At 38.3% G+C, this 144,179-nt stretch overlaps 2 protein-coding genes across 4 annotated transcripts; both read right to left on the bottom strand.

The window, feature by feature from the left end:
- Window positions 1-44,993: 44,993 nt before the first annotated feature.
- On the bottom strand, window positions 44,994-56,590 carry ALDH8A1 (aldehyde dehydrogenase 8 family member A1). Its single transcript, XM_032681409.1, has 7 exons — window positions 56,340-56,590; window positions 51,236-51,383; window positions 50,701-50,856; window positions 48,813-48,962; window positions 47,899-48,155; window positions 46,943-47,104; window positions 44,994-46,150 (listed from the first exon to the last, which is right to left on the bottom strand). Exons 1-7 carry the CDS (start codon window positions 56,478-56,480, stop codon window positions 45,698-45,700), a joined length of 1,467 nt encoding a protein of 488 aa, XP_032537300.1. The 5' UTR covers window positions 56,481-56,590; the 3' UTR covers window positions 44,994-45,697.
- Window positions 56,591-58,895: 2,305 nt separating this feature from the next.
- On the bottom strand, window positions 58,896-119,004 carry HBS1L (HBS1 like translational GTPase). Of its 3 annotated transcripts, XM_032681406.1 has the most exons (18): window positions 118,862-119,004; window positions 116,161-116,226; window positions 114,094-114,231; window positions 111,779-111,973; window positions 84,306-84,414; window positions 76,383-76,639; window positions 75,749-75,914; window positions 73,674-73,791; window positions 70,929-71,075; window positions 70,217-70,291; window positions 69,404-69,521; window positions 69,148-69,216; window positions 66,180-66,284; window positions 64,071-64,161; window positions 62,344-62,452; window positions 61,656-61,756; window positions 60,627-60,771; window positions 58,896-59,569 (listed from the first exon to the last, which is right to left on the bottom strand). In XM_032681406.1, the coding sequence occupies exons 1-18, from the start codon at window positions 118,902-118,904 to the stop codon at window positions 59,558-59,560; spliced, it is 2,064 nt and encodes a 687-aa protein (XP_032537297.1). In that variant the 5' UTR covers window positions 118,905-119,004; the 3' UTR covers window positions 58,896-59,557. The 3 variants fall into 3 exon arrangements, with proteins under 3 accessions (XP_032537297.1, XP_032537298.1, XP_032537299.1); XM_032681407.1 differs by lacking the exons at window positions 111,779-111,973; window positions 114,094-114,231; window positions 116,161-116,226; window positions 118,862-119,004 and adding an exon at window positions 111,130-111,196; XM_032681408.1 differs by lacking the exons at window positions 111,779-111,973; window positions 114,094-114,231; window positions 116,161-116,226; window positions 118,862-119,004 and adding an exon at window positions 92,349-92,368.
- Between the last annotated feature and the right edge of the window lie 25,175 nt (window positions 119,005-144,179).

The raw sequence follows: 144,179 nt of genomic DNA, 5'->3' as shown, positions 1-144,179 counted from the left end.
TTTCAACCGGAGAGAAATATTTTTGGATGAGAAGATCAAGATAATTCATACCAAGGAGCACCAAAAGGGATGGACGAGGTGCTAGCTGCTGATAAACTTTCAGTTACAAGTGAAAATTTCAGAAGCATGTCAGCATTTTATTTTTTACTAAAACAAAAAGTAAGGTAATTCATTTAACTATAGCTGACATCAATTCCACACAATTGGCAAACTGGTCTAGGAGTTTGTGACTAACAAGAAGATTGGAGTGCAAGGGGAAAACAGTTTTTGACAGACAAACCTGACGTCACATTCCAGTGAAATTTCACTTCTATTTGATAAAGTACCAACATTGGTGTACAAAGTTCTGTCAAAATCAAGAGAAGGAGTGGTACAAACTTGTGAGTAAAAAAATGCGCCTATGGCCCTCCAGCCCCACATGCAACAGCATGGCTGTCAGAGAATCACATGGATGTGGTTTTACAAGTATTGTGGAGTTGGATGGCAAATTCAGTTTGGACACTAAGGAGCAAAGTGGCAGACTGCCACTCGTCATGGTGTGGATGTGACATGCTTCCACATAGTCATAAAATTAAGAGTGTCATGGAGTATGGAAATGGACTTTGCTGTGAAAGTTCAGATAGACACAAGAACCTCTGGCAACAGCAAAAGAAAGGAAAAAGGAGGAGGGAAATATGTTGAAAGTTGCAAATTAACAGTTATGTATAGGAATAGGTTGGTTGATAAGAAATTAAATGCGTGGGAGTCGTACACATTGTCAAATTTCTATCAAGTTCATAAATCCTCCCCATTTAACTAAAAATCTTGGCTAATAAACAAATGTCTTAGAGATGCCTGCACAACTGGGAAATGAGCTTTTCAATACACAAGTGGTCCAAATCCCAGAGGGGAACAGTCCCACATGGGACTGGAACAGGGAAGCAAGAAGACGTGAGGCTTTATGGTGCTCCTTGTAGGGAATCTGAAAAACCCAAGCCAGAAGAGATCTGCAGCTGCCAGCTGAATCTGAGAAAGACTTAGCATGGATAAGGCTTGAAGTACTCCCACTTTAGAAGGGCAGAGACAGCTGACCTGACTGTAGGCTCAGAGGGAACTTATAAAACTTATGAAGCTGAGTTCATCGCTAGATTCAGACATGCTGGTACTGCAGCAGTAAGGGAGACTTTCTGCATATCTCAGTGAAGAATTTACTCAGATATTGAGATTTATTATTTAAAAATAACTAATGTTATTTCACCTTTACAGACAACTACACCAAGACATGATTTCTGCAGGTATTGATTTATGAAATATGTGAGATAGAAAGATAGATATGAAGTATATATAGCCAGTAATTACTGGACAAAAAAGTAACCTTCAGATTCCATTTGCAGTACAAATCTGCCACAATAATCAATAAAGGCCAGTTAAATATTAGTGAAGAGAGAACAAAAGGGGAAGGAGCATACCAGAAAGATACCACTCAGATTTCAATTAGCTGCTAAAATCCTTCTCTTTTTAGTCTGTGGCCTCCAGAAATTTAGCATTGTTTGGCATTGTAATTTGTCTCCATTATTTACACACTTACTCTTTGAATGCCTGCAGCAGTCTGATGGGAAATATTAGTGGAAAAAGATATTTCTGAAAAGACTTTGTTTGGAAGAACACAATTCAATAGAGCTATGTAGAAAATGTGATTCAAGAGGGCCACATACATGCTTACATTTTTATTTGTAATCACAAGACCAGAAGGAGAATTAAAAAAGAGGTGTTTTTATCAAAAGAGAATTTTAGTGGAGAAGTGGGAAAAACTGACTGAAACTGGTGAAAAACAGTGTATGACTGGTATTGTCTTCTTGTTACCTTGGGTTCCCTCTTCTGACTATTATTCCAGCTATTCCAGCTATTTAACACATGCTCAGACTACAGAGCACAGTGTAGCAGTGAATGCCTCCAGCTTTGAACAAGCTTCCCCAGGCAGCGCAAGGAGCATGCTGTGCTGTACTTCAGGTTCCCACTCTGGAGAGTTCAGGCTCACCAGCAGTGGGTCACAATACCAGCAACAAGATGGTTGTTCACAGGGTTCCCTGACATGACACTGAAGCTGTCGACAGTGACGCTACAAGTCTGGCAGCCCGCAGAACATGGGTCCTGTCCCTACACAAAACTAACAAAGTATATTGTGCTATAGTGCTTTCAAAATTCAAGATCTTTTGAAGAGTTAAACAAGACTTATGAGGTGCCTCTTTTCTCACACAGATCCTCTGCTTTAGCGGAGAGAGCAATTTTTCAAGAGGGTATAGTCTCCATTCAGTTGGGTCTCTGTGATATAACTAACCATTAACATGACAGGGAGATTAAGCCCCAGAAGATGATGCAGTCACATACCATTGCTTATCAACTACCAATAGAAATGCAAACCAAAGGCTTACTGGCAGATTTTTTTAATCTGGATAATTTGACATTTAACAGCTAGGAAATGCACCCTCAGAAAAAAGACTGGCAAGTCAGGGTGGTCCCCAGAGAACAGGATACTAAAAAGAAAAACAAGTCATGATTCATAAACTGCTGTAGTGCCACTGAATGTAACAAAGCTCTGCTGGTCCACATAAGCTCAGACTCTGTCTGACAGAGCCAGATCCATCAGGTCGCCACATCTAATAAGTGAGCCATGCTGCCCACATGCTAATTCCTTGTGTTGTCCCACAGGTTTTCCCAGTCTCTCCACCCCTGCACATACCTTTGCCAGTGTGATTTTGGAGCACAAACATTCACATGAAATATTGATCACTACTGATAAAGGACCACACTGCCACTTTTATCCAGAAAAGATGCCAGGGTACTGCTCAATCTAAGTGGGGAAGTAAGATACGCTTCCAAGAAAGAAATCATAGGCAGTAAATTACAGACATTAAGTCTCCTTAAAGAGTCATCTGCAAGCCTTTGCACTTATCCAGTGATGACCACACGCTGAAAAGCTCATTTGATTAGGAAAAGAGGCTGGATCTGACAAATCCTTGTGACTAAGAAAAACATGTCCTGAGGAGGCTGTTCCTGCTACAGTACAAGAAAGCACATTGTGAAAGCACCGTGGTGTGGGTGGGAGAAGCAAATTCCAGAATTGGGGATGGTATGTGGCAGCATATTGATCATTCCCTGACAGGACTGTCCCAGCTTCACACAGGCAGTTTACTTGAAGGAGGCAGAACACAGAGAAGCAAGTAACTCCTGCAACACAGGAACTATTCTGAACAGTCAGTTCATCGCCTGCATGGAATTGTCCATCATGGCTAAAGTTGTTTATTTTCTTCAAAATCTCTCCATATTCCTGGTCTTTTGGCTTTGAGACTACGGAAGCAATGAAAAGGACTTTCCAAATCAGCTGTTAAACTGCAATATAATTACTTTAGTTCATTATATAAGACTAAGAGCTCTGTTTTTATAATAATGCAGATTCGCTTGTTTTTCTAAAGCCCTATGCAAACTTTTAGCTATGTAACAATAAACTTTGGAAGGCTTGACCTTGTTCTTCATAACAAAAACATGGGGTAGGGAGCCTTCTCTAAGATGAAAGGCCTGCATTTTCACCCTTGCACCATATTCAGCTGTAAAAACAGTCTTCATGCTCCTCTGGAGAGCTATTGAGCAGGTTTAGCAGTAGAGTGCCTGAAAAGGAATTGTCTTCACAGCCCAGAGTGCCCACAGCTGTGTTTTAGCTTATACTGAGGGAGAAACCTGAAGTGAATGCTGCTAAAAGGCCATCACACATAAGTGGAAATGGGAGCAGATTCAAGTAGAGACATAAACTTTCTGCTTCTCATGACTGAGGAGCATGAGGACTTTTTGCCCACATTGGAGGTTTAGTTTGGCCCAAATGTCCCAAGCCAGGTACTTACCCTTCAAAGCCTGAGTTCAAACCCTTCAGAGATGGCAGCATCCCCTACCTCCAAGAAGGCAAATTGCATTTGGAAACGATTGCCATGCCTTCTGGGAGACTTGTGGTGAGTCCTGGACCTGCCTCTGATCCATTAAGACTGCTCAAACAAGCAGACTCAAGTCAGCAACATATCTTCAATATACTTGATGCTCTGGATCTCCAAAGCCTGAGATAAATTTGAAGTTCTGCAGAGACAGTGACTGAATCCAGTTCTTGGGCACATATCCATAAGTCAGCATGAACATGTTCTGCTTCTCCTGCCATGTCTTATTTGCCTGCTTGGTGGTCTTCAGAGTTCCCTGAAGCAAAATAACATCTTTTCCTATCACTCTTCACACAACTGTGCAGACAGTCAGAGTAAAATTTTCTTGCTAATGAGCATTAGAAATAGGTCTTATTGGAGTGAAACATGTGCCATGAATATTGACAGGAAACTTCAGGATGAAGGGGCATCCCCAGCTCAACCTCAATATTGTCAATGCAGACTAAAATGCAGGCTCTGTCAACCTTTTCCCCAATCTCTGTGCAAAGCAGGCAGAAATAATACTCTTCTGCTTCTAGCTGGATCAAGCAAACTAAAAACAGGCAAAGTTCAGTCATTTAATTTTGTAAAAGACAATTTTGCAAAACAACTATTCCACAGCAATAGGGATGATGTTTCAATATATCAGCTATATATAGGTACCTTGACACATTTTTGTAAGGATGAAAAATTAAGCTTTGTGGTAGTCCATTTGTATTAGGCAATTGTACCAACCGACATAATTATCAGATGCCATTTAACAGGGATACCTCACAATCTGGGTGCCAAAATTAGAACATATTGACACAGATTTTCAGATTTCAGGTACCAAGCTGTGGCAATGTTGTTTCAAATCTGGACATATAAGCTCTCCACACCTCAGAAAGAATACTGACCTCCTTACTTTTTAAACCAGGTAATACAGCTAGGGATGAAAGATCAGAAAATCTTTCAGGTGCACAAGTTTTTAAGTGGAAAGGAAGCTCACTCTATTTGCCTGATGCTGTGCACCTGCAAACTGAATCACATCCCAGTGCAGAGTTGTTCTACAATGTGGTTGAAGGAACTGAAAAAGTTGTTTACCTCTCTTACACGACAGCTACTGATGCCCTATTGAGAAACAGAACCACTGTCTATTAATCTTCTTTCTTTGCCTAATCACTGGATCGTACTTTCTGTATTGGAACAGCTCAGTGAAGAGCGGGAGAGATGAAACACAAATACCAAATGATAGGTCATTTCCGCCAATAACAGTTTACAAAAGTGGAAAGTGATGATCATCTGAGCCAGAGGAAAAAATAGAAATACAAGTGTGCTACATTGCTAGAACAGTGGGGAAATAAATTATGGCAATCAAGAATTATGCCCACTCAAAATATAGTCATGGCCAGGCACAAACGCACTCATATAAGGCAAGGCACACTTTTGCTACTGTCACAAGTATAGGATCTCTTGAGTATAGGACCTCACAGACAAGTATTAGCCCATATTGAAATAATTTTAAGTACTTCTGATGATGAGTACTGAAAATTTCTATGGTTCAACTTAATTGTTAGGTGCTAGATAATTTATATTTTTTTACTCTAAATAAAGAAAAATCCTCTCCTAATTAATTCTAGTGCCCACTAAATTCTTTCAGTACTAATTTAACACATTGCCATCTAGGCTGAGCCATTCAGTATAGCTCACTGCAATATAGATCATTCTGTGAAACTGCATTGTGTACACTGTTTATTACCTCAAAAGCTTTTCATACAGGCAGTAAAAACCAGTATAGATGGAACAACATATCCCAGGGCCTTATGGGCTCAGAGGGTTTAGAAGACTGCGGGACAGTTGTTTCTTACCCAGCACAACAGTATCCTGACTTCTCTGGATAGGGAGAAGTCCTGCTCACAGATCAAAATACACAGAATAGAAAACAGACCTGTACTGTCAAAGATCTTAGTTATGGCTTTCACAGGAGAGCTGCGAGCTGTAAAATGTGCAGTCTAGCCATTTTCTCTTCATATATAGTAGACACAAATGCTTTTTGAAGGAATCAATGACTCAGGGAAAGGTTTGTTTGCTCTCCAAGTGATTTGGGAAGGCAAAGAAGAATGCTGTTGGGGAGTTTTTGGCATGAATTTACAGCACAAAGATAACAGCCTGCAATGGAAGTTGGGAAGTATTTAGAAAATTTGAAAACAGATTGTATTATATTCTTCCTGTCTCAAGTGATGTGTGGACGGTGTTCACCTCCCTGCGGGAGGGAACGGGGTGGGTGGCTGAGGAGGGAGGCAGTGGAATTTGCACACTCCAGTCCCACTGGCCTTTGTTTTGGTACAGAGGGAGGATGGAGGGCAAGGAAAGGACACTGCTTGTATGTTTAAAAATAAAGAGATGTTTTAACTATCAGGAATATATTGTCTTGTATTTATAGCTTACAGGCAAGAGGTGGAGAGGAGAGGCAAGGTGGAGGTACTTTCTACCCATGGACTAGGCAGCATGGGAAAGCACACATTTAGAGATAGTCAAAAATTTTTACCATATTAAATTCTGCAAAAATTTAGCCCACTTTCCAAAACATTAGCTGTGGTTGTTTTGACAGGAAGGAGGGAAGAGGGTGGGGTTGGGAAAAAAAAGCAAAGAAGACAGGAAGACAAGGTACATGAGAACAGACACATGTAAGACTTCCCAAAAAGTTCAAAAAAAATATGTATAGACTAAGAAGAGTTATAGTACTTTGGGAAGTTTTGGTTTCAGTTAGGATCACCTGTCAGGTTCAGCCAAAGTAGCTGGTCCACAGTGACCCCTAGTAAATCAGCACACACTATCCCAACATTACAAGAGGCCATTTTCAACATGATTGTTTGCCTTCCAATTACCATCAGTGATACCTTGGTTATATAAGTTTACCCTAATTACACCAGGTGTAAAGCAGATCAAGGTCTTAGAAAAAGACAAAGCTCAGTTGGCTCTGTTTCTAAGCAAAAATCTTGTATTTCAAGATCCTTGCAGTTCGGCTGTCCAGAACAGCTAAGCTCAGAATACTGTTGATAGTGGTTGTAGAAAGGAACCATGTTTTCATATTCCCTGCCTGCCACTGGCTCCAGCCATCCCAGACACAGCACAGGAGGAGAACTGGAAGTGCCATATGGGGTTACAGAGAAGATTGTCTTTACATGATTGTTAGCATCACTATGGGCCACTGTTTAAGGGGAAAGACTCCTTGGTAATACCTAGGCATCTAAAATTTAAGTCAAGAGGGAGTCAGATGTGTTCACTAGCCTTTCAATGCCCTGTGCCATATGACACTACTACATAAACCTTCCTCTCTCCCAGGCTGAGTAGGAGCAGGCAGTTGCCTGCCTAGTGCACGTGCAAGTACCCATCGTATGAGAGGACCAGTGCCAGATTTCAGTATTTGCTACTTCCAGCAGCCATTTCACTTCAGTTATGTGATCTATGGGAATCACTGGGGGAGTGTTTGCACAAGCTAGTCTGAAAAAGGTCAGCCAATGCTAATCTCCTGAGAAACTGGCAGCCCTATGACCTCATAGCACCAGAACTTTGCTTTCAAAATCAGCTGATGCAAACCAGGTCAGGTCAATAACATCCAGTTTGGTGCCACCCTACATCATGGTCAGACTAGAATGGACAGTCTTGCTAAATGGGATAAATTGCTTTATCATGTCTATTCTGGTATCTAATTTCTATGTTAACTGTTTGCTGAATTCCGTATCCTCTGTCCCTTATCTATTGTAATGACATATTATTAAATATGAAAAGAGTCAGACTTAACACAGTTAGTGAGATGGGAATGTTTCCATCTCACTGTGCAGTTACCAGTTCCAGGCGTCTGTTTACTGCATACTAATTGTGTCTCTAATGCACTAACACTCTAAAGTATGTAACGTACTGGCCAGTGTTTCAACACACTATAAACCTACAGTTGCATTAGGCATTGTTGTTCTTATGGCCAGCAAGATCTGTGTGAAAGTTAAGGTGAAAAAACTGAGGATCTTTTAAAATAGACAAGAGAAATTGTCTTCTGCTACATACACATCTTCTCATGCACTCTTCCTGAAAACATTAAACCACTTATTTGATTAGGTTAAAACATCCGCAGAGATGGACTTTATGCTTACACATGTAAGGATTTTACATTTTTACCTCATTAAGTAGTCACACCAGCAACCTGTCTGTAATTATACTCAAGTGCAAAGGGAGAGTACCTTTCATCCAATTAAAACTTTTATGTCTGTGGTACAGAATTTGCGTTTGCATTCTCAGCTCTGAAAACATAGGGTCAATAAAAGTCAGGAACAAGATTGTGAAATAATTTTGATTGATGATATAAGGTTGTTCACAGTCCATTGCCTAACTGAGCAGCAGGAAATCTTTCTACAGTGATGAATCAGCATCTGTAGCTGGAACTAGATGCCTAACAGCAGGTTAATACAAAATCTAACACTAAAAATCATGCTAGCACTTTCAACAACGAAAAGTGGCCACAGGCAAAGGGCACAAATATCATTAAGAGTACTCTTGTCACATATGTGACAACAAACATTTCTCCAAACTAGCACTGGATGTACATGGCTTTCCGAGGAACCTGTTGGCAATCAGGAACCCCAGATGTTTATTTGGGTTTGTGATTACGGGGCTCAGCTCCAGTATTCTGTGATGCGAACAGAAGCACACAGCGAGTGCGAGTCACCTTGAACTCTTCCTGTGCGAACTGGCACATGGACACTGGTGGTACTCTTTGAGATACATTTGAAAGCAAAAAGCGATGCAAGACTGCATCATAATGAGATATTAGGTGCTTAGAGGTACATCAGGTTCTGTTTCAAGTGGGTTTGTAAACCCTTAAGGAACAAATAGTACATTTATCCTGTACTTCCTGAAAAGATCCCGCTTATTGCCTGTGCTCCCTTACGGATCTTGCTTTCTAATGACCCATTTTTTTTGGCACAGTTTTCTTGGCAAAATTCAATGTTTTTAACTACTTAGAACAGATGCATAGTCACAACATTTCCATCATGCTCACATTTGGATACAGATCTCTAATTTTTTCATAAGAATGGATGGTAGGTGTTATCTTTGTTTATGGTTTAAAATTTTAAAAACAGTCAGGTGCAACATTTGCCTAGAGGGATCTTGCATCTGAATAAATACACAGCTTTGAATGAAGCACTAAGTATTATCACAGGTTTTACTTGTATATGCCTGTTCAATTCTTCCACTTAAATTATGGAACAGCCATTGTCTCAGTTACCTTCAGCCCAACTTAGCAAATAATTCAGCAGGTAGAAATCTCTATCACCTACAGTGAAGACTGAGTGATCATGTTGGTTGGATGATTTCTGGAGTATCTAGCTTGAGAATGTTCTCATCTCTCCAGGTTTTGAGCTGAGATAATCAGTACATATTTTATTAGCTCTATACCAGAGCAGTTCTTCCAGTTGAAATACAATAGTTAAAACACTCATCTGCTGAAAAATGGTCCAAGTGGAAGGATGTGTCATCAGTTCTAGTCTGCCAGTACCCACCCATATGAAATGTATGTGTCAACCAGCCTCTAAATTTACTGAAAGTGGATTTATCACAGTTGTTTCTAAAGAATCCTCCAAAGCAAAAGCCCATTCATTGAAGTACAACCTTAATTCATTTCAGGCTCTTTTCATGCCTTGTCATGTTACAGATATTCCTATTTCACAATCCAAGCAAGAAAAACAGAACAATTCATCCTTTGGTTCGCCAAAACATTCACATGAGTTGATGACAAATATACATCATGGAAGAAATAAGAGCTTTCACATGATGCCTAAAAAAGAAATGTTCAAATAGAGTCATTTTAATAAAAAATTTAATTTACTTTGGACAAATATTTATGCACTTCAGGAAATAAAACACCCATTTTGTTTTTCATCTACTCACTAGAAACAACAACAAAAAAAGGACTTACAGGAATTCAAAAACACTGCCAACTCCCTTCTTTCCCCTGATGTTTGTAAATTGTCTGCAGCAAGTGTCCCACATACATTGAGCAAAACTGCTGATTGCTGTCAAAAATGAGACAAATAGCACTACAGAGAAAGACTTAGACTGAAGAGGAGGTGATTGACCCTTTCATCATGCACCATCTGAAAGAGGGCTGCTGCTGATTTCTGAAGCAGCAGAACAGTATAAAAGAGCAGCTTTTCCTGATTCTTGGGCCAAAGGGCTTGCAGCACAGTTTGTATCCCTACCTTTCACTCAGAATGAAAGGCCAGAGCATGCTGAGCTTGTCACTCCTAGCTGCTCCTCAAGATGTGCAACAGATTTACATTACCCCCAGTTATGTGACTCAAAAATCCAATGTATTAGTTACAGAATACTGATAAAAACCGACGTGGTGTAGAGTATTCCTGTCTCCTCTCTTCATGCATCTTTTTTCCCCTTTCTTAATTTCCAGATTGAATGATCTCTGGTGCTAAGAGCTTTTAGTCTTGACTTTTTAAACCCTGCACAGGATGTTTTAAGCTTTCCTATCCAAGTGCACTAGATCCCTTAAGGGATTCAGCCCTGAGGACGTCACCTCTCTGTACACAGAAGGGTAATGATCCATCTGTTGAGAGGGAATCTTTGAATTGCAAAACCAAAGACAACAAAACTTTTTGATTTCATATACACTCCACTGCTGAGCTCCCATTATTTTCTTTAAAAATCTTTTTTTCTTTCCTTTAATTTGGCCCACAGTTTGCTCCTTTGCATTCAAAGGTTGTTGGCAGCAAAGGAAGCTGGAGAAGTACAATAAAGAAATACAAGAACAGTAGAAGTGTCTTGGTACATTTTTTGGTCCTTGTCTTTAAGAAGCCTTACAGTATATTTTGAGGTCAGCAGAAGGGTGTTTATTATTCACATTGGAAAACATTACTTAGGCAAAACAACTAATCTTAAATTCATTTTTACTTTGACTCTTACTAATTAATATGTAAACTTTGAAATAGACTCTGCTTGCCTTGACTCACTCTTTAAATTGACTGAAAACTCAGGGCAAGTGCCTACTCCATAACAGAGGAATGCAAAAGTCAGATAAGCTGGTCCAGAGGCAACAAAATTACCCCCTATAATTTTTCCCTTGGAAGCCATGCCCGCAATGCTCCCTACAACAATTTTTTCCGCTTGCAGAAGATGATGCAGAGGATGCCTGTCTGACACCCTCTGGCAAACATCTGTCTCACAACATGACACTCTTCACTCACCAATCCACTGAAAGTTACATTATGGGAAAGCGTCCCCACAGTATGTAAAAAGAGACTGTGGCATAAATGGAAGTGAAAGAGCCGTCTAGCAGGCTCGAGCCCAGTAGGAGATGTGGTCTTGGCTTTTCAGCTTAGCTCACCAGGGTTAAAAAGGGAAATTGTTTCAGCCACTTTTTTTATCAGGATTGCATTAATAACCTCAGGTGGGAACCATCAGGTCACAGGGAGCCTAAATCAGTTGAGGGATGCAGGAAGTGCATATGAGTTACACAGAAGGAATAAAGGATTTGAGTTACACAGATGAAATGACGGACTTATTGCAACAGCATAACTCTTTCTCTCTGAGTTCACCTGCTCTCCCTCCATTCTTCTCATGATTACATCACCTGGAAGTGGAGGCAAAGCAAGGGTCATAGTGCTCCAGAAATCTGGAGTGCTGCTGCCAGCAAGGAGGTAAGAAAAAAAATGCAGTTATGTAACTTTATGAACATTTTGGTTACACAGGAAGTTTAATCAGCAGAGACATTGTGTACTTTAGGACTTCCTAAGTAGTGGTATTATCTATAAAAGGAATGAGTGCTATTACATGAATTCCCCTTCTGAAGGCAGAAGTACATTTCATCCCCTTTGCCTGCTTGGCATGCCTATAAAACCTAAAGTATTTAGAGGTAATGAGCTCCAGGGCTACTAGGCAGTGAATATTTGATTTCGGTAGCTCTTCTGAACACCATATGTTGTGTGATTCAAGAGATGAGTTTTAAAACCTCTAGGTTTTTTCATACTAGTGAATTCCAAGTCACCAGTTGTTCTATAGTTGTGGTAACACAACTCCTGCCTTGTTATCTGTCTCTCAGTAATTTCATTTGACATCTATAATACCTTAAAATCTCTCCTCTTTCAGAGGCACTCAACTTAAAATCACGTCACAGGTCTGGAATAAGAGAGTCTTGTGCTCTAAACTGCAGTATCCCTGAACATTGCCCAGTCCGAAACTCCATTTAATACAGAGGAAAGAGGAGGCAAAGCCATGGCAATATGCTCCTTGGAGATGTAGTCAGGGTTTAAGTTCATGTTTCCTTCTCAATCTCTTATGAATCCAGAGAAGACACCAGGAGGGGGAAAAAAGAAAAAAAAGATGCAATAAGCCAGCTTATCCTGTGTTATATTCTTCTCTGAGGTTTTTACATAGCTAGTTTGCTGGAGAGTTCCTTAGGTAGCTCCATGTCTCTGCCATGCAGGAACTAAGAAGCTTCTTAGCATGTCTTACAGGACTCTGCAAGTCCCAGGTGCTTTACTACAAAAATTAAGATATTATGAGAAAGACAGCTTATATCATCTTTCCTTAAACTGACACTTCTTACTTCCTACCTATCAGAGAAGGAAGAAACTAGAAAGAAATAACCTACATGTTAAATCCTTTGAACGTCCCTCTTTTTAAGTTAGACTCTACTAACAGTACCTGTAATATTTGAACATGAACCTCTTCTAGATGAATATCCCTATTATATATGTAATATCTATATGTAGGGGCATGCAAGTAAAGGTAATTTCATGCACATGACATACTTTTCAATTTTGTGAGAAAAAATATATCCTGTCCTTTCATTCCTGTTCCTGAGGGTCTCCCATTGACTTTACACCCCAATGCCCTAATTTCCAGGGCATTTGTCTCAGGGTTAATCCTGCCTGCCTGTTGTGTGGTTTCTCCTCATCTGGCTCACTATGTTGTGAAGAATATTTATGCACAGACAGGTGAGACTTTTTTAGCCCCTTACATTATTAACTGACAGGTTACAAATCATCAGTGATTACAGCTACTGCTGTGACTGGTATCCCAGCTGGGATTTATTTCCACAGGCTCCAGAGCAGTCAGGAGACATGCCATGACAGTTAGAAAGCAGGCTCTGCAAGAGGACTGTAGTGCTCTTCCACCTGTCTGACCCAGAGAGAGCAAACAAAAGACCCTCTGATGCCAGTGAGTGACAACTGAAATGAGGAATACAATGTTGTCACAAGAGATGAAGAGTTCAGCCAGCGACCAAACATAGAAGCAAATGAACTCATGGGCAAAACCTGTTCTGTCTTCATGCAAAACTCTCTGTAAATAAAAACAAACAGATAGCAACAGGAAGGACCATGAAGATATTTGGGCAAAATCATTTGACAGGACTGTATTTGATGGAGTCAGCAAATCTTTAATAACAACATTGGCACCCTTCAGGCCATACATCCAGTGAATAGCAAAGTTCAATGTAGCCTTTTCTAGATGTTCTCAGTCCTTTTATCTATTTGAGCAATGAGCTGTTACTCTTTCATGTGTCATTGTGTCAACAATTCAATATGAGTATTATTCTGCTTGCTGGGGAATTTTCCAACAAAACAGATTTTCATTGGAGACTATTGACGGGTCAAAATCAAGAAATTTTAGGCAAATTGTAGTGAAAGACAGGAGCTTGTCCAGAATTTGGCCTGCCACTTTTCCTTGCCCCTTTGGGGCATCTAAAGGTATCAAAGATTACAGCATCTCAACTTCTGGCGCATTTTACCATAACTAGCACTAACTCACCCACCAGGTCTTAAGCTTTCAGGCTCCTTACCATTGATTTTTTTGATCCTAAGGGAGAGCCTCAAATACCTATTTTCTATCAGTTTTTCCTTCTTTGTCCATTTTCCTTGCATAGTCCTATTCAAAGGTGCCGACGCCTAAAAACTTTGTTTGGTTTCCCACACAAAGGTATCCCAGATGATCAGTTCTACTTATTTTACATTACATTTCACTTTTTCAGGTCTGCATTTTAGTTTTAAGAACAACGTACGCTGCTAAAAATAACAGCGATGCTACAATAAGTATAAAGCAAGGAGCTTTCTACTTGTGAGCAAGTTACCTCCCAGGACATCACAGGACAAAAATTGAGTACACTTCTCATTTTGCCTTACACCAGTGTATTTGTTGCAAATATCTGAGAGACAATTTCTCCTTCTCTAGATGAACATTCAAATGAGACAGGCAATACGCTGGCCAAAATAAAAACCACAAAGTCATGTTATGCACTCTTAAGGCAAATGAGCTCTTCTTGCTAGGCATGCTGTTGAAAGAACCGGAAGAGAATCAGAAGTGTTTAGAGACATTCCCTTGGGGTTTAAAAGAATAAGTTGAATTGAATTTAACTTGTACCATGAAAAGTACACTACCTAAAGCCCTAGAAGCAGAGAACCAGTAATTGAAAGCCACACCATGCTTGGACACCACAGATAAAACAGCGCAAACACAGAGCACACAAATTATGTCCATGTAATTAATCATTGATCTGAAAAGAGAGGAGTAATGTTCATCATTCATCTACTTCAGTATATGACATTAAAATAAATCAACACCTTCATGAGCTTGAAAACTCCGAGGAAGAAAACATTGTGTTTTTAAAGAGCGAAGGCCCACAGATTCTAACCCAACCTATGCTAGTGAGTGACAGAGGATAAACACAAGTGTTCAAGGACCTGAGAATTAGAATAAATAGAGGGCACAGTGGGAAAAACAAGGAAGGTTCAGCATTCTTAACAGCTTTTAGATTACACTAGGGAAAAAGAGAAGTTCAAATTTTGATCTTAAGGAAAAATTGACAAATTTACCCAACTATGTGCTTTGCACTACTATTACCATTATTTTATTATTACTTTAATTCCTGTTCTCAGGTGTTGATATAAAACTGAAAGAGAAGACCAGAAAATCAAAGTTATCATCCTAGAATCAAGAAAGGATTTTAACTGTTACCACACTTTACTACATATACAGCTATGACACAGTAAAAATCATTTGCTTATTAATAGCACCACTGTATAAAACAAAGTGACTACAAGCCTCTCAGTAAATCTTCTGAGGATTTTAGTAGTTCTTCTCACAACAGCTGTTAAGATGGGAAGCTGAAAGACACAAGCCAAAGCTCTTAAGCTGGCTCCTACTAATTTGTCGGGTGGCATCAAATTGAACACTTCAAATGAACTTCCCATATTCCAGATGAATATCAATTTGGAAAAAGCTCCACATCAGAATTTTTTTTTTCAAATATGGCCAATTCACACTTTTCTTGGTGTGTGTGCATCCCCTCTTCACCCCAAAAACAGGGAAATTAAAGTTTTAAAATTCCAGAATTTGAACATAAGTTTACTATTAAAAAAAGATTTTAAAAAAGCAGTTTCAGCTAGACACAAATGTTTCTTTTCCAAAAATGAAAATTATTTTGACCCTTTCTGTTAGGAAGGGGTGACCAGTCTTTTCAAGACAGCATCAATATTGCAGTTCTTAAACTGGAGGAGACCTTTTGTTGTACTGCTGCCAGCTTATTGATCTTAATTTCTTCTAAAGCCCCCATCACACACCTCTGAGCACCACACAATCTTTTAATCTCTTTATCCTTATGGAACCCCTGAGAGACAGCCAAGCACTGTTATCCCCATCTGTCAGGTGAGCTGATGGAGGTAAACCAGTCCCTTGTGCACTTGCACCAGAGTCCCTGGCACAGGAAACAGGGAAAGGCTGAAGATTGCTGCTCAGCAGCCACCTAACCCTGCATGTGCCCTGGGTGTCACTGTCATTCACTCAAGGTTTCACCAAACCACTGGGGCCATGGGTTTCTGTGGATGCTCCTAAGGTGCAATTCTTGCCCTGGCAGTTCCTGGTGATTATGCCAGAGCTAAGCCCTGAGCAGACAAAAATCCTAGAGCAGAGCAATATCCTGCCAGCAAAGGCGAAGGAAATTTTATGCATGGTTGTGATACATCATGAGATGAGGAAGACCTTGAGTCTTTGCTCCCAACTAAACAAAGAACTGAATTCCTCTCTCGGTCATTTTGGATATTTTCAGTGTAGTCCAGCAGCTATTCATGCATATTGTTTGATATCATACCTCTGCATCTGAGCAATGAGCCCACTTCAAGAAAAAGTGCTGACAGATAAGAATCTTGTAAAGTAACCATCCACCTCTGATGACTCCTGCTAAGCTGGTGCCTCAAACCTTCCTGTGCATTTTGCTCGTGGTTGCCCCTCTGCAGGAAGCTGTTTCTCCCTGCACACAGTATAGGAAATGTGCACTTTCAACTCAGTGCTTGGAAGAGCCCTGAAGAGTTGAGTCTTGCAGTGCTGAGGAAGAAACCTGAGTACAAGCACCTCTGAAGGTCCAACCCTGAGCTGTCTACCAACAGTAATAGGAAAAAGGTGGTTGAAGATGAAGCAGGCACATAAATTCAGGTGTTCCTGAATTTGTTTGTGAATTCTAGTGTTCCAGCCCCTAGAGTATCCTTGCTGCTGGACCATAACAATTTTTGAAAGGAGATAAGAAGCATTCCTACCCTCACCAACCAAGACTGTTTTTATCCAAGAATATATAAAAATCTCTTCTCTCAGCCATCTGGCAACAAGATGAGCACCCATTGGGTGGGAACGTTAATGCATTATATTAGTTTCCTTCACCTCCTCCACCTGATATCTCACAGTGTACAGTTATGTGAGTCTGATTTATTCAGAAAGATTAAAATCATTAAGTGTAGTTAACTTGACCAAACAATTTCTAAAATGGAGGTAACTGTAAGCATCAAATAATTTAGAAGACATAAAAACTGAGTAAGTAAATTAACTAGTTAGGTTAATCCAAAGGAATAGAAATTGTTCTATATGGTGGTGGTTAAGTACTGTCATTTTTTATACTAGACTAATACAGAGATTAAAAAAAAAGCAAACATTTAATGAGAAAGCAGCAAATTATTCTATCTACCCTACTACACTACTACAGGTTTTCTTTTCCTCTATATCTCCCTACTACACTACTACAGGGAGTTTTTTCCTCTTCTGCATTCTATTCTCTATTTTCCTGTTTTATTTCACAGAATCACAGGATGGTTGAGGTTGAATAGGAACTCTGAAGGTTATCTTGTCCAAACCCTGTGCTCAAACAGGGTCATCTAGAGCCAGTTGCCCAAGTCTACACCCTGATAGTTTTTGAATAAATACATTTATATTGTCTAAGACATTTAACCAGCAGTAAAGTCTAAAACAAAGTAAATCTAGCATACATTCTAGGAAGTAAAGCCATGATGCTTCTAGGCAGAGCAATCATGTAAGTTACAGATGTCCTTGGAGAGCCCACATACAGCAACTGACTATCCAGATCAAGCAAACTCGGTTGTCATCTAAATTAGATTCCTTTATGTCTATTCTAGAAAGATACAGCTGATGAAAACAAGAACTGTACCTCTGAAAGTCACTTGAGATCTTAGGTAATCTTGATGTATTGGACCTGAACCTCTCTGTCCCAAGATGCTACAGAGTAAACAAACAATGCTAATGAACATAAAAAAAGGAAAAACAGAAGCTGGAAGAGATGTTTCTCCTATCTTTCAAGAGAACAATGGCACAGAGAAGAGATGAGCTCCAGAATTATCGGGAGCTAGAACAGCCCTGAGAACAGGGTATCTATCCCATATACCCTCTCAGGTATGTTGTCTACTAACATGATGCTTTTACATTGAGACTGGACTACTGAGAGAGTACTGTGGGGTAGCTTCCAGTTCTATAAACACAGAGCTATCATTTGCAGTAAAAAAAATTAAAAATTAAAAAACACAATAGATGCATACACTAGAAACAATGCCAGGGAACGGTAATCATCAAAAATTTTTCATTTTTTTTCTTTGATCACTATGAGAATTTGATATCACTGAAGAAAAGCTGGCCCCCTGTCCCACAAATGTATTTTGGCCTATTTAAGCAGGCAGCTCTTACCCTTGACTTCAATAGAAATCATTGATTAAACTCATGCATAAGCATCTGCAGGATCGGAAACTGTGTACCCATAGTCAGCTTCTTCCAATACAGTTCACAGCACTGTCAGAGAATCATATTTAAGACTGTATTGTACTATATCCAATCTATTTAGCTGGTAAGTTCTGCATCTCAGGATATCTAATTTCCACAAACTATTGTTGAAGATTTGCTTTTCTGATCCCCAGTTGTCCTGATAATCTGCTTTCTTTTTTTGTCAACATGTGATTTATTAAACTGATTTAAATGGACTTTGATTTTATTTATGTTTAAATCATACTTGCTGAATTGCATATGTGTATTATTTGTGATATGCGTAACGTTTGGAAACACATGAGCAATACACTCATTAAGCATAGAAATTACCAGCTCCAAAGGCAAGAAAATTATGTTCATTCCATTATCTAGCTTCGCCAACAGAAATCTCGTTGATGAACTCTATTCTAATACACAGCCAGATAAGCAATCTTCTTACCTCATAATGATTTCTCTTCATCTAAATCTCCATTACTTCTGACATCTCATTTTTATGTAATGTTCTCCTGAAAGATGTTTTTATGCTAAATTTCCCCAAGCAGACAATAAATATTATGTTTTCTTGATATCTATTGCAAAGCCTTTTATGTGAATTGAAAATAACTGTAGAGAAGCTAGAGGAAGGTTTTGTATCCTCATGCACTCCAACTATACATATTCCACAGTGCAAATTCCTTCTAAATGAAAGCTACACTCTTTCTTCTCAGAAATAATCCTATTTCCAAAAGTAAGGATTAGGAAGCTAAACTTCGGGCTTAAAAAACTTCTAATTTGATATTTTGTTATTGCTGATACTGGGCAAAAAAAAATTCCAGAAAGGCCCTACAGCATAACAGCTGAACCATATTCCACATATGATGCAATGGTAGCATCCTACAGTTCCTTCCTACTCACCAGTACAGATTTCTTGCTCTAACACACCTACAAACCTCATCACATTTGTCTTATCAAGGTATAGGTCCTGGAATCTGTCTCTTAAAGATGGAGAGGTGAAACCAAACTTGGATGAAACACAACTTGCATTTGGTAAGTACACATCAAACTAGAGTAATCTGATCATTTTTCTCTGAGAACTTACTAAGACTGCACTTGATCCCCTTGTCCAGATCATCAATAAAGATATTAAACAGGACTGGCCCCAATATTGAGCCTTGGGGAACCCCATTAGTGACTGGCCACCAACTGGATGCAGCACCATTGACCGCCACTCTCTGGGCTTGGCCAGTTTTTAACACAGCAAAGAATGTACCTGTCCAAGCCATGGGCTTCCAGCTTCTCTAGGAGAACGCTGTGGGAGACACTACTGAAGTCTGCAGGTAGACTACATCCACAGCCTTTTCCCACTAGGTGGGTCACCTGGTCATAGAAACAGACTAGGTTTATCAGGCAGAACATGCCTTTCCTAAACCTGTGCTGGTTGTCCTCTGCATGCTGCATTATAGCACTCAAGGTGATCTGTTCCACAACCTTCCCCAAAACCAAGGTCACACTGACAGGTCTGTAGTTCCCCAGATCCACCTTCTAGCCCTTCTTGTAGATTGGCACCACATTGGCCAAATTTCAGTCATCTGAGACATCTCCAGTTAGCTGGAACTGATGATAAACGATGGAAAGTAATTTAGCAAATTCTTCCACGAGCTCCCTCAGTACCCTCAGGTGAATCCCATCCAGCCCCATAGACTTTTGAGTGTTTAAGTGACCCAGCAGGTCACTAACTACCTCCAGAATAGACACCTCCAGGTGTCTATTCTGCTCCTGATCCCTGTCTACCCACTCAGAGGGCTGGTTGCCCTCAGGATAACTGGTCTTTCTGTTAAAGGCTGATGCAAATAAGGCATTAAGTACTTCTGCCTTTTCCTTATCCTTGGTGACAATGTTCCCCACCCGTATCCAATAAAGGATCCTTGGCCCTCCTTTCGTTGTTGTATTTATAAAAACACTTTCTATGGTCTTTCACAGAGTAGCCAGATTGAGTTCTAGCTGAGATTTTGCCTTTCTAATTTTCTCTCTGCGTGACCTAACAACATCCTTGTACTCTTCCTGAGTTGCCTGCCCTTTCTTCCAGAGGTCGGAAACTCTCTTTTTTTCCCCCTAAGTTCCCATGAAAGCTCCCTGTTCAACCAGGCAGATCTTTTCCACTAGCTCTTCTTTCGGCACATAGGGATGGCCTGCTCCTGCACCTTCAAGATTTCCTTCTTAAAGTACGTCTAGCTTTCCTGGACTCCTTTGTTATTAAAAACTGTTTCCCAAGGAACTCTTTGAACCAGTGTCCTGAACAGGCCAAAGTCTACCCTCCAAAGTCCAAGGTAGAGGTTTTGCTGACCCCCTTCCTTAGTTCATCAAGAACCAAAAACTCTTATCACTTTGTGGTCACTCTGCCCCAGACGGCCTCTGACAACCACATCTCCCACCAGCCCTTCCCTTCTTGTAAACAGCAGGTCTAGCAGGGCCCTACCCCTGGTAGCCTTGCTTATCAGCTGTGTCAGGAAGTTGTCTTCCACATGCTCCAGGAACCTCCTACACTACCTTCTCTCTGCTGTGTTGAGTTTCCAGCAGACATCTGGCAGGTTAAAGTCTCCCACAAGAACAAGAGCTGGCGATCATGAAACATCAGCCAGCCAGTTATAGGATATTCCATCTGCCTCTTCATCCTGATTGGGTGGTCTATAACAGACTCCCATGAGGAAGTCTGCTTTGTTAGCCTTCCTCTTAATTCTTACCCACAGGTACTCAACCTTATTGTCTCTGTTCTTGAGCTCTATACAGTTGAAACACTCCCTAACATACAGAGCCACCCCACTGCCTCTCCTTCCTCACCTGTCTCTTCTAAGAGCTTATAACCACACAGTGCAGCATTCCAGTCATGCAAATCATCCCACCACTTTCCATGATGGTGACTACATCAGAGCTTTCCTGATGCATGATGGCATCTGGTTCCTCCTGTTTGTTACCCATACTGTGTGCATTGTTGTAGATCCACTTGCTACTGATCCACTCCCCTCCAAAATCAGCTTCCATGTATCTGAAGTTTTGCACCTCAGAGGAACGTAAACATTTGAAATAAAGGTCATTAGCTGTCCTTAAATTAATTAATCATTCTAACCACTGCGTGATACTAAAAAAGAGAGTATGCATGATTCAGACAAGTTCACATATGTGTTTTGAGACTCAAAAGAGAAGGGATTTTGTGTTAACAGGTTGGAAAAACAGTATGAAGAGTGTCCTGAGGGCAAATGATCTAACAATTGCATATTTTAGAAAGAAAAAAAGATTAACTGCCATGATGAGCTAAGTGATCATTTAGACTTTTGCAGGCAAAGGAAGTGCTGCCCTGCTGAGCTTTTAATGACTTGAGAACAAAAGCATCTCCATTTAGACACCAGAAGCATTTAACTCCCGCAACCCGCAACCCGCTATTGCTGTGTTCACTAGGTTGTGTCCATACTGCCCTTCTGGTTCAGTGTTGAAGTGAACCCCCAACTGTCCCAATTTACCATCTGTCAGTTGAGTTTTCAGAGTCATTTTAGCACATTCAAACTAGATTCTCTGAGGAGGAAACACACCCAACAGCTCTTCTCCATCTGCTTATGCACCAAACTTACTCCAGTCTCTAGTGGAGAAAATAAGTGGCTAAATCAGTGACTTGTCCTTCAGACAGCCTCAAAATACATGTGAGATGGGGATATCAGAGGACTAGATTAAACCTAGCCCAGAGTAAATACCCAAACTACTAACAATGTTGCTATGTTAGGTGATGATTCACCTGCCGCACTTTACTACCTACTCCTTTTGCACAAAATTACTTGCTTATGTAAACGTGCCTACAGAATTAACATTATTAGACAGACACAAAAACATTATCTCTCCAGGTGAAGGTTGTGTTTTAATAGCTCTTTCATGTCTTGTGATTGCCATTGGTTAGGGGGTTTTTTCCCTAATGGTGAATAAAAACTCACTTGTACCTCAGTGAAGTAATAATCGGGGTCTCTTCAGATCTTCAGATGTATACTTGACCAAGATTCAATAATGTGGACTCCTGACTAGACATTAGTTTCCATAGCAGACACCAATACTAACAGAGAGCATAATGATAAGGCTACTTCTTACTGCAACAATTAAAATGCTTGTTCAGAAGAATTTCTTTGCATTTTGTGATTCTATCGTGTGATAGATACTATTCACAAAATATAACACCTCATGTCACAAATCAGCAGAGAAGAAAGATTCCCATCACTGAATGATCAAGGCTGTTGTGAGAATTAAAAAATACTGTAGCAAAACTTGCAAGTACCAGAGATTAGGTTTGAGTTCTCTACACCAGTTTTCACAGGCAGATATTTAGAAATATAAATTGCATTTGGCCTAGGGGATAGTCCTCAGTGTCCCTATTACAAAATTCTAATGTATGTCTCCATTTCATCTGTTTAGCACTACTGTAATTTTATGGCTAAACATGTCTGGATTTTCTCAGTCTAGAATTACCCTTACAATATTGCGAAGTTAGGTTATTTCTGATTCTTGTTTCATCTTGCCCATTTTAGTTGCAGCACTGAATCATGTTAACTTCAGAACATGTAACTGCTTATCCACATCAAAGGTAAGTAGCCTCACAAACCACATAATGTGAGATCCAAACAGGGTTGCCTAATGCCAAGGTAAACTTGCACCAAAGTAGAAAGACACCCCTCCTTGCTGCTAATTCTCTGTATGTCTGTATCTTGAGTGACTTCTCCCTGCATCCCAATATGCTGAATATGACTATACTTTGAGCAAAGACTACATTCCTTGTGCCCATAACTCTCCTTCCTCTGTTGCACACAACAGCCTCATCACCATGCTTTCTTTCTCCCAAGTATGTTCCTCAGACTGCCTTAGCCCAGGCTCTCTCAGTTGTGATTCTGAAACACAGCTTGAAACAAGCTCTGCACCTGAATGGAAAAGCACCACAACGTACCTGCAACAATCACAGAGACATGAAGCACAGGTCTCTGCAACACCAGGTGTCCAAGCACATGTTCTCTAGCACAACCTGCAGCAGATCCAGGGGATACTCAAGGTTTAGTGACCACTGGAAAAAACCTCTTCCATGATAACCTTGGCTGCAGCCTTAGGAAGTACCATCCATGGGAGGTTCAGGTGAGGATAACATAGGGCACTGCGAGGGCAGACTACTGCAGCTGACTTCCCACAGGTGCCGTGTGCCAGGCTGCACCCATGCTTGACCCATTTACAGTTGCCATGGAGAGAATGAAGCATATAGAATTATCATTCCCTCAATTGTACTGACATCTCACAGAAATAAATATCTACTTCCAAATTTAAAGGGGAAATACGATAAAATAATTATATAAATCTATGTCCAGTGACTGCTAGCAAACATGCATTATTTAACAAAGTTAATCTATAGTTCTTTGTTATCAGCAGGCTGCAGGTCTGGTCTAACCAACCCCCTTAACAAGAAAAGAAATGAAATTGGGCACAGTTGTGGCACCATTCCTTTTAAGACTTTCACATTCAAAACTCAAATACTTTTCATCTTAATGGTCTTGCAACACAAAAATGGATTAAAGCAGCATTAAGCCAAGAATCACATTTTTGTGTGCAGTGCAGTTTCTCGCAAATTCTGTAAATAGTTTGGTCTCCCTCCCAACAATTAGATTTCTCCCCTGTAACTGTGTTGCAGCTACAGCAGCTAGTAAATAGAACAGTACGGTGAGACTGATTCTCTGAGATTGTAAAGAAGAGCTAAAACACCCACTCCTTCCAAGTGCTACTACTTGACAAGGTTTCTTAGAGAAAGAAACACTGGTGTTTCACCAAATACTAAGGTTCATTGAGTTAATAGGAAATGACCCAAACCTTTTCATTTAGTTTTCAGTCCAAAGTAAACATTTTATGCATTTTAATGATTTTTTTTCATCAGTTTATTCTCCTTTTCTTCTAAACTATGAATTTATGAATCCCAACTAGGTATAAAAATGTTAAACTATTGAAATCAACGCTGTAGTCATGTGATAGCCCGATTTTGCAAGCTGAAGAAAATTTTGGTCAAGCCTCTGACTGAGGATAATTGCAGCACATAATAGCAATAATTTATTGAAACTACAGCTCGGCGAACAATGCTATCTATACTTGTGTGTCAGTGGATGGCCCCTGATTAGCCTTTTACATCCATGTAGCTAAGAACATTCATTTATTTTCATTTGTTTAAAGAATTTAGAAACCTAGCAGAGGACCAGCATTCCCAAACTTCATCTGCATTTGGGGGAGTTTAGTCTTAAACTAAAGATCGAATCCCACTTTTTTCTAATGAACCTTCTGAGTACTTTACATTGGTGATAACTGGGAGAGAGAAATAGGCTAAAAGAACAGAGTACAAAAATCAAGCCATATAAAGTCTATTATTCTAACCAGAAGGTCCCACAGGGAAATGATTCAGGCCTAGCAATCCTGAACCTAGAGAAGGGGAAGCTGTGCAAAAACACATTTGATTAACACAGACCCAAGTTGGATAGTTTCCGTGGGTTTCTGATTGTTGTGGGGGTTTTTGATTTGGGTTTTTTGTTTGTTTGTTTTTTCTTCATTTTCTTTCCTGGTAAACATTAAAGTAGCCAGCTGAAAATTCAGAGGTAGGCAATGTCTTTTATCCGTCCTAGAGCTGGAGGGAGATGGTTTGTCCCGCGGTGGTGCAGTGCCATCTAGTGATTCCTTTCTTCAAGGAAAAAAAAAAAAAGAGAGAAAGAGAGAGAAAGAGGAGAGAAAGAGGAGAGAAAGAGGAGAGGACAGGAGAGGACACCTGGTTTTACGGGTCCCCAGGGGCCGTGTGGCAGTCAGCACAGCCTGGGCAGACGGCGCTGGGGTTTCCTTAGCCAGCATTTGGCTTCCCAGAATGTAATTAGAGGCTGCGGCGCTAAATGACAGCTCCCGAGAGGCAGCGGCACGTCAGCGTCGTTCTGAGGTGGTGCCTAGAGAAAGCTACAGCTCAGTGTCAGGAGCAGCACGGACACCACAAAGCTGTTCAGAGGAGCCTCTACCCTCCTCTCCACTCTCTGCCCCCAGGCCGCCAGTATCCTGATTTTTACTATGAGTTTTGCAACACTGGAGCTTACCCGTCTTGACTACATATAGTTAAAAGCAGCTAAATCCAAAATACTTACTTCACAGGTGTGGAAAAATTACAAAAATGGGAAGGAAACTTTTTCTTTTTTTTTTTTTTTTTAAGAAAAGTAAAACCAAAATCTCTCACCACAGAAGACTTCAAGAACACACAGTGATCTCCAGATGCTGGCAATTACTCAAAAGCCGATTTATCCCTGTCCTGTGAATTGAGGTTCAGGTGTAGGTGTGGGTGCCTTCCAGAAGCCACACGTTCCCATTAGCTAATTGCTGGGCTGCATGCCACGAAATCCCACTTATTTTGTTTCTGCTTCCATTTGGCCTGAAGAAACCCATCCCCTTGTACTGCTGTGTAGCTGCCCTTGACCAGGAGACAGCTGCAGGCTGCACGTACAGGTGGGGAGTGGGGTGAAGTTGCTCGGTCTCAACTTTGGCATGTGACCTCTATGTGTGTCCACTGCATTAGCAGCTGCTGATATGGAATTGCTACCTTTCCCTCACCAGCAAATCTATGTTTTACCTTCTTTATTACTAACTGAGAGGAAAATGAGTGAGAGGAAGACCAACCAACAAGCCTGGGATTTAGAAGTGCCAAATATAGCTCATTGCATGCCGTAGATGTTGAGTACCCTGTTATTCCCTGGCCATGTGAGGCATTAGTGATGCTCACTGGCTCACACATGCAAATGCACTCTCTGGCCATGTCCCATCCTTACTCTGAGGTATGACCCAGAAGTTACATCATTCTCTTTCATTTCTCCTGCCTATCTTCTTCCCCTGATGCCCATATTCCACAAAGAAAGCACAAGGCACCTAGGAGGGAGCCAACTAGAGGGCCTTTAATAAGCAGGAAGTTAATGATATTTTCTTCTTTTGTGAATGAGGAAAATAAGGACCAGAATTAAAAGCCAGACACCCAAGGGTGCAAATAATAAAACAACCTTGAGGTCCTAAGCCATTTCAAAGGCTTGAAGACAGCTGTTCCTTCCATCACAAATAAGTGGTTCCAGTGGCAAATCCAGAGTAGTTACCTGATATGTATTTTACATATATATATAAAACCTGATATATTAGATATATCTTATCTATATATACAAAATAGAAGCATGAGGCAAAGTATGTACGTTTAACCAGAGAGTTCTTGCCTACTTAGAATTCAAGAAATAGCAGACCAGAGCTTCCTTATGGGTCCAGTCTCTAAATAACAAAGAACTTGTTCTGCCAGTCACTGCATCCCATGATAATGATGTGTTCAGCATGCAACCTGCATGTGAAAGGGCGTCTGCCATTTCTCAGGAATCAGAGGCTGCAACATAATTGGAGGCAATCAAGATCAGCTCAGGATTGTCTGCTTCGTTTTTGCTAAGTTTTGCTCAACACACTCTTCCAAAAAGTACCACCTCTAGCACACTCTGTCTAAGAGCACTAAAAACCAAAAAATGGGTAATGGAAATTTCCTCACGACTGAAGACAAACTGAAAACATGTTTAGAGGAGCATTGTGTCAACAATTTCAAGATTCATACAAATAAAAATATTGATTTTATGTTTGGAGACAAAAAATTAATGGAAGAGCACTAAAATGCTGAACATTGAACAATATATTTGCTTTCAAAACCATTAAGAATATTCAAGAACACAAGTAGTACCATTTAATATGACCTCAATAGCCATGTTTCACATTGAAAATCAATAGTACTGAGCTCGAGCATTATTAGAACTTGTTAATACAACACCAGAGTAAAGGAAGGAGGAAGGACTCCTTAAAAAGTCAAAGCTGGGATCTGGGGAAAATGTTCCAGCAAGGTTGATGCATTTCTTCTGTCTGCATGAGGACTTCAGAATTAACACAATATTGGGGAGAGAGTTTCCCATGGGATCCTGATTGTCTCTCTCATCACTCTAAAAAGAGTGCTGGTGACAAAGGAATGTGTTTGTGAAAAAATTACCAGTAACTGGTTCTTTTCCATATTCTTTCAGTGAGAAGGAGCAATATATCCCAAACAAAGTCAAATTCCTAATGCAAAACCAAATAGAAACATTTACACATTTTTGATTGAGCAAGTTTTTCCTAGAGCTAACATTTTTTTTCCTTCAACTGGAAATACTTTCCTGAAAACTATAGCTTACATATTGGGCCATAACAACATTCTGGTCATACAGAGCCTAAGAAGGTATATTGAAAACAATGGGGAACAGGCTTCTAGAACAGTAGAGAAGCCAATCTCAAAGGCTTCAATAGTTCAAAACTGATCTTTGTTCGGCACTAACATGTAATTCTTAACTTACACGACATACAGGAAGTAGTTCTTTGCCTTATTCTGTCCTGGCAAGCTTCCACTCTGATACCACAGCCAGGATTGGGAGTCATCTTCATGACATGTGCAAAGAAATCCAGTGGAAAGCAGTGAACAGTAAGAGATATCCAGAAAGCATGGCATACAAGGAAGACTTGCATGAGGTAATATCATCTAAAACAGCTACTGAAAAGAGAAGTAATAAGATCTTCCTTTGCATTTAGGAGAATTCAGGTTGGGTGCTAGCAAAAAGCTCTTTAGAAGTAGAGGTAGTGATATGGGAGTAGGGTGCCTGAAAAGCTGTGGACTCCCTTCTATCAGAGGTCCTTATAGAAAAATTTAATAAACATACAGGTATGAGAACTCCAGCCTGAAGCAAAGCCTAGACAAGTTCATGAGGTTCTTCAAGTCCTATTGCTCCATGAGTGCCTGATATTAAAATTTTAGCCTAGAAAAAAGTGAGCTTCCTTCCAACTGCCAACACAGAGTCAAAATACAAGTTCAGCCTGATTTGACACATACTAGTGTAAATCAAGAGGTACTAAGCTAAGAGCAGTGGAATTATGCTGCTGTAAAGCCCAAGAAGACACCTTTAAAATCATTAACCTAGTGGATTTTAATGTAACTGAAGGTGATTTCAAGACAGTTTTTGAACCCGTACCAGTCTCTTTGTTCTGTTCTATTCTGGGTTTTATAGCACTAACTATATATCATCACTTCATTACTCTGGTACCTAAGGAGTGTAACAGGTGGAAAAAAAATATTAGCCAGGAGAAAAATTAGTTGATTTGATGCCCCTGCACCATGTTTGAAACCCACTGGTGGAAGGTTTGCAGCTGAGTACACTCTTTATATTAAACTCCACTTAATAAACCAGTTTATCTGCCTTCTGTAACTAACAGTTTCACACAACTTTCTTTTTTTAATTTGCTAATTTTCTACATGGTAAGTATTAATTAAAAATGGAACCAAAGAGCCTAGCTAAATCTTTGATCTTCTCTGTGCCCCAGTTTCCCAGCTGTAACACAGATATTTTATTTTTCTCACCCCAGACATCTGCTGGATAATTCATTTGGATTTGTGGGGTGTTTCGATATTTCCCAGTTATTAAACTAGATCATAGTAGACATTCCTAACACCATATTAGAAATTAATTCCCCTTTACTAGACTTTCGATGGAATTCTGAAAATTACTGAGAGATCTGCATTTTTATTTCAAAGATACACACTGTCAGCCAGAGAGGTTGGCCTTGCTGAGATCATTGATCAAGTCTCCCAGCAGCCTCAGTGGGAACAGGATCAGCTCACACTTTTCCACTTTGTCTCCAGGATACCCAACTCCTACTGACACAACAAGCACCTCCCAAGAGGTACCTCTACTTCTGCATTTGAATCCTCTTCTAGAGGAACTCCCTTACTATCACCTCCCACTGCCCCTTCATAGACAGGTAGAGAGCTTTCATTGCATATAGGAGTATTCATATGACCTTTTTATTTAGCATGAAGAGCAAGGTAGTCAGTACAACATTGGTTTAAGGTAGTTTACTTATGGACAAGGGCCAGTCTAATATCGTCTGTTGCTGGGTGGAAATAAGTTCTCTTCTAGGTAAAGGGGATACACGGTCTGCCTGGCTGCACAAATGCCATAGAGCACCCTGCGTAGTTGTGATTATATTTAACTGCCCATGTGTGGACACTCTTATCCTAGGAGTAACAAGAGCATTTTCATGTTTAATTCACTTCTGAAGATAAATGCTGAATGTGAAAAAACTAAGCAGGAAGAAGACCCTCGTATGCCTGGAGCTGATAAAGGAAAGTTTATCAGGCTCAGCATGAAGACAAAACAAGACACACCTGAAGTTATGGATTTCAAAAGCCCAGGTTCAAGGCAGGAAAATATCACCTTAAAACATCTAACCACACATGAGTAGCCTGAGTACTAGGAAGCAGGTATCTGGAAGTGTGGGGCAACAGCCACTAACTCACCAAGGGTATCTGGGACAAAGTGTCATCACTTTCAGCTGTTAATGTTTTTGACTCCAGACAGCTTGACTTGTCATAGATGAAGCTATTCAATTCCCCAGAACTGAGAGGATACCAAGCAAAGACAACTTTCACTGAACACTGCAGCAATGCTCTTGCTTGAGTGCTGCAGCAACTTTGCTGTTTCTCACATTATTTGACAATTGTGCCCCAGATATTTTTGCTCTAGCAAAGCTCCTCATTTTCTAAATATAATTCTGAAATAAGCAAGACTTAAACTTAGGTTATTACCTTTGAATTCCAGATTATAGTTTCAATTGTTTATTGCCACAACAGACAAAGAGGCACCTCCATGAGAAAAATTCAAGATTTTGTCTTTGAGCATAATAATGTCTCTGAGAGCTGCTCAACCCTAGAAAGATATTTAAACATACACCTAAATTTAAGCGTGCAAGGTTGTCCTCTGAGGTCAGTCAGAATTTTGTTTAAAAATAAATCTGTGGTTAAGTTGCTATTTACAGACTTTTTTCTTCCTCAATAAAATATAGCTGCTAGGCAACAATCACTAGCATAGCACTTCTGGAGAAAGGCAGAATGCTTTGATTATTATAAAAAGATTCAAACCTTCAGAATTAAATTGTTTTACTAGCAGCTAATGTTCCTCCTGTTGGCTCAACAGACCATAGTGAGTTTTTATTAGCTCTGATAAGCAGCATCAAGACAACAATTATACAGCATGCTCTAAAAGACCACTTTGCATTGCAGAATTAACAAGGCATTGACTTCCTGTACAATACCCCAAAGATGGCACTGTAGAACAGATGTTTAATCTACAAAGAAACTGTCTTTCCCTTGGTAAGGAAATCTTTTAATTTACCTCCTCTAAAAATTACACCTAAGAGACTACATTATGCAAATGCTAATAATGATCAAAGCATAAATATAAGAAGATTTCTGAAACTGTTTTCTATGCTGAAAAACCTCAGACCTCCTAAACTGTCTAGTTTTAGATGATGCTCTCACGGCTTGTCCTGAACCACTTTTTGGGAATTTTAGGGGGAAAACTTAGTTCCCCAGCAGTATCCCCATGACTCAGCTGAAGCACAGCTGGGCTTTTGCAACTTCCAGCTATCCCCTCTGCCCTTTCCATGACCATGTGTGGTAGAAAAATGTCAGATGTCTTTACTTGATGTCACATCAGGATAGTCAAGGACCCAGTGCCTTCTTATCACCTGCCACAAAGGCATATGGGATTTATATGCAATCTGAATACAAGCTGCTACAAGAAACAACATCCCCAGAAACAATGACGTCTTGGGATTCAGCAGGCTCCGATGCTCTGCTTTAAAAGTAAAGAACAGACAACATCCCTGAAATTCAATGCAAATATATCTCTGATAGCAAGAACCATAAACTGAGACTTTGAGATTATAGCTGAAAAAGAATAAGGTGGGTACTTTTCATAGCATATTTTTAAAGGAATCTGTACTTATTCTGACAGTTTTCATGTAAAAGAATGGTCACACGTTAATTAAAAAAAAAGAAAATAAGAAAAAAGAATGAACTGTTAATAAGGGCTACTTCACAGTGGATCCAAAAAGCTACTTTAACTCTGCTTAACTAAGTTGTCTCCGAAATGGGAACGCACCAGTAGAAATTTCTTTTGCCTCTGCTACCTATTTTTGGACTTGTCAAAAGCATATCACCCAGATTTTTCAGCTGATAAAACACTTGTTGCTTCTCCCTGCATACTTGCATACTGCTAAGCTTTTTTACGCACAGTAACTGAGCTTGCCTTAGCCCAGTCAAACCGTATTTTATAAAGCCTGATGTCTATGGCCCAATTCATAACATTAGAGTCAGGTCTTATACAAGAGTAAATATCCTATACCCTTCTATTTAAAATACACTAGTTAAAGTCTCAGCATAGCCAGGGGAAGCTGAAAAAAACTAAACAGAACTATTATCTGCTACTAGAAGTGTCTGGACATTTTGACAGACATAGATTTGCATCAATTTGAGGCAAATATCCAAAGATTTGATGTTTCAAAGTATATCACATCTGGATCTGGTCTAGCACCAATATGAAAATCTAAGCGCAAGGGTCCCTCACAGGAACAGCTTTCCTGCTAGTTTTCAGTGCTTTGTCCTTTTGCTGTTCTGTATTTCAAACTTGCAGAGGCAAAGGTAAAGCAGACAAGAAAAACATCATGGTATAAAGCTGAGAAGGGTTTTTTTTTAATAATCAGAATGAAAGTTCACTTCAAGAAGTAGGTGAGCTTCAGTAAGTACTTTTCAAAAAAATTCTTATTCATGATTTTTAAAAAATTTTTGAAGTCTTTAACTGTCTTTAACACTGCACACTGACAGCAGTGATAGAGATCAGTAGGCTCTGAGATGAAAACCAGTATCTTCTCCCTGTCCAGAGAAATGCCAGAAAACTACTTGCTGGGAAATCATCTTTGACAGGCACATAGGAAAGCCTAGTGAAAATGTTTGACACAAACCCTGGGTCTCCTACTCCAAACTAGGGATGGCCTCCAGCCATGCACCTTCAACAATTTTAAATGGTTATATGGGACCCAGTATGAGAACTTGATGTTCCTCTTTGTTTTAACACTAATCAGATTTTGCAGAAGCAGCAGAACTGTTTCATCCATTGTCTTTTTAATTTATAGAAACATTAGATTAAATAAATACATTAAAATAATTTTGCACACCTAAAATTTAAATTACTACAAAATTGAAATATAATTTCATACAAGACTGGAAAAAAAACTATCAAAGAAGGAGGGAAAGAACTGAAAGTACTTTCCTATCCTAATGTACATTATCAGTCAAATAAGTTTTCTATAACTACCAACAAATTTGGTTCAAAAAGATTTCATTTGCAGGTCAGCACTACTAAAACACCCCCTAAACTTAGTCCTCCTTGCCATTTATTACCACAGAAGCTTAGAACTGTCAGAATATAGGCTTGCTCTAGCAAAAGTCATGAAAACATACATACACCACCACCACTCCCTGTAAATTATTTTACTGGTAAAATTCTTTGTCGTGCTCAAGGTCAGAGGTATAAACCAGTCTTAATTCTGCAGACTAAGTCAAACCGTTCCTCAAATAAACAGCAACCGGGCAGAAAGGAAAATTCCTTGCTTGGCTCAGAAGTTCGTGAATGCTGAGAAGGAGAGAAGACCTCTGCACGCAAGGGGAGTTCCTCAGCCTCCTCCCATCCCACCCCAATCAATCAGCAGTACAGCTTTACACACCCTTCAGGGCTGGTTTATATTTAGAACTAAATAAAGAATAAAAAATAGCAAATTATACACCCACTCTGCTTTTGGGAAATAAATGTGCTAGTCAACGGAAGATATAAATAATGTCACGATGACACAATGAAACGCCTCATCCGGTGGCTTCAGTGCAAACTGCTGTCCAGAGGCCAGCAGAGCTGCTGGATGTACTTCATTAATCTCTTTTCCCAAGTGATGGGTTCCTTTTTTGGGAAATAGCCCAGTTCACTGAGGAGTCATTTTTTTCCCCCCATCAGCTGAGATCAGTCACCAGTAACTCATCACTTCTCATCCAGCCCACGCTCTTCACTTGTAACTGAGACCTTCCAGCAACGATACCACAGCTGGCCTGCAGGAAACACTCCTGAACTCCTATTCATAGTCTGGAAAGGGCAGAGGAAGGAGAGAGCAGGCAATCAGATACAGAGCGATAGAAAAAGTGTGACCTTCCTTTCCCTCAATACTGACACCATTTTCTCCCTCAGCTTTAACCTTTCAAAAACATTCAAGAAGCCACGTGAAAACCTCATGCAATTAAGGCATAGTAATTCCACATTTTTAGCTACAAAGCAAAATCCATAGTGCTAGGCATAAATAGTAGGCCAGAGAAGGTGAATATGACCAACAGCTCCATGGAAGAGCCATTCTGTGCTCCTATTGCACCAAATGCAGACATTTCTACTAAAAACTCCTTTTATGTTCCATTAGATAAATTAGACAAGATGTCTAGGAAGCAAGAAAACAAGAGTTTGGTGCATCTAGCTTGCCCACTCTGAAACAACTTACCTTTAGGGAATGTACGAAAAATAACCTTTATCAGGGACTTTCATGCTCCCTCCCTGCCAGCTGCGAGGTTGGCATGAGGCAGAAGTTGTAATGCTTCTAGACACACATGTGAAAGGATCGAGAAACCTGGAATATTTAGATGCTTTATGTAGAGAGGATGTCAAGTTTATGTGATGGCTAAGCGGGGGCCTGGGACGTTGCAATGTAAGAAACCACTCTATAAATAGCACTCAATCCCTTGCCTTGAGTGAACCTGGCTCTACATGTCTACTCAAATTCACAAGTACTTGCAGATATGTGACTGGAGGTGTACAGAGACAGCAGAGCAAAAAGTATGATTATTTATAGGGAAGGAGCTGGGATGTTTGCTGCTTTCCAGCTGGCTTACAAGAAAGAGTGCTCGTATGGCAAGCTCATGCTCTCAAGAGAGCTCCTTGGTGGGTTGGAAAAAAACTAGGGAGTTTATTTACATGCTCAGTTGCTCTCTCTGAACTCTAATAAGTGCAAGAGTAGAATGAAATGAGGTCCCAGCTACTGTGGAGAATTGCCAGATAATGGTATTTATGGAAGAGTATGCGTTTATATACATCCCTCAGCAGTTAACCACTGTATCAAGCAAAATTTATGCTGTCAATTCAAGGGTTAAAGCAGATTAATAATCAGAAGGGAGACTACAAAGACTCTGATGCAATCCCGCTGTGCAGAACAAGGAGGTGGGTGGTGAATGTGTACACACACCTGCTTTTCCTTATAGCAACAATATTTTTGTTCACTTTCCCAGACCACAGAATCAAAGAATCATAGTGCAGTTTGGGTTGGAAGTGACCTTTAAAGGTCATCTAGTCCAACCCCCCTACCATGAGGAGGGACACCTGCAACTAGATCAGATTGCTTAGAACCCCATCCAACCTGACCTTGAATATTTACAGGGACCTTGGAGAAGCTATAAACTGCGGGGCTTCTTTTGTTAGCTGGGTTATCACTGCAGTTCTGAATCAAGTTAGTGCTAAAACTCAAAAGCTTGTGTTGCCTCTTTGACGAGCAGCACAAAGTGAAGGAGTTTGATCCAACTCTTAGCATTAATATGGCTGTCGGCACCTTTGCTGGCAGTTTCTGGGCACACAGAATTACTTTCCAGTCCTAGCAGGGCAGAGCTGAGGCACTACTGCAGAAGATATTGCTTGATCTGCCTCTGTTTGGGGAGGAGTGAATGTAGGTCTCTTGGGCTGTGAATTCTACCAGCATTTCTTCTTAACTTACCTATGGTTTTCTCAGAATTAGGGGTGGTGGAGGAAACAAGTCTAAATAACCCCAATGCAAATATTTTACAGTGGAAAGAAAGCACCACCCTAAAAATGGCACAGAGCCATCCTTTTAAATTACACAGGGCAAGAGCAATGCCCCTTTGGAAAGTGTAATTTCAAGGTAATGAGGGTGTTGAGGAAAGAGTGTGTGACCCTGATCATATTTCTTCTCCAAATAAGTGGGGATGTGTCACAAACAGCTGCTACCAACCCGAGCCGCTCCTTATTCCTGCATGGCAAGTTCTGCCTTGCCACCAAGAGACAAAGCACAGCCACGGCCACTACGATTGTTCTGTACAAGCGGCTCACGCCCCGTTTATCACTGTGAACCTGCAGTGGGGAGTCAGCAGTGCCAAAAGGCAGAAATAGCAGCACTCCTTTTATCACACAGTGTTTCACACTGCACAACGTGGTGCCAAAAGGACCATGGAAAGGTGGGGAGATTCCCCTCACTTTTTCACAGGGCTCATCACTTAGTGTTGACATTTACAAGAACTGTAAGAAAAGGTTTCTCATTTCCATATGTGGCAACACGACCCTTACCTCTCAGTTCAGGATGTGGTCTTTATAAAGATTAAACTACATGGGACACATCCTGAGGAAAGGGTGCAGTGCCACTCTGCATGACCACTGTCTAAGATCATGAACTGCACTAACCTTCTGGAGAGCTTGTGGAAGGACAGGGGGAAAATGAGACTGCCCCTGATCTGGGATATACGGTCACCTTTAAACAATACTTCAGTCACACAGTCCAATGACTGTCTCTTTACCTTTGCCCCATCCCAGTGCAGGGGGGAAATTGCAGCTCTAAGCAGAAAATTAAGAGCTGGGGCTGTTCTTGGCCAAACTTCCTATTGCAATGACCTGAAGCAAAGTAACAAGAATGGGCTGAGTCCTCCCAGCTCTGCAGACCTGGTCTGAGCTCACCATCACGCTCACCCATCCAGAGCAAAGCTGGCCCTGACAATAAAAAGACATCTACTGATGTTGGAAAAACAAAGTGCTGCATTCAGCATCTTCCCTAGGACCAGAGAGTTCTATCCTCATTCACATTTTTCCATTAATAAAGTATGCATCTGTCTTCCCTACAGAGAAATTAGAATTATTTGTTTCAGGTACAGGTGTTCTGTATGGAGATCTACAGGCCCAGAAATCATACCTATTCAAAGCATGGCAAATTGTTCAGGGCCATATAGAAAAAGAAAGGAGATTTCACATGAGGTTTGTGAAACTCCAGGCAACTTTCAGTTTAGTTAAGACAACATAACCCCGATTTGGCATGCCTAATGCACCTGCAGCTCTGATCATGCAGGGCTTAATCCATGTATGATCACTGCTTTGAGTGTTCACATTTCTTATATTTAACTCAGAGAATAACTAAGTCGTCGTACATGGAAAGAGAAATAGTGCTGTGAATCAATCATAAAAATTATGACTTAGCTTCAAGAGCTATCAAAATCTGACAGCATCCCAGTGGCAGCTCAATGAAGTACAACTCCAGTCCTTAATGGCTATTTCCTAAAACCAAAATAAATTAAGTTCCTACACTACTTCATGGCAGTGAAATCCAGACAAAAATTTAGTATTGCTCAGAATATTGTGGTAGATTTGTGATTTTCCTGTCCCACGCATAGATGAGTTGTCAGCAGTTGGTTTTTCTCTGTATACGTGACTTGAATGACCTCAAAGGCAAAAGCTAACACCATCAGGAAAACCTATTTCATTTTTTCCTGACTTTCATCCAAGTCTAGTCCTCACTTATATTCTGCTTCTTTACATCTGCTGTTATTTTTATGATTTAGAGGTATATAAATGGATTTACAATATTCATCTACAGTGAAATAAGGTCTTACCAGACTTCATGAATTAAACAGTCTGACATCCCAGTGATGCACACTGAAAGCTTTCATTCTTACTTTTCCTGCCTCAGCTCTGCTCTAACTCATCCTTACCAGATAATCAGCAGCCAAAGTACACACCAGCTGACACCTTTTTCCTTGAGTTTCAACAGTTAGTGTTTTCCAGGATGCCTGAAGACAACATAAACCACATTACAACAAAAGAAAGGAAGAAGCAAGAAAATTTCAGCCAGGAACATTCTGCCTCTCCTCTCCAAAGCAACTTTCTTCTCTGGTGAGATTATTCAAACCTTTCAGAACATGACTGCACGAAGTAAAAAACACCTTCAACTCACTTTGAAGAAATATCTTGCAGGTATTAGAGTTATAAATTGCCTCAGCAGCAAAATGAAAAATGCTTCACACTTCCAGATGTAAGCTTAATTAGCCAAAGTTCATTAATTGCTTAGAAGATGGAAAGACCTCTGAAGGAAGCGCTAAGAACAGATAACCAGAATCCATCTTTTCTGGTATAAAAAAACGACCTCATAAAAAGCAGATTGATATTGCACAGAAAATGCACATCAGAAAAATTTTTCAATTGTAGTACGATTATTCATCAGTGGTTTACTTGGAGCCTCAGGGGTTGCTCAGAAACTGGTATTTCCCAGATGTATCTCAGAGCTGGGATTTCACTACCTATTTTTGACAGGTAAACAAATGGGACATTAGAGTAAATATTGCTGGAACACTATAACATTTTCTTCAGCATTCAGGGCTCACAGTTTTCACATTTAAAATGCAGGAGATTTCTGACAGCTTCCTCAAAAAGTGATCTTTTTTTTGTGTCTGTCCAAGTATATAGCAACCCAGCTAAAAATGCTGTTTCTGCAGCATAGTATGCCCATTAAATAATTCATATCACTGACTAACACTAGTGAGAAAGGGTATGTAGGAGTGAAACAACAACAAGTGAATCTGAATGCATGAAAGCACATTTCTAACTATTTATTAGGAAGGAAAGAAAAATTGAGCACATTTAAAAATCAAACAGAAATGCATCTCTTACTGTGTTTTGTCCTTGGACAGAACATTATCACCTTGACATCCAAACTTCATAAACTGCAATAACTTCACCAAACCTCAGGAAGAATGACTGGAGAAATGACTTTCCTCCCCCAGTGTTGAACAGCTACATCTCTCAGACAGAGAAGACACTTTGGTAAACAATGTTCTCATTCCACTGGGGGAAAGAGGTATTGGTCAGACCCTGGGAAGAAAAGTGAGTCCTAGGCAGGACAACAGCAAAACCAGAAGTGAACCATCAGCTGATGAGCAAAAGTAGACATTGATTTGTATCAGCTGAGAGGAATGTGACCTCCCATGAACCCTTGTCTTTAAAATAAGGTAGATTTATTATTTAGAAGAGTGAATGGTGTTAAGCACTACAAATACACAGCAGGCTGTGCTATAAAGAGCTCAGGAATCTGAAAAACTGTTTTTCTTTTAGGCTGCTCATGGAAAGAAACTGAACAAGAAGGTAAGGTCTCAGACCAGAGTAAGATTTTCTTTGGAAGCACATGGATCAATAGCTCAGCTTGCCCTTCATACTGGAGCACCACACTGTGGAAAGTACATATCTGAATCGTTATGCACATATTTATTTTTTAAACATAAAGCAAAGGTTTCAAAACATATCACCAACAGAGGAAGTAGCCTGAAGCTCCTTGCAGGGGTCAACTGATTAGAAGAATCTCCCAGTGCCGTAACAGCAAATTTATCTTCCAATCACCAACGAACACTTGTGCACGTGGCTCTTGCAGGATGCTGGTTTTCACTCTGTCCCATATGACTAAAAGTCACAAAGACCAGATACATACTTTAGGATCAAAAAAACCCTCCACACTGTGCATTTGAATAGGCAAAACTGACAGCTCTAAAAAAAATTATTAAACATAGGAATACAATTATATACTACAAAAGTATAATTTCCATTCTCAAAAAGCTTAGTGCAGTTCTGGAAGCAAACCAGCACAGGAAGGAGGTAATTTCCTAATCAAGCTTCTAAGACTATCTTATCATACCTACTCAATGTCCTCTACTTGGAAAATTGGCTCCAGTGTCTCCTTGGAAAAGGGTGACTGAAATCCAGCCATTCAGCAGGGTTGAAATTACCTATTTTCAGATAACAGGTATTCATATGGAAACATGGATATTTCAGCACAAGAATCCCAAACAGAATCACAGACTAGCATTCTGCTGTTCCCACCAACAAACATTCTGGCTTTCATCCTGAGGACAAAAGCTTGTATTTTCAGCACTTGAACACGTTTAATTCACTGAAGCCAAGTAAGTGTAAACAAATCAATTTTAAAAAATTAAGGCAAGATTAGGAAATGTTCCTTTTCTCCTTTTTGTTGGTTTGGGTTTTTTTTAAGTCAACCCTTGAAAATGCCATTCTACAGCTGCAGAAAATGTGACTTTTCCCTGACTTTTTCATTGGGTCAGCCAAACTTGAAGAAAAATAAGAAATTTCTCTGTAACCAAGGATAAACCCTTACTTTAATATGCACTGTTCCCAATGGGGGAGAAAATTCAATTACTAAAATGATAGCATATTTTATTATTATTACATTATTTCAGGAACTCAGAGTTAATTAGACAAGTTTAGCACCCTGCAAATCAATGTGTGTCCTCACTTCACAATAAATGCTCTATAATTGCTTCCATTTTTCTGAAACCAGGAGATAGCTCTCACTAGCAATACTCTGAAAGAAGCCTTTTGTGCTTCTGGGTACTTAATACAAACCCCATCTTTATCATATCTGAGCACTCTTCAGCAGCTCTCGAACACAGCAAAAAGTTCTTATTTCATCTTGTGTGTAACTGCGCAAAGGCCCCGCATGCCTACGGCGAAGTAGAAGCAGTGCTTGTTTCTCAGCCTCAACTGCAGCTTAGCATCTGTCGGTCACCTACTCAGAATTTGGAATAATTCGCCTGCCTCTACATCCTTTAAAAGAGAACAGAAATAGATGCACAACATGACGGTAATATTACATACAAAGGTAAATATTATTTGCAGTTTCAGCACATTCTGTTTATTCTCTCTGGGATCATGCTGGCTCTCCTGTTAATTAGAATCATAGAATCCACTGGGTTGGAAAAGACCTCTGAGATCATGAAGTCCAACTCTTGATCCAATACCATCATGGTTACTAGACCATGGCACAAAGTGCCACATCCAGTCTCATCTTAAAAACCTCCAGGGATGGTGAATCCACCACCTCCCTGGGCAGCCCATTCCAATGTCTGATTACTCTCTCTGTAAAAAATTTCTTCCTAATATCCAACCTAAACCTCCCCTGGCACTGCTTAAGACCATGCCCTCTCGTCCTACTGCTGGTTGCCTGGGAGAAGAGACCAACCCCTACCTGGCTACAGCCTCCTTTCAGGTAGTTGTAGTGAGTGATGAGGTCTCCCCTGAGCCTCCCCTTCTCCAGGCTGAACAACCCCAGCTCCCTCAGCCTCTCCTCATAGGACTTGTGTTCGAGTTCCTTCACCAGCCGCGTTGCTCTTCTCTGGACCTGCTCCAGCACCTCAATATCCTTCCTGAGCTGAGGGGCCCACAACTGGACACAGTACTCGAAGTGTGGCCTCACCAGCGCTGAGTACAGGGGAAGAATCACTTCCCTGGACCTGTTGGCCACACTGTTCCTGATCCAGGCCAGGATGACAGTGGCCTTTTTGGCCACCTGGGCACACTGCTGGCTCATGTTCAGCTTCCTGTCAATCCAAACTCCCAGTTCCCTCTCTGCCTGGCTGCTCTCCAGCCACTCTGTCCCCAGCCTGTAGTGCTGCAGGGGGTTGTTGTGGCCAAAGTGCAGGACCCTGCACTTGGCCTTGTTGAACCTCATCCCATTGGAATCAGCCCATCTCTCCAGCTTGCCCAGGTCCCTCTGCAGAGCCCTCCTGCCTTCGAGCACTCCCCCCCCAGTTTGGTATCATCTGCAAATTTGCTAATGGTACACTCAATCCCCTCATCCAGATCATCAGTGAAGATATTAAACAGAACTGGGCCCACCACTGATCCCTGGGGGACACCACTAGTGACCGGCCAACTGGATGCAGCACCGTTCACCAGCACTCTCTGGGCCCGGCCTTCCAGCCAGTTCCTAACCCAGCACAGAGTGCCCCTGTCGAAGCCGTGGGCTGCCACTTTTTCAGGAGTATGCTACGGGAGATGGTGTCAAAGGCTTTGCTAAAGTCCAGACAGACCACATCCACAGCCTTCCCCTCATCCAGGTGGGTCACCTGATCATAAAAGGAGATCAGGTTGGTCAGACAGTATCTGCCCTTCCTAAGCCTGTGCTGGCTGCAGTGACGTAGCAGAGCTCATGCTGAGTTCCACACTGTTGGGCTGGTTTGGCTGAACTAGTATTCTCACACTGATTATGCTTTCCCTCATAATCTGCAAATCCTTTTCAACTGCTCCTTTTCAGGAGGCACAACTATACCCATAGTTTCTGGACACATAACTAGCTTTCAGCTGCATTTAAATGCATCCAGGTTACCTGGTTCTAGTACTGCAAGACTTCCCTCTTTTTCTCATTATACCCCGCTCTTTGCCTAAAGTACAAGTGCTAGCAATAGGGATTTGACATATTGTAGAACAAAGCTCATGCATTGTCACCCCCTAAGTACAAGCATCACCCTCTAAGTGCAAAAACAAATGCTTGGAAAGTAGAGGAACAGAATTCAATGAAGAAAATGTCCCCGTCACCAGGATTTCCTCTAACCGTTGTGGGTCTCCTTTATTCATTATCTTTCTGCATCATATTTGATTACTAACTAGGGTAGAAAGTGAGACCTGGTCTTACTCTAAGCATAGGAAAATTTCGTTCCATATTCATTTTTCACTCTCTCACCACAAAGAAAATCCACAGATTTAATACAAAGCTTGAGGTAAGTACTTGGACACTTCAGACAGCATTCCTTCTACAGCTGAGACAGGTGTTGAGCAAACATGCTTCAAGCTTGATCAAAAACTTATTTCTCAGTCCTGAAGACAAGCCTGACAAGAAAGTCCTCACAGTTCCCTCAGGATCCCACTGGTCTTTTTACTTTTTTCTTCTTTTTCGTTGTTATTAAAAGGAAAATCTTAGGGAGCTGACTCCACTTGTGAAGCTGAATCTTAAGGTATAGCTTTCTGAAGCTTGGAAATTCAAAACTAAGGTTTTAAAACTAGCCTAGCTCGCATTCTAGTTCTGCACATTGAAGTTAGGCATGAAACCTTCTTTGACCCAAAAAGTCAGGTCTCTTTTTATCCCTGCTTTGCCTAAGTTACAAACACTATGGGAACAGGAACATAGCTTTACTTGAATATAAACATTAGAGCTGCTGTGTCTCCTTCTCCAAAGTATTTCCAGAGATTCCCTAATCAAAGCTGCTTTCAAGCCTTATACAATAACTGGATACAGATATAAACAGGCTGAGAAAAGATCTGAAATAGAACAAAAATAACCTTATGCTAATCGAGAGCTGTAAAGTATGGCAAATGTATTAATACTTCCCTATGCAAAGTAATCATCTCACACTTGTGAGATAATCTAGTGTTAAACAGAACTGTACTTGCTCCATCAGTAAGAATTAACAGATGGAGCAACTCTTTGAGCTTTACATAACACTAATTAAACAAATCCTCACAACGGCCACATGATTTCATGCACAAGCCAGGGCAGTCTACAGAAAAAAGCTTTGCTGTCATGTTGGAAAATTCTAGGATGTGTAGCCCAAAGAGCTCTGCAAGGGCCATCAGCCTGATGACTTGGATCAGCCTGCCTCATTCTCCAGGATATCCTCTTCACTGCGCACTCAGAGTGAGAGAAGAAAACTCGGAAACAAAACAGCTGCAACAGACACCTTCCTCATCTGCAGGAAGAAGTTCTTGGACTGCTTCATCTGTAAGCTGAGACAGTTATCCATGTACATTGCTATATTGGAAGTCGGTCTGAATAAAAAACATGGGGAAGTTCATAGCATTCATCATATAGGAGAATTCAGTGTCCCCACAGAGGTTACCCGGTACAAGAAGGTAACCTCTTTCATGTCACCTGTTTCACTACCACAAGCACCAGCAGCTCTCTTGTGCTGAAGCTGAGGCTGGAGGCGGGTGTGGGAAATGTAAGAACTACCCATTACTTCAGGCAGGAAAAGAAATCTCCCCACTAGGTAACACCCACACATCCGTACATATCCATGTTTGAATCTCTGTTCATCTAAAAGGGCAAGAAATAGCAGAATAAGCAAGGCACTTGAACTGCACCTTAACTGGAAAAGGAAAGAGTCCATCCATCCATTACAGATGAAAAACACAGGAAGGGACAATATTTTGTACCTTCACATGGGCTCTCCCTCCTGCCCAAAAGTAAGCAGTATCATTAGCGCCAGTGGACGTCCCTCTCTGAGGTGCTGGACATAGGGATGATTGAAAGGGGTACCCCAGGAGTTCACCTCTGAGAAACCCTCAGAGCCATGCTGGACATGGAGTTGCCATGGGGGCATCTGGGGGTCCTACAGAGCTCCATCCCCATCCCACCTACTACTCTACTTCTCCACTACTCCACCTTTGATGTCTTGGGCCAGAAACATACAGATGACACACAGGCCTTTGTCTCCAGTATGTGATATATACATAGAAGCCTTCCATGGCATCTAATGCAAAGATAAAATCAACACCTGAAAGCAAATTCATTTCAATAAGACTGAACCATAGACCAGATCCAGGTGGTGGAAGGAATCCATCCATATCTACTAATTGTGTAATATCCCATCTGCTGTTGCTGAAAACGTCTGCCCTCCCATCCCCAACTAATGAAGAGTTTCACAGCTTTTGGGTTCTTCTGCTCTTCCAAACAGGATTTGTAAATAGGAAAAAAAAAATAGGCAGAATGAAACATGCACTGATATAGCTGTTCATTCCCCTCTCAGCAAAATGAGTGACTGGGGAGTGGGGTAAAAACACCAAAGCACATGCTCTGCTGCCACCACCTGGCCATGAATAGACCTAGACAGAGTTTTAAAATAAAATGTGCTTCTTCAGAATGCATCAATTCACTAAGCCTATCATTTTTATATCCTTTTATTTTCCTTTACCTGTCTTCAGCTGCGTGTACTTGTACCAAATCCATCAGAATCCCAGAGCCCCAGCTTGCCTGGCAGGACTGCCCTGCAACCAGGTGGGATTCAGAGATCTTGAAGTTCATCACAGACTTGGGCCTCAGCTCTGTGATAAAAGTTATTTTAGAAAAGCCTTCTGAAAATCACCTTTTCAGCCAATTCAGGACACATGTAGAAAATACTTCTGAAAGGATCCATCCCCTATTCTAAAATTTTTAGAGTACCTGGCACAACTTGTGGAAAGTGAGGATGACATCACAATTACAATAGAGATTTCTCTCAACAGAAACTACTTAAAGAGAGAGAAAAGACTGTCTTTATGCAGCTGTAATCTGAAACAGCCTGTAGGCATTTAGGTTTTTTGCTGAGAAAAGTGCAAATCCAGCACGAGCTTCATCAAACTCTGGAAAGAAAAAATTAATCCTATCTGGAAAACATACTCTCAAAAAGTAAACCATGCAAAAAACTTACCTTAAATAGAAATATCAAAATAAAGGTATGGATTGGTATTCATATATTGGCCTAGAGATTCCTCTAGATGGTCTGCATCAGTTTTATCAGCCTGGCACATCATAGCTCCACAACCTTAGAAACTTTATAAACCATAAATATGACATTTTTTATTAACCCCAAATCTCTCTCTGTATTTTCTTTTTGGTGTGCAAAGGAGCAGCAGAGAGCAATTTGCTACTCCATTCTTTCACTTCTCTTTAGTCATAATTTTTCATCTATTTTTTTATTTTCTATATGGCCCTTTTTTTTTGCCCCAACAGCCCTGAAAAAATATCCCAATTACTCATTAGCTCTTCTCAGAATACAGGCATTTATGAAACTCTATGCAGCTTTCTTTACTGTGAAATGCAGCTCAAAACTTGAAAAACAAATCATGAAGGGTGGCTTTAAAAATTCAGTAGCAAGCTAACCTTCTCAGGAGGGTAAATGTATATCCAGCTCTATATCTCTTTTTGTTGAATGCAAGCAATTTTGTGATATACTCAATTAAAAAAAAATCTCTGCAAACAGACGAGGAAAAGTTGAAAGTGGTTTTACATTTTGGTGACAAACATTTCCAACAGTTAGTTCTCTTAGGAGTCATTTCTAGTTTTTATTAATGAAGAATGACATCGTCTGGGATGCAGCCACATCTTTGTTAAGGGGTGTTAAAAACCACCATCACTGAGGCCTAGAAGTGAAAAGAGGCTTTAATTTCAAAATAGTTAGAGAACAGCTGATGATAGAGAATAGATGATTCAGCTGCAAACTATAAAGCAGGTTATAACTAAAACTTTTATTGTCTCCATGAATATAATGAGAATTTCATGATACCATGGTTTAAAACCACTTAGTAGATTAAAGGTAGTTCCTCAGGCTTTCAGTGTGGTACAGCATTAGTCCTTATCTGATATCAGTGAAGTGCAATATGGATTGATATGTGGACCATAGAGTGAAATAGACTGATTGCCATTACAATATCAGCCTTACCATGTGCTTGCCACTTTGTCCCTCAAGGTAATTCATCAACCAGAGGTACAGTCATATATCACTCTTTCTCCAATCTGCCTTAGAGAGACAGATTTTTGAGACCCGAATACTCAAAAAGCTTTAGGATCCATAAAATAGGCAAGTCATCTGGCTTGGAATGGGTTGATTGTGGAGTCCACACTGATCTTCTCATTCAACATGAAAAGCTGCCTTCAACATTAGCATTTGGGATGACTGTTTTCAGATGTCATTGATATTACCTGACCACAGTTCAAGAAAAAGATGGCCACAATAGCAGCCTGTGTTCTAGAGAGCCATATTTGGTAACTCAAATTACTGTAATTTTTTTCTTGTAACTCAAATTACTGTCATTTATTTTACTCTAAAATACTTCCTTTTACATATGTCAGTGCTTTATTGTGATGGTTTTGACCTCAGTGAAGAACTCGTAGGAATCCTTTGCTCCCTCCCTTCCTATGCCTGAGGCTTTCATCCCACCAAATGGCATGTTCAGATCTCTCACAAGCCAGCAGTTGGTCCACACTAATCCAGACTGTAGCCTGTGTGCCACCCGGTGAACGCGTCCCACGTTGCTGGACCACACAGTGGCTGCCAAGCCATATTTCACACCATTGGCTCTTTTGATCACTTCTTCTTCTGTATCAAATGCTACCACACATGTCACAGGACCAAAGATCTCTTCTTGCATGCAACAAGATTCATCCTTAACTTCAGCAATAACTGTGGGCAACATGAAATAGCCTTTCTGGTTGCCAGGTGGGAGATCCAAAGCATCCACTCCCTCTCCACAGAGGACTCTGGCTCCTTCAGCCTGGGCTTTCTTCACATAGTTCCTTACCTGGGAAAGCAACAGGAAAACATCACTGCTAAAGGACACCAAATCCTGAGGCTCCACACATTAGCAGGAGCCCCTGAATAACTCCAAATGGAACATACTGCCCTCCTACAACAGAGGGCAGCTTTCCCCAGCTTTTGTTCTTAAGTTTCTTTAAAGGTAAACCTGTGTATTTCTTGCTGAAAAAACAATTGTTTGCTCTTTCCTAACACTTACTAGCCTAGTAGGCAACACTGCTGGTCCTTCTGGATAAGTATTGTCTAAAGGGTAGGGCCCTTGGTGAAAATACAAGTGCTCCCAGAGCCTCCCTCCCTTCTTCTAGGAGCCTGGGCAGTATGCCATATATTCCACGCCATGGTTCACTCCATTACTCCAAGGGATCAGTAATATTTTCCTGCCTCACAGGCAGGCTTATTAAATTTTTACACGCCACTAGGATGATGAATGCTACAGAAAATCTCATCAATAAATAATTAAAGATGTTTCCATGGCTGCTGCCACCATATGCTTGCTACCTTGAACACATCAGACATACTGTTGATCTGCTTCTGCCTTTCTGCAATTGTTGCCTGGTTTCTCTTCTTATAGAAAGCCCAGAGAGACACGACAGGGCGTCCTTTTCTTTTTCTTCTTTTAGGCACCTTGGTAGGTTAAACTTGGAAGTCCTCTTTGGAGCCACAGACAGAGGACCTCGGGAAGTGGGTGTTTCTACTGCTCTATTTTCAGAACCTCTGAAATCCCCTTGTGCAGCCCTCTAGAAGATGAGAAGAAATCACAAACTGTATGTAACATCACCTTTTCTAGATGTTCTTTACTTATAAGTGCTCCCACATCGACTGTAGGATCTGAGGGATTCCCGGTCTTCCACTTCTTGGCCTCTGCTACAAACCTCTTCAAAAACTCACTGTATATGCCCCTCTGAACAAAGATCCTGGAGGTGCAGAGACAGATCTCACCCTACCAAAAAGAAAGGAACAAAAAAAGAAATCAACAATGTTGGCTCATATTACACTGTACTATTGATGCATCCTAGGAGTCATATCCCACAATGAGACTTGTGTCTCCACATCCTCAGAAGTGCAAACTACACTAACCAGCGCTGCAAAGTGGGATTTTTTTTCCAGATAAAAAAGGAAAAGGGAAGGAAAAGACGAAACAACATCAGGATCATGCAGTCACTACCATAAGTAAATTTGATTTTTCATTGATTCCATGTTTTCTCTTTCAACATTTTTCATAAGAAATGCGATTACAATTCTGAATGATCTCTGTCTTCATTTCATGATAATCAATTTCTGATACCAAGCTAGTTTTCTGAACATTTGCACTGATACAGTTTCCTGGCTTTGGTAACTTCTCCTGAGGGTGGTGATGAGGGAAGAACAATGTTGGTAAAATTTGGACAGAAATCTCCTAATTTAATTCAGCAAATCAGCAAGCTTCCCACTTACTTGAACAGTGGGACTTACAGCAGCTGCTTCCTGGACAGATAAGCAATGTAACTTTTTTGAGAGGAGTAATGACACCTTGTTACCTTGTGATGGAGAGCACAAATAAGAGCTCTTTATTACTTTGTTCCTTGCTAGTGCAATAATGAAACTTTCTTCATATTTTTCTACTTAGGCTTTTCTCACAACACAATTTCGAAACAGACCCTGACAATTTACAGATCCAAAGGCATAGGCACATGCGAACTCTTGAACACACGTCCCTCCTTGCTGCAAACAGGGTTTATATGCTACAGGAGGAACCTGGTTGGCAAAGCTGGACCTCAGGGTAGTAGGGATGCATTGGCTCAAGTCGGCATCATCGAAGATGATGGCGGGGTTTTTGCCTCCCAGTTCCAGCGAAAGCCGCTTGCAGTGTGGAGCACTTTTCTCCGTGATCCGCTGGGCTGTCAGCGTGCTTCCCGTGAAGGAGACCAGAGGCACGTCGGGGTGGCAGACGAGGGCTTCTCCTGCCTTGGCGCCTGTTCCGAACACTACATTCACCACCCCATGAGGAACCCCTGATGGGAAGAAAGGCACACAGTCATTTTTCCCTTCCCATTGCTCAGCAGGATTCACTTCACTGTGTTTTGTCCCAGAAGCTAGAAAATCACCTGTAACACTAGAGTGTCAAATACTGACCCTCAAGTAGAAGCTGAAATGCATGATGTTAAATAGCTCTGGAGATCATGGGTTAAATGATAAAACCAATTCCACTGATCAGTCGATCTCGTCTGATATGCATCATCAGAGACCCAGTTCAAAGAAGAAACAATCATCCTCCCAGTTTTAGTTAACAGTGCATCAAATACAACCATGACACAGATACCAAGAGGTGATTCTCATTCTTGTATGCTCTCATGGCTCCTCAGTTGGCATCACAGACTTAAGGACATCCTTAAGCGGAGTGCAGGAGGGGCAAAGGAGGCCTACAAAAACTTTTCATCAGAAGATAGTGGAAAAAAATGGGCAATAGCTGGGGTTGGAGAGATGGGATAGTATGAGGACTGGGAAAGCTTTTTTTCTCCAGTGCAACATTCAGCTACAGCAAATAGTCTTTCCCAAAGCCTTTGAGCACCTTCTGATTTCTGCAATAGCAAAAGAACCCCCAACAAAATGGTGCACAGACAAGCATTTTTCCACCCCATTCCCCCTCCTTAGCATGCTACAGGACTTACCTGCTTTCTCCAAGAGCTTGCACATCATCCAAGCTGTGACAGATGTCATCTCACTTGGCTTGGCAACCACAGTATTTCCACATGCAATGGCAGGAGCTATTTTCCACGTCAACAAATACAGTGGCAAATTCCAAGGACTGATTAAACCAGCTACAAAGCAAATCAATGGCAGAAATTCAATCTGCTGGGATACAAAACTCATTTCTCTGACCACAAGAACTTATGCACCAATTCAGATTTATGAAGGGAATTTGGCTATGGCTCTTATTTGCAGACAATTGTACAATAAATTTGCAGCATTTCTTGCAGCCAAATAACTTTTAAAAAGAACTGTGCAAATTATTCTAACGGTGATTAACTGAACTCTCTGAATCAAAGTTTTGCTGCTTCTTCAGGGTAGAATATGATATTCACAGGAAGTTTTTCAGTGTTTCCTAGGAACATTAATGCAAGGTTAGCCACAACAATCATTTACATCAACTGGTCTGTGGTAATACTTTGTGTTAGCAAACAGCAGGTGAAGGTAATTATAGAATGGTTTGTGTTGTGAGGGTCCTTAAAGATCACCTAGTTCAAATTCCCCTGTCATGGGCAGGGACACTTTTCATTTGACCAGGTTGCTCAAAGCCCCATCCAACCCGGCCTTGAACAATTCCAGGAATGGGGAATTCCAGTTCTCTGGGAACCTGTTCCACCACCCTCACAGTAAAGAACTTTTTCCTAATATCTAATCTAAACCTACCCTCCTTCAATTTGAAGCCATTACCCCTTGCTCTATTGCTACCTGTCCTTGTAAAAAGTCCCTCTTCAGCTCTCTTGTAGGTCTCCCGAGAGCTCTTTCTTCTCCAGGCTGAATGTGTTAGCTCAGATCATTCTTGCTTTCTTTTGCTCTTCAAAGCTTTTCTTGTTTTTCAATTTTAATATTTAAAAAGTATGTATAACATATAGTACACATTTTCCAGATAAATTTTAGTCTAAGTCCTGAGTGCCAAAATTTATCACTGTACAAAACTTTTGTTCCCACAAATTGCTCAATTATCAGAATTATTTTCAGAAATTGCCTGTAGGAATATTTTCACTTTACATATTTATAAGAAATTATGAAAAATATCCATGATTGTTAGGTGTGACTCCTCACAAAAGCCACAGGATTTCTTGCTGTTTGATGGAGTAGATACAGTGAGGGACTTTTCCTAATGAGAGTGATTTTACCAGAAGTAGTCATGTTCTCCACTGCTCAAGAAAACTTTTAAATAGGTCCACTAGGTTAGCCAATTTTATGTTTTAAATAATTCAAGTGTAAATGTGGAGCACTCATATATAATTAATGTTATATGTTATTTATACTATACATATATATAATATAACCTAATAATAAAATCAATACACCATCATTACTTTGTCAGCTGAGCATAGCAACCTCATTTGTGAAGCAGCAGCAGCATCTAGTGGCTGAGTTCAGCAATTCCTCAGCTAGAACTGGTTTATCCACCCATGTGCACTCAGGTCACAGACTCATTGCAAGCAACTACTGCTTTCTTAAAGGTGAGGAGTATCCTGCTCTCCCTGCAGGAGTAGCTGCTCAATGCTCTGCATGCCTCACTGACCCCCAGCTGTAATACTTAACTACAAAGACACACATGTGCAAAACACAAGAGAGATTTTAAGGGTGAGAGGTGGCAGGTTTGGCTTTTTAAGGCGTGCAATAATTTTTTTGTCATGAAGTAGCATAACTGATTTTATGTGAAGCTGCTGATCTTTAGTGGACAAGTCATGTTTCGCATATGACTTAGAGACAATAAATGCTGTTGAAAAAATCCTTTCTTTTCTGAGCCACATTTGAGGCAGACATTTTGCCAAGCTATTCAGCATGTCAAGATCATCATACCAACTCCAACAGGTGACCTCGAGGTGTAATGCACACAGCCCATGGTTGCCATCTCAGTGCACTCTGTGACGTGGTGAAGGATGGAAGAGGCAAAGAATCGGAAGTTGTACACAGTTCGAGGGATGTCCACTGTTCTGGCAAATGTAATAGTTTTTCCTGAAACAAAACCAAGCAAGCACACTGCTATTACGGACAGAAACAGTGCTTTTATACTCTGCTCTGAAAGTTGATTTGCATGTTTTTTGGGAAATGTCTTTTGTCCTGCACCCAAGTAATCCCCAGCACAGTGCAACCCTTAGTCAGTGACAACAGCCCCCCTCTAGTGATGCACTCCAAATACCTAACAGCTGAAGTCAAAGTCAGCAATTCTGAAAAGCAAGAATGCCCCAGGAATCCAAAATCCAAAACTTCTTCAAAGTTCATGCACATCAACTTCAGTTTGCTCCACCAGTTTATACCATACTAAAAATTTCATCCAAATCCTTCATTTCAACAATCAGCAAGACACACTTGGAATGACAGTTCCAATTTTTACCCTGATCCTTTGACTCTGCTTGTGCAAACGCTTCCAGGTCATGTTCAATCAGGTCTGCCAATTTGTTCAGGATCTGAGATCTTTCCCATGGACTTTTTGAGGACCAAATTGGGAAGGCATCTTTGGCAGCTTTGACAGCAGCTTCCACCTTACAAAGTAAAAGAGGGATGGTGAATGTTCATGAAAGGCATAAGAAAATATCAAACTCTCAGCAGATGAATTCAGATTTCAGAGGCTAGTAATCCAGATCACACTGCTGGGAAGATGACATCCCCTTAGAGCTTCTCCATTGTCATCAAGACACTATCCCGTAACTCAAAAAGTGCTATTGAAATAAGAATATCTAGGAAAAAAAATTCCACAGGAACTCTTGCTTTTCTCCAAATTCCAGCAACTTGTAGGCAACCTCCAGGCCTGGAGGAAATGTTGGACTGGTCAACTGATACCAGCAAGTGCGACTGACCAAACTGAAGCAGAATCTTCTTGGTCATGGAGAAAAGAGCAAGAATCTCCCCTGGAGCAAATGCAGTTTCAGTCTAAACATCCACAGCCCTTGCAATACAGGACTTCAGCTGTACCAGACAATGATGAAAGTGAGGGGCTGCAGAAGGAACAGAATGTATGTCCTGCTAGCCCTTGATTTCCTCTCCCCTTTGCACCATTTGGTTCAAGCAAGGACTAAGAATATATTTAAGGAATGGACACTCAGAATATATTTAAGGAATGGACACTCAGAATATATTTAAGGAATGGACACTCAGAATATATTTAAGGAATGGACACTCAGAATATATTTAAGGAATGGACACTCAGAATATATTTAAGGAATGGACACTCAGAATATATTTAAGGAATGGACACTCAGAATATATTTAAGGAATGGACACTCAGAATATATTTAAGGAATGGACACTCAGAATATATTTAAGGAATGGACACTCAGAATATATTTAAGGAATGGACACTCAGAATATATTTAAGGAATGGACACTCAGAATATATTTAAGGAATGGACACTCAGAATATATTTAAGGAATGGACACTCAGAAAAATTTTATCTTACCTGATCACAACTAGAAATTCATTAATGCCCTCACAGGAAATAAGTTCCTTTCTAAACTCTTGGAGTTTAGTCAGTTCTCTCATCAGACACCTATTGAAACCTACAGATAAGAAAGATCACTATATGCATTTATGTAAATGCATACCAGTCATCACTATTTTACTTGAGATGTACATGACTGCTGCATGGTCCTTCAGCCTGACCTTTCTTCTGAATAGTGGTAGATTACCAGCACTTTTCTGAAGCAGACTAGGCTTCAAAAGATTAAAATTCATCAGAAAGCTTTCTCTCCCATGAATCATTTCCTCCGGACTCTTACGTGGAAGTTACCTGCATCTACTGATTTATAAGCAGTTCCTTCTTGATGTTTACCAGTCTCAGACTAAGTAAAGATGGTCATCAATATCCTTCCATGTTTTAATTAAGTGCCCTATTTCCCAGTTTTTCTTCCTATGTATCACTTCTTCATTGTTCTAATGTCTAATCAAGGTGAGTTTTTAGTCAAAACTGTCTTAGCTGGTTTCCTAAAATTTTTGCACATAAAATTTCTTCAGATTTTGGAAATCTGCCAAAATCAGTAACTAGGAAGATGCTAGTGATGACCTCTCCAAACGTTGCCACGTTGCTGGTTCCCATGCAGTCACTAAAGGCTCCTTTCTACCAATTCTACAAAACTGAGTTCCAAATTTGTTCCTTCTGATGCTTCAGAGCTTTTCTGGATTTTTTTAATTTTTGTAGATTTTAGAAGTAGTTGTGTAGTAAACATAGATTTTAATGTAGCTGTATTGTATCCCTTACCCTTTATCAATGCCTCTAAATTGTGTTAGTGTGTTTAGTCTTTTTCCAAGGTAGAATTGTAGAAACACACCCCTGTTTAAGATCATCTCACTCTAGGCCTGGACCAGGAGATCATCATGGCTAGGCTTCGCGAACGAAGATTTGGGAAGACCAGGAGATAGCACACAGACAAAGCAATCTTCAAGCCCAGAATTTTGGAGGAACTCCAAGGACCATACATGCTTTGAAGAAGATGAAGATGAGGAATAAGGGGTCAGAAATGCCCCCAGACTCAATTCCCGAAGGGGCACATCAGGGGACAGAATGGGGCAGAATTGGGGGTGGACAGATCTGGGATTGGATGGACCTTATTATAAAATCATAGAACCACTGTCTGGGTGCGCGCACGTGGTGTGTATTCCTCTGGGCCTACTGCTCCCTTTATCTTATCTTACACACTAAATTGGCCTGGAGTCTTTTTCTCAGGTCTTTTTAGGTAACACTTCAGATTGTGATTGGTGACACCTCAATTATGTTTTACTAATGCGGGTACAAAATTTTAAGCAGGGAGAAAAAAAAAAAAAAAAAAAATCTATCTACCCCTTCTTCTTCCCCGTCCCATGCACGAGAATTTACGGTCCCCATAAAAATAAGACCCGGAGTTTGAGAGCCAGAACAATACCAGTACAGAGGCCAAGGAAGGAAATAAATCAACATGTACAATGTCACATGGATCACTTGCTGTGCCCAGAAACCTAGACTCTAGTCTTTCAACTGTAGTTCAACAACCTACTGCTTAAGTGCTGATTATAGCAGGCTGTCAGTCACTGAACAGCTGAAGCAGCACCAAGGCAGGCCTGGGAAAGGGGAACTGCAGCTTCCTGAGCGAGTCCGGTGCAGATGCCACGCTACCCTGAAAAGGTTCACCCCCTGTGAAACCAGACCACCTTCACTAATTAACTTGTTCTTCCACCCTCCCATCTTGCGGTGGTGCTGCTCATCTGTCTTCTCCTCTGTGGCCTTTTCCACCAGGTGCTGCCAGGACAAAAGATAACGAAGACCATCTGCATTTTTAACCCTTCAGTGGGTTTAGAAGAAGGACAAAAATGTTGCTTTTTCACAGACAGCAGAAGAGAAAACTAGCAAAGGAAGGAATTAAGTGGCAGCAGATTAATCTAAAAAAGGCAAGAGGAAAAAAGAAGAGATTGGTACAGATGTAAGAGAGCATAAAAAAGTTAAACAGTTAGTTTGACTAGCAAAAAGCAGCAAAGACAGTCAAGCCACAAACACACGTAAGAATTAAACTATGAACTCGTGTCTGAAACACTTCCTTCTGCTTTCCTCTTCTACACAAGACAGACACAGAGAAACAACACACAATCCAGACCCATCATAAAAGGTTGATATCAAAATACCCCAAACTGAACTGCCCTCAGGACATGATTTTGCTTTTGCAGGGGCTGACGGACAGAAGGAAGATTCTTTAAAAAGGTTTTTAGAAAGTAGATATTTGCCAGCACTAGTTAGTCCTCACCAGTCTGTCTGAGATACAAGGCACCTGCTCAGCTTGCTGTGGTACTGCTATTTAGAATTTAAGACATCTAGGCGAGGGAACAAACTAACCCCTAAAAAAATACATTCAGTGTTTTTGGCAGAAAGTGGCTGAAATGGCTACTGCAGCTGACCTGGTGTTAAACTCCAGGGTCAGCAACAGATTTGCTGTCTCACTCCATTTCACCTTCTAATGTTCCACTGAAATTAACCAAGAAAATATCCAACTGGACATTAAGTTTTGGTGGAAACTGGCATCCTGAGTTCTTTGTTGAACTCGGGTCTATATGCTTAATTTGCTATCTCTAGATAACCTCAAGTAGTACGTGATTGCATTTTCTTCAGCATATTCCATCAGTCACCAGTGGATGCCAGCTCTGCAGAGCCCAGTCTTCTTGTGGGTAGTCTAAAGGCAGGACTAAAGCACTCACCAAATTTACAGGTCTTTAAACTGGGTTCCCATTGCTACACACAACCACTAACTCAGAAACTGAAAAAGCCATTGCTCTTGGTATATTTGAACCGTATCTCCAGAGTGGCCAGTAGTCTACTTTGTTAGGCTGTTCTGGTATTCTTGAATCTCTCTTTTAATGATTTTGCAAATGAATGGACAGGAAGATTTGCACCTGCACATTAAAAAGAAGTCTGTTCAGGTATAATTAGGGTTGGAATGAACTTATACAGATTTATTCTAACAAACCCAGCCTGTTACTCTTTAACCCTTGGTCATCAGCATCTAACAAATATTTACCCAGTTGCAATTACAGTGCAAAGGTTTCTGCTGAGAGAAGCAAAGAGAAAGATGTCAATAAGGCCGAAATTCAAGTGAAGGAAACAGCTACATACAGCAGTAGTTTGTTTTAAATATAATTTTGAAAATACTGTCCGCTACTACTTGTCAATATTTTCCAAGTCTTTTGTGCTATCCAAGCTTGTCCAGCAGCTCCTCTCTTCCTTAAATCTGAAGCACTATTTTAGACGAAGACTTGTAGGTCCCTTATGAAGTAGAATCAATGAAACTGCAGTTCCCCGATCAATGTCATTGCCCATCTACACCTTCACATGTACAAGGTAACAGGAAACATTCATCCCACTAGAGAGCATGGGACCAGGAAACTTATTCAGGCAGACGACAGAATATGTTATAAAGAAACGCACTCATCACAGCTACTCCATCACCTCTATTGAATATCCAATTGCTAAACCAAAACCAAAGAGGTCCAGAAGCTTTTTACCATCTTCAGAGAAGAGACAAGACAAAAATCCTTTTAAATGAAAACTGTAAATCATCAAGAGACTACGAGAGAACACATTTAGTTACATATGGTGCCTCTAAGTTTATTTACAGAAGAGATCAATAAACGCTTTTCTCTCTTACAGATTGTTTATACTTACAGCCTTATTGTTAACTTATGCACAACATCTCCCATGTGAGCTGACAGAGCTCCATGGAAGTTACTTGAGTTTTGTTGATTCGTACCAGCTTAGGATCCAGACCGTAACTGTCTAATAGCAAAATGTGAAAAAATAACAGCATTTGCTGCCACGGCAGTGGATTACACAGCACTACAACGTAATCAAAAACTCACCCATTTAAGTGTTGAAGTTTTCCTAATTTTTCTGTTCTCTTACCGTCAGCCTCTCTTACTCAAAAGATTATTGTGATGTGCATTTAACATTTTTCACTTCTTTGTACATCTGGACAGTACTCACCTCTTCTTTGCCACTGTCTGGCACCTTGCAATAGACATCTCCGGTGGACGGATTATAGGAGTCTATGTAGGAAGAACAAGGAATAAATTTGCCACCTATAAAGTTTTCCAGCACTAAGAGAGTCTTCGACTGAGCCATCATTAGCTGCTTGCTTCATCTGTGACTTTTCCTCTGCGAGGCATCAATTTAGATTAGTGTATCTGTATGTATTTGCACAGCAAGTCTGAACTCCTCCCCCTCTCTCTCCCTGCACCGCTTGCTTGTTTGCAAGTGGGAACAAACCCAGGTTACAACAGCAGGAAAGGGGGAACGGGGAAAAATTACTATTTCTGTGACACTTGGTCCTTTTCTAGGAGTTGAAGCAAGGAGGCAAAAACAGTATAGTTGCTGGAAAACAGCTCTTCTTTCTCTCTAGGAAATGAAGTACCAAAGAAAAAGAGAAAAAGGAAGGTTTGACAGGGAAATGTCTCCCAGTACCAGCTTTTCAAGCTACAGTTTGAAGACAATTTGCAACAACTAAACAAAATAACTCAAACACCTAGCCAGGAACCTGCTCCTTAGTGACAGCAGACACAAAGACAACACACCTAGATTAGCACGTCTGCAACTCATGTTCACTATTTGTCATCATCGATACTTTTCCTTATGTCCCCAAAACCAATGCACCTGCCAAAACAAAAGATTTTAAGCATTAAGAAACTCTCTTTTTTTCCATCAATATCCACAAACAACAAACAATATGAACAGCTGAGTGACCCCTCAATTCAAACACTTGAGAAGCACAATCCTACCTGGTACAGTATGTTGTATGTCATCAAAAATTCATCTTTTTTAAAAAAAGAAGGAAAAAAAAAGCAAGACACTGACTTTCACTTTCCCTTCCGTAGATATTCCAGTGGAAGCCACCTTTCTATTACATATTATTAGGTTTTTCATTAACTTCCTAAGAACTCAAACTGCCTGGTAAGAGCTGTGTAAAAGACATTTTTCTCAAAGTGAGAATGCTTAAGATTATCAGATTGCTCTAAGACTGCATGCCACTTCCTTGCACTCCAGAGCTATTCAAAACACTACACCCAGAGAGCAGTATGTTGTCACCAGGAGATTGTGAATATTTCAATCAGCAGTCCAGAAAGGTTTTGCACCCTAGGCCACTGCCAAGCCATCAAATTTCTTGTGGATCAACATGCAAGCATATTTTGATTGAATAAAGGTGATATGTTTCTATTGCACAATAACAGATCATTTAGGCTTCAACCAACTGGCACCTCCGGGTAGGGTTCAAATCTGTGCTGAAAGATAGTGCAGTCACATTGAAACTGGATTAGGTAATACCTCTGCTTCTCCCAAGCTACAAACTGGGAAAGCATGCAGTAGCTTTTCTGCCATCACAGAATAGTGAGCCTCAAAATGTATTGCAATCATGTGTGAGAAGAATTATCAAAGGTTCACCCCATATCCCACTTCCTTGTCCACAAACAGTAAGGAATTTATGCAAGTTTTAACACTGAAGACACAGTCTTTTGCCTTTAACTGCCCACTGCCTTAAAAGCAACCTAAACATTTTCAAGGTTTGAAGGCAAGTTCAAGTAGGACAGGTTCAACGCAGGAGCTAGGCAGTATGGAATCCAGAAGGGCACCAAAACATTCATAGTTGGCATGGTAAAACTGGAAGAATTTAAGTGCAATTTCTGGACTATAAAAAGACATAACAAAAAGTGATAATTCATAAGATTCAGTTTTGGCAATAACAGTTTTCAGGTAATTCAGATTTATAAGATTTTACACGTACATAAAGCATTGCTGATACTTCTAAAACCATTCGTGCAGTCAAGAATACAATTTATCTATGTGGTCAACTGCTGAACTGGAGCTAAAGCACCTAAGTCCAAAAAAGTTACCTACCAAAAAAAGTACGTGGAAAGTGTAGGTACGGACCATACATGACTTTGAACTAAGTAACAATCACGGGCTTTTTGCGTTCTTCACTCCCTGGACACGGCTTTACTTCAATTAACCCCAGTGACTGATGCTGTGGAGAAAGTACTAATTCCTGCCCCCCACTACTAACTATGGGCAAAGTTGCATTGTCTCCACTCTGGACTCATGTACAGGTCCTGAAATACCTGAGGTCTTTTCACACATCCTATTGAAAAAAAAAGACAAGTTGTAGTCAAGTGTGTCTGTCCTGAGCTTACACTGGAGGTGGTAGAAGGACCCTCTTTTTAGTTGGGAGGTTTCATCTGTCCCACTACCGAAAAGTGGGAAGGAGTTATAGGCATAAGTAAGCACAATAACTGGATTTAGCAGACATCACAAGATTAAACTGTCAGCCCTTGCTGAAAAGAGTTTTTTGGATGAAAGATGTGTATCTGCAGTCGCTGCACTGACTAACATGAGAAAAACTGCAATTATTTCTTCAGAAAGACAAGTTGGATGCCAGTTTTACATTTTAACTTTCAAATTTACTCTGAAACTTCTCAGTTATAGAAAGTAAAGAATGATTTAACACAATTTAGAACTGTTTAAATAGTAAAAGATGAAGGAGACAAAAGTGCTCAGACGAATTTATTTTATTATTCTTACTCTTAAGAATATTCCTATTCTTAAAAAATAAAATTAGCCAAAGTTGGCACAGCTTCCACTACACAGCAAAAGAAATTTTTTTAAATAAATTTTGGGGCAGGGAAAATAATCCCAGGATACTACTACATGCCATTCTCTTAAAACAAAGTAAATAGTTCTTTTTTCCCTGAATATGAATTCAACTCAAACCTAAAAATATATTAGACCAATAAAGTTACTTTACTGAATTAATGTGCAGCAAAAAAGCAATCAAAGAAAATATGTAAACAATTTATGTCTGGGAGTAAGGAGCTTTTTTCATGATAATTCATCATTTTTTTTTCTCCGATTCAACTTTCTAAGATATTTCCATCAACTTCTCTAAGGCCTAAATTCCACATGGAGAAACACATGAGAGTCTTGAGATCGAGAAGTGCAACACTTGCAGTTCCTTGTCAGTTGGCATCTTGTCCTGCAGTAGGAGAGACTGATGAAGGGATCCCCAGATGTATAACACGATTTAGCTTTTGCCATCATCATCTTCTCCCCAATTAATTGCACTTGTTCCTTCAACTGAAATGATTGCATTCTTAGACAGAAGTTTGGATATCTGATTGTGTTTTGGTTGGACGGTGGAAATTCTGTCACCATGGTCATTCTTTAATCTAAAAATATAAGCAAATGGAAAAAACCCCTATGGTGAAAAATGAAGTACTGAATGTAAAACAATTACAGCATTTTTCAACATGATGCAGTTAGCTGTGGAAAAAAATAATTCCTTTTCTTCTGAAGTTCTCTGGAACAAGATCACAGGTACTAAAACAGCAATTCCCAAATAACAATCAGAGAGGTTATTTAGTCCTAATTCTACAAACATTGGTCATCACACATCCAAACAGAACCCTACTCACTTGAAATTAAATTTATGAAAAATGGGTGCAAGATAAAAGACCTAATTCTGGATCCTATTTAAGACCAGAGAGATTGGTAAGGGTACTAAAGCTCTAAAAGGCCCAGAGCCTCTGACAGACCTAGCACATCATTCCTATACAAACATGGAGAAACCAGAAATTTTCATGCTCAAATTCCAAGTTTTGACATTAAATGACTTAGCTTTAAGTCTCAGTACCAGAACTAGGTTAATGTGACTAAATTGCACTCCTTCAGGCCTAAAATTAGAACTCAAATTCTAATCCAAAAATAACAGCAATATTTTTTAAAGGGACACGTAGAGGGACATTCATGGTTTTGGCTTCTAGCAGAAGGCAAAATATTTATGTTTAGCCCCACAGTTTTTGATTCCTCTAACAAAGAATCAGAAAATGTTTATAGGCATCAGTAAGAATGAAATGTACAGTTTTCTTTAATGTTAACAGAAAAAGATCTGGGACCCTAACTAGACACAGTAAAAATGGCCCATACTTTTTATTTGCAAGCTATTTCCAGTGTATTTATACAGGCAGATTTCAAAAAGACTGATGTGTGTTAAAATAGTGAAGGGTAATTTTTTAACTCAAGAGAGGTGGGAAAAAAATTCTAAATAGAGTAATTTTTCCTCCTAATAAACTGAACAGGACCATGGCAAGTTTTCCTCACATCTTACTGAAGCACTGCCTCTTTTTTAGAGGAAAAAATTCACTTTTCAGACTAGAGAGTGTAAAACAGATCTTAACCATAATATTGTTCCTTTGCAGTATAGAAAGTCTTACAAAAATGCCAAACCTCTGTAACAACTCCTGCAGCAATAGTGGAACCACTGTAGCGTAACATAAACCTCCCCAGTTCTTTGAAATCTTTGTACAACTCTAGAGCAACAGGTCTTTGAGTCTGTAGTTCTATTAGAGCATTCTGTCCTTTAGTCAAGAACCTGCAGGTAAATAAGCAGAAAATTCTATTAGTAATATATATATGCACAAGTAAATGAAGAAAAGAACACTAAATGGGAAAAAATCAAGTTAAAAGGCCAAAAGTGTAACTATCAAGCTTGATTTCAGGTATAATCCAAGCCATGAGACTGAACACTCATGGCTGAAATGTATATATAAGGCATCTGAGTTTTCTTCAAAAACTTCTAGAGAAGGGCACTCACCACAACATTTAGCAAATTGTTTTGAAGCTAACTATCTCATTAACAACTGTTTTTTCATGCCAAGTAGAAATCAAGTCTTGTTTCAAACGCCACAACTAAAGAGCCAATTCATTGCTCTGTAGAAGTCTGCAACAGTTTCAGACATGCAATTTCTGGAAAAGGATTATTTTGATAACATTGTAGTATCAAATAGCATTTCTAGCCAAATACAGCTTTAAATAACTAGAGGGATGTTACTGTAGTTGTATGGGAAGACTCTAAATTTTTTTTACGCTGACCCACTGCCTAGTCAAGTGTATTTTAGAACAGTAAACCAGCTCCATGAGATCCCATGCTCTAACAGGAAAAGAAGAAATACTATAACCAAAAAAAAAAAGGAAAAAAATCCTTTAATTGCAGGGCTGTTGATCTAGGATTCACTCCCAATTCTGCAATCGACCTTAAGCAAGTCATTTGACTTCTCGGGTGCTCTGCATTTATCAAGTGGGCAGGAGGTTTTTTACTTTGAAAAACACACTGAAATCCAAACATGAGACCAACTAAAACAACAAAAACAACAAAAGAATATTCTTATAAACATATTATCGATTCAGGGTAGAAACTGCTTGATATTAAAAGTCAACCCATTTCTTGAGTAATCATTAACTATTCAAACCACTTACTTAGGCTTTTTCTTTGTCACTTCACCAGTGCTTTTGTGCAGGACACTCAAGAGTCTTGTAATAGTAGCAGGTTCGCTTACTGTCTGATAGTGTAAAAGCACCTAGAAATATTTTTTTCAGTTATTAAACGTTCTACAATAATCAGCAATCCTAGGTGTTAATACTTGAAAACATCAGTTTGTTTTAAGACTTTTTTTTTTTTTTAAATGCTTATAAAACTTCTCTCGCAGGAGTGTCTGCCTCACATTCAGTTAACTGTTTCTAGCTCCAAAACTTTGTGATCTCTACAGATATGACATAAAGGCCATGTTTTATGTCATCATAAATACATTTTTCACTCTTAAGTGTTTTGCTTTTGCCACCTCAATGCAGCATGAACTGATATTTAATTTATTGTAAAAGGGATCTTACAACTAAGTGCATCAGTATACTTCTACAGGGTGTGAGCCTCTAAAGGACAGCCTAGATGCAGCAAAACTCACGTTCTCTGAAATGGCCAATAACAATATGCATAAGCAGACACAGTAGCCCCTTACATCTGCTTCAAATTACAGAAGAATCTCTTTTCTCTAGAGAGACAGAACCACTCCTGAATTTTAAATGTATCTTGTATTCAGGGGATCAAACATGGGAGAGGAAAAGCCCTGAGCAACCTGTAATGAACACAGGAGCTTTCACAGAGACTTACAGGAAATCCTTTAGTGATTGGAATCTCAATATTGAAGATGAGAACCCGAGCTCTGAATCGAGTGCAAACTTTAATGGGTTCCTTGGGATCACAAAATACACAGCCCACACTACAAGAGAGAAAACAAAACCATACATATGTCTTGACATACAAATGTTAATCACTGCACTGGAAAAAGGTAATTATTTAAAACAAGCAAAGGAAAGACAACACCACTTTAAAATAATCAGGGCAGTCGGGGGGAGTGCGTTGCATGGATATATCCAGGAACACTGTATTAAAGCCTGTAACAAAATTAATTCCTAGAGAATGTCTACCTTATTTTGTGTGTACGCATGAAGAGCTCTGTCTAGTTCAGTGAACGATTACATCCATTTCTAATCAGTTTCTAAAAATGTCACTGTTTCCTGTGCGTAGGTACTTTTAAGAACTAGACTTTCATTCAGAGATTCAGTGTTTCAGATCAATAGCACAAAATAGTGTAGGGTGCCCAAAATTTTAGTGCTGCTGCCTGTAACTCAACTGTTTTCTGGATAAAGGAACATCGTGATCAGGACTCAAAACCTGAGCTTCCAGCAGCATTCATTTCCAAAAAATTCTGCAGAGTCACAAGAAAGCTGCTGCTCACTGTAAGTTGACAAGTAGACTAGACACAGCTTTTTCAGATGGGCTAGTTTTAGCCATCTAAAATGAAAATAAAATTAATCCCACCCAGGAAAACAAGACTGAAGAGAACAAACATCATGACTAAACATATATGATAGATGTCATCAAATTTCATCAATGTCAAGAGGACTTAAAAATTCATAATTTTCTCGACAAATCTAACATATCTCCAAAAGATGAATGACATCAAGGTAGCAAATTGACTCAAGCCTTCATTCAACAAGTAGAGCAAGACTTCTTCCCCTCCCATTTACCACAAAAAATCACACTCTATTCGGAAATGGCAATACAGAAAAACCTGTACTTCTCCCTTAAAAGCAGACCATAAATTTGAAAAAACTATCAATGCAAGGAAGTTTTCAAAGATTAGCTTGAAAGTTTGCTGTCTGAAGTCCAACTGGAATGTAAAAAAGCTGAAGAAATTATGGGTCTGATTTTCTCGACCAAACAACGACTGACACTTACCTAAAAGCTTGAGGCTAATGCTTAACATGAGACCTATGGATTGGAATAGACACAAAGAGATTTGTTGTGTCTCACTATCAGACCACCCTCCCCAAAAGTAGGGTCAGCAAAACATTTAGGGAAACAAATCTTACAAGCAGTTAACTGTGTTGAATAAAGAGTTTCCATCAATTCCACTTGTCCAGATTTACTTATTGGTACAAAATGGGAGTTGTTTGGATGTGTTTTGTTAGAAAGATTTATTATTTGTTAAGTTCTTCAAAAATCTTTTGTTCTATTTAGCAACAAGGGTTTACTTAATTTAGCAATTAAAATGTCCAAGGACTAGTCTAAAGGAAAAAGGCTCTGAGGGTTCTCAGTGTCAGCACTAGGCAAAGTATGAAAACTAACAGTATTCTTCTGAGGTTGCCGTTGCACATGCAGCAGATGTTTCCAACGTTTGTGCATGCAAGCCAGGTGATATGCATCATTTTGGTTTTAAATATCCTGGTAGCCACATCATTCTTCAAGTAAACCGCCAATAGTCAAGTGTAATAGTTATACAGCTTTTCATTAAAAACAAACCGTTACTTAGACTGAAACCCAGTTCTGCTCACTTGATTTTGATGATATCCATGCCGGTCAAAGTGAGACTAACGTGATCTCCTGCTGCAGCCCAATCAACTGGTTCATCATGCAGTGTGATTCCTGGAAATGAGTAAGAACAGAACCTCAAAGTGAAGTACCTAGGTTCTGACCTACAAACAAACAGCTCTGTTTGGGCCCTTTGTGCTTCATCAACCATTACTCATCAGTTTTCAGTATGAATGGGTTGAGAGTAAAAGCTTTTTAACTGAGAAGACTGAGGAAGCTCTTTTCCCCCCCCTCGGTGAGGATTCACTATTCTCTCTCACCCCACCCTGCACCATAACATGGCCTTATTTAAGCCCGAGGAGGGGATCTGGCACTTGTTATCAGCACAGATGACGCAATCCTGAAAATGCCGTAGTACTAATATCTCCGTATCTGCCCCACCTATCCTTTGAGGCACATGCACACCCTAGACCGCATCTTTCGTATACTTTAATGGTACTATGTCAACTTTCATTTACCTTACGTGGGTTTGCTGACTCTTTCATAAAAAAGCATAACTGAAGCCTTTCATTCACGACACCATGTCTGTTAGAAAGCATCTTTAAAAGTAATTTTTATTCTGATTTTGGTGTATTTTAATTTCTTTAAAAATGAGATGGCAGGTGAGACTAATTCGCTCTCATTTAACATTCTGAGGTTTCTCATAGACATCAAGAGAGAAAGGAAAAAACTGGTTTTTAGAAATACTGCATATATTTATAGGATCTAGTTCTATTTTGCTACAGATTGTATCTATTGATTTGCAAATCTGTTCCCAAAACCACTTGCCAACCACAACCAAATATGCCAGAAAGCATCATTCAATTATAAGCATGTTAAGTACCATTTTTTAGGCACTGTTGATAATTATTTCACATATCTGTCATTCTCACAGAATAAGTGAAATTCAGCCTCTTGAAATTAAAAACTTGATTCCTAATGTGCACACTACCTTTAGTAAACACCGTGTGATAAATTATTTCTTCTTTATATTAAATGTAAATAATACATGCTTAATGAACTAATATCCCCAATCTTCACTTGCATTTCAGTGATATGAGAGGCAGTACAAAAAAAAAACAAACCATAATTGTACCACTAGTGATAGTCAGACAAAATACACCTTTTTCCATGCTACTTCCTCCACTCACAAAACAGAGGAGTGACTACAGTGGTGTGATACCCATATTCACCCATATTATTGTAATATTCCTCTGCATGTGAACAATGTGCATAAAACAGTATAAGCTGGCACACTGAAAAGCTTCCCAAACTAGCACTGAACAAGGTGGTTTGGGAAGAGAATGAGACAGTCAAATCAGCACATCAGCACATTGCTGAATTCAGGCTAAATACTTAGATACAGAAACCTTTTCACTCAGATTGAGGACTCAATTTTTTATTCATTGGTTAATGTAGGAAAATCATAATTTTATCTTTCTGTTTGCATATGAAACAAACAACTCTGCAGCACAAAGACAGCCTGCTTCATCAGGAAATAGATAAGCATTTAATGCCTAGCTACTCCTCTTTTCAGAAATTAAATGCATTGAAATTTAAATCCAGTTTTCTTCTCTTTTCTAGTTGCTCAGGGCAATTATATCCTGAAAGTTTGATATTATGAAAGGATCAGTGGCAAATCCTAGGAACACCAAACAGGAGAGACTACTTAATTCTCCAGCTTTTTCATATCCACTTCATAAGATTAATTTCTAAAGGTTGTTCAACACCTTCACACTTCCTAACAGCAGTAACACTTCACAGTAAAGCTGAATACTAATGATTCCTGTACTGCATATTTTTATAGACATTGCTGGAACTCAGATATTTTTACAGAGTCTTCATAAAGCAATGTCAAAAGTCACAAGGTTATTACATTTGGATTATCTGGTATGGTAAAAAAAAGCATGCAAGATTTCACATACTCTTCATAGACATATTTATACAGACACAGTCACATCTAAAGAAATTCGTTTTATGCTTTCACAATTTATGTTTGACAGTTAGTATCAGTTTGACAGTCTGTTACCATTTCAGTAACTGCTTCTAGCCCAGCATTGACCTGAAAGTAAACATGCTTCTGAAGACTGTACCTTTTGCAGTGCAAGTTTCATTGGGAGGCATTGCCAGAAGTCGTTCTCCAACTTGAATATAGCCTGCTTCTATTTTACCAGTCACACAAAATCCTGACCCTTGGTCTGTAATAAGCACAGCAACAATTTCAAAAAACTTCATAATTTGGTCAATTTCCCATCACAAGTTAGTCTTTCAGCAGTGCAATGAAGATTTTTTTCCCCTCCCAGTAGAGTGTTCAGTACTTGCAAGTTAGCCAGCTGAGCATCATAATGAAAATTAAACATTAAATTCAAAACCTCTAGATCTTATATTTTTCAGAACTAAGGAAGAAATATCCTTCTTTAAACAAATGTAGGTACATGAAGAAATATTTTTTTAGTTTTTTTCAGTATTAGATTAAGCCCTTTAATTTCTAGCAATATTATTTAATTCAGCACTTTTTCACTATAATTATATAAAAAGCATACAACAGACCTCTCATAATTCTCATGCATACAGGTGCAAATTCCTATGCCATTTACTTTTTAATTGAGTCAGAATCCTACATGCTCTGTCTGCAAATTACTTTTACTTCTGGAAAAGTCAAAGATTGATCCAGTCCTATTTAATATGAGAAACTATTATTACTGGAGATGATTATTGCTGAATAAAAGATCTGCAAAGTTTTCCTTCTTGAATGTCCTAACACTGTTCATCATTTGAATGATATGTCAATTATTTTCCAGAGATATCCTACTCATGCACATTTACGCACATATACCTTAAGAAATGCCACATCTTCTTAGCATGTGTTTGGAGGTGTGTTTAAAAAGGAATCCTCTCAACTGATTCTACAATGACATTTTCAGCATCCATACAAACATCAAATACATCTTTTGCTGAACATCACAATTCAGTGATAAGCATGCATCTTAGTATTTTGTGTCTCACAAAGCTGGATTTAAAGCTGAATTCAAAAGAGCAAGTTGACCTCAAATCTTGAGGTCACTTATTACCAACTTGCTCTTTTGTGTTCATCACCAATATTGATAAATGCTTCCATCTACCTAACTAGAAAAATGTTACCAGTATGCCTGCATGCTAATTTTACTCTATTTGTTCCAGCAAATGAGATGAATACAGTCAATTAACAGACGACATCAGATTCCAAGCAAACAGAAAACTGGAGAAGCAGATGCTTGCTAGAAAAGGAATACCCAAGTCACGGTACAAATACCACCTCAATATGGTACACAAAAGAACCTGGAGTTGCTTTTGCAAGCACTTGCAGGCAATCAGAAATATGAACCGGTTCCAGGTTCTCAACCACTCCCAAGCACAATCAAGAATGATTTATCTTTTGTTCACATCATCACCAGCTCTGGCATGGCAAACCAATGTGGTCTTTGAAGCTTCACCCCCTCCCATGCTGATTGCTTCCTGCAAAGTATCAAGTTCCTTCAGATCCCCATGAAATACAAAGAGAGGGGTTTTCCAAACTACCTAAGAGTACACTCAGCACTCACACTTTTTACACACTTCTATGGACAGCTCCTCCTGAGCATGCACAGGTACTGGAATAAAGCTGAGAACAACTATTGCTTCATGTACTTGTATCTGCAGCTACTTCCTCTGGTGCCATCCAAGTTAATTAAGTTTTGAGATCATAAGGTAAGAAAAAATAGCCTAAAAACCACCTAAAATGCTGCATTTAGCAATAAACCTCATATATGTAAATTTAGTCCCTTTCAAAGCCATTATTTTTTTGCATACTTAAGCAAGGCAGATCTAGTCAATATAGCCCATTTTGTGAAACTTACGCTCAACACAAAAACTATTATTGCAACAGAAAAGCTATGATAATAATTTGAAAGATCTCAATCAATAATCCAAACATGCTTTCCCATAAGTCACAAAATTAAAAAAGAAAAAATAAATACAGTGATGACATAGATGACAAAAACTAGTGGTAACACACTAAGGTAAATTCCTATGCAAGTTTTCAATATTTAACATTATGGCTTCAGTACCTTCAATCAGCAAACCAAGGGTATGTATAACACCCAGTGTTTTCGCAAAGGTACACATGAAAATTGCACAAATCTAGTATTTCCAATTACAATCAGAATTTTCATCTGATTTTTTGTACTTCCCCTATAAACACCCTATATATAAACCAAAATTTCTTAATATATGAACTTCAGTAATGATATTTGATTACAAATATTTACAACATTTCAAATCATGCTGTCATTTAGTTTGCAACATTCCTCAAGGGACCTACAGAATGTTTTATATGGGATGTGTCTACAAATCTCACTTCTTGTAAATTACCTTTAAATGTAAATGACTAAATGAAAAAAAAATATCAAATTTACCATTAAAACCTTATGGGCTCAAGGCAGTCTGTTTTTTACAGAATATCGAAATAAGTACTGATTATAGTTACTTGCTGTCCCTGTCTCTATTAATGCTAGGGATCAGCTAACTGCCTTTCATTAAACCTTGGCTGCTTATAACAATTTCACCACTACGCCATTTTCTTCTACCTCACCTATCCCAATTTTTATACCAAAATTAAGGAATGTACCATTGTTCACAGTTATGACAACGAAAATAAAAGGTACAAGACAAACTTGTTTAAAATCTAGGACTGGAAGGTGAAAGAGCCCAAAGCCACACTCATAAAAAGTTTGAGAACACTGATTTAGGTCAGCAGAATCAATATGGGATAAAGAAAGTCCCACATTCTGTCTCACAGAACCATAAACTCATTATACAGACAATTAACTGGTCATGCAGATTATCTTCCTCAATTTCTTTTACAGTGTGTTTCACCTCAGCAGTGCTATTTAAAATTTGATAAGGAATAGAAAGCTTACTATTAGGTCCAATACTACTGATACACATAAAGTTCCTAGTTTAAGCCTTATTTTGACAGCATTTTGCAACACTTGTGTTAAACATTGGTGAAATTATTGTGAAAATATTATAGAAACAACCAACCTTTAAAAACATCAGCAACACATAACCTAAATGGTTTATCCACTGATCTCTGTGGTGGCTTGAAAGAATCTGCAAATAAAATGATGAGATTTTTAGAATTTCTGTATTCAACAACTATCTCAACAACTTTTCAGTTAGAGATAAATCAACTATGGTGCATTCCAATGGCTTTGTCCCACATTTTCCCCAAAATAAAAGCTTTGACATACACAGAACTAAGATATTTTAGGTTTTAAATGAGGAAACTTGCACTCACCGATTTGCTCTAACAAACACTTTCCTTTATACCACTGTGTGAGCTCACTTGACTGACCCCTCGTGACCAGATTTTCACCACCAAGGCCACTTGTTGGGATATAAGCCACATCTGATTCCTAATCAAGAAAACAAACTGATGTTAAGCATACATTAATAACAGGATCTTGTAGGAGAAGCAAGAGGTGCATTTTTTCAATATTACACATCTAAACTTTAAAAGAACAGTTGCCACATTCATATTTCCCCTGGAGAAGGCAGGTTGCTCAGTGGATTTCCTTTCTGTTTCCCTTGTGCCTGATCACAATGCTCCAAAGAGTTGGAGATATTTAAACATAATGATAGCAACACTAACAACTAGAAACTGAGTTCAGGTAACAAACTCCAATTTCCTATCTGACAGGCAAAACTTTGGTTTGAATTGCTGCATTCTCCATAGGTATTGCAGGAAGGCCACAATCCAGACTGACAATCGCTCTAGTATAAAACTCTCTACTGTCATTCATATAATCCTGAACGTTAACACAGACAATTCTTGCTCTCTTCTGCTTCGTAGACAACAATCCCAAGAAAATACAAATGAGGTGAGTGCCCAAAAGATTCAACAAACAAAGATGATGACACAGAGTTATTAAATAACTGACTAACCTTATCCAGGGCTCAATGTATGCTCTATCAGCAAGAAAAGGAATCTGCTATACTATGTGCAGACAGTAGTAGCAGGTAAGTGACACAAAATAACCTGACTGGAGGAAAAACTCATCTCACCCAAATGCTTGAACAACGCAATAAAGGCCTCACAAATTTACATTACCTTAAAGCCAGCTTGCTTAAGAAACTGGCCGAGTTTACTTGTAATCTCCTGAAATCTTTCCTGTTGCCAATTGACCTAAAATAAAGAACAGATTATGATACAATAATAAAATAGATTTTTAACCATGACTTGAACATACAGGTGCATGTCATCAATTCTGTAGTAGAAACAGGTGGGCATTTATAAATATGAGATTTCCAGGTGCATTCATACTTGAATATATAAGAGCATACACATTAACAATTACTGATAGCAAACAACGCATCACCTTAACTTTAGTTTGAACAGCAACTTTTTTTTTTAAAGTTTACACAAAATTCAGATTCAGCAAGATATATTCAACACAGTAGTAACCTAAAATATAAACAGTAGTATTTAACACACCTTACAGGTTTAAGTAAAACTATTGGGGTCTTGACCTGAATAACCACCAAGATGCTCTTGCAGATACCACTGGGTTAACTGCTTACTTGAGATTTCCACAAGTGCAAAAGGACCCCTGTTCATTTTAGCACCAAAACTATCATTCTGTGTATTTTGAAAATACACCTATAAATAAAAAGAATAGTACTGTAAGGTCTAAACACAAGAGACAGAGCTGAAAAGCAAAAAACAATACTTTAGTATTAGTTTCACAATACTGATCCTTAAACTTAGTATCCACAAATCTAGACAGAAGGTCTTCACTTAGATGAGAAAATTAAGCATATACCTGGTCCATTTTATTGACTGCAACAGCTAGTTGTGTCACTCCAAGAGAGCGCACTAATAATCCATGTTCTCGAGTTTGTCCACCTGTCTCAAACCCTGCTTCAAACTCTCCTCTGCTAGCATCCACAACCAAAATTGCCACATCAGCCTAGATTAAAAGGAAAAAAACCAAAAACCAATCAAAAGTGGTTAAGAGGTGGAAATAATCTGGGTGAATACATACATCAGCAACATTTCAGGCAAAATATATTTTACAGAGGAAGAATCCTGATGTGCTCCAAATGTAATTGAAGCTGCTCAGTCCTATTTGTATCACGTCCACTTTGATGAGATACTATGGCATTATGTCATCTCTTGTCATAAACCAGCACCTCCTGGTTAAACACAAGCCAACTCTTGTTGGGAACCTGTCCCTTTCAATCTGCCTACCACGGATGTGCTACACAGATCTCAACTAAACAAAAGCAGCCTATGCTCAGAAGCTTTAGCAAGGGTATAAGCACAATACTCAGTTCACCCTGCCTCAGTCTGGACACCTTTATAGTGAGAAGCTGCAAAAATTACAGATAAATCACCTCACTATATAACTGGTACAACCAGTTATATAGTTATAGACTATATGCTGGATGTGAATGCTTCACAGTACACTCAATACACTGGAGTATGCCAAAAACACAAGGTGGAAAAGACAAAGTAGTCTATCTTATCACCTAGACAAACTCTCTGCCACAGCATTAAAAGCAAATAGTCTATAGCACTGCATAAAAGTCAGCATGTAAACTCTGGGAAAAAAACACAGATCTTGCTGTTAGCCTTAAATGCTGTTAATATTTCTTCTACTTTTCCTGCTTTGGTAAGTAACTGTCCATTAGACCATCATCATGCACCAAATGATGGCAACAAACACAAATAATAAAGGTACTGCTGTCAAGAGGCAGGTATAAAACAATTCCACAGGACTGAAGAGATGGACATAATGGAAAGAGAGAAGAAAAAGTGGTTCTTTCTCCCTTTCCTTACAAGTTTATGCTTCAGGATGCCAGGAAAAGGAACAGAGCCCTGACTCCGAACTCCCCTCGCCTTGTCCTAGGCGTGTAATCCCACAGCTCGTTCAGAGACCACACAAGTATGAGAACGGGAAAAGGATGACTGATGAATTTCCCTACAGTTTTCAGCCTCAGAAGTGCATTGTAGTGAACTTCGCCCTCAAAAAAAAAGACATCTTGCATTTTCTAAATTATAAATAATAAAAAAGGTACCTCAGGACTTACATAAATGTGTATCAAAGGCCAGATCCTGGCCCTGATAAGGCTGATTTGAATTCTGCATAACAGCAGCTGGGGATTCACCTTCTAACAGCATTCTCCACAATAAAAAGGCATTAAAGCCATTTCCAGTCATTGCTTCAGCACTGAGCCTACTCTAACATGCAATGGAAAGTTGCAAAGTTTCAGTAATTCCTTAATAGGCTTCAGAATAGACCAACCCCTCCCCATCCTGATAGCTGAGGGAACAGAGAGATAGAAGCTTTATTTGGTCAGATTCATCTTCTGCTGAACTGATACAACTGCTGGTAGATCTGCAAGTCTTCTCTTAATACTTCTGCCTGTATTACTTTTACCCCAAAAGACAAACCAGTTTAAATTACAATTGTAAAGAAATTAGCATGTCTCAGTTGACATTTTCCACTGCTCTGAAACTAAAGATCCACTTCTAATTTTAAAACTCATAAAATTGCTACAACATATAGATGACTGTGTAACAACTACACCATAATTTGCAAACTTCTGACTATTCTGCAGCCTAACCACTGGGTCATAAGGTATGAATTCTTACCCAGGCTCTGCTTAAAGCAGAACTTGGGGCACACCAGGCTCCCTACACTGTAGTTCTTTATCTGTAAAATCATACTAACAGTACTCATCCAAGTATTCAAACAAGATCTTATAATAAAACTCATATTTCAGACTGTTATGACACATGCAGAGCAAAAATCTATACACAGTAGCTTAGTCTTGGAAAAAAAAGAATATTTGATTAAGGCTCTACTTTGGAGAATCAATTTTACTATTTAAAAAGGGTGCCTTTAAGTGGAAAAAAGTCTCACACATTTTATGTCATGTAACCATGTTATTTTTCCCCCACCTCTGATTTATTATTTCCACAAATTAAATAACTAACCTATATGAGAAGGGTAAGTGCCATATCGAATGCAATGGGTAGTGGTCAATACTTTTGACTTCACCTACTGTTCCTAAAGCAAGTGGCACGTAGTCTCTGCAAATGTCCTCCTGACAAGACAGACGCATTCTGTATAAACTTGTTTTCTCATCCCATATAGAACACGCTATTAAACAGAAGAATGTGTTCTGTTTGGTCTCTCCAAATCTTTTTTCTTTAAGCTCAAAATTACTTGAAATCTTTACCTACAAAACCCCTTTCACAAAACTTCATTGAGTAGACATATACCACATGTAAATAGCTTTCAAAGCTCAACTGTGATTTTACCAAACTGCAACTTAGTATTCAAATTACTCCCAAATGTTAACATACAAAAAAAAGGAACTACCTTTAGTGTTTAAAAAACACATTCTTTTTTAAGTTTAGAAAACTCATTAAAACCTCAAAGACATGTTAGCATCATCAATTATTCTATTTCATCTTAGATTTTAAAAGAAGAAAGCCAATTTAAGAAAAAGTCACAAATAATACTGATATTGGAAAAAGCATTTTAGACCATTTCTACCTGCGCAGCTCCTGTGATCATATTTGGAATGAAGTCTTTGTGGCCTGGAGCATCCATCAGTGTAATTACTTTAGTCTTTGTCTCGAATTTGGTCATACCCACATCCATTGTAACTCCCCTTAAACAAAGCATACATGCAACGCACCATTAAAACTGCTTTGAAAGCTTCACAGAGATATAAAGCAAGCTATTAAAAACACATGAAATTATACACTTCATAGCTTTCATGGATTTAGCCTGCACGCAAAAATAGAGATACCTGCTTCTTGGAAGAGCAGACCTCTAGATCTGCCTTTCAGTAACTCCAGTCATGAGGAAAAGCACCCGGAATTCGCAGTACTAACCCCATGCGCCCATAGACCGTGTACCAACAAGCACAGTAAGAACAGAAAATTGTACTGCATATTTAAATCCTTACTAATTCTACTTTTAAAACTTGGCTCTTCAGAAAAGGTATCAGAGTAAGAGAAACACAGCCAAGTTTAAAAAAAAATAGGTGGTATGGAACTATAGGAATACAGTTACACGTTTGCAGAGATCCACATGCAGAACTACTAATTACCGAGAAGGGATCACAACACGCTTTGACTCAGCTCCACATCTCACTAACCACAATATGTTCTGCGTGGTACATAGGACAGGATTCATCTGATCAAATGCAACCACCTATCATACACATCTGTATCTGGGTTAGTCACCTGCATCTCCCTTTAAAGATGATCAAGACAGATAGGCACTTTCAAGGGACAAAAATTCTTACAATAGCAGACACTTTTAGTATGCTACTTCAAATGACCAAAACACTCCAACAACAAAATAAGCCCCCCAAACCCCCAACATTTACACATGACTCCAGAAAGCTTCTCTTTAAAAACACAAAACTTCAAGTACAGAGAAAACAGAATCAATCAAAAATACCAATTCAGAAAACTTTTCCCTTAATAAGTACAATTTTTTATCTGAAGAGAAATCTGGTACCTAAATGCACAACTGTTAAGATACTAAATAAGAATCACAGACCAAGAGATATCACTTTTGAGGCTCATGACAATTATTCTCCCAAGTTTACTTTGTATTAACGTTTTACTCTTTGCAGACAAAATACACTTGCCTCTATTTCTGGTTTCTGATATTAATTACATCCTATCAAAGGTAGCTTGTATTAATAAAATAACAGACTTTAAATATAGTGTTTAATTATTCTATTACAGTTCTGTGAAAGGAATTGATCTTCAAAGTTTGTTTGGTTTACACCCATATACATCTATAGGGATTAAGAAGACTTTTCCCCTATTAGCTTTTCCTCTATTACAACCTTAATGTCATGACACCACTACCACTACAATATCATCAGGCTTTACTGACAGAAAACTACTTTTAAAATTTGTTGTTTGGTCACTTTGGGATTGCCCCCTCTCCCTCATATCTGCACCTGCACCAATACCCACACACCCCCCTCAGGTTTGTATGTGTGCTTTGCAAGTGAAAGAAAGGACTCTCATAGGCAAGTTTAACTATATACAGGGACACTGCAAAAGTGTATAGGCCTTTGAAAACAACAGCTACACACTTGATAGGGACTGCCTTATTCCATGTTCTTCAGCATCAGTTTCATTGTGAAGGTTATCTTTCCAACCAGAAGAGCTTATATCTATTAAACCATGGGCGACAAGTGATTGCGAAAACATAAACACATATGAAAATGCCTTTTTTTATTACTTTGTGAACGCAGAATATCATATCTAGCTTGCCATACAGTGTTCTTAAAAGAACTTACACATAGATTTTTTTTTTAAATTGCTTCACTGCTTCCCCATTACACACTTCTTCGATATGAAAAAACGTAATCTAAACTTTCTTATTTCAGATTAATGAATTAAAGGTAGTTTATAAAGAATGCAAATAAAATTGTTAATTTAATTAATTTGTAGATTTTATTTTCAAAGTAATGTAAGTCGCATGTGATGAACTGACATTTCAATGCTCAGTTTATTAGATTAATATTTTCTAACAAATGCTGTTCTTTCAGGGAAAAAAGGTTTTATATTTTAATTTCCATTAAAATATATTTCTACCTTTCTCTCTCTTCACCCGTTTCATCCAAGACCCACGCATAGGCAAACGAAGCTTTACCAGCCTTCTTAGATTCCTGTTCGTATTTGTGCATAGTTCTTTTGTTCACATTTCCCAAAAGGTAGAGTAAATGACCCATTAAAGTACTTTTACCTGCATCAACATGTCCTATGGAGGGAAATAAATATTATATCAATTTTATTTATTTATGCAATTTAGGTATAGCACAAGAAGAAACACATGAACAACACAGGTACTAATAATAATGTTTGTGCAACCCATACAACTTTATAATTCTGTAAGACAGAGACACAGGGAGACAGTTTATTACAAGTCAGCTAGCATGGCAGCCATAGAGCATCTCCAAATTCCTACTAAAAAGAATACGATGCAACAATGAAACCAAACCAAATCACGTTCTGTATGGTCAAAAGGAACCTAAGTCAACCTCATTGACCTACTCAAAGACATCTGAATGTACTCCCTCCAAAGAATAACCACCAAGATGTAACTGAAAACAGCATGAGATTTCCCTTCCCTAGAGAGAGAAGAGTTTTGCTTCCGTATCACATCCAGATTCAACCAACACATTTTTTAAACTTTAAGTTTGCCAAAAATATAATTTAACAGATTTACCTATTACCACCAAATTAAGCAGTTGCTTTCCTCCTTGTCTTTTCTCCAACTCTGCCTTCACATCTATTTGTGGTTTTGCCTTGCTTGACTTTTTTGCTGGAGTAGGTACCGTATTCTGCTCTTCTGAAACCTGCACTACTTGGGATGAAAGAGTAGATTTTGAGACAGTCTCAAGTACCCCAGAAGCTACATCGGCATCTTCAGGTAACAGTCCTTTCTGAGGTGTGTTAGTATGGCCATTTTCTTCAGCAATCGCACTAGGGAAAAAAAGAAAACACAAAGAATGCAAATGATAAAGAAGACATAGAAATATAGGAGAGAAATTGAGTTTTCCCTTCACTATCGTGTAAACCCCAGACAAAGAGTATGTGATAAGGCCATTAAAGTGGAAGTGATAAGCAGCTGGATACAAACTGCACAGATACCAGCTCTGAACATCTTGTCTGAAAAGTACTGCTTACAAAAGCAAGATAAGAAGTAATCTTGACATGAAACAGATAAACAAAAGCTTCCCATAGTCTCTTCCTTTAACAGGAAGGGAAAAGACAATTGTGTAGAAGAGAGAGCTGGTTGTCTCTGATCTAAGAGCCCAAGTCAAGGTTGAAGCACAGATACTAAAACAGCTTCCACGTACACTACAATTACTGCAGCTGAACATAGTGATGTTCTACTGTGAGAACAGCAATATAGCATAAAGAATTGATATTAAGCATATGTGAGCTGAAATTTAAGATGCAATGATTATACAGAACCATAACAGGTAAGTTAAGACTTATCAATACTGAGAAAATTTGTTTTATGCATAAAGCATAAAAGGGATCTAGGACTAAGATTTGGATTTTCTTACTCCCTTTTTCTAACACCCTGTTCTCCCACAGATCTCCATACTAATCTTAACAGCAAATAATCCTAAATATATTATTTTCTTACACTCTTTTTCTCTCCATTTTGGAAATTAGCATAATTTCCTAATTTACTTAAGTTTTCTGAGAATATACAATATTATTCTTCACCTGTTATGGTAAAGATGACCACTAAAAACAAACACTAAGAAACATCTTCCAGAGAGCAAAAACTTTCTTGCTACCTGACAGCTCCATGATGAGGCATTATTGTAAGCAATATGAAAGGAACAGAAGTAGTTATTACAGCTGTGCCAACATTATATCACAGCAAACTTTATTATACAAACCATGGATTATTAAAGTATAATGAAAATCCCTATAAAATACTGGTTTTAAAACTTTACCCAAGGGGAAGAGGCTTCTTCCCCTGGAAAACTGGAAATCCCTTCCAGTTCATTACCATCTTGCTGCAGGCTGCTTTCTCTGAACGGGTTCATGTTCAGACTCAAGTATTTCCACACCCACAGTGAAATTTTCACTCTCTGCTTTCTGTTTACACACCACAATTAACTTCCCAGTTTTAATCTTTTCAAACTCTGTAAGCCAAATTTTGTTTGGTACTTTAGAATCCCGCATTGTGATATCTCTGCTTTTATTTGACATTGCATCTCAGTTTCTGCCTGTGTAGGCGTATTTGCATTGTATTTGTCCCTTTCCATTACATTTATGTCATGGAACAATATAATCTAAGCATGTCAGTCTACTGAACAAAGAGTTTGATCTAAAAATCTAAACATTGTTAATGTTCAGATCGAATGCAAACTTGGCTTCTCACTATAGCACTTAGTAACATGGGACATTTTATGGGTCTTCCTTTTTCCCCCCAGTTTCAGAACCCGCCTATGTTATCAGTACTACAGCAGACTGATTGATTTTGACACCTTTTTCATTTTTTTGGCTATAGTTCCAAAACTCAAGGTCAGGGTCTTGTCTCAAGGCTGGATACAGAGGCATGCTTCTCAAATTAGCTAAGTAAACAGCCTGGTTTGCACCAGCCATGCTGGTTGCAGGGGTACTGATGGTACCTCTGCTTCTGCATAATGGATAGACAATTCTGTATAAGGTTTATTCAAAAGAACTTACCCTAACAAAATATTCTAAACTACTTAGAGGAGAAGGACAAGTTTATATCAAACTACTGCCTTAGGTCATACAAGCATGACATTCTAGAATTAACACTACAAAGCTGGCTGTTCTGTATCACCAAGTATAGCTCCAGTTGGTAACGCTGCATCTTGGCAAGCTGAATAACCTTCATAAAAGATACAATTGATTCTCTAAACCAAAAAACTAGTTGGTCACCATTGCTTTAGATGTGGCTACGAAGAAAGCTAATTATACAGGAATTATTCCACAGGAAAAAAACTCACTACAATTATTTATGCTTTCTTTTACTGGAAAATTTAAGTGGATTTCTATAAGGCTGAACAGAAGGCTCTATTTTTTAAAGAGTCCTTAAATAGTAGATTAAGTGCTAGCTGAAAATCTACTTTGGAATGGCAAAACAATTATTTTCTCCAATGACTCTTCATGGAAATTTTACTTTCTAAAAACTGACTGAAAATAATCAAGTTGATAGAGGGTAATTGTGCAGAGAATTGTGGTAACAAAGTTTTCTACACACTTTAAGAAGGTATTTAAAATCGTAAAGTACACCAAATCATTTTTGTTTGAATCATTTAAGAGAGCCTCATATATTTACAATTCATTTGCATTAGACGACTTTCATCAAGGTTAAGACTCTCTTCCATCTTCTTCCCTTTTTTCAGGCAAACTTCAGTTCAGTCTCAGCATAACATCTAGCACGTTCACACTGAAGTACTAGGACTAGTGCCAATATGCAAAGGTCACAGTGTAATGCAAATACAGTATTTTACATTGCTATCAAGTTTTCTTCCTTGAAAGTCTAATATTTGAAGTTCTGGAGAAAAGTATTTGCATAAGAAATCACATCAAAGCAGCCTTCACAGTTGGCAATAATTTTCTCTCCTTTTCAATGTCTGCATTTTTTCCCAAACCAAATTTTCGAAAGTGAAAAAAATTTAAAAGGCAGTTACTTAGATGAAGCTGTAAGCAATGTGACTCCAAAACATATCTCTCATGCTTTTCTATAGCTTTCCAAAATATATTCAAAGATTGTCACATCAGCCTATTAAAAGACAAGAATGTATTTTCAGACACAGGTTATTTGTAAGCTTCTAAATTTTATTTTGTTAAGCTAGGTAATGACTCTGTCTAATCCCACATGTTAAGATCTTCTTGCAGGACAAAGTCTATGTCACTAAGCATTCCCAAACAGAGGATGGATTTTGAGTGGTAGAATTCAAACTAATTACAGTACCTGAAAGAATCATCATTATTGCCAGATACAGACAGTACTCTCTCACTTCTAAGTAGCTTTTATTGCAACTACCACTGCTTAAGGCTGCCAAATAGCTTTTATTTTGGGTGGTGCAAAGAAAAAGTGCTAGATACAAACAAAATAATGAGTGCAACGTGACTCCAGCCATCATTAGGCCCTAACGCTTTTTCAAGGGTGCAGTATTTGAAGTCAGTATACTGCTCCATTTAGTTTTACAGATTTCAGATATTACCATGTTTTGGAAACCTGCAAACAACTTGTGCCATGATAAACCAAGACTTGCCATTTCAGAGAATAAGCATCAGAATGGACAGATACTTACAGAGCACCTCTAACAAGATAATTCAGCTTTTTGATGACTGGTGTCAGGGAAAGGGAGAGCAAGTTTATTGCTAGCTAGCTAAATAGGCAGGTGGGTAGATGAAATGTACAATTCCAGTCTCATGGAAGTACATGAAGAGAAATGCAACAGTGGGACCCTGACAGTTAGTTATGCCCCATGGCAACCAGATGAGCAGTTTACTGAAAACTTGATAACAGCTCAGAAAAATGCTAGGGAGCTTTATCTCTGACAGTAAGTGGGAAAAAAATTAATTACACTGAAAATGCTTTTCAGCAAGCCTTTTCCTCCGAGTTTTTTCAAAATTATTGAATTGAAAATTTTTGTCAGAAGACAGAACCTAGTGTGTCACTAGTACAGGCAGCTGAGGGTTAAAAACAAGTTGATTGCACTGGAAAGTTCCAACTTGGTCTGAGACATAATGAACTACCATATCAAAAAAAATTTATACTGGAGGAAGACCACTTCCTAACCAATTGCTTGCATCTTTGTTTGAGAACTTGATGGAACTATCAAAAGCAGTCCCAGTTCGCCAACATCTGTTCCTGTCTGCCACACCACTGCTAGCTGATAACGTGGAGCCACTGATTATGCAACTCAACTTCTTTGAAAGGACAGATTATGAACCTTGTATGTGCACTAAGGTCATGTACTCAAGAAAGCCTGACCACCAGCAATTCAGGTATAAATGTCAAAAGAGATTACCACACCTCTTTTGGAAATCAGCAGACATACAAAAGCCTGGCAAAGACCAACTTTTCATCAAAATTAAAACCACCAGGCCAGAAACTTCCTATGCTGTTTTGCCAGCAGGACCATAGGAGTAAACTGAGTACAATGTTATGGGTAAATCACTGTTGTCTGAGAAAAATTAAATAATACAACCTATGTTATTATAAGACATGGTAGAAGACATTCACACAAATGAGAGATTCTTCAAAGAAGAACCTGAAAGCTTATTTGCTGAAGATTAACTCTTCAGAATTTTGCTTTTAAACCTTATTTTCAATCTTTTAGTCTGGATGCTTGGTGATTTATTTTTACACAACCGACTCTTTCGGAGTACTTACAGTCATTACAGAAATCTCTATATTTATTTCCCCTTTCAAAATTATTAATTACAAAATATTGGTCAGGCTAGTTAAAACAGTCACCCTTTTTTGGTCACGACTTTTCCTGGCTTCCTTCATAACTTAACAGGAAGAAAAAGCCCAGTAAATAGTTTTGCTAGAGCATCAGTTTGTCAGCTAACTCCATTTTTTGTAGATATCCTCACTAAGAATACCAAGCAACAAAGGCAATCAATGCTCAAAGCACTTCATGACTTCTAATAATCCATCCATTTAAAGTAAGATTCATTTATTATTGTAAGGTCATATATTTCACAACAAGACTGAATCATAAAGACTGAACAGATAAATAATGGTTATTCCCTCTAATGCAAGGCCATTGGTTTTAAAAGCATGGTCCACAAAATACCTTTAAGATTCCATAGAAGGTGAAAAAAACCCCTAGTTTATACATACTATACAATCACCTTCTAATGGTGTCTGCCCCAGCACCATAAAAATATCTGAGATGAAAGTAGGGGGCACAGTGAGAGATGTTTTAGAATCCAAACTGCTATGAGTAATTTATACCTGTGCTTTTGGTCAGTGATATAAACCATGTACCTAAAAATCTGCATTATTTTAAGCACTCTGCAGAAAATTTATCAATGAAACAGTAACATAAAAAAGGTGTGAGAGGAGTCAAAACGTTCTTAGGTGTTAATAAGCAGAGATTCATTCTGTTCCCTGACAGGCTGTCCTTATGCTGCCAATAATCCAGAAGATAACTGCAGAAGAAAAAATCCAACTCTGAAACTCATTGAATTGAGGTGGGGGTTCATGTTTTGCTTTGTTTTTCAAGTTTAAAAACATATGCATGCAATGTCAAGGTTCTAGTGCCTTGGCAGAGCCTCCACAGTGGCCTGTAGGACAAAGAAAAAAGGAGGCCATCACAGGCTCCTTGAAGAAGGGGTCTTTAGACATGCAGGTAACTTTACTATTTAAAGTGTGCCTTCTTCCACATTCATTTATTGGCCATGCTCCAAATCTCATGCTCTTTTACAAATCATTTCACTTCTTACCTATTCCTCCCACTTAAGGCTAAATGCCTAATGTATATCCTGTTCCAGCGCTTTAACACCTTCATTGTAAAAAACTTCCTTATATCTAATCTAAACCGATCCTGCTTTAGTTTAAAACCATTCCCCCTTGTCCTATCACAATAGGTCCCCATCTTTTAGACCCCCTTTAGATACTGGAAGGCTGCAGTGTCACCCTGAAACCTTCTCTTCTATAGGCTGAACAAACCCATCTCTCTCAGCCTGTCTTGATAGGAGAGGTGCTCCATCCCTCTAATCATCTTGGTGGCCCTCTTCTGGGCCCACTCCAACAGCTCCATGTCTTTCCTGTGCTGAAAACCCCAGAGCTGGATGCAGTACTCCAGGTGGGGGCCTCACAACAGCAATATTAAGGATTTATCTAAAGGATTTACCCACAGGTCCTGAAGGCTTAATTCTTCTCTGTCACAAAAAACAGTATGCTACTAAACTGGAAGCAATTATGATACAAACTACTTTAGGGTCCCTGAAGAGAAGCAGAATGGCTGAGAACCATGTTGGAGCCAACCAACTTTCCTCAGAGATCAAGTCATCACTAGCCTATCCATGAATTACTTCAGTCTAGAGATTAGGAAGCATTCTTCTTACCTCCCCTTTCCCTGTAGAGCATGCACAGGTGCTTAATAAGTATCAGAGATACAAAAGTCTATATTTGCTGTTTTTTATAAACGAACATTTTAAATAGTCATTATTATACTAAAAAAAAATAAATCAATCACAACTACTTAACACTAATTGGAAGATCTTTTTCATTCACTTAATATTCCTTTCTTTTTATAAACTTCTATCCAAATTAATTTATTAAAGTCCCCATGAAAAACTCCAACTTCTAAGAAGTTCAGTAGGAACACAAGAGATGAAGGTGCCATGACATTAATAGGAATCTCATTATCAAGTCCAGTTGTCAAACCCAGAGCACTGATTAGTAGACAGCAAGGGGAAAAAATATGTGCTTTAATATACTGCAAATCTCAGTATAAAGATTTTGAAAGTCCCAGAAATTTTTCATTTGGAGTTTATTCCTTCTAAGGAGCTGAATGAAAGTGATGTCTTTTACCAATGACATTTAGCAGCATAAAGGGAATAATGACATCATTTTCACACCTTACATTAAATGTGTTTAAGTAGATGAAACTGCTTGCTTTCCACTCAGTTATCAAACATGCACAAGATACTGTAAAATAAAGACCATGCTGCCCTCTTACTCTCAAAAATGCTTTCCAGATCAGAACTACAAACCCTGTGGGATGAGGTTGGGATGTTGACACTTACAGTTGAGAATTTTTTGACCCCAGGAAGAACTACGGAATTTCTTGCCACAGATTAGTTGGCTATTGTAAGACTGGGTTCAAAAACAGAATAATGACACCAAAGTAAGAAAAATACATTAACCATTCTTAATAGAAATAGACTAAACCAAAAAATAAATAAAAACTGTGGGAAGCCACAGTGATGCTACACGTGATGATATTTCATGAACTGTATTCCCAACAAACATGCCATGTCCTTATATATTTCTTTAACTGTTCACTGCTGGCTACTGTTGTAGATCCAGATGTCTGTTTTCATGCTCTCATGAGACATCCTCCCCAACAGTTCCAACTCAGGACAAAATTAGAACTACTGTTCAACCACTCTAATTTAGCTATAGCATAAGTAGGACTGATCGCCACAACAGTTGTACCCTGGACACCTGTTAAAGTTAATAAAAGCTGCAGAGGAAGGCAAAGTTTAGCCAAAAGTGATTGTTTTCCCCATTAACTATTCTTAAATGTACTACTTCCTTTGAAGAACAAGCAATTACAGTTAAGATTTATTGATTTCATAATTCCACTTAGAGAACTAAATTTAAAATAAACGAGCCCCAAGAAAGTTCAGTATTCTATGAAGCGGATGTTTAAATAATCTGACTACCTTGTATCTCTATGCACTATTCATAGTGAAAGGATTTGTTAAACTCAAAACGTGAGGTACCATCTTCTGAAAGTAATTCTGAGTCAAACAAGAAGCTGAGATGGTTAGTTCTGGAGAGTGACACTAAAACTGCTGTGAAAAATAGAAAAAAAAAGAAAGAAGAAAACTTGCTACAGGTGCATCAGTCTGAAAGAAGAGCTACTGATGTACCTTGATGTACGAGGGCTTGGCTTACCATGGAACTTCAAATCCCATAGACTGTTTCTTTCCAGACACTGTCATTTTGGTAATTTTTGGCACAATTTCAGATTCCATTCTGGCTGATTCCAAATCCCTTGTTTTCCCTAGTAACAGACAAAAAGTAAGTTTGAACTTAAGGTTGCGACTAACAGGTGTTTATAAAGTTTAACAACTCACATTACTTCTCTCCAAACCAAAGATAGTAGTCTTTCATGATCAACTCTCACATTTCAGTGTCTTACTTACATATATTAAATAATTATTCAAAATTATCTACAGTTATATCCATTATGAAAATTTCATCTCTATCTCCAAGCATTCACATGACACTTATACCATTCAAGAGCTTTACTCACAGCAGTTCTGTAGGGTGCCAGAAGCATTTCATGCAATATGAGGATGAAAAAATACTTTGCAGCTGCTCACTAGATGATTAGGTTAATTCTTATTTATAGTTTTTCTTTTGCCTTAACACTGTTAAGCCTCAAGGCTATTGTAAAACAAAAAATATGTCTATCTCAGCTCTGCGTGGGCTACAAGGCCTTCCCTGAAACCTAGAAACTGACTTGTCTTGTACTGAATTACATTGAAGAAACGAAGCAATACTCCAAAGCTAGTTAATTTAAAAGTTATTTAGAAATAATTACAAGAATTGAGTAACTTAATTACTTTAAAGGCATTAACTTTTACCATAACGTAAATGAAAACACAATTACAATAAAGTTCATTCTTAATTTTGTGAAACTACAGTTTCACAACTAATAGCAGTGCTATTAGTTTCTTATCAAGCTGTAAAAAAAAAATTTACTCTACAGAGGAGTTGTTTATGTAAAAGAAGTAAACTAGGCCCTTTCTTTCCACAATTCCCTGTTTAATATGTTAGGAACCCTTCTTCCTTCAAGAAAAAGACTTTCAGCTTTACAGTGTGAGTGACAGCAGCTGCACCTTGTCTAAAGAATGTTACATACATGAGAAAGCAAAACAATAACCTGAATTCAGAAGCAAGTTTTAAACAAGCTTCAACTACAGATGTATCTGAAAACTAGAAAAATGACACTACTCTTCCAGTAGTAGACCAGTTCAGATACTCAAGAGCCAAGTGAATATCAAGTTACTCTTGATACTATATTTTAGATATACTATATTAGGATGAACTGTTTAGAGTCATTTGGTTCTATTCATTTAGGTTAACTCTTTACTGCATTCTTATGTATGACAGCTACACCTTTAAACCACAAAATCATACAGGTTTGCAGGTTACATAAAAAGTTGCAGTCAAAGCTGCTGAAGATTTCAGGTAAGGAAACAGAATCCCACAGATGTCTACAACAGCAAACAAAAAAAGATCTTGTGCGACTTTTTCAAAACAATCACACTACAGATGGAGGAGACATTTTTATTTATCTGATGACTTGGTCTTCATCTCCCTCATTTCTCTTATCTGCTGATATTTATATGCCACCTGCAGATCTCTGAAAGAACTAATCTATGTGTTTTATTAACAAGTCCATACAAATTACACTGTAAATAAGGAACAAAAATAAGAGAAATAAAGGTAACAGCACAAAGCATGATAAGAATCACAAATTAGGTAACTGACAAACAAATATAAATATTCAGAATATCAAATTTTCACTGGACAGGGACTCCCAGTTAAGCCCAAAGATTTTGTTTCATCTTCAAGCTGCTAAATAGATCACCTATAGGATTTTTTTAATAAGTAGTTAAACACTTCAGTCACGGTAAAAATTACATTACTCTTGTTGCCAACTTGGTATGGTTTTTTCCACTTCAATTCTAACAATTTTCAAGCAAATCACTTTCAACTAACAGGTAAACATGAAAGCTTTACTTCCCATTTGAAAGCTGAATTAGAGTTATTTCTCAAAAAATACCATGTTCGAGATCTGGTCACAAGGAACTAATAATTACAAAAAACACAACTAAATTGAAATGAGATCAATTGAAAGAAACCAAAATAACAATTCATATTACATTAAGTCAAAATAACCTGTAATCTGTTGATCCAAAAATCAAAAGTTTTACAAAATACGTCTTCTCTAATCAATTTCAAAATTAAGCTTCACTCTGTACAAATAATGTCGGACTGTTTGTTACTGACCCAAAGTGTACATGGAGACAAAATACATTCCACTAATGGAGTATTTGACACAGAAAATAAACTTAAAACTAGAATTTAGTTGAAAGAAGATACAAAACTGAAGTTACAAAGAGTAAGACAAAGTAAAATAATTGTCCATTGACACTGACAGTATGGGTGGGTGTTTTATTCAGTTTTATAAGTAACAATAACAATGATAATTAATCAATTAATTAAATACTAAAGCACGGGTGGAATGAGGAAGCAGACTGGGATCATATAAAGATAAACCAAACCATAATAAGATAATCCTATAATGGACATTCAAACAGATGCAAAGACAAGGCAAGAATTATTAGGAACACCACTGATAGGAGCGTCAAATACAATTTTCTGATTTCAATGTTTTTATAACCAAGTACAGAAAAATCAAGCTGCACGTTTGAGATAAAGACCAAGTCTGTATTTTATGCACTACAGGCGCCATTAAAGATTAATAATTATGGGCTTCATTACAAAGGACAGGAGGCTGAGAAAGGAATATACTTTACTATCTAATCTATAGGGAACCGGAGAAAACTGTATGATAAATTCTTATCTGCTTTAGCAGGCAAAGCAAAAGCTATTTGGCACTTAAAAAATTGCATGCAAATCCTTAAATTGCACCTTGAAACTAAAAGGAAGTCAATGCACAAAGCTGATATAATTCTTAAAACAGTTCTTAATCAACAAGCAGGGTATCCTATGGCAAGTGAAGTGCACTACAAACCCAGAAAAAGTGTAGAAGCAATAATCCCAATCTGATTAGGACAAAAGTAACTCTGAGGAAAATTAACCTTTGAAGGGAAAGGACAACATGGGTTCAATTTTTGCCAAGAAGGGCTTCATAAAGTTCTTCATGCCTACTGCCATTTGGACATTCTCAAACATATACCTCAGTAATTCAATGGCAATATATTACCTAAATCAAGAGTACACATAAAATTAAGACGAAGACAAATACATCTTTGTAAACTCCAAAAGAAGCCCCAGTGCCTCCTTGGTACATTTCACTACTCTAGTATTGCAAAAAGTAAATTTATGTGTGGACCCTACAAGTAAATGCATGGAATGACCAATGGTGTCAAACTGCAGAGCAAGAGATTTAACTGAAGAGGATATGTCATAAAAATCCTGGCAATTCACTAACTTAACATTATGAAAATTTTAAAAGTTTCCTTCGATGAAAACACATAGGATATATTTATAAATTATAGAAATGTAAAAACTTAAAGGCTTGTCAACATGATAGTTCTCACAATTTAGAATGTTTAAAACCCCAAACTTCTAGCCTATTTTAAGCAAAGCAACTTTCAGACAGGTATTTGGTATTTAGACTGCACTGACATCAGAGTACCTAGACTAAATCATACTGCAGCCACAAGTCAAACACTATTACAAAACAAAATATGCACTGATGAACTTTGTCGCAGTATTAAATTAGGATAAGCCTAACACCAAAGGAAAGAGACAGACATGCAATACAACTGGAGTGCAGCACCCAAAGCTCTCTTCTATTATTCTTTGTTTTTACCTCTCCTATGACTGCCAGTTGGTCTTCTGACTTAACAGCCTTTTGACTTAGTCAAAAAGTATTACTAATGACACTTGCTGTAACTTCAAAATTATTAAAAGTATAACCCCAAAATCTGATGGCACAAAAAAGTATCTGCAGGCTGATAAACAGGATACAGACACACAGATATGCAAGAAGGAAGTAAAACATAGGGACAGTCTTTAAAAATTAAGAGTCTCCCTGGATGTTCAAGCTAGAAGAGCAAAGTATCTAGATATAGTCAGCCACCTTCCTTTACTGTAAGCAACTGCCTTGGATTTCTTTGGTAAAGTCAGTTGTGAGGAGTACCTGTAAAAGATCTATACAAACAAATCAAAATATTGCTGTATCAAACATAACTGGCTTGATACATTCTTTTTTCAGTTTTGTTCATATATATACTTAACATTGGAAGTAATCTGAAGATAAAAACTGATCTTTTCTCTAATTCTCTTGGAGGTATGGAAGGTTTCAGTACATGAAAGTGTTGACTGATGGTCTAGTCTGTTCCCAGGTAGTTTAAAGACGAATAAAAATAGAAGTCTGTTAAACAGCCACTATCTCAAGAAAGACATGTTGATACTAGATGAAACAGTGATATTAGCATACTTGGAGAAATGCATGCAAACATTGGGTATTTAAATCCACACTAGCTTTGTTCAGATGACCATACCTTTCCACAACAGAACAAAAATGCCATAGTTTTCAATTCCCATACACAGAGGCTTCTGCTCCCAACTTGTCTTCCCCTCATCAAATTGTAAATTGGCACTGAAACTTGAAATTCAACTACACCACTGCACAGAGAAGCCTGTTTTTGCTAAGATGAACCAGAATTTTTCATGTGCCTGAATTGAGCTTGAAAAGCAAGGACGAATGTCAACAAGTCAGGCACGTCTCCAGTCCATGCTTTTTCAGATGGCAATCCCATTTAAATAAATTCATGCCTACTCATAAAACAACTACTAGGGGTGTATCAGCAATGGCAAAGGATCAAACTTTCAAGGGAATGATGTTCTAATTAGCTGTGGCCAGATGGCAGTTAGTTTCTCTTTAAAGTTTTAAGTCATTTACATGCTTTTGCCATTTTTACTTGGTTTATATTGTTCTTCTGTTTTCAAAAGTGGCATGCACACCTAAAGCCATATATTGAATGGGGCTGAGGATCCTAGATTCTATTGACTCTTAATAAACAGAACTACACTTACTTAAGCAGGTTCTCCTAATGCTGCCTAAACCAGTACTGCCATGAAAAAAAATATACATGTAATACCATGCTTTCTAATCTAGAAGATATGGTTTGCATCCCTTCCTCTGCTACAGACTTTCTATATAACCACAAGCAAGCCACTTAACACCTCTGTCTACTGATTATACAGCAACAGCCACCAACTGTATAAAAGAAAACAGACAGTGCACTTGTTTTGTACTGGTTTTGTGCACCATGTCATGAGCTTGTTCCAAGTATGTTTAATGACTCACTGTTTTAAAAAAAAGTATTTTTTGCATGCAGTACTGGCAGTCCAACTATTGAGTGGAACAACAGAAGACATAGTTTCTGTCTGAAAAGCAGAGTTAATAGCTGAGGCTCCTCTCAAGATCATACTCCCCTTCCTACACGCTGCACTATTATTTTAAACTAATTTTAAGGCCCTACAATTGTGAAAATATTTCAAATATATGGACTCACATGAGTGAGTCAACCAGATGTAGGTGCCTGCCTGACAACACAAAATTTCACGCTCAGAAGCAGGTATCACCTGTTTGTCCACATACATCTGGGTTTATATTAACATCTAACACATCCATCATGTAACATGCCACCTGAAAAAATTCAAATTGTTTACATTCTTCTATTTATGTCATAAAACTCATCACTTTCTAGCCTTTCATTAAAAGTTTTAATTTGCCTTAAAACCAGTAAAATTTATTTTTTTCCTCTTTAAATTACACAGCACACTGGAAAAAATAACATGAGAAAATATTGAAATTTGTCCCATTAGAGAGATATGCTACTGAAAAGAATATATTTTGGGTTTACAATTCAACTAAATTATTTGACACTCCTGAATTCCACAATATATACAAAATATAGTGGCAACTTGCAGTTTAGTTAAGTTTGCACTGGGATGCAGCACACCGGATCGGCAGCGGTAGCAGTACTGGGTATTAGTATTAGCATCACATCACAGTGCCAAGAATATTAGAAGTCCAGGACTCTCAACTACACACTAACAGTACATAAGAGACTAGGGAACTTAGAACATCCCAGATTTCCTAAGTTTACAGTTTGCTAACCTTTAAAACATGCTGCTGCACATAACTTGCCGTGCATCATCCCTGTAGCCCATCAATTACATTTCTTTGGATGTAACAGCAGAGACAAAGCCTGCTGCATGCGTGAGAACTTCAACACAGAATTCCTTCCATATGCAAACTTCAGTATTTAAAGTATACTGGTTCAAAATATGCATTTTTAGGAAAATGTATGACATTATACTACTATGAACCACGATATACAAATGGATGCTACTGAATATCCACAGCACTTATGAAAATAATGCAACAGTCCAAAATAACAGAAAAGGCAACTTGCTAAGTCACCCCTTAGTGATGAGCCACGGCCATTATAAAGATACTACTGAAAACAATTCTCCAAACAAGAACACTGAACTTTTTCTTTTTAAAAGAAAGGTCATTTCCTAATAGAAACCACAGTCAGGGGCTTTCCAGGTAACTTTGTCTTGTTGTTATAACTATTACCTTCTCTGCAAAGTTTCAGATGGTGAATATGACTTTTTTTTTTTCCCATGAAATTGGGAGTAGGCATTTGCGCTGAAAAATGCTGAAAATAAAAATGTCTACTTGCACCTAACTAAAAGAATTGTTTTGTTTTGTTCCTAAGGTTTGATACAGCAGGAGGGAAGAAGGACACAACAGGATCTTGAGTGGTGATATTCCTGAGTATCTCCATCATGGGCCACTTTCCTGTGACCCACAAAACACCAACAGAACAACTTGCTTCTCCAAGACTGAAGTTCCAGAAACAGTTTGCTTCACTACATGCAGCTGCAACAACTGGATGTGCAGCAGGCACAGTCAGAAGGGCCTGGCAGCCTCGCCTGTTAGACCCAGCTGGCACTTCTCACTTCTCTGGCTTTACTTTCAATGCTTGCAACTTTCAGCAAGTTGAAATCTCTAGTCCAAAAAATAATTTGTTCAAGTGAGGTTCCTGCCTGGGGCCTTACTTTCCTGCCAGATAGGGAGAACAGGGAAATTGGAAGATAAAAGACAGCAAATTTTCAAAAATGCCACCTAAAGAAAGTTATTTGCATAAATGAAATCCTTCAAGTGATCTTTTCACATTCTGAAAACCCACTCAATTTGGCCTTAGAAAATTTTGCACACACTCTTACGGCTGAAGTTTTAAAATCTAAATCCCAGAAATACTTCATCAACCTTCAATATGTAGCTACTGTGACTAATTTTGTCCAGGCTGGACATGATTGCATCACCTGAGTGAAAATTCTGCCACTCCTGTCATCTCCATAGTTTCCTTCCACATAAACAAACTGGCATAAATTTGCCTTGGATAAATCACAAAAATAAACAAAACTGGGGGGCAAGAGAAGAAAAACAACCATATGGTGAGCACTGGCAAGCGGCAAGACACACAGACTATCAAGGACACACAAGGATTTCAAGAATGAAAATCAATAAAGCAGAGAAGCTGCAATGAGAGCTACGATGACAATAAAAAAAAAAAAAAAAAAGACAATATTAGTGAACAACCTAACCTGGGGAAAAAACGCACGTAAAGAGAGGGAGAAAGTAAGAGGCCACATACTCAGTGAAAAGTTACATGCAGACCTAAACATGAACAAAGGAAACAAAAGGAGATCAGAACTGAAAGCGAATGCAAATTATGACTGGAAAAGAGCAAACATGGAAAAAAATAATGGCTAATGATTGGAAAATAGGTAGGAAACTGGGAATGGCTAGATAAGGAGTTTAAAATTACAAAGCAGAGAAAATGGAACTGCAATAACAAATTTGGAATGACATGCTGAAATATTGTGTTAAGACACAAACAGGATTCAATAAAAAAAAACTTGAACATGACTTAATAAGTTAGAGGGTAAGAAGGACACAGATACTGACATTAGATCAGGCTGAAGTGGATGGGGTGGAATGTGTTATAACAAGGCAACACATTTTCTTCCTGCCTGAAACATTTCTGGAGCCTCACCATGTCTCTTGCCATCAATACTTTGTCCCCACCTGAAGACGAATGATACAGAATACAGCACTCAGTTACTGTTGTGTGCTCTTGGTCTTCTCACCTGAAACAAACACCTTCCTATGGACATTTTCTGGCCATCAGGACTTATTCAAATTACACATAGTCAAACCTGCAAGTAGCACAAAATTAATTTCACCTGTCAAAAGCTACTTTTTCTCTGTGACTCCTTATTGCAATCGTTCCACTGAATGGTGTACATTTAATTTAGAATATCCAGTGCTGCCACAGAAACCCAATGTTTCATAGAACGGTGTATATATACATATAATATAAATTTTTATATAAAAAGTTTTTGCTGATCTCTATTGCAAGTGTGAGCCTTCAGTGTTTTCACAACTTAAACTCGCATCTCTCAATATCTGGATGCTTAATAGGGCATGTATGTTTTTATGAAATTATGTTTAAGCAACGCACGACAACAAAGGGATGCATAGACCAGTTCTGTATGTAGACCATTGGTAGGGTCTTTCCAGAAACACAGATAATTGGTCTGGTTTACATTCACAGTTAGTCTACTAGAGGAAAGAAAGGCACTGTCATTATAGTAAAACTCTAAAGATTTCCAGTTTCACTAAACCACCACCTCCCATGTAAAAGATCGGAGACCTGATGTACAGAAAGACGGACTGGAGGGGTGGTGACTGTTTTCTTCTAGAGATTACCCAAACATCAGCTGTCTCCTTTCGATGTTTCTAATACGTAAATGCTTAAAGGCCCAATAGGAATTCACAACAATCAAAACAGTGACTTTCTCATCCATCAAGTTTTTCAAAACAATGTCCCTGTGGTATTTCTCACGCTACTGCTCATAGTTAAATGGACTAAAATCCAGTCCTTCACACAATTGTAACTCAGCACAACTCATCCTGTAACTACTGAAACCTTATTGTGGGAGGTGTATTGCTTCGCACTCTAGCAATGCCAACAATACCCCTTCTAAATCCATAACTGAAGGTAAAACCTCCTGTAAAATTTTATTACACTTTTGAGTTGTTCTGTTACAGCACCTTTACTCTCCCCCACGTACACAACCATAAGTCGTTGGTTGTGTTTCCTAACTCAACGAATTTTTCTTAAATGACTGTGAATTTTCTTTCACTGAGATTTAGAAAAAGTTCGGTCTGATATTTCTGAAGTGCAACTTCCTACCATAAATGGTCACATAAAAAGCAGAGTCAGCACAATGGGGAAGATAACCCTAAAAAGATATCCCCTTTACCCAGTCATTTAATTGACCAGAATACAGAGTCCATGCAAATTACCAGAATTTCTGTTAAAAACTTGGCCCAAAATGAGTATGTAAAACTGAAAGTACAATATGTACATTCTATTACAATTATATCGAATTTCCAAAAATAACAGACAGCAATTTCAGGTCGAATTCTTAACTAAAGCTCTAATGCCAGAGGATGGTGCTATTTGCCTGCACATCATCCAAGTAATTCAGAAACAACATCATGCCTTTTACACGTTGACGCAATTACATTCCTGTATTGAGGAACGCAAGGCATTTTACAAAAGAAAGCTTTCCTGATCTACGACTTCTATTTATGCACCAAAATCACTTCAGTATGAAACAGAAGTTTAAATATAAGAACTGTGAATATGAAAAACATATCAAACTGACAGTATTTAAATAGTAAAATCATCTTGCATTTGTTCAACTTTTCCATAACCATTCTGCAAATTTTCTCCAGAAACTTAACAAGGTGGCCTTTTAAAGGTGCAGAAGAAAAAAATGTATTTATTAACCACACATGATTAAGAATGTTGAAGCCGCAAATATTTTTAGCATTTTTAAGTCCCAGAAAAGTGTATTTTGCAAAATTTTAGTGTAGTGAGAAATTCTAGGTAAGACTGGCTAAAACTTTATTTAATTCAAATCTAGGTTCTCTGAATTCCCAACTCTCCCACTCTGCTGGTGACATTACAATCATACTAGATTCTGATTAGGCCAGAGAGCTGACATATCTGTGGGAGAATTAATCATTTTTTGTCTTAAAATTCAGTCAAATTTGAAAGTCTTCACTTGTCCATGCATCCTCTCTGCAAAGCTAGTCCTGTATAAGAAAAATAGATCCACTCAATGCCCTTCCACGGTTTCAGGGGCATTTCAGTGAAAATTGCAATGTCAGAGCATAACTGCATTTCAGAGCGGAAGATTTGTGGCTTCAGAGCACCAAAAACCTAATCATATATCAGCTGTTGAAAAAAGCAGCTCAGGGGCTTTTGTAAGATGTGATTTTAAAGAATTAAATGTGTTCATCAGATTGAGTATGGTTTAAAAGAAAGAAAAAAAAAAAAAGAAGGTCCAGTAGTACAGCAATTACTGATAATACCAGATATACACAAACACCCCTCACTTACTGTAAATTGAATTCATGAGTACAAGTACTCACTAACTGAATTGACTTTTGCATTTCTGCTTGCAAGAATATGGTAACTAAATAGCAAATCCTCAGAAAGGTCCCCTTTTAGTTTGTGGGGGTTTTCCCTTAAGAAGACAAAAAAATAGACATACTCTACTTACATATTTTACAAAAAGTCAGCCAAATATTCCCATTTTGAAAGCTTTACCTATAATGAAGATGAAAGGAAATGACAGTATTTATTACAATTTCATTAAAGGTAAAGACGGAAGGAATGGTGGTATGGGACTGCCAACAGAAATGGAACCAGAAAGATGGAAACACATGATGCGGAAAAGTTCAAGGGGTTTTACTTTGGTTGTTATAAAACTGACTTCTTGATCATCCTTGCCATGCTCACCATCTCCTACTCAACAGAGATGGAGACATCTTACCAAGTTAGGGCACTTCTCTGGGATCTAGTCAAACTAAGCACTAAAACAAAGTCCTCACTACAACTGACAGAAACTGTGGATGATATGTATATGATTCACACCACAGTAAATGTTCAGACTCTTGACATTTTTTGAGAGTTTTTTTTTTCTTTGCACTTAGACAAGCCACAACCTTCCAATTAAAAAGCACTTCACTACAGACTACTAATCAGCTTTAGGTGTGAGCCTCAGCTCAAAACCAACCATCTTTGTGTTCGCTATTTGCTCATATACAGAACTCAAAGATCTAGTTTGCATTTGTGCTAGAAATACTTAAATGCCAGTTAAATTCTACAGTCCATAGCCATAGCAGAGATTGGAACTCAAGAAGCATCGTTTCAGGACACTGCACTGCTTTCATTAAGGCAGAAAACGGTTACTGAAGAAAAAGATACTAAGGTACAAAGATGAATAAAGTTATAGAACTTTTTCTTCTGAAATATAAATAAGACTCTAAATATTCATAGTATAAAAGCAACATACTAAAGAGTATTATAACTCTCCATACTGAAAACTACAATTACATAAAAGAACACAAACAAAAAATCCATTGCTGACAAAAAACCACTCTAATACAATGAAAACAAGTGGGCAACTTCAAATCTCAAAATAAAAATCATTAGAAGATATTATTATTTTGACCAAATAAATTAGACACAGTCATTTCCCAAACCGTCACTGAACAATGTTTAGTGTTTGTGTTTCTTGATCTTGAGCAATTTTAATAAACTGAGGAAACTGACAAGGAAAAAGATCATTACCCAGAATGGAAATGATGCTGGAAGGCAGGCTCCAATGGGAATGAAACCAGTAAGACACAAGACTAACATTCTAACAAGCTTGCCTGCTTTGCAGCAAAAATTGTGTTTTATGCAAGGCCTCCAGCGCAACACCTTTTACTCTGGAAGGAAAAAAACAAAAAAGAAAACAACTTCAAAAGGAACAAGAATAAGAAGTGAAATAGGAACTACCATGTTACACCTAATAGATGCTCTCACTTTTTAAGGCAATCAATCAGAACAGGGTCTGTCCATGTGCTCCCAAGACAACGGGAGTTTTCTTCAGAGCAAGTATTTGTAGCTGTGCACATAAAGACTTTATGTAAGATAAGCAGTTAACTACTGTAAATAAAATTTGTAAAGAAAACAGCTCACATGAACTAATAATACAGCTGAATGATGGAAAAAGTACCTCTGACAGGTGATGAGTCCCAGTACAGAAGAACTCCCAGACCTAGGAGATGATAAGCCCCTAATAACCAGAGCTGTAATCAAAGATGGAGGATAGAGTAGGAGAGATGGTATTTACAGTTTTACAACACAGAATAGCTCAAAGGTACTGTTAATTTGAAAATCCTACCTCTTTTGGTATTCCAACTAGTCTCTTAATAACCAAAACTTAACCAGATATTGAAAATGTATAACCTTGTAAAAAGTTAAATGATACATAACTGAGTGTATTTTAAAAAAACTGTGAATCTTTAACAGTTAAATACATGCATTTAAGAGCCACCTGAACAATTACTCTGAAGAGAAAAATGTTAAAGGTTCAGATTCTTACCAATCAGAAAGAATAAATGCTAAAAGGACAAACTGGAAACAAAAGGCATTAAAAATACATTGCTCTTTGTACATGTAAATTAAGTTAAACATTTCACACAATCTGTTGAAAGGAAATATGCTGAGTGAACATACCCCTTTTATAATACTTGTTTTACTGAATGTAAAATAATTAAGCAAAACATAGACAATGAACAAAACCAAGTAAAATAATTAACAAGGTGCTGGTTTTCCTTTGTATTTTTCCTCCAAATTAGAGACTAATACTGATAAACCTGCTCTTCCCCTCCTTAACTGTTCCAAGATTTCAGATTAAGGGGTGATGTTTTACGCTATTAGTTCAATTTTGCCTTATTTCTCAACAACAAAATATGAAGTTGGTATAAAAAAAATAAGTAACTGCAGGATCGCAGTTCTTCAATAGAAATTTCAGAAATGTTAATTAAAGTTTTAACACTTTTTCTTATATTTAAAAAAATTAGATTTATAAATTATTTCTATGTAGATGGGACAGTTAAAGTGCTCTGGAGGCATTCAATTTTAAAAATATAACACCAGGAGAAAACACTTAAGATTTCCTCCTTCTAGCTGAATTTTGTTTTCAGTGTTCTTACAGCATGAAACCAAAGGTTGTAGGTGCACCATCAAGTGTTTCTACAATATGCTCGCAACCTATAATTCAATACTAAGGATTACACTTTACAATGTGCTATTATTTAGCAGGGTGCTCTCCCTATTTTTTATAATAGATACCACTTAAAATCAGAACATATTCCCATCATCATCCAGTCTTACTCCCCTCCTTAATGCTATTTTCCACTCATGGGAGAATATCAGAAGAGAAACAAAGGGAAATGAGGCTTCAAGTTCAGTCACGTTTTTATCTACTAGTTTTTGGTAGTATGTCCTTAACAACGGGGTACATGAAGATGTGTTATCCCCATGTGACTGCTCTCTGTGGGAAGAGACCTTGACTGGACATAATTATTCTAGTGAACCAGCATTTTATTCTACCTTACTACTGGCATTCGAAGCTCAGTTTTTCTGATGTAATTAGCTACATCACCACTATCAGCTCTTGCTGGCAGACTTTCCAGATATTCCTGTGCTGTAAAGGATCTTTTTCTGCATGCACCTCCCAAATTCGAGCAACTCCTGCCATTTGGAAAGAAAGACTGCAATCTCAGTTTTGTTCTCAGTGCTACACAGATGAAAGTTCAATAAATCACACACAAACCTACTCAACAGCAGCTATCTTTAGCAAAAGACAAGCAATAACTAAATACATCTATAGGAGAGGATGACCATATTCTCAAAGCACAGATTGAGACAGAAACTGGTAGATCATGCCATTTGAAACTACTAAGGCATACTTTACTGTCACATAAGTTTATTCTAGTTCATCCTTGTGAAATTTTCTGGTTTTCTTCACTGCAATAGCAACAGGCTTCCTTCAACATCTACTTTTAGTGCTTCCTTTAATTCTAATGGAAGGCCCATTTCCTAAATAAACAGAATTAGTTTGCAACTCTGTCATCTTGTCCTGTTCATAAATACAGTACATTTGAGGAAAGACAAAAATTAAGAGGAAGTAACAGTTACTAAAAATGCAAAGATATAGAAAAGCTTTAGCATTCTTTCTTATTTAAATATCCTAGTGGCAACACATTTAGAGACAAAGAATATTTGAATGTTAGGTGAGAAACTGCTAAAGATCTCTGAATCTAACTTGCAAAACAAACTCAAGCTGCATCAATGCAGTATGCTGATCAAACCTACTTTAGGTTATCTGCAGTCCAGAACTGCCACAGTATTAAAAACAACGAACTAGCAGGAAAAAAAAAAAAAAAAACAAACACACCAAAAAAACCCACCTGAAAACAAGTTCACGCAACTATTACTACAATTTTAGAGACAAATTTTAAGCTATCTGAAAAGTCACAAAGATAGTTTTCCAGGACCACCACTCTGCATCACACTGTTTGTGTGAACACTTAGTTACAATAGATTATATATCAGAAAGACATAATTCCCTAAGGAACACACTATGGATGCTACCACCAACAATGGACATTACTAGGGATTTAGTGAATCTACCACTAATTTGATGATTAAGCTGACAGTAGGGCTTTCCGTAGCTAATTGATACAAAATCCTAGAATTAAGCTCTAACTGTATTTACCAGGGAAACCACTGCAAGGAAAAGTGCAGATACTGGCCAAGCTGACATAAGCAAGGTATAAGTAAGCCACTTGACATACACAGTAGCACACATTTGAGAAGCACAAAATACATTTTAAAAAATTATTTGTTCTGCACTAAAAAATCAGGAGAAGTTTATAAAAATAGCACCACCCTTCAGCAGAAGAAATGTATTCACATACATAGTTCGGTTTTCCCTTTTTAATTGCAGCATGTTTTACAATATCTGCATTATTTATCCACACTTGAAATATTTATATATATTATCATTCTGAAAACTTATTTATTCCACATTTTCCTATTAATTCATCTGGCGACAGCCAAATTTATCTAATTCGAGTGTTATCAAAGATGAACTTGTTTAATTAAGTCTAGAAAAAATGGAGACCAAACATTACCATAATCTGAATAAGGGAGATCTCTATTTTGGAAAATAACAACCTATATATAGATGTGATGTGAAACATAAGACTGGAAGCTCTATTCTTCATTGCCAAAATAATTCAAAGACACAAACTGATTTATAAGAAGCTGCACATCTGAGTTTAGGAGAAAAATTTAATACAATAAAATATAACCTATAGTTTTAAATAAGCTTTGCACAATTTATCAGATGCAGAACGCCAGAACAATTTCATTTGCCAGTCTGAAGCAGTGCATTTCACCCTATCATGACTTCAGAAGGGAACTTGCATGGACTCAAGTTCATTGCTTAATGTTTTTCTGTACACTTCACATCTACAGTAACACCCTTAGGCACACAGATTGCATCCACAACCCTGTAACAGTTTGTTTCCATACGTTATCAGAAAAATAGCTTTGAGTAGCACCTTACCTCCTTTTTTCAACTTAAGCACAGCACTTGGTGTATACACAGTTACACCACCTTGCCTAGTGGACAAGCAAAGTTAGTCATTTTCCTGTTTATGTGGGTCAGCAATAGGGAAGAGGAAAACATGAAAAATAGGAAAATGTGAATCTAAAACCACAAAATGTGCTAACAAGGGCTTGAACAAGGAGTAACCAAAATAACATCAACTCATATTTTGGAATTAATTAGATATAAAATTTCCACTTAGGGTAAGCTTTTATAAGCAGTAAAAATATGGAAAAAGAACTGAAGCAACAACCAGCCAAAGCTCTTCCCTGTCTTTGCCAATAGGGCATTACAACTTCTGCAGACACAGGTATTTTCCGTAACTACGTTACCTAGTTTTCCAAGCTTTTGGCATTTTAAGCATGAATTTCTACTTTCTTATAGAGATTCTGACAGTAGGCTCATGAGTTTTAATTTTAATGGCCATTTCAATCACAAGTATAACAGAAGGGAGAAGCCTGGTACTTCATGCATTTGTAACTGTCCACTCTTGAAGACCAAAATGTTAGCTTTATGAACAAACACAGAAGCTGAGACAATGAAAAATGGGTAATGTTTTGTCACCCAAGAACAAAATGGTTCAGTTGTAACTAGAGTCACACAAGCATTAGGTGGGTGGCATTTCTGTTGATATTTATGTGCCATAATACACTACACTATGCAATTAATATGCTTTATAACAATACTGAATCATACAGAAAATTGCAGAAACACATCCAGAAGACAGTACAAAGTATGTATTGATAACACCAATTTTCTAGGGAAGGAAGTATTTGTAGTGAAAGACACCTAGCATAAGTAGACATTGTGAAGTAATTTTGTATTTTAAGCTTGAATTTTTACACCTTCCTGGCTTTTAGTTTTTAATTTAATTTCTGAATTTTCACACATTTCCTGTTAACATTCAAACTCCTTTTTATCAGTAAGTAATGTATTTAAAACTGTTCCTTTTGCTCCCGCTATTTTGGATTTGATATACCTATACTTCTAACGTTTAGGTGTCTTACCAGTTTCTAGAGCTGAAATGCATTACTTTTCAACTGCAAAATACTCATGTGTCAGCCTTGTCAACAGCCCTGCTTTGAGTACTCAAGTGCAAACTTCAGGTGGGACTCACAATGTTTAAATTGATATACAACAGTACTACAGCACAACCGACTCATTCATCCTTAAGACTTAACAGGATTTTTAAAAAATGTGACTCCAACCTTCCTGATACTCCAGTAATCCCATCTGAGAACTTAGTAAATTCTTCACTTTACCTTCTAGAGACACCGAGAAAACCAACTGGTAGTTGATTTTGACCATGACCTAAAGGGACTGACATAGAAGGCCACTGTAGGAACTAGCAGAGCTACAGCTTCCCCAGGATCTGATTCTTCTGGAATGCCAAAGCTCTAAAAAGGACACAATCATTTTTAGTTTTATCTAAGTTCTCCTAGTTTCCAAGCAAAACACCCGATTTTCACACAGGGTACAGTCAACTACAAAAATGATTGACTTTGTATTGGTTTACACTTCATCCTAACAAAAGTAAACCAAACTAGTGTTAGGAACATAAAGGATAACTCACAAAAAGCCTGGAGTGTCACTTTTTCCAGTGTAGGTGTATAGTATGTATGAGGAGAATCTCAAAAAGATATTTCAAAGGATTTTGAAAAGCTTTTCATTGCTGGTGACACATTTTTCCCTGAAATAAGCCACTTCCTTTCTAAAACCCACACTGTACCTCAGTGTCAAGATTCAGTAACTTCTCAAAGTCTGTGTATATATTTTTCTTACCCAAAACACGGAAGTCTTACATTCTCATTTACTTTCCATGATTTAAGATATATCATGTCAGATTCAAACATTTCCATTGAGAAAAGAACATATCTTCTTTATCAGACTGAATGCATGCCATATCTGAGTACAATTATGTACAGTGGATCCTCATCACTGTAGCAGGCATCTGAGAACTGTCAAGTTACAGGAAAGTTAGCACAGTTAAGTGAACTTGGGTACAAAAATTTCCTTTTGAGTTACCTATTTATAAATAATGTATTTTCAAATGAGCAAAAATCAAAGCATCAGAGCCTAGTATGATAAATGGAAGTAAAACCGGAGGGACTCTAAAGCTAATGGAAATATATTGTACATCGCCATTAAACTTCAGAATGTTTGCTCCTCCAGGATTTCTTTGGAATTAGGCCTACAAATAAAACCCATAAGTATCAGTTTGTTTGTTTGTTTTTTCATTTAAGACTCCCAACTTCACTTGTCCATAAACTGTAAAGCGGAAGTGATAGAAGTTATCTGTTAAAGCACAATAATCTGCATTCTGACACTTTGCACTAGGAAGCAACCACTATCAGTATCCATCTGCAGCATAAATAGACAGAAGACAAATAAGTATTTCTCCATGGAAAGAGAAACACCCACCATTCTGAACCAAAACCTAACCCTGCTGCATTCAACTGAGTTAAAAGTAAAAGCTAATTACATCGTCACATTGTGGTGATGTTTGCATGATTTTTTTCTTTTTTATTTGCTACTGGTGTGAAACAAAAATGAAAGAAGATACTTATACAAGAAAAGCAAGAAAAAGAATTTCAGAAAATGAAAAGAAACATTAACAAAATGCAAGCTAAGCACCTCTCAATTTTATTTGTGCCTTTTCTTCTAGAAATTGCCCACACTGTTTTAAGTTACATAAAAAACCTGAATACATGCAGTTTTAATAAAAATATAAATCAAAAATACATGCCAGTGAAAAAATACCTGCTTCTCTATTAACATCTATTAACTGCTTCCCTATTAACAAAGTAGTAAAGCCCAATATCTAGAAAACTAGACTCAGGTGTGAGATTGTGCTCTATTCCTAGATTATCTGGCATATCATGAGTAAGGCTTTTCAGCTTTCTGTGCCTTACTTTCAATTCTGACTCTTCAGTATGAAGTTTGTTTCTTATTAAATATTTATAAAAACAGCCTTCTAAAAGCCGTTTGCAGTGCTATTCCTGAGAAATTACCATAAAACAAAATAGCCAGTGCCACCACAAAGACAGCTCAACTCTAGATTCCTTGCTACCCCAACAACAATAAAACTAAACATGCTCAGTTCACAGTAGTTTTTATTTCCTGCAACAACTGCACATTTACAGACATCTGACCTCCTTCTTGCTCAAGCATCACTAAAATCAAAAATCTCAGTGTCATAAAGTGGTTAACAATTCCGTTAATGGTGCCTGAAATGGAATAGAACCTTGCTCAGTCACCAGTATCTGTTTGTTCTGCAACACTAACACAGGCAAAAAGAAATGAAATTGTAGTTTAGCCAGAAAAAAAACAAGCAGAAATGAAACGAAAATGCAGAGAATGCAGATCTTTTTGACTAAGAGGGTACCATTTTTACATAAATATTTTTTAGAAATGTGAATTTTAAGAAAGGTTTTTCAGAGAACCCATAAATATCAGCTACATATCATGAAACAAAAATCTTTGCTTATCTTGACCATAGTGAGAGCAAACTTACTACAACCGTGTGTTTCAAATTACAATCTCTCAATATCACTAATCATACCAAAGTAAAGGACAACTGAGAAATGCTACATCTGTCAAGAACATATGCTACCAGATAAAAAAGAGAAGTCTATATTAAGACTTCATTCCTTCATGTTATGGACAAAAATATTCAAAACAGCCAATCAAAATATTAAAATAATGTCCATCTTCATCAAGCTATTGCTTCCAAACATTGACAAGATCACAGAATCACAGAATATGCTGAGTTAGAAGGGACCCACAGGGTTCATCAAGTCCAACCCTTAGCCCTGAACAGGACCATCTCCAACAGTCACATCACGCACCCGAGAGCATTGTCCAAATGCTTCTTGAATTCTGTCAGGCTTGGAGCTGTGACCACTTCCCTGGGGAAGTACCCAACCACCCTCTGGGTGAAGAACATTTTTCTAGCATCCAACCTAAACCTCCCCTGACATAACTTCAGGCCATTCCCTCGGGTCACCACAGAGAAGAGATCAGTGCCTCTCCCTCCTCTTCCCCTCATGAGGAACTTGTAGACTGCAATGAGGTCTCCCCTCAGTCTCTTCTTCTCCAGGCTGAACAGACCGAGTGACCTCAGCTGCTCCTCACATGGCTTCCCCTCAAGGCCCTTCACCATCTTCACTGCCCTCCTTTGGACACTCTCTAAGAGCTGAATATCTTTCATATATTGTGGTGCCCAAAACTGCACACAGTATTCAAGGTGAGGCCGCACCAGTGCAGAGCAGAGCAGGACAATCCCCTCCCTCAACTGGCTCATGATGCTTTGCCTGATGCCCCCCAGGACATGGTTGGCCCTCCTGGCTGCCAGGGCACTGCTGACTCATATTCAACCTGACACAGACCAGGACCCCCAGGCCTCTTTTTGTGGCACTGCTTTCCAGCATCTCATTCCCCAGTCTGTACGTACATCCAGGGTTACCCCATCCCAGGGACAGAATACGTCACTTCCCCATCCTGAACTTCATATGGTTGGTGATTGCCCAGTCTTCTAATTTGTGGAGGTCTCTGCAAAGCCTCCCTGCCTTCCAGGGAGTCAACAGCTCCTCCTAGTTTTGTATCAACTGCAAATTTACTTAGTATTCCTTCCAGTCCTGCGTCCAATTCATTTATGAATTTATCAAAGAGCACAGGATCCAAGATGGAGCCCTGTGGAACCCCACTAGTGACAGGTTGCCAGTCTGATGTAACCCCATTCACTGTTACCTTGTGTGCTCGACCTATGAGCCAATTGCTCACCCACCACACGATGTGTTTATCCAGCCGTGTGCTGGCCATTTTGTCCAGAGGGATCCTGTGAGAGACAGTTTCAAAAGCTTTACTGACTGCCTTGTCTTTCAGGTGTTTATCAATACCTCTGAAAGTAACCTTCTCCATAATTTTACCAGGCAGTGAAGTGAGACTGACAGGCTTATAGTTTTCAGCACTTCTTGAAAATCCAGACAATGTTTGTCAGCTTCCAGTCAGCTGGGACCTCACTGATGATGAGTAAATACTTCACAAGCAACTCTTCTCTAAAATCTCCATATTCTCATTATAAAAAGACTAAAATAATTTTCGCTACATTTTCATAAGTCTAATTCTTAAGAGATTGTTCAAGGGTTCTCTTATCTCTGCAGACTACAACCATTTTACAGGTTCTAGTCATCTTCTGGTCATATTATTACCAGAAACTTGTAGGGCAATGGGTTATTTTCTAAAGGAATCCTACCAACAATAAGCATCCAAATCAATTATTTGACCAAAAAACTACTGACACACCTCAGAAATCACTGACAATTGTTTCTAATGGACCATTTTTAAGCATGCAACATAACGAATCCACAAACCAGATAAAGAACCCTTCCATGATGACACTGACACTAGAAACCCATGAACCATTTCATACAGATTGTTCATCTCAACAATCACCTAAAATCACAAAGAGTAATTAGCTTTTACTTTTTGGTAAAATTATATACTTAAACAATCTACATAAAGGAGCAACTGGCTGTATAATATAGCAATAATAGAACAGACCCATTCCCAATGAACTGCATTGAGATATCAATTTGGGAAGAAAAGAGAATGCCTCAATAAATAAATAAATGAATAAATAAATAAATAAAACACCATTGGCTTTGATTTTTGTTTCACCACATTGTTTTCTAGTGCAAAATAAACATACCAGTTTCACACAAAAAAAAAAGCTTCTCTTACTTCGTCAGAGAAAATCCACAGTCAAAATGGATTAAAACCACACACAGAAGTATATAATGACAGAAGTATATAATGACATTTCCTTATCATCTAATTAGTAGTCTGGACACAGTGAATTGAACATCAAATCTACTTAAGAGTTTATCAGCTGTCTACACTTCACAGAAACAAAAAAACCCATGTAAGTTATCCATAAAAATTCAACTCAATTTCCAAAACCCCCTCCCCCCCAAAAAACAGAGAAGCATCCCCTGTCAGCACTTTAGGAAGTTTGCTTTTACTGCATGAATTACAATGCAATGAAATGTTTGCATGAAATATTGATTCATAATCAATATTTGATACAAAAACATTTTAAACATTAGAGAAGTTGATGTAAATAATTATGCATATAACCCTAAACTACTACTACCATTACTTGTATAATGGAATTGTAATAAACTATATACCCTTCAAAATGACAAGCTGTATCTTCATACAAATCTTTTGTACAGCTATTCATTCTCGCAGTAGCAGTAGTTACTGTTTAACTTTTTGCATAAGTGCAGATTTTCAGAAATTGCTGACTACTGAAAAATGTTATTTGAATGACATAAGATGAAATAGGGCAAAACACAAGATTGCAAAGACTACCTCACTGCACCAACTAGTCTCTAAGAAATAAGATTTTGAAATATAATTGTGCAATAGTTCCAGAAACTTAAGCAGCTTGCTGCATCTGAAACTTAAGATCTTGAGAACTGACCAAACAGATTTTGCCTTACTTTCTCCACAGGAATCTTCCATGCATCTTCCATGCCCATTCAGTCACAACTCTATTTCTATCAGGTAAGTTAATAAGAAATTGTAATTAAATCAGTCCTTTAGGAATATGCATTTTATTTACATACATAAAGCCACATCAGTTTTGTATTAAAAATATTTAGCAACCACTCAAAAATTATGCACAAAACAAATTTAACGCACAAAACGCCTTAGGAATATTCAGTCTGAATACCAGAAGTACTATGTCTATGTAGTTTAGTATTATCTTTTTCTCTTCATATGCAAACACAGACAGGTATCTTGCAATGTTAATATGTGAATTCCAAAACAACTAACACAATTAACTCATATTAAGCAAAGATACACGGTAGCTGCAAAACAAGGAGGGGAAAATTACATATATATATATATCAAGAAAATAAGCTCACTGTGTCAAGCATTAAAAAGGTAGATTTAGTTAACAAGAATTCTAACATTCATCAGGCACAAATCCTTCAGTGCAAAGGCCAAACACAGCCTTGTTATACAAAAATGTCACATACTATAATATCATGCAGTATTCTAAGACAATTAAACCTGTCCCTGATAGCATAAACGTGGTTCTCAGTAAAGAAATTAAGGAATAATTAGGGAAATTAATAAAATACCTGTTTCATTTAAAAAGCAAATACAGTGACATAATACCTTTTGTTTAGAAAAACAAAATGATAAAACTGTCCAAGAATGAAAATAAATAATTTCTGCTACAAGTTATTTGGAATTCACGTTTATCCACCACTTAGGCACCTTCTGCAGTGTTCAGCCTGTAGGTTTGTACTAATTCAAGGCTCACTTCAGGATTCAGGATTGCAAACTAAAGAAAAATCCCTCCCCTACCGCTTATACACTGAATAGCATGTATGGCTCTTTCATGACCACTAACACTACAGTCAAATGCAAATGAAAAAGTAATTATATATGAAAATCTAGGTACCTAACAAGATCCAAAGTTGTTTACTAAGGTAGCAAACCCACAGTAAGATCTGTGATAAGCATATAATGTTTTAGCCACCTGTTGAAACTTTAATCTGCATGAAAACTATGGCAAAACCAGCTCCAAGTACTACACATTGCCCCCACTACTTGTACATACTCTCCAATGGGATCCATACAACATACATTTAGTTGTTCAGATCAGGCTCTAAAATTACTGAAATGCTAAGAAGTTTTATGCAAATAAGGGCAGCCAGAGGAATGAGAGAACATATCAAAACCAAAGAGAAGCTAGACAAGAATAAGAAAATATTTAGATGGAAAAGTGAAGCAATGAAAATTTAAAAACCCCACATGTATTAGAAATCTCTACCAACATTAATTAGGGCCTCAAGAATACTTGGAACATAAGAAAGCAAAACCACCTAAAAACATACCAGGCATGAGAATGCCAAACTTTGCACTAATGTTCTATGTTTAAAAATCGGAATTTCTATTCTAGAAAACACACAATCTGAACTTTATAAATTCTCCAGATAGGACCTTTTGCCTCAGTAGGAGTAAGAGACTTGGATTTTCAAGCAGGGGAAAGTTAACCTTTGGACTAACTACAGAGAAACAGACCACCGAAAAGCATTTCATATTCTTCACACAGAAGTATTTGCTATTATGACTAATTAATAAAACTTCCAGTATTACTATCAACCAGGCTTCTATAGAAAGTCTTCAGAGGAAATCAATTATGCTCCTGCTAAAGAACTTATCACTGTACAACGGATTGTATTTTTTAATCCTCTAAGGCACTCAAAATAGGTTAGGATACAGACGGCTAGATTAACACATCAACTGGAACATAAACACTACAGCACTGTCATTATATAAAACTTTTATTAATAAGGGTAAGAAACATTCATTTCATTCATGAGGTCAAAGGTCACACTGCTCCTAAATGACAATTTCATCAACTAAACAAACAAGCGAAATATACAAACCATTAAATTTGTACCTGAGAGAACTGGAACATGTTTTATTTTTATTTAGAAACAGAACTGTAGTGCAACCTGAAGTCAAGAATAAACCTAAAGTTTTTGTCTTCTTTTTGATGTAATATGCTCAACAAAAATTAGATTAAAATTAGATGAAAGTTGTATCTACTGTTTCATACTAGCTGCCAAGTTTAGCATGAATATCTTATGGCAGTACATGAACAAACATATTTTTGTAGTTGCAGCAGTATCTTTATTGAACTTATTGCTGTTTAGAATTTAAAATAGTGACAATGACATTGGAAATATATTAGAAGTCATAATGTGTACTAAGAAGCAAGTTAAAACATATATACAGTTGCTAATTTGACCAACAGGGCACCAGAAAACATCCAGAATGTTCTGATTTGGATCTTTCACCTGAAGATTCAAAGCAACAGTAATGGGTGCAAACAGTAGAAGAGAATGTATTTCCATTTCTAAAGGAAGTTTTCTTCAAAACAGACAAGAGGCAGACACAAATAGCACTTATGCTTTGCCTGATTTTTTTTTCCATTGAGCAAAGACTCTCATGCTACAGTTGAAAGAACTGCTACTCCAATACTCCTCCAAAAGACTTGAGAATAAACCATAGAATCCTAGGGAAAATTATCATGAAATAAATGCAGCATGTATTTATATACCTATAAAATTGCTGTTTTAACATTCTGAATATCATATTTGACAGCTGATTGGAGGGGGAGTACAACAATTTTCACTGCTTGCTCCCCTACAAATTTGGTCCTATCAAAAACTATACATGTCCTACCACAACCAGAACTGTCAAAACCTGAGGTCATTGAGGCTTTTAAAAACTTTCTGTTGTAATAGTGTCATCAGTATAAATATAGAAAGAGAATAATGACAGTGACTGGAAACATCAATTACAAGACTGACAGTTTAATAACATACCTTTATCAGAAAATCTAACCTTAAGAATATTTAATAAAACACTTGTAATATAAACTGAGGTTCCTGCTCCCCAAACTATACACCATATAGCAAAAGTAAATTACTTTACAAAATAATAATTCAGTGTTCTTCCCAATGAACTGTATCTTCAACACCTAGAGATATTTCAAGAAGTCTAATGGTGTTCACAGAATTTTGTACATGCAATATCTATATACTAAAGTTCAAGGCTTTGCGAAAGTTAAAAATGTTAAACTGCCAGTGAAAATTACGCAAAAATTAAGACATTCAGTGCAACAGTTTAAAAGTTCACATACAAATTTGCTACCAATCAGTAAGAACTGTAATATGTCAATTTAAAAAATAAAAAAAAAATCAATTCTGCATTATAAATACGTCTTATATGATTTTTCTTTAATATAACGCGATATAAACAGTGAGACTTGGGGTTTCCTTATTACTGTCTTGTAAAAGCTTTTTTTTGGTTAGCTTTTACAATATCATCAGGAGATGCTGATTTGAAATCAAATGGTGTTATGGCTACTATGGGACCAGTTTCCTTGGGTTTTACATCTTGTACCTGTCTACTGTATAGGAAAGTTTTATGTACACCAACTGTGTGACGCTTATATCCTTTTGGAGGATAACGGAGGCACAAGGTTAAAGCAAAAGCTGAAGGTCTTGCACACAGCGCCTTCATCCATGAAAGGGACAAATCCTGCCTCTTAAGACCATGCCCTTTTTTGTTTTTCCTGTTTATTTTGGTAAAACCAGAACATCTTCCTTGTTTTTCTTTTACAAGTTTAGTTTCAGGGCTTAAGATACTTGACTGTCCTACCACATTTTGTTCTGTAGATACATCTTCACTTTTTACAAGGACACTCAAATCAATGCTGGTTCCTTGGGAAGGCCTGAATTCCGTTACATTGTGCACAGGCAAGTCCATCCTTTGCTGAGTTTTATCTATTTCAATAGTCTCTGCTATTAAATCCGAGAGTGATAAATTCTCAACCTCCTTTACTGGAGAAACTTTAGAGAGGGCTAGAGAAGACAAAGATCCTGTCAGCTCTGGCATCCCAACTGAAATTTGGGGTTGACTTACTAGTTGTAATAATGACGAGGTTCCCAATTTCCTATCAGTGAGGCTTGCTGTTGACTGGGTGTACAGATCAGCCAAAGAGTAACAGTGGCTAGTACTGCTTTCCTGGTGCTCCTGAAGTAAGTCAGCCAATGAGGTACTTCCAGGTCTTAACACTGGCAAAGCAGCCATGTCTGAAGAGGGGCTTTCTTGTTTTCTACTTTGCACAAGCGAAGAAAAACTTTCGAGAAGTTCATTCTTTTTATTTACAGTATGACTGACTCCATTATCAAGACCCAATTTTCCTAAAGCACTTGTTAAACATGGAGGACTGTAAAAATTTGCATTACTACTACAATCAGAAGTATTTGGGAAAACAAGAGGAATGTTGTCTTCAGGACTTAGAGAATCACAAACCACATTCTCCATCAGCAAGGATTTCAAGTCCTGTGTTTCCTTGCATTTCGAGGGGTTACTTCCTATGCTAAAGTAAACACTGTCAGGAACCGGACTTACTGCATTAGCACTTTCTGGTAGTTGCTTCTCTGCCTGTTTATTCACAAGTTCACAAAGTGATCCTTTACACAAATCATCACTGAATGAAGACGACAGAACAAGTGAAGAGGATTTCAACCCTTTCCTTTCACATGAAGGTATATTGCATTTTTCAGCATTATGGAGTACTTTGTCATTTGTAATATTCTTTAAAGAATAAACAGCTGAGCCACTTTTGGCTGTCAAGTTTCCAAACCCAGGTTTGTTGGTGTTGCCAGCAAAATTTTCTACTGCACAAGAGTAACTGTCTGCATCAACACACATTTCTGGACAACAATGTAAGTCTCCTTACCTTACAATAGCCAATAATTTTCAGATGGAAGTGCAATCACAACGAAATATCCAATTTTTTTAAAGTTGACAGCAGCAACAAAAAAAAAAATCAAGAAACATGAAAAGGCATTTAATTACTAAGTGTTATCCAAAGGTAAGGAATGCTCTACAAGTAAATTACATGTATCTACTAAAATATCTAAGAAACTTTAAGCAAAGAATGCCAGTAAAGATTGCAAAGATTTAAGCACAAATCACAATAAGAAAAGTTACTGTATAGACACTACTAAAATAGGGAGGTATTGGGGATGGGAGATGTCAGTTCACCTAACAAATAATGGAAGTACATAAAATTTAAAGATGCTGTCCATCTTAAAGGATACGCATTAATTCAGTCATCATATATTATAAATCAGAAATCTATCATGAACTGCAGCTGTTTGCAGTTTGCATTTAAACTGACACTAAGGTGTTATTTTGACTTCCAGCTCAAGAAAAGCTACTGTTTCCTTTATATGTTTTAGAATGCAGATATAGTAAGTTGACATTCTTTAATTTTCTAAGAAATTAATGTTGCAATAATAAGCATCTTCAGTTTGTAAAGCCAAAATTAGACTGTAGATAGAAATTAAATCACCTTGAATGTAAACAATTAAATATAAGTATACCTTTTGTACTCTTTGCTAAATTCACAGCATCCTTATTCTTGGTCTTCACATTTTGCTTACTGCCTTGTGAAAGCAAAAGATCCAAAGCCTTCTGTACATCAAATTTACTATCCAGTACTGCTTGCACCATTGCTTGTTCTGGTATGGACTCTGCCAAAATTTCTCTCATTTGATCAAGGCATGAATTAAGACGGGCTGAAAGAAACATAATACTGTTATAAGCTGCACAAAAATGCTTCTCAGATGGCCTAACCACTAGCACCACACCTCTAATAAGAAAATAGAAGAGAAATTTATTATAGTAAGTTAAAACCTTTAGAAATAAATTTCAATCTCACTTACTGCCCTGATAAACTTTGTTTCCACACCCTGCAAAATATCTGACCTATTTCAGACATTGCTATAAGGAACATATCACTGACTACTATTTATTAATTTAGAAAGTCTCAATATTGAAATATTTTGATGTTGTAAAATAACTACCTTAACTGCAGAGAAGAAATACAAATAATCACCTTAAAATTATCCAAATTAATTTAGTAAGTCAACATGGAACCCCACTGAAGAGCATATTTTAAGCATTTACAGATGCTACAATTAACAGTTGAAGTAAAACAGCCTTTTTGAGGTCCCCGGGCCTTAACAACTGAAAACTCTGGATCAACATGCCAGGTTTCAAACCACCTGCAATCTTTGTCTTTTCTAAAAGGCAAAGATTTTTGGCTGATAAAATCCATTTTCTTTGGAGCGTATTTTTGCAACTAGCCTTGACTAAGATACTTGCTGTACAACAAAAGACTGAAAATTCACCAGTCTGCCATTCACTGGAAGTAGGGTGCTGATCAGCCACACAAACATAAAAGAATAGAAGAAAATCTTCCTGAATATCCCAGTTTCTGCCAGTTCAGGTTTTAGAAAACAGGAACTGAAGAACAGGAAGACAACTACATATTTTTTATTTGAACACCTCCTGAAAGATTTTTAAAAAACTTTGCTACAGGAATTCAACACCACAGAATTCCAACCTCCTCATGGTTACTTAAATTAGCACCTTCTACCTGTAATTCAAATAGCAAGTCAATGTTGCCCACGCATTTGCCATGCCAAACAAGTACGGGCAGAGCCCTACACAATGCTTGGTTGCCATTTTACTACCTTACATTCAAAAGGACAATCTTTGCAGCCACATTGACTGCATCAATAACTATTAATGGCCAGCACTGCACATTGTCTCAAACATAACAAGTCTTCTGAGACCACTGCTGTTTTCACAGTAAAAATGGTTATTTTGAGGTTTCTTTTCCTCCTCTTTTTAGTCTGGAATGTTAGTTTCCTTCTTGTTCCAGTACCAGTTCTTGACCGATTAAGTCTGCCAAAAGCACTGTGAAAAGCTAGAGGACCATATGGTCTAGATCACCTGTACCATTGCACTGGCTCGTTCTTTCAAATTGCCCTCTACAGCATTATTTCCTGCTATAAAAACAGGATACTCCCTAATGCACCATATTTAACCATATCTAAGCATTAGCATAACTTCTACCAACGTAACTGACGTGGAATCAAAACTGTTTCTGTTCTACCTGTTGCTCTGAATTTTCTGCAACTTAAGTACCAAATTTCAACGCACTTTACCTGAGCTTATCAACATTTTAAAAATAACCCTGATTATTTCCAAAACATTAAAAACTATATTATCTATTAATACTTACAAAGAGACTTGTCAATCTTTTTCACAAAGCAAGTAATTAAGCAATCAGGCAGCAAGTTTAAAAAACGAAATCAAGTATTTTTTCCCTCACCACTTAGCTCAGAACTTAGCTTGTAATGTGGAATTCATGGCTGCAAGACTGAATGGAAACAAAATTCAAAACAAAGTAAAAAAGATTGTAGAGAATATTGGCTACTGTTTCAAGGAAATGAGATACTTTGAAAACCCCTCTAATGCTGCTAATTGCTATACTTCAGAACACAAAACAAGCAAAAAATCATGCTACAAATACTCAGTATTCAAGAGTCAAGACCTGAGCAGTCAGTACAGCTGTTCTTATGTCTGAATTTCACATGAAATCTCACTATTTCTAGTAAAAAAGTAGGAACACGTTTCAGTGTATGCAACCAAGTTACAAGTAATTCACAAAAGGTAGTTAAAAATTTGAAGTCACCACTGAGGCTACGTTCATGGAAGGTGTTGTTCTACCACAAGGTTTCAAAACTGTGAGCAGCGTTGATCAAGAAACATTAATTTAAGACTATTCTAGTAAATCCTTAATTCATATATGAGATTATTCTGATAGTTATTTATTTTCTATAATTACCTCTATCAACTTCAGTCAACTGATGACCGGATGTAAAATAATCAGCAGTATCATCAGTACCTTCATAGCCATATTCTTCTTCTAAAGGCTCAGCAAATGTGGCTGGTTTGTCTCGTCTGGAGTAGATAAATTGAGCTGCTGCATTAGATAAAAAATGAAGTATATAAAAAAAAAAGTCAAATTTTTTTTCCTTTAAAAAGAAAACATATGTAAACGGAAAATAAGTTAGGAGACTGAATTGTTGCAGTGGTTTCAAGGGGGTGGTGGGACACTGCTGTATAATCGCTACTACCTGAGAACTACACAGAGCATACAACAGCTCATACTAGAATATAAATAAGTCATCATCACAGTGAAACTACAAACTGGCCAATATCCTTGTATTCATGTAATCCAACAATTCTGCAAAGTTCAGTATTGGAGCAAAAGAATATACTCGTGGTTTGAAAAACAGTATTTTTTATACAAATTACCATCTGTGGCCTAATGTCTTCAGAGCCTTACTCCAGAATTTTTTTTTACCTTAGTTTCAAGTAAAAAAAAAGTCATCATGAAATTCACGTTGCTTTTACAGTATGTCACTGTCAAACTACTAATAAGGCTTTCATAGAGTTGAACATATTCTTCCCTTCTTGGAATTTCATTAGAAATACAGTCCATGAGTTAAAATGTATAATCACACAAAACTTTAAACAAGTGTACAGTTTCACTCTGATTTAGCAACACATTAAGGCATATATAGATAAAACTCCTTGCTGAATAAGAGCCCCAGTCATTATACACTCTCAGAAATGTGCAAGGTATAATGTAAACAAATTGCCCTATGTTATGTAATATGCCCCCCAGCTCTGAAATACACACTGAAAGCAGAGGCATATCCTGAAGTTAAGTAGTATAGCCTTAGAAACTGTTTCCCAAATGCACACATACTGTTTCATATTCAGTCACCAAAACTGAAGCAACTATTAAAAGATCATTAGACAATCTAGATCAGATTATTTTATAAATGAATCTTACACACAAAGAGTTCTTAGGAAAATTACTGTGCACAGGCAGGAATTATTTTTGCAATTTATCAGTTACACATTTTCATCACAAAATAAACAAGGCTATTACTAATTCTTAGAGAATGACTGAAAAAAATCTAGCAATTAAACTCAGAAATTGAATGCAAGACAATCTGTTGGGGAATGTGACTACAAATACAAAAATTACACACCTAGATTCCCTTATCTAAAATCCACAGCATGAAAGAGGAACAGACTTTTAAAGACTTAATTATATCAAGTTCCTGTGACCAGAGGTCACACACTACATCACAGTCACAGTGGATTTAGATCCAGACTAGTTACCTGCAGTAGCACAGCTTCATATCAACACTGGCTGTACTATTTCCAGGGCCTACTCAGCTCTAGAAACACGGTCACCCAATCTGGGGAAACCTGAACTGATAACATGCCAGAGACCTGACTGGAGAACACAACCTAATGGTTCTACAGGGGGGTTAAATTCCTCTTGGCTGAGCTGCTTCATTACATCTTACCTGAGCACACAGCATCACTATTTTTAAACCTACTTTGCAACATTACAAATACTGGGAGGCTGGTTACCTCCACGTGACCTTGCATGAGAGGAGAAGCCACTGAGGATCAGCACTACATCCCACAATAAGACTCCTTGCCCCACATTTGCTCAAAGTTGTGTAAAAGACATCAACTACCAGGTGCAGAATCACAACTGTTAAGCCCACATAGATTATACTAACAATTTGAACAGATAGTAAACATTTCATGATTATCAACACATTCCCACAGACCAGATTTCTCCACTACCAGGTATATTCTGACCATCAAAGATAATGTAATATGCTTGTAAGAGTCATGATGTAGCCAGTTGTCTAATGTGACTTCCAAAGATACAATACTAACACTACATAACTGACTTTAACAGGACTGTGGCTACTACGCACTTTTCAAAAGCATCACTAGCTTTTAAATATTGTTTTAATCAATAAATATCGGAGCAGGAATCAATGGACAATACTTAAATGTAATTATATGAACTAACCTGTTGAAGGAGAAATGCAATAATCATCTTCTACAGATTGGCCATATACATCATCATCTTCAAAATCTATAAGGCAAAACCAGCAAGATTCATGTGTGCACAACTTGTAAATAATATTATAACTCCAAGTGTAGCTTTTGCACAAGGTTTTATGAAATTATGCATCTCCAGTATTTCAGAAGCGCAGTTAAGTTCTTCTTATTCACCTACGTAAGAATTTCTAAGTTACAACACTAGAATTTTGTTAGAATAATAAAATTTAATATTTAATACTCTATTCATTAGAAAAACTGAAAATTTTCAAGAGCTAGAATGCTTCACACCTCCTCCTTCAGCATTCCCTTTGGAAGACTGCCCTCCGACCAAATCCAACTTTCTACAGCTACACAAATCTTTACCCACAGCACTTCTCTTGATAATTCTGCTTCACCTCTCAGTCTTAAACACAGACAGTTCAATTACAATCTCTACTCCAAAAACTCAGGATCAGCATTTCTACTCACTTCCTATGTATTTCTCACCTTTCTTCTCACTTTATCCTCATGCCCATCCACCTTTCAAATGAGGTTCAGCAAGGGAAAAAAACCACTTCACAATTCCCTTTGAATATGCAAAATTTTTTCAAGCAAAAAGCAAGAATCTTACAGTTACTTAAACATAACCATATACTCTTCTCATTAAAAAAAAAGGCATCAAGAAGCACAAAGAGAAAGAAAGTTATGCCCCGTACCCCCAAAAAGTAATCCTAATATTATGTAAATCTTGAAAATAAATTTGTAATTTTCACCAATAATGAAATACACAAAAAAAGTAATAAACTATTGTTAAAGATCCTTTTGCATACATTTCGCAGTTTCACAAGTAATACATATTGTTTATTGTTTTAAAAGACTTACAGACCACAGCATACACTGACCATAAAAATAATTCTTTAAAAATGACAGAAATTACAGAGAACAGAGTAGAAGCCACTCAAGCATTCCAGCTGTATCACCAACATACTCACAGATATCACATTCAGTTATGACCACAATAACTCAAAAACAAGAGGAAAAAAATGGAACATGGTCAAATAAAGGCCACAAAATCTAGGGCCTCAGAAGTCTTCCTATGAAAGGAAACCAAAAAATACTGTAAATATTTACTTCAGAAATGAGATACTTAATTGGGCCAGATAAAGCATTACAAAATCATAAATGGCATAAAAAGAACATATGGCATTAAAATAAAGCAACAAAGACACGAAATCTACTTCATTTGGGCCATAAATGATTGTATGTGACTATAGAAGCAGTAAATAGTGCAAGGAAAGACCTGACACGTAACCCAACAGTAATGTTTCCAACAGCAATTGTAACTCAATGGCTACAGCAAATTACTGTCCATCTCAACAACCTCATTAAAAGATTCTAATAAGTGTGTGAACAATGAAATGAATTCTATGAGTTGGGCACTCAACTTCACAGATGCCACAGTCTGAGCTGAAATCAACATTTCAACCAATCTGTGATAAAAAAAAACTCTAAAGGATGAAAAATCAAGCAGTAAAATTCCCAATGCAACCCAAGAGTTTCCCTATATTAGCTAAATTTACATTAACAAAACCTGCAAGGTGGGACATACAGATGCCACAGCTCATATGAATTTACATGACTTGCACAGAAATTCCAAGATCACAGTGCAAAGCGGAATTTGTGCACCTCTAATACATACACACTGTGTGTCTGTTCACTCAACAGCAAAAGACTAGGAGCAGGCAAAAGCATTTCTAGTATTTTTTAAATAATCTGACAAAGCGAGGCAACAAAATTGCTGCTCTCTTAACAAAGGATTCTGTAAAATACCAGTATCAACTGGAAACGTGTCCATTTTTCCACAGCCCAAGTCAACAGCAAAAAAAACTTTGAGAAAAAAAGAAGTGTGATTAACAGTTTGCCTAAGTTAATGGGCAAGGGCACAAAGTAGTGCAAGTAAGAGCCAAGTTCTTACAGAACTCGTTCACTCCATGTAAGCTTAAGTATAGCAGGACAGGCGTCTGAAAAAGAAGTCGAGCCTTAAATGCGCAATTTCATCTTTAAGAATTACTTTTCTTCCGCAGGTAACAGCTGTTGCATCTTATCTCTTATTATGGCTGAACATCAGCAACAATTTGCTTGCATTAAGCCGTGAACACAACTTTTAAGTTTTACAAGACTAAAGGTGGGTGGGTTAAATTGTATTGAGGCTTATTTTCAAGTCACTGCCGCTCCTGAAAAACAGAGTCAACTTGGGCATCTCAAGGCAGCGCAGGGGGGACCCAGCTGTGGCTTGGCCGCGCTTTGCCCGTTTGGAAGCTCCCGGCAGGCCTGGGCACCGGGATGAGGCCCTGAATGTCAGTGGCAGCGCGGCCACGTGTGCCCGACCCTCCGCTCAGGCGGGAAGCGGGCCGGGAACGGGGCGGGGAGAGGCCTCGCACGGAGCCCCGTCCAACCCCCGCCGAGGGGAGGTGAGGGGGCGGCTTTTCCCCTCCCACCGCCCCTGACAGCCCCCCGGGCCCTCCCCTACCCCCGTGCCGGCCCTGCCACACCCTCCTGCCCGCGGCCACCGGGACGGGCGGCCTGGCCGGGAGTAGGGGCTTGGGCCGGGGGAAGGGAGCAAGGACGGACCGGCAGCTGGGGCGGCCCCGCAGCTCTGCCGCCAGCCTGCTCGCTATAACCGCTACCTTCGTCGTAGTTGTAGCCGCGGACGTTCCTGTGCCGCGACATGACGGCGGCGGCGGCCTCGCTGTCCCGCCCGCGGTGGCGCTGGCGCTGCGGGCCTAGGGCGCCATGTTGGTGTCCGGCGAGGCCGAGCGGAATCCCCCCTGCGCAGGCGCGCCGGGCACCTTTCCGCCAGCGTTCGCCACCGCGCATGCGTCTCTCGCGTGGTTCGGGCCCTTCCTCGGGCCGGCGGGGCGGGAGTGGGGAGCGGCTCGCGCTCCGCCCTCGCGCCGGGAGGATGCGCGCGGGGGGCGGTGAGGGAGGGAGCACGCGCTCCCGGGCAAAGGGTGGATTATCGTTCCTGGAGGAGTTAAAGTTACGGCTGGACGTGGCATTTAATGCTGTGGTCTAGTTTTCAAGGTGGAGAGCAGTCAAAATTTGGGCTCGATGAGCTCGGAGGTCTTTTCCAACCTAAATAAATGATGCAGTGATTCCTAAGGCTGCGGGTTACACTGTGCGTCGGGGTACACGTTAGGTTTATGGGCTAAAGACAAGTGCTCTCTAATGGCACAGCACAGTGCCGTGCAAAGACACTAGCCCTGAGCTCAGTAAGAGATTGCCAAGCTAGTCTGTCATTCTGCTTGTGTTACTTTCCCTCTGACTGCTACAGCTCTGCGAAGCTAGCCAGTATGTTTGGCTTCAGAAAGATGTGTGTACACAAAAACCCACTTGTTGGTCAGCACTGTGCTAAATTCTTTATCTCATCTGGACTTTCTGAAAGCTCTCGAGTACTTCACTGTGACTTTTCTCTTGAGTCCCCTTATTCTCATCTCTCTTCAGCCATGTTTTTCCCTAGACTGTTCTGCTTTCCAGTGCACGCTCCCAGTCACCATTGTCTCAGATTTACCAGCCCTGATCTCTGCTCATAGCCAGCCCACCCACTTACACGTGAAGCTGCCTTGCCAAAGGTCTCTGCAGCAGCCTCTGGCGCTGCTGTGCTCAGCCCATCGAAGGGCAGGCTCAGCCTGGGGTAGCCACCAGTGCTCCTCACCTGCCCACAGCAGGGAAGCACCCCATGCCACAGCCGACATGGAATGCTGGCATCCAGCCTCCCACCCACTACAAGCAGCATGAGGCTGCCTGCAGTTGGGTGCACCTCACCACCACATTGTTGTTCACACCTCTAACTCAACACAAGATAAATGGCCTTGCCAAAACTGATATCTTTCTGACAAGCATAGAATCATCAGGGCTGGAAGAGACCTTCAAAATCATCCAGTCCAACTGTCAACCCAGCACTACACTGTAACCACTAAACCATATCACCCAGATGCAGATGCCTCTTAAACACCTCCAGGGATGGTGACTCCACCACCTCCCTGGGCAACCTATTCCAATGCCTGACCACCCTAACTGCGAAAAAGTTTTTTCTAGTATCTAATCTGAATCTTCCATGTCTCAGCTTAAGGCCATTTCCTCTTGTTCGCTCACTGCACGCACAGTAGAAGAGACCAGCCTTTATATCACTACAAGCTCCTTTCAGGTAGTTGTGGAGAGTGGAGGTCCCCCCTGAACCTTCACTTCTTGAGAGTAAACAAACTCAGCTCCTTCAGCCATTCCTCATGAAATATGTTCTCTAGTCCTTTCATGAGCCTTCTTGCCCTTCGCTAGACACACTCCAACACCTGGATAACTACACCAAGAACTGATGACCAAGAACCCAAAATAAACTAATATACAATAGCAAGCAGCATTGCAAGATGTGCCAAGCTATATGCTAAAAGCAAGAGGTTGAAAATTCATCCCTATTAAGAAGGATGATTTCAAGCTTACTCAGCAGTCTCTGGCCTCTCCAAACAAACTAGTAACACAGAGTCCATCTGTGGTAGATATCTGTGTGGTGACTTAAGTGAATTACAGGGAAAAACTAGACATAATATGCCCATTTTCTATCAATGACAGGTTTGATTCAAGCCAGAAATGGGAAGTGTGCATGTGCACACATGTAAGGAAGTGTTTTTAAGCTTATTCAAAACAGTTGCATCATTAAAATCATGGGAGCATTCTGGATTGGCCTAAATTCACTAAGGGTATGCTCATTTAAATACACTCAAAATAATGTGTCTGTATTTGTGCACCACCATGGGAGCAGAGCTTTAAAGTCTTTGAAATTAACTACAAGGTTTTTTCAATTCTGGATCTGAATCATCTCTAATTGATCTGGCTTGTTGGTGACAAATAGCTATTACAATCCTTGACTGACTAGTGGCCTGGATTAAATAAACTGCTGTAGGTAAATGCAAGCTGTAGTAATTAACATTACCTTTGGTAGTGTTAAGAAGCAAAATGTCAAAACATTAGGCCCCATGGAGGCCTTGATCTGACTTCACTGGCATATTACTGTGGCACCATCTAATGCCAAGTTTCATCCTCCGAGTTCAGTTGCAGTGCCAAGGGATTAGATAATCAAGGAATGTCCCTGCAGCTACTCCTCTTGTTGGGTTAGAGAGAGAAGAGCAAGCAGACAAGACTTTAAGCCTTGGCCGGAGAGGGAGTTGGGAGAGAGATCCCAGTTCACATAACCTCCAGCTCTGTAAGAATCTGCTTCTATATCTGCCAGCCAAGTTGTTCCCCAGGTACCTGCGTTCATCTACATGCTCAGGAGCTGTTATGCAGACAATCCCATTAATGTTTCTCAAGTCACATGTCTTCATCTTTGAGACCTTTAATAATTTATTTACCATCTTTTTATCTGGTCTTGACAATACCAGAAATCCAGCCTTCTCCAGCCACCTGCATGCCCCAGGTGTCCTCTGATACCCCACCACACAGCCACACATCCCTACAAACACACATACCATGGTTTTGTAACTGCCACCTAACTATTGTCTCGTCCTGGCCCAAATGCCAAAACTGTCACTATCTATGACTCCACATCCTTCCTGGTCACCACTAGAGGCAGGGTGTGTTAACCATAAGCCAAAGTTTGTGTTCATATACAAATTGTATGTAAAGCTGCAGATCATTTCCTTATGTTATTTGCATACTTCTAACTAATTTGTACAGAGCAGCACATGCAGCTGCACAGCCTTAGGTTCTGTATAATATCTTTCATATGATGCTAAGATTAAAACAGAACCAGAAACAAAGATTTCTATTTAATACCGGTGTCCTGATGACCTTTTGTGAGCCAAATATTCTAAAGCAGAGGTTTGATAGTGCTGATCCTTATCAGTCCCAATCTGTCGATATGAGTCAAAGGTACAAAAGTGAGGAATTGCTATCATACATTATGATTTAATATTATACAGCCAGGGTAGCACACTTCTAAATTCAAAACCTGATTCTGGAATGTATTCAAAACTGGAAAATAAATAATAGTTGTAAAAATATAAAGATCATCACTATGTAGTCTTTCCATGGCATTAACAGTGAACTTGAAAGGTTGCTATTTTTCTTCATTTCAAGTGTAGTAGGTTATATCATGAGACCTAAGGAAAGAAACTCCAAAGACAGCAATTTCATACAGAAGCACAATTATTTCATATTACAGTACTATCTTCAAAGAGTCATAAATACACCATGATCATTCCTTACCTTTCCTTAATTATGAGACCTATGTTAATGTTTTATGGAAGGTGTTCAAGCAATAATGAGCTTTAGTCCTCAAGCCCTAGATATATCTCAGTTAGTGTTACTTGTATGTGAATACAAGGTTCATGAAAGCTATTCATCTGATAGCAAAGCAATCTATAACTAAATATTATTTCTTCAGCAGCAATTAAAGCACCATCAGAGAACCTGCTCCATCAACTCTGACTGAGTAATGACTAGGTCATTTCTAGTAATAGAAGTCATTCTAGTCAGTTCTAGTAAACATTTTGGGCATTCATTTCCTTCCTGCCCACTGAGATTATATGTTACTTTAAGGTGTGTGCATTAAGAAGTCAACTAAGATCACCAGTCTCAATCCCGGTGGTCGTCCTCTTTTATTCAGCAGTCTCCTGGACATTCCCAACCCCAGCACCACTTTTTTTTGTTTCCCTTGACAGTAAGAATCAATTAATAAAATATTTAATAATGTCTTTTTGGCTAAATAGAAAGTCTTTCAAATGATGTTATTTCTTCTTAAAGTGAAGTTACCAAGATTTTTAGTAGTTTTCTTAGTTACAATATATTCAGTCTATTTCAATATTTTGTCCATTTAAACCAAAGTCAAGTAAGGCCTCATCTGGAAAAAAACCAGCATAATTCCAGATGTTTTACCACACTACCAGGTGTGAGTGTTAAGTTCTAAAATATAGATATTGTCAATGTCACTAAACACTTTTCCAGCTGATAAATGATCTGACTAGTTCAAAAGAACTGCAGTCAATAAATATGTGTCTGATTTTGTCTAAAATGATGCCACATAGTCAGAAGCTGATTTAGAAGTCAGAAAACAAAGAATATTAATAAATGATCATTTTGTACATATGGTAAACAGTGTCTCCAATTTTCCACAGTATGAATGAGCTTGTTAAATATATTTATTATTTATTTGATAATGCATCAGTGCAGAACAACAAGTTTCACATATTAGTGAATGTGAATTCACAAGTTAGTGATTTATGTTAAGTCACATATTACACAATTTCAACAGAATCTAGCTAAGTCAGATGGCAACTGATGGCAAACGGTAATGTAATGACAATTCGATCTGGAAAAGTGGCCTGTTTGGGTAGTTTAATATAGAATCAGAGACACATTTAGATTGGAAAAGACCTTTAAGATTATCAAGTCTAACCATAAACCTAACGCTGCCAAGTCCACCACATTTGTGTTCCTCATAAGTATGTAAACTTTCTGTTACAATAAGGAATAAAATATTTCACTGACTTTATCTATGTCTACACTTCCTGAAACACTTTGGTCTCAATCCCAAATTCCCTTGTCATCCTGCCACCCCCTATCTGGCTACCAGAGTGCTTCTCATCTGCAGTGACACAAATATCAGCCCAGAAAAGGAAGTTCAGTCTCTACAAGGAGGGGAATCACCTTGAACCACACATCTGGAAGAGAAAGAGTTCAAATTCAAGCATGGTCACCAAGCACCACTGCAAAGCTCTCATTGAAAATCTGTGATCAATTACGTTTACTTCTGAATGCAAAAAATATGTTCTTACAACAGAGTGGCATTTACTTCTAGTTGGTCTATGAAGTATATTGTTGATACAAGGAGACATAAGTGATGAGAATCATCAGGGGCATGGGAAATTTCTTATACAAAGAAAGATCAAAAGTATTAAGAATTTGTCTTACAGAGAAGATGTATAAAATGAAACATGACCAAAGTATATACTTTGGTATATACTTAGAAATAACCTTTAGGTTTTTTCTCATAGTAAAAGCATTTCTCAATTTCCTTGCGACTGAAAGAAGATGAATTTTAACCTGGTAAAAGTAATCAATTTTCATTCAGCATTGAATTAGACTATAAAATTCATGGCCAAAAGAAATTATCATGGCCCAAAAACTAGCAGGATTCAGTTTAGATCCTTGTGTAAATGACAAGAATACTTACACAAGATCACAGTAAATATTCAAAGTTTATATAAAAGTTCTGCAAGGTATGAAAATCTTCATGTTAGTGATTCAGCCTACTTATGCTGTTGCAGGTGACAGGATAAATTAAGGGAGCTACAGACCTAAGGAAAAGGCAAAACAGAAGGCTGTCATTATGACTGGCTTGAATAATATGATTCATGTGTCTGTGCTAAAGCAAATTATAATGACACGTATATATGTAGTGGCAGCATTCTGTTGTGTGTGATTGTACACATCAATTTATCAAGCACTTTTAAAAGTTTGTCATGGCTCCTGGCTACTACCATAAACTGTTTGGAAAAGACCTTTAAGATTATCAAATCTAACCATATATATCTATGGTGAATATAACCTATATTCACCAATACATCTATGATGAGGTATATTTATTGAACGTAGGGATGTAGTCAAGCTTCCAGTAACGCAGTGAAACCTTCTTCTACTTCCTTTGTAGGAAAAAAAAAAAGGAACTCAGAATCTGGAAAATATCTTTTAAGAAACATTACACAAGCACTCACAGCTGCAAATCAAAGCCGGATGAATACAGTTTGAAAAGTCCCTCACTTTTCTGGATAAAGTAATTCATGATATAAATCTGACTGAGACCTTCCATTACTGATCTCTTCATTTAGACCTTAAATTAAAAACAAATGTATGGCTGTGGGAGGCTATCATGGTTTGAGAAACTATTACAGAGGCATAACTATATTTGGGTTGTTGGAAAGGCAGCTTGTTATATTCTAAGCATTATCTTAGTATTACTCTGATTTTGTTTTCTGTGTTCTGCACTTCTACATTTTTGGGACCTGCCTTTGGCAAACCCAAACAGACTGAATATGCTGTGCTAGTCTCTCAGAGACTTATTTGTTGCCTGAAAAAAAGGTGTCTTAGAGGGGTGCAGAGGGGAATTGCCAAACACATGGAAAATTCAACACAAACTTCCAGCATACATTCAGACTTGCAGAAGACGTACAGAAGAATTACCATTTCATATTCATATGTTAATTGGGGCTGTGGCAAACTTGGTGAATATGTGTCTGTTTTATTTGAACTGCAGACTCATACATGGGGTCTGGACAAGCCATGGGGTATCCTGAAAGAAAAATCTCAGCTACATGGTGTCTGTTAGGCCCACTTCGAGTACAGCCTGACTTATGATGTGCACAGTCTGCAGCCCTCCATACATACCATGGAGCATGGAGCATTGCTGTGCCTCCATGTTGCAAGACTGTGCAGCTGTCTGTAGGCAGATGGAGAACCAGTCACCTTCATGGGATGCAGAAGGGGCAAACTATAGGCATCCTAATGGCAGGAATGGCATGGATGCTGAGTCAAGGAAACCCTCTGTATTAATCTATCTTGGAAATCTACTACCTCCGTGGTTTTCCTGAATCACATTCCTTGGCACATGAGACACAAAACTGGATCTATAAAACTGGAATACTGGTATTATTAAGTGGGTCAGGGAGTATCATTAGATGAATAAGAAATGGGGCTTCATTAAGACTGATACTGTACTTCAGTCTTTGACCAAAGTCTTTGTTTTCTCCCCCCCAAAAAAATTCACTTTAAGGGGTGATTCTTCATGAAATTATGAAGTCCCTCTTTATCTCTAAACCAATTCTGAAGCACTGCAGACTTAAGAATCCCATAGCAGGTATTGCAATCACAGGATATAATGCACTTCAAATACTCTTATTTTGCTTTTCTTTCTTTGTCATCTGGTTATATTTTATGTATCCTAGAGTCAAATGTAGTCCTGCAGCATAAAACAGTGACGCTATCAGGGAATGGAAACTTGGCCCAATCTTGCACAATAATATCCTTTTAGTTTGTTTTTTTCTCTTTATCTGATAACCAGAAACTACTTAACAAGATGCTCATTTACTATCTAGTTTGCCTCACATGTTTAAAGTGTAAAATTCTATCCCTTGCTATTAGAACAAATGTCCTATCTTCCATGAGCTAATCTTGTATGGCATATGCACTGTCTTAAATGTATAAATCTATGAGAAAACCAATCTGATAAAATTTTATGCCTGCAAAATGATGATTCACTTATATCAATGTACTTGTCACTCAGACCTTTAAAAAATATATATAATACCACAGAGTTGGGTGGGTGCTGAAAATATGCAAGACCTCGATAATAGGAAAACATTACCCACAAAGTGTAAAGGAGAAACACCAATTAAAAAAAAATACCAGTCCAAATTCCCGAGTTTGTACACCACATATTATGAAAAGGAACATGTAAGCTTTTGGTCTTAGGGTGCTGCAGCAGCTACCTCGTGGGTGATGGCATCATTTCAGTTTAACTGGAGATATCTTACTCATCTCCCCAATTTTCATATCTACACTTTTTATAAAAACAAATACGGCTTAGGCCTTATGAATCCATATTTTCATACTGATGTCCAAAGCTGAACAGATGTGGCTGTTCTATTTAAACATCATGCTACCTCCAAAATATCCACTTTTGAAAAGATTATTTTCTCACTTTCTAAGCTACCTCTGAGGAGAGGTTAACTACATAAAATTTTTCTTCATGTGTTTAAAATCATAATTGTTTTATGTGATTTTCAATGTTGCTGATTGCAAATGTAGCAAGGTTTAATCTTTGTCTTGAGGTCCACATGTGTTTTATGTTTGTATCCATGTAATGAATTGCCTGAAGGACACAAAAGCTTTGCAGTGTAAGCCAAATACAGTTAACATAGAAGTATTTTTTTCCCCCAAATCATGCATAGGCACAATGGTAAGAAATGGTCCTTTCTGTCCCTCTGCTATGGATAAAATAATTTCCCACAATACTTCATACTGAATCAGGTGCACCTTGCCCCAAGGATTCCTGCAGACAACCTCTATAGAGGCTAACACATCTGACTTAAAATAACACCTACACCGTCTCTGAATAGAGTGGATTTGTGCAGCAACAAAGTCTCTCTTTGCTCTGCACTCATGAAAATCAAGAATTAACATCATTTTCCTTCTACATTAGTAATCTGTGTGGGAGGTTTTTCGCAAACTTTTATAGAAGCAAAGTTTATGAAAAAGGAGTTTTCATAAATTTAATCTTCATAAAATTCAGTAGCAAGATTCAAGAGAGGCACTCAAATTAGTGCTCCCTCAGATGGAAAAACAGGTAAAAGTGAACTGTTTCAGGCTCTGTAACTATAGTTTCACATTAATCATAGTATGGGCCCAATGATGGTGTCATAGGGATATAGAGACAGCTCTGGTTACTGTTGTGAAGGGTAGCTGGGGGACAACAGTGCAGTGCAGATACAGTGCAGAAGAATCCGTGTTTCATCCCTTCACTGCTCCAAGAATAGCTTGTTTTATTTGACATAAACTATTACTGGAGCCTGAAGTATTTAATAGAATTTCTCACAAACTATCCACATTATTTCGGTCGATGGTAGGATATTCAGGATTTAATGAAAATATTTCTATTCAGTATTTAATAATTGACACTGAAGGATTTAGAGTGGGTGAATTAAGTCAGAATAATCTATTTGGCAAGGCACATAAACGTGTGTTCAGTGAAATTTAATCAGAAATTAATTTAACTCCATAGCATTTAATAATAAAATTTAATAATGAAACATCTAGTTGCTATTCACAAACCTTATTCTGGCAAAGCATTAGCTAGGTGCATAAGTAGCTTGCTGGATTTCATCAATTTGAGGTCATAATTTGCAACTATGATGCAATACCAACACTCCATATTGGTCACTTAACTCTGTTAAAGGAAAGTTTAGAATGATTGGAAATGTTACAAGCAGGATGAGTAAGGGCATTATTTGCAATAGAAACAAAAAATATTCCTACTTCATTTAATTCCATTGCACTCATGAGAAAATCCACATTTCATTCCCAATAAAAGCTATAGCAGAATTCTAGTAGTACTGAACAACTAAAAGCTTCTGGTCATCTTTTTATAGAAACTCATTTGGGACCTACTCCAAACCTTGTGAAAGTCAATATGCAAATAGCATTTGCTTTCATTAATCAATTTGACACTAACCAGACCAATAAAATATATAAAGGAAAGGATTTTGGTAGAACAAAACTACAAAATTTTAAATTGGATTCCAGTGGAGTAAATTGTTTTAAAGAGACACCCTATTACTGCTAGAGGAACCATGAGCTGAGCAACAAAAGATAATTAGAGGTATAGCAAATTTCTTATCTGTGTTCTCAGGCAGTGAGAAAATGTCAATGGATGTTATCTGTGGAAACACAAAATCAAGTGGAGAAAAAAAGTGAAATATAGTGAAGAGGAGGCAAATAACCAAGAGCCCCTTTGAGCTTGAGGAGGTGGGAGAGAAGCACTGGAAGGAGCCAGTCCTGAGCCATTATTTGACCAAAAGGGAATGCATCAAATGAGTCCTGCTAAGGACCAAGAAATCCAGCTGGATCTATTGTCTCCTGATTGTACGGGCCTTTGTGGACAGCCTTAGTCAGGGGAAATAACTTTGTGTTTTGCTGCTTGGTAAAGTTTGCATTTCAGGTAATGAGCTGTGCTTGAGGGCAGGGCAATAAAGAGCTTGGGTGCTGTACCAATTTTTTTTTTCCAGGCTGGTGAGGGAGCCTTCCAGTTTATGGGACCTTAGCAAGGACTGTATGCTTGTACAAGACTTCCTTCACCTTGCAATAAAGACATGACGCTTTCCAGTATTTTAAAGTAGACTTGACACATTATCTTTGAGTGTGTATCAAGAAAAATTATCACCTCTCAAAAAGAAGACGAAAAAGAGATATTTTTGTGATCCATTGATTTGAAATTTTTAAGAAAACTTCTTGTATGTTGAAAAGTAAATATTTTTCAACCAGAAAAAAAAAAAAAAAGCTTGTCTCAGGTTGTAAGCTCTTTGGAAAAGGGCTCATATGTATTTTTTTCTGTATTTTTGCCCAACTGAGTACAGCACAATTCTTCTCCAGGACTGGCACACCAGAGTAACAGCTGGAAAACATTGGTATCTCACAGATGGATATAAACCCACATGTATTTATGACCAGTCAAAAGACCGTCAATGTATTTGAAGTCCGCTTGTAAGCCTTACAGCAGAGTTGCATTTGTACAAGTTACATGACTTGTGTAGGCTCCTGAAATAAATTGCTGTTGTTCAAATGAGCATCATTTCTTTAATCTACAGACACCTTTAATGTCACTGCACATTGATTTTGCAGGATTTAAAACTTTCACTTCATAACTTGGATGCAACAACCGTATCTTTTTAAAGAAAATTCTGTTCAGGTATAGAGCTAGAGGAGCTGATTTTCCTGTCTTTTATATCATGCACTCATTCTGAAAAAGATCCTAAGCTATATGTGAAATTGTGGAAAACTCTATTACTTACCAATGTAAGTTAAAGAATCTGTAATTAGTCACGCTGGTTCTGAGTTTCCAAAGCATGAAATGAGCTGCTGAAATCTTGTTGGGATGTTTTTCTATTGTAAATAACAGGGAGAAATCAATCAATTGAAAATGGAGGGCAAAAATATAGCCATAAGAAATATGTATACAAGGAAAATAATAGTTGAGGGAAGTTTCATCCATGAAGTTTCATTCATTCATCCATGGTTGCATATATTTCCTTCAGTAAAGGTAAAATCTGTAAAACTGAGTCTGCATTCAGGTTTACCCAGATTGCTAGTCTCTATGCTATCCTGACTGGGAAGCCAAATTTGACTCTTACAGTGCTTTATATAATTAGCTAAAAGCAAAACACAGACAGACTTTCAATAGAGTTTAAACGTGATCACTGCATCAGCAATGTTGAGGAGAAAGTTTTACTGGTGAATGAGTGAACATGTTGCTTTGATGTAATTAGTTTTATTTCATAAAAATGCTCAAATACACAATCTGTTCAAGTTATAAGCAATGTGACTATTTATAGTCTGAGTATAATACAGACATAATACACTTAACTGAGTGAATAATAAATACTTTGTGAGGGCTAAAAGTGAAAAAAGAGCTGTTGTAGGCATGCCACATGGTATACAGCATTTGCTGAGAATGACAATGCAACATTTCCTCCAAGATCCCATAGGATGTGTAATTATGTTATTTCAGGGTCTCATCCAATTTATTTGACATTATTGTAAGATTCACATAAAATTGAATTGATTTTGGTCCTTATCTTGTCATGTAAAATATTGGCTAAAAACAGAGTTTATATTTGGCAAAGTGAAATAAAACCTTCCTATTCCCATACCCTGAATAAGCACTTTCACTTTGTTTAAGACCATTCCAAAAATAACAGGAAGCAGGCAGGTAATAGGTACTATCTGGCCTAACATAATTGCAGCCCCAGGCAAGAAAGGAATAATGGATTATTCTATACCCATTTTCCCCATGACCAAATCTTCTAGGAAAAGGTACAATTGTAATAATAAAGATTCCAAATCTCTAAGAACCTTTTAAAAGCCAACTTATTAATTCATTACTTTAAAAAATCGATCATTTTTACCAGTTCTATGCAGTACACACATCATCATGGCTGGGCTTCGCAAATGAAGATTTGGGAAGGCTCTATCCACATTTGTTACAGGCACGCTGGTGGCTAATGAGGCCAATACGTGACAGACATATCCGATTGCAAAAGGCACAACAGAAAGACTCCTTAGATGGTGTATTCTGCAAGACATGATTGTTTCTGCATTGCCTTTTCTCCTCGAGAGTGATCCTGTGTGCGTTCTCAAAGGAGACAGCTGCGTGTCTCCAGGCCTCCTGATTGGAGGCCAGAGTAGACCAGTTATGGTGATCAATATGGCCAAGGCCACACATAGTTGTTTACTATTTATTCTGTTTCCCTTCTTTAGTTGAGGGATAAATGTCTAATAAAAACAAAGTCTGGAGAGACCTGTATGACCACAGCTCAGCAGATCAGTGAAGAAAAGTAAGCTTGTGCTTAAAAAAGTAGATCTCAGTTGTCAGTGTGCGAATACTAGGTTATAACTACTCTTTATTAGGTTTCCTGATGGTAGGAACTAGGGAAGGCATGAGCTGGGAAGTCATGAGTGGCAAGGAAAGCCAGAGTGCCATACTCATTCTGGGGGATTGTGCTATACATTCATCCATCCCTCTGTCCATCCGGCCATCCGTCCATCTTCTGTGAGTATAACCAGCTATAGGTATTTTCCCATATGTTGCGAAGCTCTTGTATTAATGGTGTTTGTGCCTTCAGCTGTCAATTTCCTGCTGTTTGTCAGTGACCTTGGCTTCACCCTTAACAAAAGCAGTGAGCTCCAGCTCTGTGTTACCTGTTTGTAGTTCAGCACCCTCTCATGAACTAAACTTAGCCCAGAAAAGCAAGAAGTGAAGCCAGCACCCAGCCTTTCAAGTGGCAAGATGGTTGGAGGTAGAACGACAATATTGCCATGATTCAGTGACAGGAGAGTCAGACAGGATTGTGGGAAGAAGCAAATGTGTCCTTCAGGTATCTGTCTGGGACGCACACACCCACACAGATGTGGGTGATCTGCAGGCAGATGTGTTAGGACCATCATCTTAGTGGTGCAATCATGACTTCTGATAAAGGATTTTAGCTAAGCCACCATCAATAAATAAAATTTTAAAAGCACTATATGCAATAAACTTTTTTTCATTGTTTGATTCATGGACATGAGAATTCACATAACAATATTTCTCAAAAATGTCCCCATTCATAAGTGTAAATTTGTTCTACTGAACACTGAATTGTTGGTTACGCAATTTTAGTGTGACAATTCCTGGGGGATTTGTAACTCATCAACAATAAGGGCTCTGTGCTCATCACATACGTGGCCTACAGATGATCAGAGACTATGTTTCAGTTCTCAGTTCACACTGTCTTGCTAAACTTGTCTGGGCTGAGGAAACTTGTTTTTGCTCCTTCCTGTGGGCCTCCCACTAAGAAACAAAGGTGAATTGATTTCAGTATTCCCACCTCTGCTCTCAAAACCAACCCGATCCTGAAAAATCAAAATGCCTCCACTCAAAAAAAATCACAAAATGAAACCTTGATCTCCACAAAAGCAAGGAAACATTTACAAAAAGGTGAATGAAAACTCTGGTCTGTGTGCAAAAGACAATGAGTAATTTATGAAGAATAATATGTGTGATTTGTTTAACTAGAAATACTGCAGTGAAGACAGTAAGACTTTTCCTGCTATCAGCAGTGAGAACTGGAAGACAATGTTCAGTTATAACCCACACAGGTTCCCACTGATTTGCTACTTAGCTCCCACATCCAGTAATAGTGGAACTGCCTTTATCCTTGAGACAGCTATCATCTTCACACCTATTACTTACCTGTTTTCTGTGCGAGCTTATTATTCTTTTCTGGTAAACATTATTTTCTGTCTTGTCCAGGAATACTGATAATTTTACAGATTATAAATAAAGAAGGTGTCTAATGTTATCCCATAATCTGGCCTCCTACATAAACTATTTGAAGCAGTTCTTATTTGAATTGATGCGTGGCTTTTAGATGATTGATTTTTTTTTGTACCCTTATCTCTTTGAGTAAATGCTTCAAAGACAGAAAAAAAGAAAAGTTGAGGCCTGCATCCAACAACCCATGACCACTCTCTTCTGCCTCCCTTTCTACAATAGGCCTTTTGGACTACATTTATACTTCTAAGTAAACCAGATTGGAGACTGCATCGACCCAGAAGCCATGTGACATGGCTTGAATCCAGATACGAAAATCCCCACTATCCCATCCCAACCCGATTCACTTTATCCAGACCTCCTAATGGGAAGGGTTCATGTAACATGCTGTCCACTTAGCGAAACCTACACGTTTTCAAGGACAGTAGTGCTAATTGTCGAGGGCCAAAACGTATGCTTGGAAGTGTGCTAAAACTGTAGAGTATCAGAAACTGCAGAAGGGTACACGAGTATGAGCTCTGACCCTGTTTTACTTGCACATATAAGAAAAACTCAGTGACCTTTATCTAAGCTTGCAGCCATTCTCTTAGGTTTCTCCATCTACAACTTACTTCTCTGTCATTTATGCAGCACTCCCTCTTTACATACTCCACTCCTCCTGTCTACTTGACTACTGTGTATCTAATAAACTTGTGTAGTACATGCTACTACAATCTGGGGGGCCTCAGGATCTCCAAGCTGTGTGCTCATACAGTTTCAACCTGCATCCCAGTTCTTATATATTTTGTTTCTTGTTTATTCTCCCAAGTAAATATGTGATGTGGTAGCTATCCTTGAAAGCAGACTAACAGCTAGGTGGGCTGACTGTGCATGCTGAGGAAATGGGTAGATGTTGTCCATTGCAATGACAGTAACGTGAGGAAACAGTTGCAATTGGTGCAATTCCTTGTGAGATCATGGTAAATGTCGTGATGTGACAAAGCAGCATTTTCAGAATTGAAAATCCTGAACATTTACAGGAAGATTAATTATTCTGAAGGAGACAAATTGGTCGCAATTCTATACAGTTGTCTTCTGAAGCTGTCTTAAAATCAGCCTTATTTCTGGACTGTAAGGGCTGGGGTGATATAAAGAAAGAGGGAGTTTTTGACTGTTGCTGCCCAATCATAATTCTGTCATGATGGTGGTGAGTTTTCTTCTCTGGTAGGCAGGAGGTGTCACTTCTTTATTCACTCAATGTCTGTAGGCAGGTAATGAGGTCTTAGGAAAGAAGATGTTCACAGTTCTTGAATAAGGGGAAGCTCCAAGCAAAAATGCCTTCTGTGCATACAGCTGCTACTGGGATCACAAGGTAGGATGGGAATGTGGTACACAGTCCGTGACTAGTATTTGGGAAAGAACTAAGGAGTAGGGGTCATGGCATGTGTTGATATGGCTAGGGTCTCAAAATACCCTAATGGAGATAATTGACTTCAGTGCTTAGAACATGTTCCTTTTTGCTAGCTAGTATCTAACTTCTTTATGAATACAGCTAATTTTCTTTTCAAGGTTCTACACTGGACCTCTGACACTTATACAAAGTCAGACATGATTCATATTACTTTTGAGACTACTTCAAATACAGATGCAGGTGGCATCATGGTAGAGTTGGATGTCACCCTCTGCAAGATGTGCCTTTCTCAAAACCACAGTCTGCCTTTGTGGTTGTTGTTTTAGAAGCAGCCCTTCAGCTGGTGTTATCACATGATGATACAAAGTGTGGGAAATGAGACAGTCAACAGGTGCTAACAGACCTTGAATACTAGAAGCAAGAAAAAAAATGGAAAAAAAAAGACTAAAGTTAGGCCAAGGAGATAAAAAAGCACCAAAAATGCTGAAATATTTTTTTCAAGGTAAAAATAAGCCAAGTCAAGAGAATTATAGGTCATTCTGGCTAGATCAGAGGAAACACTGTGTGAGAACAATGTATTTATAGCCTGTATTGTCATGTGATTGTAGGATTTCCATGCTCTATTACATCAGGCTTTCTCTAGGACTAAGTAGAAAAACGTTTTGATTTACTGTTCTTTATTTGCAAAGTTTTGCTGGCAATGGTAAAGCCATACCACACTGTGTTGTTTTAGTTGTTGCTTTTTCAGTGAACTTAGTTTCAGGACACGGATTCCAGGGCAGCCATAGGATCTGGGGCAAACTCAGTCCTAGAGCTGTTGAAAAGTTACAGGAGATACTGTAACATCATAACTTTACCTCTTCTTTTTAAAATTTTAATTCCCAAGGGAATGAGTATTTGGTTGTGCTGTATGTCCAGAGGTCTATCTCTTTTGTATGTCTCCTGCTCCATACCTTCTGATCTCACTGGTCAGTTTCTAGAAATTTCAAAATGTGGCAAGTATCTCAAAGATAATTATGATCCCGAGTGTTTCTTGGAATTCCGTTCCTTCAACCATCCTACATTAATACTGCAATAGAGAAAAAGGAAGAAGAACTCAGCAGTTACAAAAAATATTTGCCTTCTTGGCCAGTGAAGGTCCACATAGTAGCTGGCCACAAAGCACATCAATCTCTCCAGGTCAGCCATGATATCGACATCTCCTTCACGCTGGAGGTGTTGAAGGAATTATTTTTGAAAGGTGCTATCGTGGTCAAAATGGTTAAGGGACAAAGGATTCAAGTCTGTAGGAAGCCATCAATTCCTTTGCTTATAGAACCACCAATTAATTACACACACAAAACCTGCCTGCAATCAGAAATATTAAGAATGCACTAGGCTATTCAATAAATATATGCATGAAGTGCCCCAAATGCATCTTTAAATGCTATTAAATATGTGTACAAAATAGCTAAGGAATATGTTGATATGTTTATGCATCAGTTCTAAACATCGAAGTGTTTACTTGCATAAACAAATACAATTACAATACAGTACAAATACAATTATAGCAGTTGCAATATAGGCACACAGAAAATTTGATTATCATTTCAGTTGGATTAGCATTATCTAATTTCTCCAGACTCCTGACAAAATCTGAAGTCCAATTAAAAATAACTATCCCAGAAGTATTTTAATATATTGTATATTTATATATGTACCAAAGACTTTTCAAAATTAATACCAGACCAAAATTGAGCATAATTAATTGTAAGAATATGTTTCAAAGCAAAGGCTGATAACAAAAGGTATCTTCTGAAACAAGGGCTGAGACAAGCTTTTAGTTCAAGACATTGTTTTTTCATTGCTATCACCAGTGGGGCACATGGTCCATCATGGCTTCTCTGCCAACTCTTCTTTTTTATGAGTCATCACAGGATCAAAAGTCTGTCAAACAACAGAACAGAGATAACATATCCATAGACCACACTGTTTCATACATGTCTCCCCAGTTTTATTCTAATATGCCAGAAGAGGAGACTCAAAATTACTTCTTCCTCAAGTCCAGACACTTCAAATGTTACTCTCTACAAGCTTTGGTGAGTTGAACAAAGGACAAAACTGTCTGTAAACGACATTGGCATTACCAAGGGCTGTGGGTACTTGGTCACTGCTGTAGATTAGCCTATGCTCCTGACCCCTCTGCTCAGCAGAAACACTGGGGTGCCTCAGTAGCTGTTCCAAAGATATGCTTATTTGAAGTATGGAAAACCCTTGATTTCACATCAAAAATACCAGGAGAGAGAAGTGCAGGAGCAACTACTGGCAGAACTGCATTACAACTTTCATTTTATTGATTTTAAATTGAACCTGTATAAAGAATCAGGCTATCTATGTAAAAGACTCTATTGTACTGGTGAAGAATATTCCTCCCTAGATCAACAAACCAGCAATTAATTACTCCAAAATTAAGTCATTAGCTTAAAATTAACCAATAATGAATTTCTTTGAAAATATCTACAGCAACTTTTAAAAATGCTTTTTAAAAATATTTTCATTTCTAAGGAAATATTCAGAGAAACTCTCTGGCCCTTTTATTGTATATGTTCAAATTTTCCAAACGTGACTGCAGGTATAAGGAATAACATTGATAGATCACATTTATTAGGTGCAATCCTTCACTAATTGTAAAAATAATGAAAAATTCCAAAGATAGCCATGTCGTGTACAATACAGAAAAGAATACTAAAAAACAAGCCAATTGGAAAGTCGTCTTTTAAATCAGCAGCAAGACCCTTCCCCAGAGACTGAGTACAGTCAAAAAATTCTACTGAATAATTAACAGGTGTTATTGAATGTGGGGTGAAGTGGTTTTAGGCGTATATCCTGAAGGAAGTAGCATGAGCAGGGTACCATACTAAATAGTGCATTACATGAAGATGAAATTCTACCCACCTAGCTGCTGTTGAACCTCTAAGAACTGCCATTGCACAGGTGGTTAGTAAGGCAGGAGCTAAGAAGGAAGCCTGGAGCACAACTACATCCTACTTCTTAAAAGTGTTTTAGCATTGCTCCAGCAGAAAACTAAAATCATCCTGGCAATGTTATAGAGGGCAGTGTCAACTAACAATATGCCTGCTGCACTCTACATGAGTATCCAGGTCCAAAGCTCAGTGAACTCAAATGTGAGAGGGCTTCAGTGGGCCCTGGAATAGGCCAGATTGCATGAGGCAGAAAATATGCTCTCAGTGCCTGGGAAGGGAGGAAGCCCACGCCTCCCATCCTATAGCACCCAGTGAGTTCTTCTTGGTTACTTGTACATAGATTTCTGACTCAAAACACTGTGATCCAAAGGTGAGTTGATGTCTTTGACTATTCAAAGCTTGCAATGGCTGAACCAAAAGAGGTACAGAAGATAATGTTGCACAGTTAGCTAGTCTGACAGACAGAAATGTTTATGTTCATAGTATGGACTCATGTAGAAGACTCAGTGCGAAGGAATATCCTGAATAACTGAAAATAAAGAAAGAAACATCAGAAGGTATTCTTTGAGAAAAATGCCTGTTTGACATATGAAAACTCTGACCAAAGCATGAGTCACTGCAAGTGACTTCTGATGATTCACTACCATTTTTTAAAACTCTGACAACAATCTCTAGTTATTTCAAAACTTTTTTTTTTTTTTAATAAATGGGTTTGGGCAGTTTTCATATAAAAAGACTGTGATTTAGTTTTCTTCTTTTTAGTCTCTAAACAGCCATACTAGTGGGCTGTAGTAGGTAAATTTGCTTACATTTCTTGCTCCTTGTATCTTGAAAGGCCATTTCTAGTACAGAGAATCAAGATCTTGTCTACTCTATCTCACACTGGAAATTGCTTGTAATTCTCGTGGTGATGGACCCAGGACCAAGGGAACAGATCTCATGATAGCAAACCATTGGAATGCCACCGGATTATGTCTTTTGGCTACTAACATGGCCTTTGAGTAGTGACTTCTGCCTTACTTGTGCAGGAAAGTTTAGTCGCTTTCTTACACCAGTATCATTGCTCAGATAAAAATAGCTTGAACTTTCTGTCAGGTATGAGAAGGTTCCTCCCAGTCAAGCATGAATCCCTTTCCTCATGACATAATATAAACTGGAGAAAAAAAAGGTTTTCTGTATCAGAAAGAGACAGTTATGTGTTGTTTGTGTTCAGCTAAATCAAAGTAACTTGATACATTCAGCAGTGTCCATGTGGAAAGAGTTTAGTAGTGAAAGACTCTGGTCTATAATTACTAATCCTCTTGACCATTCCCACAGTCTTCTGTCCTAAAGGCTTCATCTCCAGCTGATCTAAATTTAGGCAAGGTAAAAATATATCAAGGTATTCAGACAAATTTTGCAGGAAAACAGTTTTGGAAATTGTCACAATACAGTTTTGGAATAGCTTTGAATAATTTTGGAAATTCATTTAAGTTTAAACTGTTTTGCAGATAAATTGTTTGAATAAAATAAATTATACCCTTCCTAGTTTAGACCACAGAAAGAATTTCTTCAGTCTGTTCATTCTATATCTTATTACATACAGGTAATATGAAAATTTCGGATGGGAATCACTGATAGTCAAGTAATTCTTCTGATAATTCTGCTCCAAGGCATACATCAATGATTTCAACCACATGAAAAAAAACCAACTGGCTTGGGGCTATTTGTTGCTCATATCATTGCTGACCCTGTGAACACTCGTAGTCCATTTCAGTACAATATTGAAGAGGTTAGCTACTAACTAAACCAATCTGAGCATGACTTGAGCTAATCTATATTACTTTGTAAAAGAATGCTTAATATTTAATTACCAACCTCACTGAGAATAGTAGCTAAGAGTAAATTTTTCTGAAGTTCTTTGTTAGAAAAATATGGCAGAAATAAAATCAGGCCTTAGGAGTGCAGGAGTAGACTGTAAAAATATTCATTCTGGGTGAGACCTAAGACTGATCCATTTCAGTCAGTATTCAGTATTCAATATCTGCACTGACCACTAGCAAAACTGCTAAGGGGAACATATAAGGAACAAGGCCAAGTACTTAGTGATGCTGATATGCATCAGCAGTCAATAATCAGAAGTTTAGGGGTCTCTCAGTTTGGATCCATCCTGTGCTGATTTGACTCATCTCTTTTAATTAATCTATATTTTGGCTTTCTTGCTATCCTATGGCACTAGTTTTGCCACAATGTGCGTGGACATCACATGGAAAAAATATTCTCATTTTCTTAAGCTTGCTATCTGATCATTTTATGAAGTGACTCAAGTCCTTATGTAGCAAGAAATAGAAGTAAAAGACAAGAAAGCTTTTACTAAATGTGAAATCCGTTTATTGTATTATATTTAACATATTAGTCAACTTATTGTTTAGTTATGGATCAATATAAATTTGCAATTACTGAATTTCCCATTTGTTTTTGATGCATGTAGACCTGGCAGTTTATGCCATTTCAGTTACAGTACGGAGATCAATGCTTTTCTGATTCCTATGGGGACATCTGTTCATTAGCACGCAGGGTGGCCAATATCGCTTTAGGTAAAGATCAGCTAGTTCCTCTGTTCTACACACTTCGGAAGAATAGCTTTGCTTATAAAATGTAACAAATGTTTGCTGGACTCTAGCCAATATATTTTTGATCCTTTCTTGATCTTCATTTTCACTAATCCTTTGCTTTTTGTATTCTTGCCTTTTGTTGACATGCCAAAACTCTGTCAGTCTTGTTTCCTCTTTCAAAAAACGTATTTTTGTTAAATTGAATTAAGCATTCTACCCTGTTGCCAAGAGCAAATTAAGTTCCCCCACACTGAAATCAAATTTCGTAAAGTGTCCGGGCAATTAGCTCTAATAAGTGGTTGCTGTAACTCTTAATTTTCCCCTTTTAAGGGTTTTCTTTTTTCTCTGTCTTTGTTTCTGAACAAATTCAGAATTGTGAGATTCATTCTCTTCCCTCTGGTTGTCACCTTTTAGTTCCCCAGCATTCAGCAACCATCCACTGATACTTAAAAGTGAGGTAAACCTCACTTTTAATCTATAACCCAAAGGCATTTAATAACAAATTGTTCATTCTTCAACCAGAAAGCTAAGCTGGTGGACCAGTCTGCTGGAACTGGAACAAAACTTAAAGAACAGACATCTGAAGAGCTCTCCTATGCACCACATTTAAGCATATCATATGCACACTGAGAGACTTCCCATGACAATTGAAAACTGGCACAGCTCACCCACATAATTCAACAACAGAAGTGTTTTACATCAGAACTTATCTTCTGTGCATTTGTTGTCAGGGGTTTGATTCCAAGAGGTTCAAGGAGGACAAAGTTCAAGCACATAATTATTCCAAGTAGATGAGAAAGGCCCAATTTTAGAAGGATAATGAGAAAATTGTTTCTGTTGTGTGATGGAACGGCCTAGATCTAGCCTAACCTTCTTGCAGAGCTTTAGCATTCTCATGTCTGCAGCAACCTGCCATAGGCTTTCCTCTTCAGGCTGCTTTCAGCAAAGAGGTTTTTCTTATCCTGCTCCCCAAATCTTTTGTCTTGATGCACAGGCAGAATGCATAAGACAAGGAATAAGGCTTCTCTCTGATTGCCATACCAAGCATTCTGTGATGAGGAAGGATGTAATCAGAGCCAAGGAAGCAGTTGTTTCAGTTCCAATAAAAAGTCATCTTTTACCATCAAAAAAAAAGTCTCCTGGATGGTTTCCCAATGTCAACTAGATTAGAATCAGCTAATTTGTTCATGAGAAATTTGACAGTTTGAACATTACTCAGTCAGTCGCCGTCCCTCTCTTTTCTTTACATCCCCATTTATTTTGGCAGACTTGAATAGTGCACATGACAAAGCTGTGTTATAGTGACAGTCATCGTACTATTTTAAACATAACATTAGAAGTCAGAGAAAACCTGCTTGAACTCCAAAGGACATCTCTCACTCTCTCTCTCTATAAATATACATATGTGTGCAAATTGACCAGCCACACTGCAAACATTCTAATGAAGCAACAACTGATTTCAACATGGGAAACCTGCAATTTCATAAAATATTATTTTTATTAATAAAAATTGCTTCTATCCATAGGTGCATACAGAAGTGTTTTCCTGCCTCCCATACTTCCCATTGCTGATTGCCAATTCTTGTCAATGTTATTAATCCTTTAAGCCAAAGACAGGGATATGTTCTGCCGTTCCTGTTGTCCCCTTCTTATTCCTACTCCCCCGGCAACACTCCTTAGTCTACTTCTTCCCTAATGTAATGTTCTATCAGGCCTGTAAGTGATACAGAAGGGAGGTGCAGCTGAAAGTCGAGTGTCTAGTCCTCATTGAATTCCCTGGGGACTAGACATTAACTGCCCTTCAGTGTTTTGAAAATTCCTTTATGAATAGTAACATGTTAATAACTCAGTCTCTATTTCCAGTTATTGTCACCAGAACACCATCCAGAAATTCAGAGCTAGTCTTTGCCCTGGGTGGTATGATACCCATCTACTGCAGCCAATTCTTCTGCTTCTTCAGGCCACTTAAAATAATCTCCCTGTGGCCAAGGGCAAGAAGCTCAGCATGTATCTACAGAGAACAGGTAGAGGGATCCTAGGAGAGGATGTGGTGACAGATGGGAGGTAAAGCCTCTTTTCCTTCAGGTGTCCCACCACTGCCCCATGGAATGGGTGGGAAAGGGTGTGGAGCTAGGTCATGAAGCAGGCTACATCTGAACCTCCTCTCCTTTTATTCTAGGTGTCCTGGAACACTTTGCCATTCAAACTCCAGCACAGACTGATATCACATGATCTCACCACAGCAGCCACATGTGACCTGCTCCCAATCTCATGTAGTACAGGAACAACAGTAGCCACCTTTATGTAACCATTACCAGAACTGCAGTGCCTATACTCACAGTGCCTCTAAGAAAAGGCTGGGATGTCTGAAGGCAAGTCTGATAGCTTGTGAATTCCCACAAAGCCTGAAGCTCCCAAGTAGCTCCCCAGTTTCATCCTTCTCCTCTATTTCATGAGCCATCCCCTTCTATTCTCTCTTTACCTTTTAGTTTTCCATCTGGCAGACCTGATTCATGCTCTATTCTATCCCATCCCACATGCATGAGCTTCTTAATCCTTCTTGATTCTTACCTCTGATAAGACTGACTTCTTCATTATTAATGTTATCAAAAGGATGAATTAAAATTAATGCAAGACTTGTAATTCAGCTGCATTGTTGAAGTGAGAAGTCAAGCCAGTCAAAACAGTAAATGAAACATGCTCAAAGGCATATCACAGCAGCTTTTAAAAGAAAACACAGACTATTTAGAAAAGCCTAGGCTTCAAAACAGAAAAGAGAAAGGTGCATGATCATACAAGGGACAATAAGTCTTGACAGAAGCTATTTGTGAAGCACATATGATATTTTTAAACATTTTAGGCCAGTCACATGATAAGCACAAGCCTTCTCATGATACAGCTACAGCATCCCTATGTCAAACCTATGTCAAATATAATCTTCCATAGGAAAAAAATAATGGTTTTTTGTATTATAATCTTGACACTGTTCTCCTAATAACATCAGACACTATTTTTTCTATATTTTCCTTGTATTACAAGTATTTTATCCAATATATTTGAGTTAGTTCATAATACCTTATAATATATAGCTATTGGTTTTCAGCTTTGAGTGAAAGGAATAAATCACTTTCTTTTTCAACAATTCAGTCTGTTTCCCAGTCACTGAAATTCTCATTCTTTTCAAACTTTATTTTGCAAGCTAAGTAGTACTTAAACTTGTATTTCCCGGCCTTTAAGTTAGCATTTCCACTGCTACAGCGAGCACTCTTGAAAGGCATATTACTTTATAAGCATTATTTCCAAGCACAATTAAGTGGGGAAAAATCATAAAACCTCAGATGGAAAACAGATTTAAATTATCACGAAGCATAAAAGGAAAGAAAAAAATGAATGTGTTAGAAAGAGGAGGAAAGCAATGTATAGATCCATTACGTAATGTAGGAAGAAAGCAAGCATGGTTTCACACACATGAAAACATGAAAGGTAAATTGCAATCAGCCACTTGGAAGAAGACATATTTTAACAAGGAGAGAAGAGTACCAGACAGAAGAAGCAGGTTAAAGAACTTATTTAGACAAGTAAGTTATGTTCTAGCCAGCACAGATAGATGGAAGTTACTCTAGACAAAACTAGCAAAACTTGGTAGTAGACAAACTAGCTGATTTTGGAACTAACCAAGACACTTTCCCAAATATTAGTGATTGCATGTGGGAACGTGTGGAGGACAAAAAAGCTCAGGAAAATGAGAAAAGTCAGAAGCCTTTTACAGAGGGAGGAAGGAAGATGTGAAGATGCTGAGCATCATAAACTAATCAATCTATAAAAATCATTGAATGAATTACTCAACAATACATGTCAAGTGACTTAAAAATGATAAAGTGATAAAAGCCAGAACAAGGGTGTGTCGAGAACAGCTCACTTTACACCAAACTAATTTACTACTTTGACAGGAAATAGATGTAGCACAGAAGGAAGAAACAGATGAAGGCTATATTTCTATCACAGTAAAGCTTTGCCATTGTCCACATGGAGTTCTCAAAAGGAAGCAGAATCTTGATATAATCACTATCAGGCAGATAGGGTTGGCTGAATTGGTTTCAAATCTGCTTATTGGGGATTCGTCACCAAACAAAGTATCTCAAGTGGATGCAATTTTTCCTTGAGTCTTCTGATTCCAATTATATTTATTATTTCTGCAATGACTTCCACAGTACAGTAGAAATTGCCCAGTACAATAGAGACTCAACATGTCATGTGGCTGGGAAGAAAAAGGAAATACTGATTTATTCTGTGCTGGGGAGATTTCTGATGGTGCTCTCCCTACCTGTGCTGATACTGTGGGCTTCCAAAAGTATTCTAGTCGCATCTTTATTGCATACCAGATATATTCTGCTCCTCAAACCTCTTGCCAACCCTGTGATTCAT

This window comes from Chiroxiphia lanceolata, chromosome 3 (genome assembly GCF_009829145.1).
Source record: "Chiroxiphia lanceolata isolate bChiLan1 chromosome 3, bChiLan1.pri, whole genome shotgun sequence".
Lineage (NCBI taxonomy): Eukaryota > Metazoa > Chordata > Aves > Passeriformes > Pipridae > Chiroxiphia > Chiroxiphia lanceolata.
This window is presented reverse-complemented; position numbering and strand designations above follow the sequence as displayed.

Coding starts and splice junctions, on each gene's coding strand:
- ALDH8A1 (XM_032681409.1), bottom strand. CDS start 56,480: ATGATGGCTCAGTCGAAGACTCTCTTAGTGCTGGAAAACTTTATAGGT. Junction 48,156..48,812: donor CAAGCTCTTGGAGAAAGCAG/GTAAGTCCTGTA, acceptor TCTTCCCATCAG/GGGTTCCTCATGGGGTGGTG. Junction 46,151..46,942: donor GTAAAGAACATCTAGAAAAG/GTGATGTTACAT, acceptor TTGCTTTCCCAG/GTAAGGAACTATGTGAAGAA.
- HBS1L (XM_032681406.1), bottom strand. CDS start 118,904: ATGTCGCGGCACAGGAACGTCCGCGGCTACAACTACGACGAAG. Junction 84,415..111,778: donor TTTAGCAAAGAGTACAAAAG/GTATACTTATAT, acceptor GTCTGTTACTAG/GGAAAACAAGGGATTTGGAA. Junction 73,792..75,748: donor ACGGGTGAAGAGAGAGAAAG/GTAGAAATATAT, acceptor GCTTTGTTTAAG/GGGAGTTACAATGGATGTGG.